This window comes from Scatophagus argus, chromosome 9, assembly GCF_020382885.2.
Source record: "Scatophagus argus isolate fScaArg1 chromosome 9, fScaArg1.pri, whole genome shotgun sequence".
Classification (NCBI taxonomy): Eukaryota; Metazoa; Chordata; class Actinopteri; family Scatophagidae; genus Scatophagus; species Scatophagus argus.
The window spans coordinates 8,683,036-8,824,634 of record NC_058501.1 but is presented as its reverse complement, the minus strand read 5'-3'; the positions used below and the strand labels follow the sequence as shown (position 1 = coordinate 8,824,634).

The 141,599-nt window shown below is 41.2% G+C and overlaps 10 protein-coding genes and 1 long non-coding RNA gene across 18 annotated transcripts; 7 read left to right on the top strand and 4 right to left on the bottom strand.

Moving 5' to 3' along the window:
* Positions 1–3,899: 3,899 nt before the first annotated feature.
* Positions 3,900–5,629, bottom strand: LOC124064534. Its single transcript, XR_006844280.1, has 2 exons — positions 5,533–5,629; positions 3,900–5,321 (listed from the first exon to the last, which is right to left on the bottom strand). It is a non-coding gene; the product is annotated as an uncharacterized LOC124064534 (long non-coding RNA).
* A 19,140-nt stretch (positions 5,630–24,769) lies between these two features.
* Positions 24,770–29,014, top strand: klhl38b (kelch-like family member 38b). The gene is made up of 5 exons (XM_046400602.1): positions 24,770–24,925; positions 26,087–27,307; positions 27,394–27,535; positions 27,651–27,756; positions 27,941–29,014. The coding sequence occupies exons 2-5, from the start codon at positions 26,088–26,090 to the stop codon at positions 28,228–28,230; spliced, it is 1,758 nt and encodes a 585-aa protein (XP_046256558.1). The 5' UTR covers positions 24,770–24,925; position 26,087; the 3' UTR covers positions 28,231–29,014.
* A 5,071-nt stretch (positions 29,015–34,085) lies between these two features.
* Positions 34,086–41,469, top strand: fbxo32 (F-box protein 32). The gene is made up of 9 exons (XM_046399657.1): positions 34,086–34,375; positions 34,915–35,036; positions 35,404–35,453; positions 35,585–35,677; positions 38,058–38,151; positions 38,783–38,967; positions 39,087–39,269; positions 39,813–39,956; positions 40,103–41,469. Exons 1-9 carry the CDS (start codon positions 34,263–34,265, stop codon positions 40,190–40,192), a joined length of 1,074 nt encoding a protein of 357 aa, XP_046255613.1. The 5' UTR covers positions 34,086–34,262; the 3' UTR covers positions 40,193–41,469.
* On the bottom strand, positions 41,247–45,794 carry prelid3a (PRELI domain containing 3A). Of its 3 annotated transcripts, XM_046399661.1 has the most exons (7): positions 45,439–45,794; positions 44,929–45,097; positions 44,633–44,722; positions 44,247–44,317; positions 43,979–44,081; positions 43,620–43,700; positions 43,322–43,458 (listed from the first exon to the last, which is right to left on the bottom strand). In XM_046399661.1, the coding sequence occupies exons 1-6, from the start codon at positions 45,468–45,470 to the stop codon at positions 43,629–43,631; spliced, it is 537 nt and encodes a 178-aa protein (XP_046255617.1). In that variant the 5' UTR covers positions 45,471–45,794; the 3' UTR covers positions 43,322–43,458; positions 43,620–43,628. The 3 variants fall into 3 exon arrangements, with proteins under 3 accessions (XP_046255616.1, XP_046255615.1, XP_046255617.1); XM_046399660.1 differs by lacking the exon at positions 43,620–43,700 and having other exon boundaries at positions 41,247–43,458; positions 45,292–45,794; XM_046399659.1 differs by lacking the exon at positions 43,620–43,700 and having other exon boundaries at positions 41,247–43,458.
* Positions 45,795–46,800: 1,006 nt separating this feature from the next.
* elovl4a (ELOVL fatty acid elongase 4a) lies at positions 46,801–53,199 on the top strand. The gene is made up of 7 exons (XM_046399658.1): positions 46,801–47,034; positions 47,970–48,052; positions 48,602–48,789; positions 49,555–49,635; positions 50,206–50,377; positions 50,702–50,829; positions 50,983–53,199. Exons 2-7 carry the CDS (start codon positions 47,986–47,988, stop codon positions 51,313–51,315), a joined length of 969 nt encoding a protein of 322 aa, XP_046255614.1. The 5' UTR covers positions 46,801–47,034; positions 47,970–47,985; the 3' UTR covers positions 51,316–53,199.
* Positions 53,200–57,483: 4,284 nt separating this feature from the next.
* LOC124064912 (protein SOGA3) lies at positions 57,484–64,026 on the top strand. Of its 2 annotated transcripts, none has more exons than XM_046399778.1 (11): positions 57,484–57,675; positions 58,710–59,528; positions 59,740–59,964; positions 60,081–60,239; positions 61,143–61,214; positions 61,515–61,834; positions 62,087–62,246; positions 62,486–62,555; positions 62,769–63,315; positions 63,439–63,568; positions 63,716–63,826. In XM_046399778.1, exons 2-11 carry the CDS (start codon positions 58,773–58,775, stop codon positions 63,824–63,826), a joined length of 2,550 nt encoding a protein of 849 aa, XP_046255734.1. In that variant the 5' UTR covers positions 57,484–57,675; positions 58,710–58,772. The 2 variants fall into 2 exon arrangements, with proteins under 2 accessions (XP_046255734.1, XP_046255735.1); XM_046399779.1 differs by lacking the exon at positions 63,716–63,826 and adding an exon at positions 63,894–64,026 and having other exon boundaries at positions 57,485–57,675.
* soga3a (SOGA family member 3a) lies at positions 63,824–80,822 on the top strand. 4 transcript variants are annotated; one of them, XM_046399775.1, is made up of 8 exons: positions 66,059–66,940; positions 67,294–67,461; positions 72,667–72,969; positions 74,694–75,263; positions 75,518–75,597; positions 76,728–78,531; positions 79,379–79,414; positions 79,497–79,638. In XM_046399775.1, exons 1-7 carry the CDS (start codon positions 66,530–66,532, stop codon positions 79,406–79,408), a joined length of 3,366 nt encoding a protein of 1,121 aa, XP_046255731.1. In that variant the 5' UTR covers positions 66,059–66,529; the 3' UTR covers positions 79,409–79,414; positions 79,497–79,638. The 4 variants fall into 4 exon arrangements, with proteins under 4 accessions (XP_046255732.1, XP_046255733.1, XP_046255731.1 ...); XM_046399776.1 differs by lacking the exons at positions 66,059–66,940; positions 79,379–79,414 and adding an exon at positions 63,824–64,037 and having other exon boundaries at positions 79,497–80,822; XM_046399777.1 differs by lacking the exons at positions 66,059–66,940; positions 79,379–79,414 and adding an exon at positions 65,223–65,581 and having other exon boundaries at positions 79,497–80,822.
* A 4,091-nt stretch (positions 80,823–84,913) lies between these two features.
* On the top strand, positions 84,914–88,384 carry echdc1 (enoyl CoA hydratase domain containing 1). Of its 2 annotated transcripts, XM_046400694.1 has the most exons (7): positions 84,914–84,977; positions 85,897–85,959; positions 86,476–86,651; positions 86,771–86,913; positions 87,086–87,138; positions 87,262–87,342; positions 87,460–88,384. In XM_046400694.1, exons 2-7 carry the CDS (start codon positions 85,898–85,900, stop codon positions 87,875–87,877), a joined length of 933 nt encoding a protein of 310 aa, XP_046256650.1. In that variant the 5' UTR covers positions 84,914–84,977; position 85,897; the 3' UTR covers positions 87,878–88,384. The 2 variants fall into 2 exon arrangements, with proteins under 2 accessions (XP_046256650.1, XP_046256651.1); XM_046400695.1 differs by lacking the exons at positions 84,914–84,977; positions 85,897–85,959 and having other exon boundaries at positions 86,525–86,651; positions 86,775–86,913.
* Positions 88,385–89,334: 950 nt separating this feature from the next.
* Positions 89,335–93,393, bottom strand: LOC124064528 (E3 ubiquitin-protein ligase rnf146-like). The gene is made up of 3 exons (XM_046399095.1): positions 93,241–93,393; positions 92,517–92,576; positions 89,335–92,188 (listed from the first exon to the last, which is right to left on the bottom strand). The coding sequence occupies exon 3, from the start codon at positions 92,174–92,176 to the stop codon at positions 91,019–91,021; it is 1,158 nt and encodes a 385-aa protein (XP_046255051.1). The 5' UTR covers positions 92,177–92,188; positions 92,517–92,576; positions 93,241–93,393; the 3' UTR covers positions 89,335–91,018.
* Positions 93,394–93,431: 38 nt separating this feature from the next.
* Positions 93,432–95,019, top strand: mdh2 (malate dehydrogenase 2, NAD (mitochondrial)). Its single transcript, XM_046399096.1, has one exon. It carries the CDS (start codon positions 93,559–93,561, stop codon positions 94,570–94,572), a length of 1,014 nt encoding a protein of 337 aa, XP_046255052.1. The 5' UTR covers positions 93,432–93,558; the 3' UTR covers positions 94,573–95,019.
* A 656-nt stretch (positions 95,020–95,675) lies between these two features.
* On the bottom strand, positions 95,676–110,972 carry rspo3 (R-spondin 3). The gene is made up of 6 exons (XM_046399098.1): positions 109,969–110,972; positions 104,917–105,111; positions 104,105–104,248; positions 103,739–103,885; positions 103,355–103,540; positions 95,676–96,742 (listed from the first exon to the last, which is right to left on the bottom strand). Exons 1-6 carry the CDS (start codon positions 110,066–110,068, stop codon positions 96,519–96,521), a joined length of 996 nt encoding a protein of 331 aa, XP_046255054.1. The 5' UTR covers positions 110,069–110,972; the 3' UTR covers positions 95,676–96,518.
* Between the last annotated feature and the right edge of the window lie 30,627 nt (positions 110,973–141,599).

The window sequence follows — 141,599 nt, the reverse complement described above, 5'->3', positions numbered from 1 at the left end:
TTTTTCTTTTATATTTCCTCTGTTTCGGAGAAAGCTGATGATTGGCTCATAGCCAGTCGGTAGATGAGGTATTTTGCCTGGTTGTTTTCCTCTGGTAATATTTGCACAGAGATAATGCTGTAGTCATTTTGCTTCAGGTAACGTCCCCTTGGACCCAAAGCAGGATCACCATCAGCACTGATATCGTATAGGAAAGCTGCCGGACACATTAGCATTTCTTCAGTCCTCTGTGGTCTACCACAGTGATGAAATACAAATTGTGTATGTGATGCATATTTATGATCATCAGTCACATTTTTTTTTTTTTATCACCATCAGAATGCAGAATTGGGTGAAGCACATGATGTTAAAGCAGCTGCCAGTACAGTTGTATAATTGTGAGGATTAACTCACATTTTTCAATCATGTGTGACAAAGTTGAAATGGAATTGTACTTACATCATAATTCATTCATTCAATTTGATTTTCTGTCCATGAATTTCAGGCTTTTCTGTGATCTCTGCATACATATAGTTTACCAAGTACTATGAAAACTGTTCAAGCTGGTGGCTGATTTAACATAAATTTGAGTACTATTTTATTGTCAGGCTAGTGAAATCTTAAAGGCTCCCTGCGGTGTTTTCTCATAAACAAAGTTTCTGTTTACATTTGTGTTACTGGTGTTATTCACCAAAACACAGAACGTGAATCTTTGAGGTATAGTAAACATGTTGAATATATTTTCTTCTTCACAAAACAATTGCTAATGTATATATAAGTCAATTTAAAAATACATTCTCACAGGGTATCATTCATTAGCTTGTCTACACAAAATTGCACCAATTTTACATTCAGTCCAATATCTCAAGAAAGCTGGGACATTGTGCATGCCTGATTGAGTGAGTTGAGACTTCAGAAAAAGGCCACCACTGCTATCGTTAACCAAACTAGATCATATGTGACAAGTGAGAGCGATCAGTTTCAAAGTGATCTATTTCAAAATCATCTTTTTTCATGATAGAAAAAGTAAAAGACCAGGGGAAGCTTTTGGTTTGACATATTGGCTTATTCATGTCAGCCTTTTGGCCAGCGAGTCTGTCATGTTTCCTTTGGAGGACTGGAGGAAAGCCCACACCCCTCTGGCAAAACTGGCAACATGACAGAAGTTGGGTACAAGCCAGAGCTCAAATCAAACCCACCCTATGTTTACAAAATGTCATTATCTCCATAAACTTCCTCCTACACACAAACATCTCTGAACTTTGGAGGAGTGTGCTTATGAGGAGATTCTATCTGACAGGCCTACAGGAAGTGGGAGTGTATTTTGGACGTGGCCTCAAGCCAGTGCAAGATCGTTATCCATGTGGGACAAACACTGTGTAGCTTAAAGATGGATAGTTTGAGGACACTTTCAGTTTTATGTGTTTGACTATTCAGAACATGAATCACACCTCATGGGTTTTTTATTAGATTGCCAGTATTACTTTTGCTGCATAAACATCATCTCTGAGCTGCTAAGGTTTTTGCCAATAGATAGGATTCCTCCTTAACCAGTAAAGAATGGGATGTATGAATGGCTGGTGGGAAAGAGAGTGTGCTTATAAGATAAGATAGTAAAGCAGATGACTAAGATTACACCAGCCTTTGATTAGCAGCATTGTGCTGAATGTTTCAGTTCATTTTTAATCAAAATGTTGTCAGAACTGTGAACAGTGGAATTTGATACTTCTCGAGAACCAGGCCGCATTCAGGTGAACAATTAACCACTGAAATTTGTTTCCTCACTTATAAACTCATCAGCTCTTAATATGGACAGAGTGCTGTTGCATTTTGCTTGTCTTGCCTTTTTCACTGCCCACTCATCTCAATCATGTTTTGTGTTTGGAGAGCATAATGAAACTCTAAAATATACTTCTAAAATTAACAAGTATTGTTCCATAGTGCTGCAACTAGTCACATTACTAGTCAGTCACATTTCACTGGAATTTAAAGTGCCATCCACCTGTACTGAGTTAATAATTTATATAGGACACCGGCTTGATTTGGACTGTGGTTCTTTCTTGTCATGATGTGGGGTGGCCATTTGTTTTTTCAGCCACACAATGGCAAAGTCCATTCCCAGCCAGTTCTGTGCTCTCCTTTTTCAAAACATTCAAAACATTCCCGTAGCCTAGTTTTACTCTGTTTGTGCCTCTCCTGCTACTTTTCCGCTGCACAACAATTGAATTTCATTTTGTATGCTACCGCACATACAGACAGGCAACCGGTGTTCCTTCCTTTGTGCTCTGTTTCACTCTTCACAAATGTGCTTAGTAGGACTGAGCATTAGGCTGTGAAGGTAAAGTCGCTGTTAAAAGCCAGAACTGGGGAAATGCAGAACAATACAAAGACATCATGATGGTTCAAAGCGAATAACAAAGAAACAAGAACATAAATGTCGCAAGTGAGGCTGGGCAAAGATACAAAACACCATGTGTAGGTTAGCTTTGTACGACAATGTGGGAATATCTTTGATTTAGTCATTGCATCTAGAGAAGAGTCTAAATTCTTAGATAACAGAAGCTGATTGGGAGCTCATCAGTACAGGATCAGACCCTAGAACTAGTCTGTTCTAGTTTGAGCTATCGTGTCCAGTCAGCCAGGGCTGTCTGGTTTACATAAGCCGAGCCAGACAACAGGAAAGGGCCCGAGGAAAACTTCAATAAACTGACCCTGTTTCTTTGGGATGGTGATGGATGAATGAATGAATAAAAGAAAGAGAGAAAGAAGGGAGAGCGAAAGAAGGCTGGAGTTATGACCTGAGAGAAGGAACAGAAATCATGGTGGTTATTACAGCCTCGTACTTCAACTGAGATGTGACTGGGAATTGTTGCCTTCTAGCACTCTGACCTGTTTGTCACTTCAATTATTTATGGCAGGTTGATTCAATAGCTATCAGCATGCATCTGATCTTGTGCCATCACAGAAAATCCTGCCTTTAGTTACTCTGACTAATATCGTGTGGGTTGCCAGAGGTTAAAAAAACTGCTAAATTATAATTTCAGCTAGTCCAGTTAAGCTAAATGTACCCTTGTTGGCCTTTAAAAAATCTTTTTTTTTCTCACTCACTTTTTTCTTTAGTGCTTTACATTAAAGGATTTAATTCTTGAGTGGTGTTTGTGTTTTTTGTTACTCACCCAATGTTCTCTGGTCTGTGGAGCAACCACACGATAAACTAACACAACCATAATTTATGTAAAAATACTTAACAGACTTTATCTCAGTTACAAATAATATAGACAGTTTAATGTACGTGGTTAGTACCAATAAAAATGTTCATTTTTTGTGATAAAATGTGATTTCGGTGAAAAAAAAATCAATTATAATGAGGACATGGGTGGAATTAGATCTATTTATCTTGAACAAATATAACTGAAACAAAGTTTTCATCATTATTGCTTTGAACTGAAGGAGTGGGAAAGAAAGATTTTCCCTGTAGTATTTTATGGAAATGATAAATGAGCCCTGCTGAACACATCCATGCCGATCTATACAACAGATGAGTCCAAGTGAACATGAACTGGAGGGTGATTTCTGATTTTGAAAAGAAAAGAAATAATAAGTTTTATGGACTGAGAGTCTTCTCCCTACCTGGGCCTTCACTCGCCAAGCGCAGGCCCAGGTAAGAGGATCACACAGTGAACCTGCAGAGCAAATTTTGTTTTTCATTTTTACCATTTACCAGTTTTCACTTGTTTTACGTACTGCTGGAAAGAACATTATGATCTTGATGGAGTTTACAGACTGTTCTCACACTTTTATTAACCTTGGGTTTGGTGGACCTAAACACCATATACTGTAAGTCATATAAATGAGTAAGGGGGTGAACAGTGCACACTCAATGAAAATATGTTCGGAAAAAGAGCAAAGGCCAATTTGTCTCAGGTTGAAAAAAAATATTTATTGTATCATTTCTCTTTTAGTATACACTGAAAAGGGGTCCCACAGTCCTGCAGTTAATATCTGGAGGTTAAAGGAAAGACTTAAGCTTCATATATAAAATAACCAGGTTTTAATGATAAAAACACTCCTGACAGAGCCACACAGTTTTGGAAAAATGTTAGTTTTATGTGTGGAGTGTGCTTCACCTGGTAGCAAGAGTCATAATCCCTTGAGTGCCTCTTTTTGGCCCACCCTTGTCGGCTGTCTTTTCAACCCTTCCTCCCAGATCCCAGGGAATCAAATTAGCGCTTATCAACATTCTTACTCCTCTTTAATTTTAATTCCATGTTGTTGCTCCTGCGCCCTGTCAGTTTAATTGTCAGGGACAGAGCTGGGTTTTTTAATGTCCTTAACCAACTTTCCTCCTTCTTTCCATCTTAGCTTTTTCTTTTTCTGTTCTTATTTTGAGTAGTTTCAGTCAACACACGATGATGTCCGTGACTCAGACTTTTTCACATCTGCTTTTTGTGCTATGTCTCATTCTTCCTTTTCAATTGTACATTTTAGATGACTGCTGTTGGTTTAGAGAGGTACTGTTCATCCATCTCTATCTTGAGCTAACCAGAGATTGGCTTTAGCTGTATATCTACCAGACAGTGACATCAAACTTTTCACCTCTTGGCAGGAAAGCAAATAGTCTTATTTCCTAAAAATGTTGAACTATTCCTTTAAAACAAGTTCCACGATCATGAGAGATTGCTTTATGAATGGAAGAGTTCTTGCTGAGAATTTGAAAAGAGCCTAATGTATATCCAATGATAAAACATTAACATGTTCATGTGTCTGGTAATTAAATGACCCATAAATATGATTTGAAGGTTACTTAAAGAAAACAAAAAGAATGGACTTAAGCCTGAATCACTGATCCATTATTTGTCAACAATATGACTTGCGGGCATGACATCTACATTCACCACTGATGCTGAATGGAAGAAAGGTTTGTGTGTTGTTTACAAAAGATTACACACCAACATTTCAGGAAACAACATTTCCTGTGTGTAGCTCTGTGTGTGTGTGTGTGTACATATAATTTAAACAAACTTAACCTTTGCTCTGTGCACATGTACATGAACTTTTGTGCATGAGTGTTTAATAGACTTGTTTTTGTATGACTGCTGTGCAAATTGGGGGTGGGGGGTGAGTGAGTGTTCTGATGTTCAAGTTCATTTGTATTAAATCACTTGCATTTGCATATGTCACATTGTCATAAGAAAACCTGACCACACCCGCTCTCCCTGCTGCCCACCGGTGGGAAGGGCTGTGATTCTTCTGCTTCATCTCCAGCTGATGAGCATGCCATCATCCTTTGTGGGTGTCCGCTGTGAAAGCAGGTGTGCTCAGTAACAACCCTGCACAACCTGCTGGCTTAATCAAAGATATGGAAATGTAAGTATTAGTGTGTGTGTGCATGTGAGTGTGAGAGACAGTGAGTTCAGACTGTGTGTGTGCATGAGATATGGAATTAGGGGGTGGTGGAGTAGCAGAGGACTGGCCCTGCAGGCTAGATGTTTGCAGCTGATAATGAGGCACTGTTGGAGCTAATGGAGGCAAAGCCAATTTAGACTCACTCACCGGCTGTGTGATATCACCACATCGACCTGATTGACGAGAGCTCGAAGACGAGCGGCTGTGCATCAGCATTTGAAGACTGGGCAATCTAGAGAACCTTTGGGGAAAAAAATCCACAGAGTAAGAAGTGGCAACATGACTGGAAGTCCCAATCAAACGGGGGAATAACTTGGCTGTGAGGCCGTGCCTACTCAAAGAAACAGGCCAAATAAACCATGTAAACCTTTTGTTTTTACACATTTATACATCCCACGCGCATTTGTAAACACAAACCTGAACTAAGCCTGTGTTCTGCATGTTGTTTAAAGTGGAACAGTGCAGAGCTCCTCTTTGCGTCTGCAGATTTGTCACAGCAACACATCTTAGCAGGGTAATTGCAGTATCCCAGAGATGGATCAGTCTCCCATGTGTACTGCAGTTTATTGCCTTATAATTATGAGACTAATTACGAAGATGTATTACAACCCCCCATATGCATGGGTATATGTGTGTACACACAATTCACACACACACACAAACTCACGCACACACATCAATCAGAAATACTGTAGTCGATGATTAAAATCTCAATGTGAAAAAGCGAGGCAGTAATGACTACACCACTGCCTTCCTGAGCCTGAGTGTTTGCTCTGAAGCCATTCTCATGCTTCGCCTTAAGATCTGACTTTGAGATTTATTGTCAGCAGAGCTCCTGATTCCATTTTAGCAAAACGTGTTGACAACAAAGAGGCAATTAATCTGCCTTCAACTTTCTGCACCTTGTTACTTTGTTGCTTTTGAATCGAAACTTTCCTGAAAGATTTCCCACACTATCATCACTGTAATTACAGAAAACAATTTTATTCGTATTGCAATGTTTCACTTATGAGCGGTTCTTGTAAACTAAATTCTGGCCAAGTCCTCCTCCTCCCACACACCTGTCACCCACAATACTGTGATGTGCATCGCACCAGTAACATGAGTACAGAAGTACAATAATTGCAACATCAATCAGATACAATAAGTACAGTAAATTAATACCGCTCACATACTGAGGAGAATATTCTTTGTTATACACTCTTTTTTCATTCAGAGGCGAGGGAAGGAAGGAACACATGCACACACACACACACCCTTCCTCAGGATTTCTTAGGACAGTGGGGGGAAACTGTACACAAGGACAAGGTGCAGCTGGACATATTTAGAGTGCTGAAGGGAAGACCATGCTGAGAAGTGGAAAATAAGCATAAAGGCCTCACCAAGGAACTTTTTGTTTCATCCTCGAATGTGACAAAATCAGTGACCCTGCATATCTGTTTCTAATGGATCGGGACACACACACACACACACACACACACAAGCAGACAAACAGCTTATTCTTGGCTTTGCATTTCATACACACTTGCCTTGTACTCACAGACTGCATGCCCAGGCCAGACCGTGGATGCAAATTTGCTTTCATTAAACTTTGACTGAAGTTCATCAAAGAGCATTCTGCCCCTACAGCAAATCCAGTTGTGCTCTTGATCCATAGCACCAAACCAGTGATAAGTAGTTGACTCTTTCATGATAAAGACTTCATTAGTGCTATACACAGAGTTCTGGCAAGGAGGAGGAGGAGGAGGAGGAGAAAGATGATAATTTCATGTTCTTAAACAACGGGCAGACTTATCTTTAAATGACTTCCTGTCCAGCATATCCTATTTGGCTCAGCAACATTCTTATCATGGAAAAGGCTGCATTGAGGTATTTTTTAGTTCACAGATTGTGTTGATATTCTGTCCACCTTCAGTTCTGCGTGGCACATTTCAAAATCATATTATCTGAGTTGATGTGAGTTTGTCTCGTCATTGGTGCGTTGCGAGCTCGAAAAACAAAGGTTATCTTGGTGCCAGATCTCTGCAATGGATGTGTAGACAGGCTGGTGGGGCTGTGCCTGTCTGAAGGCATGATCTGTTTATAAGAGAAATCTGGACAGTTTCCTTTTTATAAAACAAGACACAGCCTTGTGGCCCCTTGAATCACCCCATACTCGGCATCTGAATGCAGAATTTGATACCTACACAAATCCCGGCAGCACACCCACACGCACACCACAATGAATACTATCTTGCTGTTCCAGTATACTCACACAAAGGCGTACAAATATTTAAATACACGTTTGGCATTTTCACCACGACGTTCAGATGAATAATTCAGGCCCAATCTTCAGAGGGTGGCATGAACTGATCATACACCAGTCAGCATCTGCCATCTCTGTCTGGTTTGCTGTGTGTTATGCTGAGTGATCAACACAGGGGCAATTTATTCCTTTGGCCCTCCTCTCATTGACCTTTAATGTATGTACATGGAATGTAGGATCATTATAAAATCTGAGTGGCAGTGAAGGGGGGTCAGGCTAAATAAAAGCAAAAAGACAGCCTCTCCAACCTGCTCTCTCTTTCTCTCTCTCCCTGTCCATTCATTAATGATATCTATAGCCCTTTAAGCCCTTCATAAGTGTTGGTGGAGTGTCAGGAAGCTCTCTAATCCCTGCATTGCTCTTTATTCTGCCCATGACGCTCATCCCCTCTGTGTCAGATCCTGAAACCTCACTAATCCCCTGGTGGCATTGCTCGCAGGGCCCCAGCTGTCGGCTCCCATGCTGTGCCGCTTCTCGCCCGGCTAATTTGTGGCCCTGCTTGGGATGCTATTGATGTCACCCTGCCCCATCTAGTCCAATAACTTTTTTTCACTCTCTTGCTCTTTCTCACTGCTTCCTTTCTCTCTCGCTTTCTCACTTTGCCCTCTCTCTGTCTCTCTCTCTCTCTCTCTCTCCTGGCTGATGATGAAACTCCCAGCTGGCACCAAGTGAACACTTTTGTTCCGTCTGTTGTATAAAAGAGTCAATGGCCTTCTCCTCCATGCCTGCACATTACAAATCTGTAATGGGCAGGCACTCCCTTCCACAAAAAACTGAATGGACGCGCAGCGGAGGAGGTGGAGATAAATGCTGCACAGAGGGCAATTCAGACTAAGCAGCCAAGAGCACACAGTCTAAGCATTTGAATGATGGCACATTAAGAATCCTCAAGTTCAATTAAGAGTGCTTAACAATGCATCAGTATGCAGGCTAGCTTTCTCTGACTTGCTTTAATGAGAGGAAGGAGGTGGGAAGGAGCAGAGAGGAAAGGGAAGGGTGGTGGTTGAGGGTGTGGGTAATGATTAGAGCTGTTTTCTTTCTTCCTAAGCTCCTCTGAGCAGCTCAGTGGAGCATTGGGCTGCAAAGACATTTTGGACACCTCAGTGTCGCCCACCCAGACAAACGCAACCCGTGTGGCACTTTGCGGTACTGGAGAGTGCAAATGCAGGAAAACAACATTATGTTGTATTATTATCATTATTCTTACAGAAGACTTAGAGGAATAGTTCAACATTTTGGGAGATGCACTTATTTGTTTTGAGTGAGATGAGAGGATAAGACTCTGGGAGCCAGTCGACTTAGCGCTTAAGCAGGTGTAACAGCCAGTTTGATTCTGTTCAAAGTTCAGCATTTTCTTGACAAACAACCGTTTATTAATCTGCACCAGCACTTCTTTACACAGCATGTCCTGCTCTAACACTGGCTGTCACTGTGATGAGGAGGCTGACTGAAGTCACTGCTAGGCTGTTTTCCGCCAGGAAATAGCTCCAGCACGTTACTCATCCCCAAACGCACCTAAAACCACAAGTGGTTGTTTCTTACGTTTCTGTTCTGGAATGAAATAAAAAAAACAAACAAACAAACAAGATAATTAATTTAGTTTAGATTTATGAATCCAATGAATGAATGCAGCAAGCTGTTTACCTCTGCTTCCAGTCTTTACACTCAGTTAATCCTCACTTATTTGACACTCTAACAGTCAGATGTAGAGAGTAAAATGGACATATTTTCATTTGAAATGCAGTGGAGTAGAAACATAAGGTGACATAAAATGGAAATACTTATTGGGTTTGAGGAGCTGGACTTTGCTACATGAGCTTTCATGATGAAAGACATGAGTGCCAACAACATAAATTTAAATGCAACCTGTGTAGTTTAATCCCATCTCTGGTGTAGTATTAACATTGTTCTGTTCAGCTAAACAGCCCGGGCTGTTGAGCTTATACACTTTTGAACATTTGAACATATGATTATATATCAAATATTTATTTCAAACATAATGTGAAAACAACATAGCATACAATTAGAGCACAAATAGATTTTATTCCTTCCCTTTACAAGGAAAAATCCACAATCCAGAACAGCGTAGTTAATTGTAAAGAGTTTAGAGAGACTTAGACAGCGGTGACAGATGAATAGTGTCCCACTGTATAAGAAGTATAGGAGTAGAGGGAAGAATAGTTGCAGTGAAGCAGACACTGATTATAAGAAAAGCAAAGATGAATACAGGGACAGAGAAAGACCAAGCAAAAGATAGCAGTGAAAATTGGTGTTAGAGCCCCAAGCAGAGATACTGGGAGACAGGATATGGAGCTGACCCCATTCCCAACTTCTCTTGGCGTGGCCTCATCGATGTGACGTGCATTACCATTGCAGCTCTTGTCTCCCGCCCCGCTGTCCCTTTCCTTCACTGTTGTCTCTCTAGTGCCAGGCATGATCACAGCCTCCCCCTAACATGCAGGGCCACCACACCACACTGCTCTCTCTCTCTCTCTCTTTCATCCCCTTCTCTGGACCCACTGTCACAAAGATAAATAAGAAAAAGAAGTCAGTGAGAATTTTCCAACAGTCACTCTCTCCCAGACGATTTTTCTGCAGTTTCTTCGCTCTTCTGTGAGGCTGCAGGATTATCTCGGGCGGCTGCTGGGCTATTTGAGGTCAGGATGAGCAATTACAGGTCTGGTACGCAGTGACAGAACAGCAGAGAGAAAAAAGGTATTCACAAAGTAACACAAATCAAACAAGTGTGAGACAAGTTTGCAAAGGGTGTTAACCCCGATGCAGGTCTCACATCCCATTCTGCTGGGGAAAAAAAAAACTGTGAGAGTGGAGACACAGAGGGAGTTTGAACTAATCAAGTTCACCTCAGAGTGACAAGAAGATCTGCAGTGCTGTAATTTGTGTGCTATTTGATTTAGAAGAGCATCAAAAAAGGCTCTAAAGAGTTTTGTTAATTTGCGTAGACTGTAGACTGGACAAGACGTATGCCTGTGCATAAACAGATAACTTACAGCGCCCGTCTGTGAAACCAGCTCATTGAATAGTGAATGGACAAATTATTTCTCCACTTCTCTTTAAACTGCAGCCCTGCAATTTCAGCCAACACGCTATGACAGATTTTTTTGTTTTCTTTTACGTAATTTTGTCGGAGGGAAATAGACTCTAAGCATCCCCGAGTGGAAAATGGAACATACTCAGTCTTTGTTGACAATAGTTTGTAATTTCAATCAGGCACCATGCATCTGTTTTTGTTTGACAACCAAAAGCAGCCATCTTTATGATCAGACATTGAAACAGAACACTTCAGACAGGCAGACAGTATGAAGAGATGCTGACAGACTGAGAATAAGAAAATGACTGGGAAAGAAATTGACACATTAAAGTACAGATCCTGTGAGAAAAGGACGCTTTCCTTTCCCACTGAATGTCTGTCACTGTAAAAATCCTGACATTACCGCCAGAGTGACTGGACTGAGTCTACCCTGTTGTGTTGATTCAAATTTAAACCTAACATTTATTATTAAGATATTAAGTCTTTCCATTTCTTCACTCACTGATTCAGACTGTCTGGAAATTTTATTTAAAGACTGAAAGCATTTGTAATTTCAAGTTGGGCAACTGATTCCACATTTGGAAGTTTGCTAATAAAGATACCATAATGTGTTGTGCATGTGCTATGTATGTTGTCCTGATTTGCAAAAATGTTGTACATTTACCGAATGAATATGCTTGTCTTGAAAAAATCCAGAGAGGCTACTTCCCAGCAACAGTTTTAGGAAATCATACTTGGAAAGAAAATCTTCCCAATGCTCAATGTTTATTTGGCAGTTTTTACCACACACACACACAAAAAACAGCATTTCAGAAACTCTATTTTGTGCTATTGTTCCACATGCCGTTGATTCTTGAATGAAGGTATTATGTGCACCAGAGTTCACACAAAGTTTGCAGCGGAGATTATGGAGGAGCCTGAGAGCTGTGGTGCACAAGGTTAAGAGCTAATTCCTCAACAACAGTAAGCCTGACAAGTCCTGTTGACGCCATGAGAGACAGCAGACAATAAAGTGTTTGTGTGTTTGCCTTCATGCAGCACATGACTGTGGGAGTCACAGCACAGGTGCAGCATGTGCACTTGCACGCAAATGTTGTTCTTCAGGCTCTCAACTTTCCACATTCCAACAGCATCCCTCTCCTCCTCATCCTTCGCTCTCTGTATACCATTTCAGCATCTGATACACACCTATACTGTGCAAGTCTAAATAGCATGAATATGTTGACTTTCAAAACAGTTACAGTGTGACTTGTAAGGATTTGATCTGTGGATTAAGTGTTGCAACAAAATAATTTACTGTATCAATAAAATCAATTGACAAAGTAAAATAAGTCAAAAACACACACACTCTATAAACACACTGCTAAGATCTGTTTAAAGTGATATAAACATGACTTTTGGAATTAGTTTAATTTATTTATTTGAACAACACAGATCTTGCAGTCTAGAGCACTAATAAAAGAGAGGTATTGCAACATCGACGGGAGAGAAACCCAGGGGCAGGCTTACGCTTAGGATTTCTGTGGTGCTCTCTAGTGGGGTGCAATGGGTGATTTGCATCGGCCCCTCCAGGCACTTTCATTCTGACCCGGCAGCACTGTGCACGTGGCGGAACGGTAGCCAGTGCTGTTGCCTGGACAACTGATCACTGGATTACAGGTTGTGAGAGAGGGAGGGAGAGACACAGAGAGGGAGAGTCAGTAAGTGTTTGGATCGCTGGTCTTCTATCCTGGTCCTGCTGGTTTTTCATTTTGGCTGCATAATGAAGGAGAGTTTTAGGGCTGGGACACGACATGAATTAACTGACTGGTTGGAAAGAAAACCATCAGTCCTCTGTGGGCTGAAATTGGGGATCAGTGGTTTGAATCGGCTACCAGTGAGGATGTTTCTCTCACTGGTGACATATGTAGCTTCAGTCAGTTTTTTCCAGTATTTAACCTGGATTGCTAAATTCAGTTTGACTTGCCAGCTTGACTCACAGTGACTGATAACCAAATGTCATTTTAGCTCGTTGTGAGTGGAGTGAAACTTTTTTTTTCTTATTCAGATCAGTATTCAGCCATAGCTGTGTAGTTAAAGACTTTGACGTGTACCAATTAAACTGAACGCTGGAAGTGCGTCCTACAACCCAGTGCTTCATTTTCCACCCATATTCAGCTGCATAACACAACAGGGGGGCTGTGAGGCTCCGTCTCAGATCAGATTATGTGGACCAGAAAAAAACTCCATCTCAAAAATGAAAACAAAAATTGGCCAATTTTTTCCAGGGTCTTATTGGGCTGTTTTGTGTTTGGCAACGCTTTTTAGTTACTCCAAAGGTTGTTGACAATGGCCCACATTTACATTAAAACGTATACAGTATAAAGTAGCCAGCAGTCACTGAAGACACATGTATGAGGAAAACAGGATATTTGCAAACATAGACCTGAGCTGTTAAAGTATTCTGGTCTGTTTCACCCTGCATAACCTTCTCAAGAATTCAGTAAGGAGCCTCTTTTCATCTCTGTCCATGTAGACCAGGCCATCAAACTACAGGGTATGGCATGCTCAAATCTAATGGCTTCAGGGAAAAGAAAAGTTTCTTCTGCTGCTGTATGTTACAGCATCACCATTTTCTGTCAGTGTGGCATGTCTTTATTCAATATTAGAGTTTCCACAGAGGCACAGCTTTAGGCTGGCAGCAGTGCAGTGAGAGTGTGAGTTGCAATCTGACTGACTGATCGTTTTTAATAATGCTCTCACCCCCCTGTGCTCACATTTGTTCATATTTAACTAGGGAGATGTTAGAGTGGACCAGTGTTGCTCTGTTTTTCTATTAACCTGAAATAAGGACAATGGTCATTATTTGTGGCAACAAGGGGGAAGGAGTCCTCTTTCATTATATAAATGACCTCTGAAGATATAAGGCCTGGGTCGCTCATACAGGAGGGAGAACCCCAAAGTATCACAGCATGCTTGTGTAAAGTATTTACTGAACATCTTACATTATTCAGTACATGAAAGCTTATCATAAAGCCACATTTTTGTGGTATGTGACTCACATGTCAAATATTTTAGTCCAGAAATCTTCAGAAAGACTGAAAACATTCTTATTAATACTCCAGACTGGTTCCCTGCTCAGCAATCCAGGAGGCAGCTCATAGAGCACCTTAACCCTCCTAGCGACCCATCTGCACAGGTGAGGCAAAAAGCCTGATAGTGATAGCTGTCCATTCTGCGGCACACAACTGCACACACAAAAAGTGACAGAAGTTGTAAAGATAGAAAATAAATTTAAATTAAAATCCTATATTTATTCTCACCTCCAAACAACAGGCCATTCATTGGGTGAAACTGGGTGGGCTTGTTTACTTCAGGAAGTTACAAAATGTTCACCATTTCCAGTGGGGGAGTGAAAGAATAGAACTGCGGCAACCTTAGTTACTAGTCACTTTGCAGATTTTGCTTCTCAATACAAACTTTGATCAACAAATTAATTACAATATATTATTAAAATAAGATAAGATAAGATAGGCCTTTATTAGTCCTGCAGTGGGGAAATTCTCATTGTCACAGCAGCATAAGGACAGTACAAGAAATACATACATAAATACAGGGATATATACAGGGACACTTTTTTTAATAAAAGAAAGTATACAGAAAACACATGATATCTCCTTTATTTCACGATTTTTAAATTACCAGCAGTAAAAGTTGCTGTGTTTCTCTAGGAGATGAGGGATTATTCCACAATGACTTATTGAAATTCAGTTTGAGGTTGAGGAGTGCATGGGGTCTGCCAGTCTCACAGCAGCAGGGAGGAACCACCTGCTGTAACGCTCCTTTACACACTTGGGGTGAAGCATCCTGCCACTGATCCTTCTCTCTCCCACCACCTGCACCGGGTCGAAGGGGCTCCCTAGGATGGGGTTGGCCTTCCTGATGATTTGGTCCAGTCTCTTCCTGTCTGCAGTAGAGATGCTGCTGCGCCAGCAGACCAATCCACAGACCAATGCCACCACAGAGTTGAAAAATGTCCTGAGGAGTGCTCCATGCACTCTGAAGGACCTGAGTCTCCTCAGCAGGTACAGTCTGCTCTATCCCTTCCAGTACAGTGCAGTGGAGTTGTGTTTCCAGTTCAATTTGCACCCAGGTACTTATAGGAGTCCAAGATCTCATTATCCATTCCTTGGATGTTCACTGGTGTTGGGGGTGAGTGTCCACGCCTGCTGAATTCCACCACCAGCTCCTTTGTTTTCCCCTCACTGATGTGGAGGTGTTTCCACTGGCACCAGTCCACAAAGTCCTGGATCAGTTCTCTGTATTCTGCATCATTCTCCTCGGTTATGAGGACAACAATCACAGAGTCATTAGAGAACGTATGCAGGTGACAGTCAGTTGTGTCTAAAGCCTGCAGGTGAGACGGTGAAAAGGAACGGAGCCAGGACTGTTCCCATGTCAGACACAGTTCTGTTCTTTCACATACTGTGGCCGGTTGATGAGGTAGTTCAGTAGCCATATTGTAAGATTTATGTTAAAACTTTATTGATCCCCTCAGCGAAACTAATATCCTGCACAAAAACATCAGTTAAATAAAGTAGTTAAACCAAGTTTACCAGCATCAATATTAAAGTTAAATGCATGAATACATCAATAATTATAATCCAACAACATAATTTACCTTATTCTGACGTATGCCATTCTGCTTAACGACTAGGCTACTCTGACTTTTGGTACTATTTTGATACTAATACTTTTGTATTCAGTGTGACATAATTAAAAATTTGAGGTCATGACAAAATATTTTGACACCATGGTATTGCTGCTTGTGGTTAAGTACAAGCTCTGAGAAGTTCTTCCAGCTCTAGTTTTAGATGTAATTTGACCAACACACTAACTTTTTTACAGCAATACCATGCTTGAGCCAATTTATTACACACCCAACTAAAATTCTTGAAAAAATGTTAGCTTTCCCTGAGTCCCCTGTATATGTACTGTAATGCCCCTTTTCCCTTGTCAGTCTTCAAATTGGACCTAAAAACTCACTGGTATAACTACACTTTTCAGTCTTAAACCGTGTTTACTGCCTTACTCTTTTTTACATTCTCTTTTTTTTTTTAACCAACATGCATTAATTTGTCTTTGTCCTTTTTTGAGCACTCTGTTGTTGAAAATGTTATATCATCATAAATCTATTATAATACATTTACTGCATGGGTTTATTTACAGGAGACAGGGTTAATATTTGAGTTTAAGTCTTGTGCAAGCTGTTCTTTATCATTATTTGTCCTCAGTAAACCATAGGGAAAAAAAGTAAGAGTTTAAAATTCTCAATCCATAAACCTCTTAGCAGTTTCAACAATGTTCCTTCTGTCTGAAATGTAGTTAAATCTTGTTCACTTTTATTGGCTAACTGAACAACAAGGCAAACATGTTAGTTAACCATATCTTTGTCAACAAATGACCTTTTCTCAGAGCAGAATAAGGCCACGGCTAACTCAACATATGAATGGAACAGAAGAAAGCAATACTGTTATAGGAACTGGCATCCAGCTCAGCCAATAATACCAATGATAATCAAATAAAACTTAGGTAAATAAACCGCAATTATCTATGCTGTTTTCTTTAGTAACCCAGTTCTTCAGTCTTCATTTCTGCATTTAGAGGTCAGGAGAAAATAGACCAGATGTTACAAAATTGTAAATGTAGGCCCACTGACACAGTTCACTGAACTGATTGCACTCAATGAAATGAACTTGAGAAGAACTCCCAAGGTCAACAATCTGTATATCATGTTTATAGTATATCTGTAACATAGACACCTGTACATACCCTGTATATACTGTAATTACTGCATACCTGGCACTTACTGCTTATTGCACTTCTGGTTAGATGCCAAACTGTGTTTCGTTGCATTGTACTTGTACATGTGTAATGACAATAAAGTTGAATCTAATCTAATCTAATCTAAAAAACACATACGCCGTCCCTTCAGAGTTCTTCAGAAGCTACACACTCATGGATGTGCATTCCAAGACAGTCACACTAACAACTTGGTCAGAAGGCCAAAAGATAAATATGACGGAATCAGAACTTCTGCTGCCCCACGTCTGTGGTAAGCCAGCCTCCACAGGTGACATTACACAGGCGAAGACAAGTAATCCCAAGGGAAATAATAAGAGGTTTGCTATTGAAAGTAAAATAATTTTTGTCATGTTATTTATATTTGATTACTTGGTGCAACTGATTCAGCTGTTGCTGATTGCAGAATAGCCAATAGAAAAGTTTGCTTGTTTCACACCAACATGAAGACCATTTATTTTTTTCAACGCACAAACAAAATGGACAGCTAGAGGACCATGAAGGGATACTCACTGAATCTTACAAAAAGAGCAACATATCAGAATCGCTGACTTGGTCTTTCTTTTAAGTTCAGTGATAACAATGATTATGCCACTTTTACCCCCTACAGTAATACATTATATGTCTGCTGTTATCAAATGTAAAAAATGGTATTTGGATTCTGAAAGTGAGCCAGTGTGGGCTGGAACTGTGTGCAGCTGCAGATCCATGTGTCCAGAACATATTCAGGACTAAACAGCACTCTCACAAGTAGGAGGCATGCTTTGTTCACTGGAATGTTTGCTCCAGACAGTCATATCAGTGTTCAGAGGATTAGCTTCTGATGTTCCATTTAAGTGAATCCATACATAGGCACCGAGTGAGCCTGCTTTGACAAAACAACTGCCATCTTTAGACAAGGTCAGAACAGCAGAACAATCATCATCCCAAGCTGCTTTATCTGCCGCCATAGTAGATTCAGTTAAAGTGGATGGTGTTTAAAAATGCAAGGGAGGGCAATGAGGAGGAGGAAAGACTGTGGAGAGGCAGAGGAATGAGGGAGGAGAGGAGCAGTGCCACAGTTTTCCAGGAAGAGACAGGGAAGCATGGAAGAAGGGACGGGTGCTTTGAGTCCAAGAATGATAATGTGATGAAACATTATCCAAAAGTTTTTGGATACGATGGGTCATAAAAACCCAGGGTCCCTTCGGGATTGGACCTTGTCAGTCTGATGTTGCCTTCCCGCCTTATTGTGGTCATATCATCATGCCCAGTATGCATGCTTGGCCAGGTGACAATTTCATGTGATATGTGTAAATGACCATGTGACCTAGTGTGGACGCAGATCGTATTCGTTCTAAAACACCGTATTAAAACGAAAACGGACTAGTGTGGTTGTAGACCAAGAAGAACCTGAAGGAAAAGATGGATGGTATGAAGAGGATAAGGAGGAGAGCAGTATTATGAAAGTGAGGTCAGAAATGATATGTCTGAGCTGAGAGCTTGGCATTGTGAGGTTTTCTTTCAACAGAATTAAAGTTCTGTGTCAGGAAGTAATGCCTCCTCTCATTAGCTCCACTGAAAGATCACTGAGAAAGACCCTTAATGCACAAACTGACCAACAAAGTGGCCAACAGTTCAGACTGTGGTCATACTGGACCGGTGAGTATGAACAGGATGTTTCTAAAAAAAAGAGAGCACTGCTATCTGCAAAACTTTCAAAAATATATTTTATATATATATATATATATATATGAAACAGTAACATGGCTTGCTGTAAGACCAAAACAATGACCTTAAAGATGGTAAAACATTCAGAACAACACGCAGAACTGAGGGGACCTGCAAAGACGGGTGATAATTCTTTGTGGGTCTATATCTCCTTTCACGTTACACATAGTCAACTGATCAGTTCTCAGTGTAACAATACTGATTAGAGCTGCTTAAACTCTCCTGGTCGTACCTCAAATGGTGACGACAGGGAAGAGAATTCCTTTTTTTCCATCTGAGACTTGTACCATTGTAGAAATGGGTGCTATTTGATCTTGCTAAAGAAATTTTTGTTTACCTTTCAAAATAATGCACTAGAGAAAGACTGACTGGAGAATGTATGTTTAACTACTTTTGAAACACCAGGCCAGCAACAAAGAATAAAACCCTGTAGAGAAAGGAATGATAAGATCAATATAGAGTCACAATCAAACCCCTCCAGGAACAACATGTTTTGATTGTGGTCTGTTTAATGGCCTGCATGTTGACATGCTGAATTATTCTTTTGTGTTATGACTGACCCTCGCTGCACCTTTGAAACCACACATTTGCTCTGTTTTGAAACCTGACATTTCCACTGTCTGTCCCTGCATCCACAACTCCCTCTTTGTCCATCTGTTTCTCTGTTTGATGCCCAGAATACAGAGGGCAAAGACAGTCACAGAGGCCTTCAAAGACGTCTGAGTAATTTTACCTCCCATGTGTTCTTTCTCTGCCTCCCGTCACAATAATTTTTCTCTCTTCCTCTCTCTCTCAGTGGTCCTTTCCACTCTCTCTGTGTCTGTCTCTTAATCTCCTCTGCCTTTGTATTTCTGCTGTCTTTCATGGCCTTTCCCTTTCTCTCTATATTTCTATCTTCCTCCCTCACTCCCTTTACTCCCTTTTCCTCATTCGCCCTCTCTCTTCTGTACCTCAGGTACACCTGGCTGGCTGCTGAGGGCTGACACTTTAAAGACACCAGCTTCAGCTTCTGCTGCTCGTGGAATATCAATGTCTGTTACACACACATGCACACACACTCACCCCTCCCTCCCACACATGTAGCAACATATAGCACACATGAGGGCACACACACACACATCCACAAACACCCTGATCCATCCACACACCACCCACAAACCTCACACAGTGTGGCTGACACTATTAGAGCACACATAAAGTGGAGCTGTATCTGTCGTGTTGCACGGTGACGACGACTGAATGACCGCCATACTAACAAGAGAGGAACCTTGGGAGAGCTACAGTGGAGGGCACAATGAGTAAACAGATGGCATTTTACCCTCCACATTTTTTAGTTGCTACAAAGCACTTTTCCCCCCAAATAACATGTCCTGCGTGTGTTGGTTACATCAGAAGAATTTTAAGCAGCTAACTGTAAGCCCTTTAAGACCCCATCCCTGCTTGAGCATGTGTGTATGTACTGAGACACACACATTCACTTACCTTCCCACCACAAACCAGCCTAACCCACTCTCTCGCTCTCTTTGTTCGTCTCTGTGGGCTACTCCTCAAACCTCCCTCGATCCCTTCTCACTCTTTGTTGATTTACGCATGGACGTCTCTCCGTCAAAGCCAGATTACTGCTCTCAGAGTTGCTTTGGCATGGATCTCTTTGCGCCTGGGAGTAATACCCCACGGCAGATTGACTCAAGAGGTTATCACACGATGCTCACTGTCTTTTTCAATTATTTTGGGCATCTGTGAGTAGATGATCATTTTAAAGTGCATGTTTGCAGCAGTAAAAAAGCGGTTGATACATATGCGAGTGGATAAAAAGCTTTATTTTTTTCTTATTATCTTATCTTATGCATCTATACAAAACATTCTGTTGTACTGGCCTAAAAATAGTGAATTAATAGGGAAAGAATTCTCATCTCACCAGGCTACGCATCTGTTGTGTTTACTCACTGACTGTGAGTTTAGCCTTAATAGCTTCTTGGAAGTCACAGGGGACAAAGTGAGCTTTTTATCACTTTGAAATTTGCATAACGTTGGCCTGACACCTAGTGGATACAATAGTGTTGGTCTGAATGGGTTATCAGCAAAAAATGCAAAAAATATGTAAATATTTACTAACAGTGAAAATTTAGCTGTACAGAAAAAAAGGCCAAGTTTTGAAGTCATAATCAATAATATTTTCATCCTCTCAAACCGGTGTTTTGATACTACTCATATCTGGCATTTAATTTGCTATATCTATTATATGTATTTGCACACATTAGTTTACTTAGTTTGCATTGTCAGTGGCGGAGTCTGCCACGGTTACCATGGATTCAAATGTGCAAACACACAAGAGATCCACAGGTAATGATGCACTGCTGTAAGGGACCGGTGACATGCACACATTGCATGTAACCAGAAGGAAATCTGATTTCTCAGAAGAGCAGAACAGCAAGTCACAATCATTTTATAGGTGCAATGTAACTCCTGCAACACACAAGCTGTGTGAGCTGTTCATCTCCTACTGTTGTATTTTACACAGAATAGAATAGTTCCTCTTGGCCAAGATGATGACTAAATGTGTCAGTGTGAACTGAACTCCACTGAAAGGGCACTGAAAATCACATACTGTGTACTACATACTCAATATGTCTACTAACGTCCAACATACTTTTGTGTGAACAAACAGTTCTATCAATCTTTTTTGGACATACTGCTCAGCGCGTGTCCCTTCTTTAAATCAACTAATTTAAAAAATATATCACCTTATATTTTTTACACTGACTGAAGCATTGTTGACATAATGCCACTATTTGAAATTGTCTATGTTGTTGATGTCTTCATTACTGTTTTGGCCTGCAAAATAGCATTAGTATGGAATTTTGGACGCAGCCTAGGACTTGTGTTATTATGACATTCTTGGTGTTACCATGGCAACCACAGGTGTTACCAAATCAACCAGTACTGAAATCTTGAGGATCATAACTTTTAAGTGCTTTGTTAGAACATGGCCTCTTGGGGACATTTATTGATCTGATGTTTATAAAGCTTTATATTGACCTTGTATATCTATCTCCACTGGCAATGTGAAAATCATTAATGCTATCTTTTTCATGAAAGTTAGTGGCACAAATCACAAGACTCTGCTGTGGAAGCAAGGCTTGTTTGGGCTGCAAGACTCAACAAGCTTAGTCAAGCACAAAATCAGTGTCTCAGCTCCAGGGCAAGTTATCTAAACAGGCATGAGAAAAAGTGACAAACCAGTACACTTCAGACCAAGCCTCAGATTTATCATTGAACAACAAGAAAAAGATTCAGAAAGAAAGATACAAATGAGGGGAAGAAGCACTATTCTGAGTCAAACAGAAAAAAGGAAAGTTGATTTTTGAGTGGTTTTCGGGAAGGACGAAGTACTATTGAACACTATAATCTAAATTGTCTGCAGGATACCTTATTGGTTTTTAACTCTTCCCTGGTGAACTGTGGACAGCACTGACCACCACCTATACAAAGGGTCTCACTCACTTCCACAGAGATTTCATAAAAAAGGCCTTAATTGAACAAACATAGATGAAAGGGAATCATTATCTTGGCTTGTATAGGGATAAGTGGTCCCCTTTCCCAGTGCTCTTTGTTTGCTTTAAACCATGTATCATGGAACCTTTTTAATAAAAATTCAATATTCGCATTTTAGTGTAATAAGTAAGGATAGTGAGTTAAAAAAAAACCCCAAAAAAAACAAACCTTCATATACCAAACTACACTGAGTAAAATACAATCAAATGTCCATATTAAATTCAAATTTTTATTTGACTAAGAAGAGTGGTTTGCCCTTCACACACACACACTCACAACATAGTAATCAGTGTGATCTAAATCCCCTGGGTATAGGCTCTATTAGACCATGTGCTTATGAGAAGATAATCATTTGGTGATATGAAGACACAGCAGCAGGCGGTGGGTGGCAACAGTAATGCTGCTGCATGAAAATGCTCTGCTGCAAACTGTGTGCCAGAGCTTTAACTTTTAGTATAAGTTGTAGCCTAAAGGCAGACATTAATGAGTCCTTTTTGTCAAGGTGAAGGAACAGAGATAGCAGACAATGTGCTTAACTTTAAAGGATGCAATCACAGTTTTTAATATGAGAGTGTGGGTTATAAAATGACACTGCAGTCTTCTGGGCAAACAAGTTAAGCTTTTGCCCTTGACTATACAGATCAATGAGATAATTTTAATGCCAGTATCATGCAAAAAGGGCAGTTATTCATTTTTGACATTTACAAGAAGAAGGCATGCTGAGTAAAACATAAAATAAAACAAAATATGACAATTTGCCAATTCTTACTCAACTCAAAACAGTAGAAAGTCAGTACTGTTTCATCAAGGAGAGGAGCCATCCATCCATCCATCCATTTTCTATACCGCTTATCCATCAGGGTTGCACCCTGGACTGGTCACCAGTCAGTCACAGGGCTGACACACAAAGACGGACAACCACACACGCACACACTCACACCTTGGGGCAATGTAGATTAGCCAGGTAACCTAATGTGCATGTTTTTGGGATTGTGGGAGTAAGCCGGAGAACCAGAGAAAACCCACACAGGCACAGGGAGGCTTGCTGCGAGGCGAAAGTGCTAACCACTGCAACACTGTGCCGCCCAGGACAGGAGCAACAACAACAACAACAAAACAAAACACCAGTTCATTGTTAACAGTAGATAGTACCATGGCTGGGCATGAAAGGTGTATCCTCAAAAGGCTCAGCCAAGCAATGATGAGGCAAGGTTCATCACTCTGTGAAACACAAAACTGTGTAAAAGATATCATTATGTAGACTCAGGAGGACTTCGTAAAAGCTGTTGGTAAACACATTTTATGTGCATATGATTGCATTCCGGTTTTATTTATGTTTATCAACTCTTAGTAATCATGTTTGTTTGTTATTCAATACAGTCAGGATTGTCCTGCAGATACAGATAATGACATACAAGTCAGCTCATCTATTTTTTTTTTTGTGTATTTTAATTTGAAATAAAGCCCTGAATATACTCAGGAAAAGTTAAAGATGAAAAGACGTTAGTTATAGAGGGAGGCAGTTCTCACAATAGCTTAAAATGCCTTTTTGTAGACACAGACACTAGATGGTGCTGTTTACTTTTGACTGCTTGCTACATGAGAGAATCCCTGCCTTCACGGTGTTACAAGTGAATATTGTGACCTTTTGAATATGTGATGTTTTCAGTTAGAATTCCTTTTGTAAAATATTGTGCTCCTCGTGCATGTCTTTTGACAATTTCATATTTTTTTGGCTTGTATTTGCTGCAGTGTAGCCCACAAACAACAACTTGACAAATTGTCCACTTAGATGGCAAGTAAGAACAAGCAGTTTGTGGTCTCAGCTAGTGATGTTGTTGTGCAATCCATACTGAACTGCACTCCAGTGGTGTTGGTCACTCAAGCAGCTATTTATGCCTGATTTGCCAAGCTCTGTAAACAACCCTGAGTACAAGAAAAACATGTCACATTACTATCTTTGACGACTGAAATGCATTCTAGTGTTGTTCCTTTCGTACTCCCACATTTACGAAGCTGATGCAATTCTTCGATTGTTCTCCAGCCTTAAGGAGGAGGCAAACAATTATTGCCACTTTGTGAGATGTACTCTGTGATAGCTGGTACCATAGTGAATAAGCTTAACCTTTTCGGGGTGCACAAGACAAATGAGATGGAAATGAGCCTTACAAATACAAAGATGGGAAACGCAAGCATCTGTTGTTGAGTTACAGTTAAATTTGGAGATTTCTTCATGCTTAGAGGATGAATACTGTCTGTACAAGCGAGGCCAAAACATTTTGCAGCATATCACATGACCAGAGTACAACATTTCTCATTTTTCTTCATCACCCCAGGCCTCTTGGTAAATTTGAAACATATTCATTGAACTCAAAGTAATCTTGGTAATGTGAAAAAGAATGTTTTACATGTGACTGCTCCTTTCCCTCACATGCAGACCATCGTGTCATTGTGTACCTCTGCAGTAACCTAATCCTGTTTTTATATCCCTGTGCTTTCAACCAGCCAGCCGGCAGTGTGAGCAGCCAACAAAATGAGTGTTATCAAGTATCAGTGCTGTTTTCACTGCTGCAATCACGCGCCAGACAGAGACAGAGATGAGGGAGTGAGGAGAAATACAAGCTATTGAGAAGAAATGAGAATTCGGACCGGGGGCAAGCACTGAAATGAATATATGATATCGGAGGAAGAGGTAAAGAAAGACAGAAAGAGAGAAAGAAATAGCAGGAAAGAAAGAGATTAAGTGAAGGAGTCAGACATGCACTGAGACAGCGCTCTAACATGTGACATGTGAGTCTGCAGCAGTGTTGCCAAACAGAGGCCTCTATTTTTAGAGGAGGAATGTACACAGAGGACCTCGTGGAGAGAGACCATAACAACAAACAGTACGCAACACACTCCTACAAAGAGACAGCCCCCTTTGGAACATGCAGTCACACAGCATCAACACGAGAGCAAAGAGGAACAAAGTACAGGAAAATGTCAAGACATCAGATTTTCTGCTGAGACCTTGCTTCGGATACAGGGTGGGACCCTCAGAAAACAGATAAAGAGAGAGAAAGAAGGGAGAGGGACAGGTAAGAGATTCCGGTATGGCTTCATGATCTACCAGCAGCAAAGGGATTGTTTATTCACTGTAAGATGCTGACAAGGCTCTGGTGTAATTTAATTTGATCTAAATATTAATCAGAAGTGAAATCTTAAAGTCAAATTTAGTTGCTTTAAATGTAAACTATATTTTCTTCATTTATATTTTGTTTATTTCCTTCTATTTGTAAACGATTTTGTCGGTTTTGTTTTTAGATGATTGTTAAGCACTTCAGAAATCTGGTTTTCGAAAGGTGCTATATAAATAAAGTTATCATTATTATTTGTGTTGTTTTGCACTGCATGAAACAGAAGGGAATAAAGCTTCACTTGCATTCATTCAGCTTAAAGAATGAGACTAAAACACTTCGATTCCACATAAACATAATCGCATAAGCACCACTTGTTTCAGGATAATGAATTACAGTCAGTCAGTCACAGAGATATCTGTGCAGGTGTTTCTGTAGTAATCTACTTACACAAATAGTCTCCAAAATGATCAGACAGGTATACTGCAGGCCCTAAGAAGTCTGATTGCAGCAGTGCTGAATTGGGCCCATTTACCAACAGGTAATAATCTAAAGCCACATAACAAAGTTAAACAGGTTTCAAATTACTTGTGTAAACTGGACATTTAGGTGTGATTTTGGGGAAAGAATATTTGCAGACTAAATTTCAGATATATGACACAGGACTGTATTGAACTGAACTTTTAGCCTGGTGTGTGGTGTACGTGTTTGAATGATTCACTACCCTTATGATCCTTGTCAGTTCTGGGGGTTTTAAATCAGTGGTGGTAGTAATCTATAATAATAACGATAATCTTTTCTACTCCTATTAATGATAGTTGTGGCATAATAATGTGCACTAAAATCTAAAGTAAAGATAAATCCAGTTTTGGTGAAAAGGGTCCCATATTAAAGTAGATCTACCGTTGACTCATGTGATGGATTATGTTATAGAAAAGCCCTCAAATGGTGATTATGTGAACACCTGTATAGCAACATGTGAATGAAAAACTGTGCTGCTTATGTGACTGTCCACACAGGCTGATGGAGGTTTGAGCTTAGTAAAAATCAAATGAACAAAGAAATTTAAAAAAGCCTGAAAATTCAATGATTTGACAATAACAACATGGTCTCTCTCTTTAGCATGGATCGACCGGCAGTCGAGGTCTTTCACTACAAAGACAAGGAGCAGTCCTCTAACCTGCTCCTTCAGCTCAACACACTGAGACAGGAAAGCATCCTGACTGATGTGTTGCTGTGCTCAGATAACACAGAGATTCCCTGTCATCGCAATGTCCTGGTCTCCAGCAGCCCCTACTTCAGAGGCATGTTCTGCAACAACTTCATGGAGAGACAGCAGACCAGGATTAACTTGAAGGGCATCACATCAGCCATTCTGAGCAGAATCATTGACTACGTTTACACAGGTCTCGTTAGTATCAGCATGGATATTGTGCTGCCTCTGATGCAGGCCGCATCCATGTTGCAATATGGCCGCCTTTTTGAGGCCTGCTCAAGCTTCCTGCAGGAGCAACTAAGCCCTGACAACTGTTTGAGCATGATAAGACTCTCTGAGATCATGAACTGTAACAGTTTGAGAGACAAAGCAAAGGAGATGGCCATGAAGAGCTTCTCCGATGTGTCGGCATCTGAGGATCTGTGTGAGCTCTCCTTATCAGAACTCATGGGATACTTGGAGGACGATGGTCTTTGTGCAGAGGAGGAGCAGGTCTTTGAGACACTTGTTGCTTGGATTCACCATGATCCTTTATCCAGGCGTGGGGCCATCAGTGACCTTTTCAAGAAAGTTCGCCTTCGCTACATCCATCCAACATACCTCTTCCAGTTCATAGCCAACGACCCTCTGATCCAGTCCTCCACCCTCTGCACTGAGCTCATAGAGTCTGTGAGACGGCTAATGTTTTCTGTCAGCACAAAATGTATTGGTGACACAGCAGCTGAATTGAAACGTCTCTGGGTCGCACCAAGGCGCTATTCCTGCCATGACATGTTGGTGGTGGTGGGAGGAAGGAAGAACAACGAGCAGACCTCAAGGGAGGCCCTTGTCTTCGATGAGAAGAGCGAAAAGTGGCAATGGCTTGCCAAGCTGCCTACTCGTCTGTATAAAGCTTCCTATGTCGCCCTTCACAGTGTCTTGTATGTTATTGGAGGACTGACCACAAACACAAAGTACACCAAGGTCAGCACGACCGTCTACACCCTTTCCCTCAAGACCAACCAGTGGCGGATGGCGGAGCCCATGCTGGAGCCACGCTTTGCCCACCAGAGTGTCTCCTACTTGCACTTCATTTTTGTCCTAGGTGGCCTTGGTTCTGACAGACGACTGACAGATAGTGTGGAGAGGTCAGCTGGACCATAATGATAAACACATAAAGCATAACACTCACAAAAGTGGCAAATAATAACACAGCTCTCACTAATGCTGGCAGGTACGACAGCATGTTCAACCAATGGGCAACTATGGCGCCCATGCCTGAGGCTGTGCTGCACCCTGCAGTGGCTGCTATCAACCAGAGGATCTACGTGTTTGGAGGTGAGGACGCCATGCAGAACCCAGTAAGAATAATACAGGTAAGACAGAAAATTCATCAATCACTCAGTCACTGCTTATGTTTTTATTTGTTTGGTAAATCTCATCATCATTCATTCACTCACCCCCCTCCCCTCTCCATACCCCCTACTGTAGGTGTATCACATTGCCAGGAACATGTGGTCTAAGATGGAGAACAGAACAGTGAAGAATGTGTCGGCTCCAGCTGCCATTATGGATGAGAAAATCTACATCATTGGAGGTAGATAATAGTGCTGTCAAAGGTTAATAATGAGTGAGGAATCTATAAAAAGAGCACCTCCTTTTTCTGTAATTCATTAGTATCCACTAATTTCCTGATGAATTAGACTGCACGGTTACATCACAGCGTCTCTGCCTGATTCACTCGTGCCACCCCTCTCAAATTAATGCCTCTCCTGTCACAGGATACACCAGGAGAGTGATCGCATACGATACCAAGGCCAACCGCTTCATCAAGTGTGCCAACCTGAAGGAGAGGAGGATGCACCATTCTGCCACCGTCCTCAATAAGAAACTCTACATCACTGGTGGACGTTCCATCAACGGCCATGACGTTATCGAGGACTCGGACAACTTTGAGTGCTATGACCCAAAGACAGACACTTGGACTTCCAAGGGGACTCTGCCGTATAAACTTTTTGACCATGGCTCCCTGACTTTGACACATGTTTCACAGACATGGACAAAATCATAGCAGAGGTGTGATTCATGTATGAAATAAAAATGAATTTAATTAGAAATTAATTTATTTAAAACGGAATGACACGACAAATTGTAAATACAGTGTACAGCGTTTTCATTTTGTAGCAGATCTTCATGTTTTCATGAGAGATGGACTTGTACCCTGACACATAGCCTCATGCATATCTCAAATATTCATAAAGAATTTTGATAACTGAAAATGTTTCTTACAATATTTCATGTTAATTGTTTGTGTTTTTATTTAACAACCAACCCTGTGAACACAAGCTGCCCTCTGCTGCACAGCCCCATCTTAACCTGTTGGACTTCACAAATGGTGAAAGTGCTACTTTTGGCCTGTTCTCAATCATGAGATTTCTTTTGTCATGTTTAAATCCTGGGGCTGTGCACTGATTGGTGTGAGTCAATGTTCAGCTGTTTGATCTGAACCTGCTGCTTTGTCTGGCTAACTTTTGGATCATGGTCTGTTGCTTCAGTACAAAATGAAGATGAACTTATTGTGAGCAACAAGCTACCAGACATTTAATAAATTTGTTAAAATGTAGTTTTAGACATTTAAATACAACCATTGCTGACGTTTTTAGTTTTGTAATCACTGCTTTGGCCTTAGAGCCTTGTTATGCACAGCATAGTTCTGCATCATATAATGTATGGTGCAATGAGAACTGACTTTTCCTGATGAACCTGAATAGTGCAGTTTTCTGCATTTAGTATTAAGGTTCAATCATATCTTTTTTAAGGGTATTTCTGATGCTTTTGTACTGCTTTTATCTAATTTTAACTCTTGATTTTTTAAAAATAAAAAGACAGTACATACATGTGGCCTCTCTTCATCTCTCTATCAATACAGTATGTCCTAACAGTGTTTAGTCAGTTCACAGCAAACGCAATCTGAGCAACATGTGTCCTGTATGTATCATCACATGTCTGTTTGACCCTGCTCACACTCTTGTCCACACAGGAATTTACAAGCCCAAACAGGTTCCTGCCATGATACAGGACAGCACATAAAACAATATAGAAAAGGTATCCATTTACAAAAAACAGCCTTAAATATCATCTAGTGGGAACATGTTGAAATGGCTCTACTCCACCTGTTGAAGGTGAAACTAAAGCCAGGGGTGCCTCAGGGGGTCTCATCGAACTACCATGATTTTTCATACTGATAAAGAAAGAACGTAGAGATGGACAGGAAGCGGAGACAGATACAGTAAAGCATCAAAGTCAGATTCAGTTGCCTGTTAAACCAGAAAGAAGAATGTCACTTGTGATTTAGTTAAGTGGGACCACAATTTAGAGGGCTGAGAGTTTTTCAAATGAAAAGATATCAAGAGGTGTAGCTGATTCTAATCTCTGTAAAATGTTACACGATTTTCTTTAAAAGGAAGAATTTAAACAACTAAATCGATTACATAATTTATTCATCAATGACTTTCAGAGACCAGCGTCAGCCGTTTCATGTGGAGTAAACATGATGTGATCACAAGGTGTTACACAGGAGTCTATGCACATTTCTTTGACACCAGAAGTCATTGGGTCAAATGTTTCTGTCGCTCCCTGTCAGCAAATGAAGCCCAGAGGACAGTGGGTGGAGTGTGTGAGAAAAAGGTGGGGGGGGGGGGGGGGGCTGGAAAAACTATAGGTGATCTGATGTTATTTTGAGAAACAAACAAGGGGGTGAAAGTTACACCACGTGTGGCTTGTGGTCCTGTCGGTTGCCACGCAAGCTGGCAGATGTGAAAGACGACTAGAGAGAGAGAGAAACTGATGAGCAGGGTTTCACAACAGAGAATCTGAGCGAGTGATGAAACTCAACCAGGAGGAGCAGCAACAGGTGTATATGTGTGTGACTATGTGCATATGTGTGAGTGTGTGTGTTTGTGATTAGGGTTTTTGGACGGTCAAGCAGGACTGAACAGCTGTCCTGTCTGGTCATAACATCACAACAAAAACAGCAGTGATGGACAGAGGATATGGAAAGAGAAAGATGATTCACTGACAACCTTTTAAACTGTTCTAATTTGACTCCTCGTGCACGCATGGGTATGAAAACATGGCAGAAATTTATATTTTGCAAACCTTTCACCTTGAAGCGAGCATTGCTACTGAAGACAGACAATTAAAATACACTGTAATTTGGAACACAATTGTCACAGTATGTAAATTCCCACAGGGCTAAGAGTTTTGCTAGATGTTGCATGAGCTAAATGCTAGTCACAGTATGCTAACATGCTCTCAATGACAATGCTAATACGCGAACGTTTCGCAGATACACCTTTTACCAGGTTCATCATCAACATATTAACATGCTAACATTCACTACTTAACTCAAGCAAAGTCACCAAAGTCTTCCTCATCTCGGGAGCATATCTATACAGAACTGGTAAGTAAACATGCTGTTCTGATATTTCAGTCTTAGGCCAAAGTATTGGACTTAAAGACCAACAGTGCTATCCCTAGAGCCACACAGATTACATCACTGAAAATTAGAACGTTCTACCTTTTCTTATTATTGCAGGAGTGGTCTAAACTACTTTATACTAGCTGAACTTGTTACAAAGTCACTAAATGAAGAACCCAATATGCAGACACTGACACAAGAGATAAGGTGAACAAAGAAACTTTAAAGGGACCAGAAAAAGGTGAACTAAAGGCGGCTGGGAGCCCCCCCTTTATTCCCTTCTGTTTCAAAATAGTCCTAAATGAAAAGAAATCCAAACAAAGGGAATAATGCAAACCAATGCAGAAAAGTCAGGGAATGCAAAGAAGAACACAAAACACAGATGCAAGAAACAAGGAAACAAACACAAACTGACAACACACACGGAGGGCACAGGTATATAAAGGGGTGGTAACACGACACAGGTGAAATTAATAGGGAGGAGCAAACAATCAAAAAAGGAGGGATACAAACAAAGACAGGAAATGAAAAACTAAAGACGATACAAATGGAGAACATGTGCAAAATAAAACAAGAAACTAACTAAACAGAAATTTCAAATTATGACAGGACTAACCCTAAACAGAGTGCACGCCTGATTCATCACTGTTTGTGATTCACTGAATAACTCTTTAGACCCTTAGGTCATAGCTTCCTTCTAAACCAGTCAGTCAGTCACCAACTGACCGAGCACTTGCTGGGACTTTCCATGTCACCATGTAGTCTAGCCTGCTCTGAAAATAGACTCAATTAGACTTTAGGGACTCACAACACTGTGCACATTACTGTACACCCCCTTTAGTTCACAGAATAATAATTTTTAGTATTTAAGTTCTACTTTTTATTTTTTTACAAACATCACTCTGACTCTGGTTATGGCTAACCACATAGGAAACGGTCAGTGTAAGTCATCTCTGCAATGGCTGCAACTGTAAGTCATGATCAATACATCTAGTCAGACTACATCTGCCCAGTGTGTGTTGATATATTCTCATGTGATGAGGCCACAGAAGCACCTGTTCCAAAAGGTTCAGCAACACAGGCTCTGTAATGAACAGTGCAGTGATGTTTGGATGTATTCAGTCATTTCACTAAAGCTGAGACTGAAATGCTCTTTAGCTGAATCAAGGATCAAGGAACTTTATTGGCATACCAGCTCACATTTACATGTTTATGGTACGACATTAGGACTCAGGTCCCAGAAGCAATAAGCAGAATATAAAAATATGAAATGAAGAGTTGAATAAAAAATTAAAATATAAGCTAGGTAAAAATAGAATATATAAGCTAAATACAAATACAATATAAAAACTAAAGATTTGAGAAAAAGATAAAAAAAATAAATAAAGAAGCCAGTTCTAGCATGTGCAGCATAAATATACATGTGCAAGTATGTGCTAGTATGAGGCAGTCCAGGAAGTAGTCCGTAATATGAAAACTACTGTCCATACTTCCACCTTTACCATTTTGTGAATGTCACAAATGACATAAAACTGAAAAGAAGAAGATAAGAAATGGAATCAACTGAATCCTAGTCTAAATGAGCTAACTTCATAGCACTAAACGGTAGTCTGTAACCATCAAGTCATAGGTCTGCAGAGCAAAACACACCTCAGCCACATTCGCAAGTCTAATCATGCTAGGCACACAGGAAGTGTCCCAACACAAGCACTAGATACAAAAATGTTAGCCTGTTGGTTCTTGGAAGAAGTGCAAACTCGTTTTGCACCATGTGCTGCTGACATGTTTTGCAGATTGTATAGCGTGTCATGAATTATGACTACTCTGAAAATACCCCCTCTCACTGACTCAATACAGAGCTGTGAGCATACACACATACACACACACGCACACGCACACACACACACACACACACACACACACACACACACACACCACCGTGGCTTTTCACTGAGAATATATACGCAATGTCTTTCTCATGCTGCAGGAGTTTTAGGAAGCGAACTTTAGCCCCTTTACATCAGCAGTCACATGACATCAGTGTGTGTTTGGGTTTAAGTGAGATATTAACAATTAGCATTTCCCTATTGACATTTAGTAGCAGTCCTATTGTAAGCTGATAATGAACGCCAAAGTCAATAGACAATATTTCCTGATCTTTCACCATAACAATAGACGTGGAAATATTGACTTCACAGTGACTGCATATGAGAGCATTATGAAAGGTTAAGTGACATGAGAAAGGCTAATATGGCCATAAACAAACAGATACACACTTGGAACTTGGTTCCAAAAAGTCTCACAGATGAGTGTCTAAATATGTCATGTGTTTAATTAAGCTGATAAGAGTTGACCCAGTGGCCTGGACAAGCTTAGTTAAACATTACATAGTCCAAAATAAACAAAATACCCACATCCAGTGTTCATGAACCCCATAGTGCTGTTTTGGGAAAATTTAAATACAATGGTAGCCCCCATGACCCCTCCTCCTGCACACACACACACACAACACAGACACACACAAACACACACTCCCATGCAATCCACAATGCAACTTAATACTCCAGAGGAATCCAAAGGACAACTTGATCTATTTATACTGCTGTGAGTGACTAAGAATCAGGGGACTTTACATCCACATTACTGTGAGACTGATTTTTTTTCCCCTTTGTAGTCAGGTAAAGACAGTACCGACAAGCAGGGGAAAAACACTGCCTGAACAGAGCTTACTATTATCAACACTAATGCACTAGCCATTAAAACTGCAGAGCAACTGTATTGTTATAGTGTCTATATATGCTGAATTGATGTATACAAGTACTCAGTGGGATCTATAGCAAAGTCAGAAGCAGGCTGCAGTTCATGTATGTAAGAATCAGTTCTCATCAGTGAATCCCTGTCACGACCAGTAGCTTAAGAGGTATTCCTTCTCTTGTTAGTTTTCTTCTAATTAGCTTTACACAACTCAAACCTGGGCATGACTAACCAGCCACAAAACTCACCTGTGTGGGTTTCATGGTCTTTGACCTCTAACAATACACTGTATTTTATAAGATGGGAATGTGTTTTTTGCCAGAGGCTGTTTATGACGTTTCATTTTCTTCTTGGGAAATCAGTGACATGGCTTAATAGATGCAAAACGACCACACAGACAAAAAAAAAAACTACTGGTGTACTGATGTACTGGTCTTGAGTGTAAATGCAGTTACTGTGCAGCCCTGGTCACAGCCCAAACAGTTACATAATTATCTCTCAAGCATTCAACATCCAGAAAACCCTTTTCTAAAACATTCGTAGCGTATAACGAATTTCCTACGCCTTTACATTACCATTACATGAAAACTTTTGTTACCTCTGCTCTTTTCTCCAGGACGTTTTGCAACGCTGAAGTTGATAAACAAAGCCACGTGTTGCAGAGAAGTTTCCAAAGTGGGCGGGCCTCGTGTATTTCCGGGTTTGAGTTGGGCATATAAGAAGAGCTGCGCAATGGCAACAGTAGGCTAGAAACACTTGCGGGACAAAGCGTTTTCGAGGGGAGATACATCTTTACACAAACAGGGACTATTTCCTGATATACATATCTATATATTTAGATTTGTTTAACTCAACGTCACCGAACCGAGATGCCTTTCCTCGGACAGGACTGGAGGTCACCGGGTCAGAGTTGGGTTAAAACCGAGGAGGGATGGAAAAAGACAACAACAGACGACAAAAACAACAATGTCTCCGTGGAGAGGTTTGTCATTAAACAAGTCCTGAGAAATGTCTTCATCAACAGTTTGTTAAAATTGCGCAACTGATAACAAAAAATAAATGTAAAAAAAAAATGCGCCATCACTTTTTAGTTAGAGAAGGATGGACGGGGAGGAGGGGAGACATTTTAAAGGAAGTTCGAAACTGCATTATGAACAAAGGCTCAGGGTGACAGACATTCTGTAGGTTTTTCCGGGGTCGTGTTTCTTTTACAGGCTAATCGCTAAGCTATTAATAACCTGACAACAAGTGAGAGGATTAACTAAACATCTATTGAGTCTGTCCACTTTTCAAAATGACTACACTGACTTTCAACACGAGAAGCCTTTAACATGGCCTGCGGGTGCAGTTAAAGCACAAGCACAACAAAGGCAGTTAGAAATATATTTGATACCTTTGCTTTGATGCCAGAGTGAGTTCTCTGTTCTCAGAAGAAAACACTGCTATAGTGTGCTACATGTGAAGCCTGCACTGAGAGAAAATGATGCCTTTAATGAATTTTGGATCTTTGTGTTTTCCCAGCTTCTGCAAAGCCGAGGAGGAGGAGTGTTTCAACAAGGAGAACCTGCTGCTCTCTCTCGGCTACGACATGGCTGCCAAGAAGAGGAAAAAGGACCTGATGAACAACAACACCAAGGTCCCCTGTGAGTCACGAGAGAGAGAGAGAGAGCCACACAGTCTGGTTTGCGGTATAAATATGCAAAGGATAACATGTTGCTGTTTTATGTGTGGTGTTATAAATCACGTAATAATATATATATGCTAGGTGCTGTCCTGAAAATATTAGCCGCAGAGGCTCATGAGGATGTTATGTAACATTCATGAGGGGAAGTCTTCCCTAATAGAATTGTTTATGATTAATTTTCCATCATTTTGTAAACTCTATTTCAATAACTATTTTCCCTCTGAAATTTTATCGTATTTGTGATATGTGAGTGTGCATTTGTCACAGTGCTTATAAACTGCTTAATGAGGGCAGGCCACCAACATTGACATTCTGTTTTTTCACAGATTTCCACAGGGAAAAGTGGATTTATGTTCATAAAGGAAGCACCAAGGAGGTAACAAACAACAGCTCATTTAGTTTCACATCAACTTTTCATATCATCATTGCTAATGTAAACATGCTGAGAAAACTCTATTCTCCTGCTGAGGATCACAATCTAATACCCTGATAATTAAATTCTCTCAGCGCCATGGATATTGTACGCTGGGAGAGGCCTTCAACCGCTTAGATTTCTGCAGCGCCATCAAGGACACGAGGAGATTTAATTACGTTGTCAGAGTGAGTCCTCATCTTTCTGTCTCTCCAGTTCCTTCTGTCCCTTTTGTTTCTCCTTCTCTGCGGTTGTTAATAGTTTTGCTGGTGGCAGAGAAAGGGTTAAGGTTAAGAGGGTGTGTAGGCTTTTGCCAGGTTCTTATCAATGCTCTGCAGACAAGATTCTCTCAATAGTGGTGATACCGACCGAGGGAGTGTATGTGTGTGTCCGTGGTTGGATAGTGTGACATCACATGCTGTTTTGTTGTAATATGATTGATAAAGCCATTTGGCATCCCTGAACTGAGTTGAAGCAAAGCTGCATAATCAGATCTCATTTGTTACCCAGTTAATTCACTTTAAGGGTTTCATGTGAGTCTGAATTGAAGTGTTGCACTATGTTGGACCCTTCAAACATCCCACTATATGCATAGCGTTTGCTTTAAGGATGCCAAATGGCTTTGTGACAAATTTCTACGGGGGGAGGTGACATCATCAACATTCATCAACCTTCATCATATCATGATGGGATACTGATAGAGCTTGATAGAGAGCTTTTCCCCCGTCCACATCAGAGTGTCCCCACACTGAGGCAAACACCAGCTCTCCCACATGTTCTCGCATGTGAGCTGAGAGCTGCATGTGCGCGTGTTCTCCTCTGCTGGTGGAGGGGGGTGACAGCTGTGTGGTGAGGTGCGACCACCCGACGGGTGGTTGTCAGGTGATTCAGACCCACAAACATACACACGCATACACAAACGTCTCACAATTCTCTTGAACTTCTCTCTCTCTCTTATTTAACTGCCATCCTAATGAATATGCTGGGATCAGGATGAGACATAGCAATTTCCTGTTTTTGCAGGGCAATGATATTACAGGGGATCACGGTTTATGGCTGTTTTTGTTGTTTTCATCTGCAGTCATAAACACAAGCGTAAACAGTTATGTCATTGTAATAATTATGATATTCCTGAGTCATCAGAACACAAAATAACATACTATTCCACGAGCAACCAAAGTTTTTAATCCCTTTCCCTTAATTTTCCACAGATGGCCATTTGTGTCTGTGTCTGTTGAAGGTTTGGATTGACCTTTTAGTGTAGGCTCCAGCTAACGAGTGCAGTGTAGTGTAGTAAGCCCAAAGAACAATATGGCTGCGTAACACGAGCATCTAGTCTGGACACGCTGTCCTGGGTCACTGCTCTTCTCTTGTTGTGTCTGATGGCATTTGTGGGTTCATTTAACTCCCTCTCAGTTACACAGATCAGGTTCATCCACACAGAGACAACAAGTGGTCGTCTCTCTTCTCAGAGCAGACAAATGGAGGTTACTTCAAGGAGACAGAAACTTGAATGTGTTTTAGCAATACAATTGTATGTTAAGTAAGATGCACTGCTTTGAATACTGTTGGTGTGTTTGTGGAAAATATGAGCTGCACGCCAAGGTATGAAGTGCAGTTTAGCAAACAGCGGGGGCTAAAAGTAGATACGGAAACGCACGTTGTTCTGCCCGGCTGCTCTACAAAGAGAGGAACACTTGATGAGCTGCTAAAAGAAGAGGGGCATGGGATTAGGTTTTAGGAATGGTGCTGGAAAGAATGGAAAAAGGGAGCCAGGAGAGAGCAAAGAAGCTTAAACTTGGTAAAACAGACAGGGAGGGTGAGAATGTAATTCAGTTCAAATTTGGGTATTATTCAGACTCCCAAACTTATCAAGGTCTCATTTAGGATTTGGTGGAATGCTTACTTAGAATAGAAGTATGCAATGAGGAAAGTTCTCATAACTTAACCTACTAGCACTGCCAAGTATCCCGTTTACCAGAAAGTGCCCCACAATATGTTGATGTTGATATGATGACAAAGGTCACAAGCTCTGGACTCGGGGTGGGGGGTGTTTCTCCATGATGTCATAGCATCTGTGACAAGCCAGACATGCCAACCTGGAAGCCGCTGTTTGTCCACTAGCCAACGGCAACAACCTGTCAGACCTACATATACACACGCAACACAAACATGGATGGAACCACAAGTGCACACACTCTCTGTCAAATGATTCAACTAATTCACATGACAGGAGGATCAGGAGTCAAATGATTAAAAGCTTGTTTGTGGAGGCGGACGTTGTTGACAGTCTGGGCTGTTGTCCAACACCTTTCCAGTAGCTTCTTCCCCTAAAGACACCAAGAGGGAAGAATGTTGTTCTATGGTTGTTGGATCCAGCTTCAGCTGAGAGTAATGACCAGGTGGAATGGCTCCAGATTTTGTTCTGGGCAGCATTTATTATTAGTAGCGCAAGTGCCTTTGTAAGAATGCAGCATAACAAACATCAAGTAATGAGGCAAAGGAACAGAGAGTCTCAGCAGCTGATGGGATGAAATTTATGTTGTGTTTCTTTCTTGCTGTCTCTAGCTCCTGGAGCTTATCGCCAAGTCCCAGCTCCCCTCGCTCAGCGGAGTGGCGCAGAAAAACTACATGAATATTCTGGAGAGAGTGGTACAGAAAGGTGAGCCTCGTCGCTCGTTTAAAGTCACTCAACCAGTTTGCTTCTCAGTTTCTCCCCTTTATGTGTCCAAAGGTTTCGTCTTTCTGATGTGGTCTGTCTAATTCTTAGATGCACAGAGATACACAGGCGCACAGTTCGCCTTCATTGAGTTTATTTCATTTTCTTTATTGTTGGTTATGGAGAGGTAGACACACACAATGAACGTAGAGAAAAGATGAAGCCTTCCTGTGCTCTTGTTTGCACCAGTAGGTGAGGAAATGAGCCCTGACCACATCTAAAGAAGACTGGGGAGTAAATTTAGTGCTATAATGACACGGTGAAAAACACTGACAGTCACCAGACTCTTCTGCAAGCCACAGTGTAAACTAAATGTTCCCTCTGCTAAACAGACATTCAGGTTGTTTAGGTGGTGTTATGACACTTGTTGGCCCAATATCATGAGCACCACAGGAGGAGAGTCCAGCCACTCCAAAACATTTGGTTTAATAATGTGTGTATAGGTGATTCACAACAATCTTCAGCCATTTGTTTGGTAGCTGTTAAATTCTCTGTAACACCCAGGCTTTACAGTCACACTTTTCAGTCTTGAAGGGAGTTGAGTGAATATTAGATTTCTTGTCTTCCTTCTCAGTTCTTGATGACCAGCAGAACGTTCGTCCCATCAAGGAGCTGCTGCAGATGCTTTACATCTCGCTGTGTGGTCTTGTTCAGGACATGGGCAAGTCTGTCCTGGTGGGGAACATCAACATCTGGGTGCACCGCATGGAGAACATCATGCAGTGGCAGCAGCAGCTGGACAACATCCAGATCAATAGGGTAAGCGTCTACACAAAATGCAAACCCATAGATGTGTTCTTATGATGGAAAATGTAGGGTATTTAATAGAAATAGAAGTCTTTTATATTCCTAAACTTTTTGACTGCCATTTTCTTCAGCCCACGTCTACAGGCATGACTCTGACTGACCTGCCTGCCAGTCTGCAGCTGAACATCATGCAGCGTCTGTCGGACGGCAGGGATCTGGTCAGCCTGGGCCAGGTGTGCCCTGAGCTGGGGGCCCTCACTGAGGATCGGCTGCTGTGGAAGAGACTGTGCCAGTACCACTTCACAGACAGGCAGGCACGTAGAAATGATGGGTGCTCCCTAAATATGTGTAGAATGAGAATGGTGAACTCTTCCTAGTTGTCTTCCTCACTTTTCTTTACAAATATGTTTTATATTTGAAATTTATTTAACCAGGCAAGTCATTAAGAACATGATGGCCTGGCCGTCTTTTGGACATACATGTCATGAAAATCATTTGACAAGGAGGTCACGCATCTCTGATAAACCAGACTTGCTACTGGAAAATGGCAGGCTGCTCTGTGTGCTAACTGACACTGGATTAACCCGTCACCACGCTCAAAAGCATGCACTTGATAAGCATGTGAGGCAGTCTCAGGCTTTAAGCTAAAGTAGGTTACAGTAAAGCTATGGGCCAAAACTTAGTCCTGTAATATAAGTGAAACCTCCCAACTTTTGAGTAGTTATTTTGTGTGTGTGAGGTACTGAATTGGTGCGCAGAAGAATTTCTCATGAAAGCTAAGATTAAAGTTGATATTTCAAAGCATTTTTCTCTCCTTGGGTCATGTCTTAAAGTTTGTGTGTGTTCCTCTTCTTCAGATCCGAAAGCGGCTGATGGTGTCAGATAAAGGTCACTTGGAGTGGAAGAAGATGTACTTCAAGCTGAGCCGCTGCTATCCTCACAGAGAGCAATACAGTGACACCCTGCACTTCTGCACACACTGTCACATCCTTTTCTGGAAGGTGGTGTGTTTTTTTTTTTTTGTCTTTTCACTTTGCACTTGATCAAAGTGGATAAGAAACTACAATGTTAACACTAGTGAAGTTGGACTTAGAAGATAAAAGAGAAAAACATATTGATTGATGTGTGTCTTTGCTTCTTTTCACAGGACACAAACCATCCGTGCACAGCCAACAATCCAGAAAGCTGCACCATGTCCCTCTCCCCTCAGGACTTTATCAACCTTTTCAACTTCTGACCCCCCCCATAAAAGCAGATGAACTGACTGTACATACTGTACATATGAATGTACAATATTGTTTTTGTTTAATAGCACAATCAATTCCTGGGTGTGTGTTTAGTTGAGGTGTGACTGGAGGGGGCTCACGCACCGGGACAATTATGCAATCATGTCTCTTTTGAAGGCGTGCAGAGGCTTGGGGGAAGAGTTCACTGCTGAAGGTGAGTGCATGTGACCGAGAGGAAAAGTGACGTAGGAGCAGTCGGCTTGTCTACAGAGGAGGGAGGAGCAGTGGATAAAGGAAACGCGCGGCTCTCAGAGTTTGGTCTTACTTTGTTGCGTTCTTGAAATTACGCCTCAACAGTAAACCTGAGCTTAGATGTGGACACGTCACCCCACCCCCCCACCCCACCCCAAGGTTTTGGAGAATTTGATATTGTTTTTGTATTTCAAATGTTTGCTTGTTCAACACAGGGAGTATTATTCAAGCGCTCTGTTTCAATGTTTGAAATTGAGATTTCTTTAATATATCACAAGGCCTGCTCACGTAGGGAGATGTAAAGCGTCAGCTGAAGTTTGCAGTAATGTTCAGTTTGTTGTTGATGCTGCAGCACCTAAGGGATAATGAATGTAGTCGAATGTGTTAATAGTAACAGTAATGATTCTTTGATATGTTGACACACCGCAGTATGTTTTCTATTTTGCTTCATTTTTCACTTTTATAAAGATTTGATATGACTTGTTTTTTGTTTTCTTTTTTTTTTTTTTATTGTGTGTTAATTTTCTGCTGTGGCTTCTATAGCAACAGCATATGAGTGCAGTATTACCAAAGATATTGAAGTTAGTATAACAGTGGTGTGCGCCTTTATCATGAATCTGGTACGGCTTAATTATCATCATTTGCAATCTTTTCTGATCTTGATGCTGTTTTATCAACAAATGCCTCATTTACAAATGAGTATTATTGAAGGTCTGATGCTCTGACACCAAAGTTGACTTTCTAAAGTATCTTATATTTCTGTAGCCTCCTGCATGATTTTCTTTTCTTTTTTTTTTTTTTTTTTTTTTTTTATTTTTAAACACCCAGCTGATTGAGTTTAGTTATTTATTTGCTGAGATTCTGGCAAGTGGCTCAGCTTGCAGTATTGGGTTTGAAGGGGTGGAAGTTTTGGAATAAAGGTGTAATTTGACACAGACTTTCCGCTATCACTGCTCAGACAGTGAAGACTGATGTACATGCTATGCAATGTGTTCTGTTCATGATCAGTTGAATTAATAAAAGAGAATAACCTCTGCATCTTCTCTCTATTCATTTATTTGTAGTCCTCACCTTTAATGTGACTTTTCTTGGCACACTAAAGCATCATGTAGAACAGTGGTTAAACATTTTCTTCCTAGACTTTAGGTTTACCTGCTGCTAACGGTAAACTAATGCCCTCTACTGGACAAGCGGTGAACTGCAAGGTGATGCTACGGAAAAATAAATGAGTTTGGGTACTGTTGGTATTTTGCACCACCATCAGGACATCCTAACAACAAACTGAACAAATGTTTTTCTTACTGTTGTTCCGACCTGAGTGTTTCTTACTGGAGCAGAGTGAACTGAAACAGTGCTTCAACGATGAAACAACAAGCTGAGGATCTCTAATTAAAAACAAAACAAAATGTTGATAAAAGGAAAGCAAATCACCCAACTCATACAATTGTAAGGGAGGCACTGACTACCTTAAGATAAGTGAGAGGAACCCCAGGGAATTAGTCTTAATTAGGCATGCCAGCTGCATAATGACACAGAGGATATGAAACAATGAGCTCAGTTTTATCAACAACAAATATTGTTTCAACAATGTCATTTTCTCAAATGTTTGCTTTAATTTGTTTTGCAGCAGGACAACATTTGAGGTTAAAATTAACGAAGCAAATGCAACTTATTGTTTTCATGGCGACCAAACAATATAAACAATAATTAACAATATTACAATTAATAATAATTCTAATAATTCACTGCTGGTTTACACCATGTTTTAAATAAATAATATTTATACAAATAATCTGTAAACATTTTTCAAAATATGAAATATGATTTAGCGTATGAGTCACTGTAATTGTGTGTACCTCCCACTGCAGCATTGCACATTCAGTACTACCCTGCTGTTCAGGGTGTGTAGGTAGCTTCTGTGTAGTAGGTCAACATTTGGGAAGCATCATGTGTAAGACTGGCAAAGGCATGAATGTTATGGCTGCCAAAGCTATAACACACAGGCACCACGTTCAGTCCTGACAGATGGGCGATTCTGCCCACAAAGACTGTCAATTTTTTTTTTTATTACACTGATCCCAAAAGTGAATACGTCATCCTCACCTTCCTCACCAGCAGCTCCACAACTGCTGGTTTAAGACAATACTATCCATTAATTCTAATTCAGAAAGGTGTCTGTGTATTGTTGCTGAGACAGCTTAACAAGAAGGCAATGTTATTGTCACATCCCCATCAATATAATTACTCTGAATTTCTATCTAAGCTGAACTAGCAATTTTATAGCTAGCTACATAGCTAGCTAGCTTATGTTCTACATCTTAATAATGCCCGTGCCCCCCCCACTACAATTTGAGCCTCCTAAGGCAGAACTCCTGCCTTAGGAGTCACCAGTGCTTGACATTACCGAAGACATACATCAGTTCAAACAAAAGTTACAAAGTTTGTTGCATATTGTCGTTGTACCATACATTGTTTTCTAAAAAGTGTGCGCATGTACCTCCTGCATCCTTTCTCTTCTGCTGAGATGCGACATGAGAGCAAAGGAAATGTGGAATAGTCGTATTATATTCAAATCAGTGAGGTCAGATGGGTTCATGATATGGATACGACCCTGTGGCAGCAGCACCTTTGAATTAAGTTAAACCATTTGTTTACTCTGCAGCAGAACTTGTCTAACATATGTAAGGAAACTGTCCTGTTATCCTCACTTGCCTTGATTAAAATTGTTGTTAATGGGTTATTGAGTACTGACTTAGCAATGAACCACATTCAGCAGACATGGACCCACTCTTAAATCCATCTTGAACACTCTGTGATAACCATCGAGCTTTGGCAGCACTTCACTGCCTGTCTGAGCTTCCTGTGCATGTACTCCAGAGGTGAGAGGGGCTGTGTGGGGTGAAAACCCAACAAAACCTCCCAGATGGTATTGACACCAACTGCTGGCGATCCTGAGATGCTCAGAATCCCCAGTGGTTTGTGAGGTGTAGCCTGGAAAAGTAGTCGTCACCATGGAACTGCAGTCCTGTGTGTGCAAACAAACGTTCACTGAGCATTATGTGACACATGCATGCAAACAATATACTAGAAGAATATGTACTTTTGAGAAAAAAGAAAAGAGTGGCATTCTTATAATTATCTGGCAACGCTGATGGACAAAAGGTGCCAAAGAAAGAAAAGAGTTACCAGTTAGAGTTAGTACATGTCACAGAGAGGTACGTTCTCTCTTTCAGAGTTCTGAATAATCCACTCAATAGCATCCCAACCCTACAGATTCACACAGAAAAACAGAGTTAAAGACACTCAGGTCATACACAGAAAGAGACAGTCAGATGAACACCACTGGAATATAAACCTTTCACTGCATAGCCAGTAAACTTGCCCTGGAACAGCAAAGAAACTAACAGAGACAGGAAAGCGCCAATTAGGAGACATGCAAAGAAATCATCAGCAATACCTTAATCACTTCCAAGTTAAGACTACATGCAATCAGATGAAATCAGTGCATGAATGAGAGGAAATGTGCTGTCCTTATTCTGCCTTACCTTCCTGGCGTTAGCTGACATTCTCCTGGCCATCATCCCCTCCAGGTAACTGCTCAGGCTCACTCCCTTGACTGTGATGATGGCCTCCTGGGTCAGGACAGTGCTGAGGAGCGGGGGAGGGAGAGAGCATGATTACTGGAAGACGACACGAAGAACGAACAGTGCAACCAACACCGTGTACCTGCAAGAACACAGTGTCTAACTCCTTCTGGTTCCTGTCCCTGCGTGTACGGTCACGCTCAGTGAATAAAAGGTACAATGTACTCACACGTCAGGGTTGTCTGGGTGTGGCCTGTAAAGAAGCCTCTCATCCACTGAGATCAGGTTGGTGAGAGTAATCTGGAATATAAAATACATTTGGAGTTCTTCATTAATGGGAAACGTGGACGAATATGACGGAAAGAGAGCACATACTGTTAATTTGGGAAAAGGAATCGCTATTACAGTGTACCATAGTATTTCATGTGAATTATGCTTTGTTTTTTATTTATGAGAGAAGCAGCCTATTGTTGTGCATCACAGTGGATTTAATTTCACAGTTGGTCCAGCAGCAGTGACACATTTTGATGATGTTTTTCTCTGCACATTGCTAACGGAGCTGTAACTAATGCTGACTGAAGTCGTGACTGGCAGTCAGATGCAGTTTACACTTACATTTGTTGAGCACAGCTCCATCTTTTTCTCCTCTGGGTCCACTATAGAGTGTTCCTTCACATATGTCTGCGTCTGGCTGGTTCCCAGTATCTATGAAGACAGTAATACACAGTAAGTACAGTAACATAAGCCTTGACATGTGTAAGGGCCCACTTCTGCTTCTTGCCTTGATAGATGGACACATTCTGCCTGCTGTTACGTGTTTCTACAGCACAACAGGTGAGAAGATACTTCGACAACGAGAGTGAAACATATGCTTACATATTTGTGTGTGTGTGTTTGTGATGATGACTGACCGCTCGCACGATGGCCGGGAGGCCCCACTCTGTGCTGAGGAGTCTGTGGCTGTGCAGGCGTCCCTCTTCATCGAGACTACGGTCCAGCACATCCACCCCCACCACGTTTGGGTTCATGGGGTTTGGGTACTTCCTCATGGCAGCCTTGATCACTGTCTCCCATGGGTACCTGCACACAAAACAGCACAACATAACAAGATGGGGAGCATAAAGGGATGTGTTTCATGACCTCCTGACGAAATCAATTGCACTGGGTTATAAAACACAGTGTACACTTCCCTTAGCCTTTGTGCTTGTCAAAACTGTGACTGAGTCCTGGTGTTAAAAGCTTACCCACCTTCAGAACAGGTGGAATTTACTGACCTGAGTTGGAATGCCAGGAGCTGCTGAGTTAAATTAAATTCAGATGCACTGAAACTCAGTTAACGAGGCTGAAGGTCCCATCGCCCTTAACCCCGCAATAACACACCAGCTCATTCTGCTTCATGAATAAACCCCGATGTGACCAACCTGAAAACATGTTCAGTGCTCCAAATCTTCATATTCCAAAATTCAGGCTAGACCTTATCGTTGAAAAACCATCCGTGAGCCGAAACTGTATTTCACCGGACCATTGTGCTAAGAGGAACTAGTCCCAATAATCAGAGATAGGGCCTATGATGGAAGCTCACGACCGTCACTGAAGTTAACCCAGAAAGCGCATACCCGCGTTTCTTCGCAAAGCAACCTTGCGTAAAGACTGTCCAGTATGTGCTGCTGATTCCAGTGTCACAGAAAACATGTAATTTATCGATAACAACAAATGTCTCGCACAGTAAAGGACGAGGGAAGCCGGTGCAACACCACAGCCACCAAATATCGAGTCAGACATAGTGAGATACAAGGTTCTGGTCAAGGATTTCAAAATAAAACCATTTTGGTGACCTGATAGCCATCGCGGCTTGTGTTTAATCGACATCATCCTCAGCTTTTGCAACATCTGATGGAGATTTGGAGTCGAAGATTTTAGAAACATCATACAATATGAGACAAATGATTTTGGAAGTGTCTTTGTTTACACGAAATTGCACAAGTCGGTCAACAGTTGCTGTGATAAAAATAACTTTAATACTATATACCATTATAATAAACAACGTGCAATATATGGCCTCTTTTATCTATTTTACAGTTCTACTTTCAATGTATCAAGTCCACCACTGTTTACGCTAACCAGTAATTATTTCAATTCATTTTTCAGTTTTCATTCAGTTTTATTTTGAAGGCGAGCACACTGCTTTGTATGCCATTAAGCAACTTGACAAACTGATGTAGCCCTGCTGCTGCATCCGCCTCAATCTCTGCGCATGCGCAGAGCATCTTTCCATCATCCCGTGAAGTGTCTGCAAAGGCGCAGAGCTACATCAAGCTACACACAGAGAGAAAGAACCAAACAGGAAATACAGTGATCCTGTTTTCAAATAAAACATTCGGAGACTGAAATGGTAAACGCTAAACATGAGCTCAAACTCCAGCAGTAAAATAATAATAACAAAATAAAATACATTTAAAATAAAAGTAAAATACTATAACCAATGTTACTGACACAACCCCCTAAAGTCACATTTAAATTTGGACTTAAAGGATTTCAACAATAAAACATGTGTGTGGTTGAATTGTTACTGATAGTCATATAAAGTTAACGCTATCATCATCATCATCCTCATTATTATTAGCAGTAGTAGTGGTATTATAATTTAAAATTTTGTTTTATGGCCATGAAAACATAAATGTTCTTTTCTTCTTTGCAGTAAGGACATGTGTTGAACATTCTATTTTGAAAGTTTGACCGGAAACGTTAGTTGTATTACGTTTGCCTTGCCGCTGGTGCTGAGGGGATCTGAGGAGCAATTCATAGGAGCAGACGCACAGTGGAGGCCAGTGTGGTCCCTTAACGGGAAATTCATGCTATCGCCGTTTGTTCAGCTGTCCGTTCATTTAACACTGGATATTGAACAATTACTCAACCTATAGAAAACAAGCTTAGCCGACTACCAGCCGGAATAACGCACACTGTATGACCTTGCACTGAATGTCATTACAGGCGGATTTTTTTTAAGCACCGACACGGTAAGGTGATAAGCATCCTCATCCGCACGTAGAAGGCGAGACCAATGTCGATGTTCCGGCGACTAAATGTTGCCTGTGCGCAGTCTCATTGTTGATGTTGTCTTTTCATGGACAGTAATCGCACTGGTTTGCAGATCTCGGACGGAAAAAACTCAAGCGTTTTTGAGAAATCATATTGATAAGAGGACCTGGCTCGTGCAGCCTAATTGAAGGCCGGACCGCATGCCGCAGAGTCCAAATTCGCCATTCAAGTTGTTGACAGTCTTATTACAAATACGTCAGACTGAGACTTTTAGAAATTAAAGCTGTAATCAAATGTTTATTCAAACGGTAATATTTAGTTCATTCTCAGGGCAGTTTATGCAGAGAGCGTGTGCGGGACTAAAAGCAGATGCTGCAGCAGCGCTTGATCGGCTCCCGGCTGGAGAAACAGAAAGAGAGAGAGTGAGGGGGACGGGCGTCATTCATACAGGAGCGTTAAAACACACCGTGTGTATGACTGTGCACTCCGCCGCTTGTCAGCCTATGCGTCAGTCTGGCAGTATATGTAGGAGATGACCCATTTCAACGTAAAAGTGGGGCACGAGGCTTCCCCCTCACGCAGAGCTGACCAGGTTGGCTGGTGGCCGCTCAAGCCAAAAAAAAAAAAAATCTGCTGACACATGCGCTCTGCCCATCGGTGCTCCCTTCCTTTGTGCGCAGTGAAGCTTATAGCACATCTATCATGGCCTCATCGGGCCACACACTCCTACAGGCCTACAGCTGCCGTTCTGTTGGCCTGGGCTCCGTTATTTTGCTCTCACACGCGTGATAGAAATATAAATTGTTTATAAAAAACATGCATTGTTGATTACTGATCTCCTGGAGGATCCTGCTCTATTCAGTTAAAGATGAGAGTTTAGAGGCCCTCTCACGTCTGTCTTATGTCATTTCAGGTCAGCGGCCACAGCCATGGAGATTGTGACTCATTTGATCAATGACACCATAGAATTCTACAAATGGACCCTAAATATTGCAGGTAATTATCTATTTCAGTCATGTCTGAGAGTCAGTGTAAGAGTTTTTTTTTTTTATTTTTTTATAGAGAGAGAGAGAAATGGTGTTACATGTAAGTAAATGCTTTTTTTTGTGCACTTACACTTTGTATACTTCTAGGTTACGGTACATTCCTCCAGTTAAAAAATTATCCAGGAGCCTGCTTCTTGTAACTGAACTGGAATTTGTAAATGAAATTAACAAATGATCACACATCTAAATCACCTGCCAAATCAGTGTAATGAAAAACATTTGAATGGATACGGTATCTTAAACCTCACAAAGAGAGTTAAAACTCACACTCGCATACAGCATAGCATTCTGAAAGTATCACATAGTCCTTTAGACAACAGTGTCTACACCAAACCGACCTCCAGACGGGTCAGCTTGGGACAAAATCTGGCATCTGTACTCTGCACCTGTTTTGAGCTGCAGTCTCCTTTGAATAGACTGACACTGAACCCACACTATGTCAGTGTTATGGGAACATTAAGAGTAGTTATATAATGCGATGAGAACATCTGTCTCACAGACAAGCGAGTGGAGAAATGGCCTCTAATGGACAACCCCCTGCCCACACTGGCCATCAGCACCTCCTACCTGCTGTTCCTCTGGTTGGGGCCCAAATACATGAAGAACAGAGAGCCCTTCCAGCTTCGCAAAACCCTCGTTGTTTACAACTTCAGCATGGTCTTCCTCAACTTCTTCATCTTTAAAGAGGTAGGTTACTTTTAGGGACAAATTTGTTTATATGAATGTTAAAAAACGGTTGGAAGTAAGTTTAATCTGCAGAAGTCTTCTCCCAAACCACAACCATCCATTCAGATGTAGTACATATACTATATAGACAAAAGTATTGGGACAGGGTTGTTTTCAGGTGTTGGGCTGGGCCCCTTACTTCCAGTAAAGGGAACCCTTAATGCTTCAGCATACCAAGACATTTTGGACAATGCTATGCTTCCTACTTTGTGGTAACAGTTTGGGGAAGACCCTTTTCTATTCCAGCATGACTGTGCCCCAGTGCACAAAGTAAGCTCCATAAAGACATGGACGGTAAAGAAGAACTTGACTGACCTGCGCAGAGCCCTGACCTCAACCCCATCAAACAGGATGGAGATTTCAAAACAGGCCTTTCGGTCTCTGACCTCACAAATGCTCTACTGCATGAAGGGGCAAACATTTCCACAGAAACACTCCAAAATCTTGTGGAAATCCTGCTCAGAAGAGTGGAAGCTGTTATAGCTGCAAAGCTGTCTGTGTATTCAGAATGTGATGTCATTAAAGTGCCTGTTGGGGTAATATTGTCCCAATACTTTTGTTCATATCCTGTGTATTACAGCAGCAGTTTTGGCCCCTGGGTTTAAACTAACCTTATTACTGTGTATCCAGGTTCTATTTTTATTCCTCTCATTGTCACTCATTGTGTGGTTCTGTCTTTGTCCGTTTATCAGCCATTCACTAACTATTTTCTCTTGTTATTTCTAGCTGTTTATGGCAGCGCGGGCAGCAAGCTATAGTTATATTTGTCAACCAGTCAACTATTCAGACGACCCCAATGAAGTCAGGGTGAGTGCTGCAGGACATTGTGGACACACATAGAAAGACACATGAATTAATTCAAAATGGAACATTTACAAGAATGGATTGAACCACCAGAAACAAGGCACCTTTGCTAAATTACTACTACATAACATGTTTCACAGATAAATCTATTTTTACTGCGGTGCCCTACTGTACATAGACATGATTAAGAAAACCCTTTTCAGCATGCATGTGGAGCTTCAGTGTCAGTGGCTTTGGAAACGTGATAAGCTTCCATTCATTTGGACTCTACTCCTGTTATCAGGAAAAGTGCATGCTGGAAAAGTAATCATGGAAGGTGTTGAGTTTCACCTACCTTCCTGCTGCTCCATGACGTAGTTACACGTGTGACACACTCAAGTCGGTCTCAGGTGACCCTTGGGATTAGGATGCTGTAGACTAGACTAGACCATAAAAGGGTTAGAAGTCCAAAAAGAACTGCTCCTTTAGTTCTCCAGCTGTTTGTGTTTCCTTGTTTTTTTTTTTGTTAATCCCTCCTCCACCTGTGCCTGGCTTCTTCCTTCAAACCATTTCTCATGTTCCTGTCTGAGACAGGTGGCAGGAGCTCTGTGGTGGTATTTCATCTCTAAGGGCATCGAGTATCTGGACACGGTGTTTTTCATCCTGAGGAAAAAATTTAACCAAGTTACTTTCCTGCATGTCTACCACCACTGCACCATGTTCACGCTCTGGTGGATTGGCATCAAATGGGTGGCAGGAGGACAGTGTGAGTATTCCATGCTACAGATTTCAAATTTCTACTTTATGTCCTGTGCATGTGCGTACCTATGGCTTAACATATTTTTGAATCCACAATGAAAAAAACTGAGATCAATATGTCCTGTAATGCTGAGTTCTCTACATTATGAAGATGGAGACTATATGTGTTTCCACAGTGTACCTTAAGTTGTGTAATTGATTTCATATTTTTAAGAGGTCCAGTGGCTTCCATTTATTTTTAGTTATGGATGGATTATCAAATGGACTTCCCAACATATAATAATAATAATATAATAATAACATTGACCATTTTGTTTTCTTTTATTTACAGCATTCTTTGGTGCACACATGAATGCAGCAATTCACGTCTTGATGTACCTGTATTATGGCCTGGCCTCCTGTGGACCTAAGATCCAGAAGTACCTGTGGTGGAAGAAGTACTTGACCATCATCCAGATGGTAAGATATTATCTTACTATGTGGCAAATTATCTCCACATTTTGGAAGGTTACTCTTACCTCACATTTTACACTTAATCTCTAACTGAATCACAAGATGTGAAATAATTATACTTTGTAAAAATGGGATTTTGTTTCTCTCTTTGCGTCTCAGATCCAGTTCCACGTCACCATCGGCCACACAGCCCTGTCACTCTATGTCAACTGTGACTTCCCCCACTGGATGCACTACTCCCTCATCTGCTACGCCATTACCTTCATCATCCTCTTTGGCAACTTCTACTACCAGACATACCGCCGCCAGCAGCCCAGGCGTGATGCCTCCTCCTCCTCTTCCTCCTCCAAAACAGGCAAGGCCCTCTCCAATGGGACCCTCAATGGGCTCAGCAAGGCTGCTAACGGAGCAGTGGTGATGGGGAGCAAAGAGGAGAAGCCCCAGGAGAACTCTGGCAGAAGAAAGAGGAAAGGAAGGGCTAAAAGAGATTAGAGAAAGAGGAGCGAGAGAGGAAGAGGTGAGGTAGGGTCTTTGGTTTGGTTCTAGGTTGATAGTACTAAAACATGAAAGACTTAATTTGAGGAAGATTTAGATGGATGGATGCTTTAAAGTGTGACGTGTTTATTTAAGCCATGATCTGAGTTGTTGTAGATAAATATGAGACAGGCTTGTGTTGAGGATCATTCTGTTAGAGAGAGGTGTTAAAGGCCTTGCCTACAGTGACCGCTATCACAATTAACCCAAAATATAGTAGTGTAAGCTACGGGATAGAACTTAGTATTCCTTCTCTTTATTGTGGTGCCAAGTACTGATTCAAAAAGTGACTTTCAGCTACTAACATCTGAGCCTGAAGAGGAAAAAGAGTTTACAGGCACATTTGGCATGCTGGGAAAGCTACATTAAAAGCGCCTGAGCTGCTTGATAAAGACAATATATCATTGTTATTAGTGATCACTGCTGTACTGAGACAGGAATACACATCATAACACACGCACAAACATGTCAGTTTATTATTTTATGTTATTAACCTTCACAGATATAAAACTGATGATAATGTACAGTATCATGTTGTTTTTGTCCTCATCTTATTATAGTTATTATTGATATTATTGAATACTGATTAATGTGAGAGAGACTTAAGTTTACAGTCATTGTCTTACTGAGTAGGCACCTCTGCAATTATCCACCCATTTGTTGAGTCGTCTTTTGAGTCGTCTTATTTATTTATTTATTTTTATTTTATTTAAGTTGTGGACTGAGCTGCCACTCACTTTTGAGCTTTCGCCCCGTTAGTACACAGTTCTGAGGAAGGAAAATAAATCAATAAGCAGAGGAGTGATGTATGTAGAAATAGAAAAAAAACCCCAAAACAAAACAGATTTCCAACCCTTTGAGACTTGGATGGGATTGTTCCGTCACTGGTTTACGATGGAATAATCATCTACTGTAGTTCATAGAAGGTAAAATATTTTTTTTTTCTATTTCTGTATGCAAACATGATAAGTTTTATATGTTCTTACTTGTATGTAATACAATGTAATGTGATGAATATTATCCAGAGAAATGATGGATCTGATGATTATCTCAGTGTTCCCCGTTTGGACGGAAAAGCTGGTGGAGTTTTGTCTTTGCAGATGTTTACCTGTCTTTTTATATTAGATCCTCTCAGATGTTGTTGTTTGTCTTACACGCTGGTGAAAATGTTGTGTGCCGAACAAAGAGGAAGTGGTGTTCTGGGTTCCCTTTTTTGGAGAAGTCAGAACCAGCTAACAGACAGTTTTTATCAACTTAACTAAGCCTATCTGAAGCACCATTTATTTCCCATGTTCAGTCAAATATCTTTTTGTGTCTAAGTTTTCAGGCCTAATCTGTGTCCTGAGCTGGCTTGAATGTAAGTTTATTTGGGGGGGGGGCTTGGATTTAAAAAAGATAAAGCTTATGATTTATATACAAAGAGAGCTGGTGAACCTCTATAGTGACTGTGTATGTTATACCACTATGAAGACTAACTGCTCTGCCTGTAATATAATGGGTAAAAATCAGCCATCGGCTTAATATCAGCAAATTCAGCTTTATGTCCTCCATCAACCAACGCATTTTGATGTTATTTATTGCTTCTTTCTATTTATTTTGATGTAAATACCAATTTCCATCTAACTGAGAGTGCTTGTCTGTGTATTTGTGTTCTTTTTGTGTTGTACATATTACATTGTGATATTTTGTACACTGCGCATTTGGGAATGTTCCCAGCTTGTTAACTTGGACAGTTGTACGTCCACATTGTTTCTGTTTTTTTTTGTTTGTTTGTTTGTTTTTTTAAGTTATCATAACTTTGAACTCTCTTCAAACTGAATTAAACTGAATGCCTCTACAAATGTTTTGTCACTTTATTTAACTGTCCACTTCTTAATGTTGGAAATGTCATTATCTTAGCTATGTGCATATTAGCTTTCCACCACTAGAGGGCACCTTAGTTGCATTACAGTAATTTGGCTTCAAAGGTACTATTATGATCACTATGTTCCCCCACTTTTGAACTATCCAATGTAAATATGGAAATGACTTCATCTCAAGATAAAAAACTTTTACGAATTTTAGGATATGATGAAAATAACATAATCATTAATAATCAAACTTTTAATGGATTTAGAAACATCAGTTATTACTTTGGTTTTACAGACTAAAGTAAAACTGATACATGATATATCATCATTGATTAAAATACTCAATATGTGTAAAGTAGCTGAGCTCTAAGTTCACAAATTACAACATCAAATTACTGCTTGCATTTCAAGTGCATCCGTGATAATAATTTTATCACTTTTAAAACATGTTTTAACACTGAAAGTCAATCAGCCTAATTAGTTAACTCCTTTAAATTTTGAGAAGTACTTTAAGTATATTTAGCCAAAATTTTAAAGTATTAAAATAGTAAGTAAAAATTTGCAAGACTGAAAAGGGAATTTTCTTATACAGTTGATTTGAGTTCTACTTAAATGCAATTTAATTTAAATTGCTGGGACTGGCTTTCCTAAGCCATTCAGAAATGAAAAACTCCAAATGTGAAATTTATGTAGTATTGCCAAAACTCAGTTTCATATTTTGCTGACATAAAAAGACCCCATCCTCTTCAACAACCTATATATATAGCAAATAGGCATTTAAAACTGCAGCAGTATGAAAGTGTGGTCTTGGAACAGGGTGGGGTCATGTCTGCCATGTCTACAGTCATTTATTGTTTGTTTGACAAATTTCAAAAGGATATAAAAAAAGCATAAAAATATAGCCATGATTTAAAGGTAAATCTCTGGCAACACCTTTTGTAGACAAAGAGAAAAACGTCTGAAACTTAAATTTATGACACTGCTCATCCCTGTCGAATTGTAGAGGTAGACAAAGGTTTCCATGGTAACTGTATACAGCAGCTGTCTGCACCACCACCACCCATCCTCCAAAAGACTTCCCACCCCCACCAACTGCATCCCCTCAAACTGCTCGTTGTCCCATTGGAGAAACAGCATTTAATAGTTTGTGTTAGCATGTGTGTGTGCGTGTGTGTGTGTGAGTGGAGTTTTCATTTGTGCTTGTGTAATACATGGAGAGGATTGAGAAACACATTTGTATGCCCCCCCCCCCCGGCTGAGTTTATGAGTGGGAGGCCTGAGGGGTGTTACATGGATGTGGTTTGTGTTATCTTTCAGCTCAGAGCAATAATTTCACAATTCAGTAAGAGAAACCAATACCCTCATCAGTAAACTTTGCCTTGGACAGTGACCCCATATCCTTCTGGTTATTGCAACCCTTTCCTCCAGTCTCCTCTGATAAATAAAGATATCACATTGGCACTCAAATGCCCTGCAGTGCTTTTATTTAAATAGCAAGCTATTACACATGTTTTATAATCAAAATAATGGCAGATTTGGCTTGCTGAGCATTCCTAGTCTGAGAACAGAGTGGCAGTTCAGGGGTTATGTGTTGGTTTTATGTCTCATTAGCAAAATGTTTGTCTTTTTAATGTCATGTCAGCCAATCTAATGTTTTTATTCAAATGTTGGTCCTGACTAGATTACATCAAAATGTACAAAAAGTGTATGTGTCTTCATGTACTGTACACATGCACATACACACTGCAGATGCTGACACCAGCATTTATGTCAGTTTGAATGTGTGTCTGTATCTGTGCAGAATCGCCTCCTTCACTGAAATCCCATGTGGATTTCACAGCAAAGTAACATTTTTTTTCTCCCTGTCAGAAACTCAGTTGATATCTGGAGCACTGGAGCTTAAAAACATAAAAAAGTTTTTTTCATCCATTACATGACGTCATGTCACGTGATGTCATTATTTTAAGCCTTATTTTTGAATAATGATGCAATGCAAATTTTTTACACTGCTGTTTGAGGCAAAAAACAACAATCTCTAAACTAACTGTGTTGTGGAGGCCCGTTGAGGCTGCCAGCCCTCTTTATCACAGTCACATTTGTGCTAATCATGCTAACACACCATTTTAAATAACACTATACATTGCAATTCAAAGCATGGAAATTACAACAGTGTCTGTGCAGATTATGCCTGACTACGCATTAGCAGTGACAAGTACACCGCCTGGGATCCACAGCTACACATGGTGTTACTGTGATGATCCTGGCTAAGGGTGTCTGTGAAGAATAAAGAAAGTGCAAGTGAGAGAGAAACTCGTGAGTGTGAAATGAATGAGGGTGATATTTTTAGATGCTGGATGTTAATCAGCTCCCCCGCTCACCCCCTCACAGCTACTTTTGCACCAGTAAATGGTGTTGGATGAAGGACTGGGAAGTGAAAGATTTACTATTAAAGAAGATGGACACATACTAATAAAAAACAATAGTGAAAACATTAACAACATTTGTTGTTGATTGTCTCATTATCACTGCAGAAAATGTCAGTCAAGCTCATGTAAAGCCTCAACATTTCTTCTCACGGGATGAGATACAGACAAGATAAGGTGATTCAGTCCAGTGTGAAAATCAGTTTGTGTTTCTCATATAAACCGATTAAATCTGGAACACGCATATGTTTCAATTCAAACAGCTGAATTAATAATGCAAACTTTAAAGGGATACAGTGAATGAGGTCTGAACATTTCCTAGTGATTAAAGTAACAAATGTCTTCTCAGAGGATGAAATGACACTCTCTCAGTCAAACATAACCTTCTTTTGTTTTACTATTAGACTAAGCAGAATCAGTCCTCTTGTCTGGCATGTGGGAGCCTCCGTAATGCAGACATCTGTCACTTTAATGCAAGCAAATGACTGAATAGTCCTGTGGCAGAAGGAGAGGATAGGTGGGGGAAGTGATGAATGTGTGTGTGTGTCACTGTGAAAGGGAGTGCAAGACCCCATCTGTTATCCTGTTCAGAAAAAATGGATCATCATTGTTGTCCAGAACTGGCTGATTGGCCCTGCAACATCTTGTCTAGCAATTAAATTTTGATTAAAACAGAGAGCAGTCTTGCTTCTGAACAGACGGAGATAAAGTGCTGTAAAAGCCTCGCAGCGACAGGAACAAATGCATTGCACAGAGTTACAGTAGGAGGATAAGAGCTGTAGTTACTGAAGCCTTGTGTCAGAAGCTAAAATCAGTGCCATAAAACTTTCAGAGCAAAGCAAATCCTGGCTTTCAATCTGAGCCAATCCCTGGCACTTTCTGCAAACTTTGACTCACACTGGGGTGATACTTGCAACACCAGTCTGCCTCCTTTGCGTTGTATCTTTAAACAGCCATGAGCTATTTCAGATGTGTGTGTGTGTTATCTTGTTGGCACATATACAAGAATTTAATGCTCCAAATGACTGTTGATATCGGTCTGACCCACTGTAATGTAATTTAATCAAAGTAGAGATGCCTTGAGTTTATGAGGAACTCAGGAGAGGTGAGCCTGTTTCCAAATAGAATACGTACTCCTCAGTACTCATCTCCTTGGAAAAACTCACAAATGCACCAGTTCCTAAATCGGATCCACTCTCGCGTCCCTTTCCTTACAACACAGGTTCAAATAAATGCTTGTGGAAATGAATGGTGGGCAGAACTCCAAATGAAACTGCTTATTTATCCCCTGACAACATTAAGTAAGGCCTAATCTCTCCCATCTCCAAACACGAGTTTGACATTTGGGTTGTGCAACAGCTTCAATGTCAGGTTTTGAGAGAAATGAGAGATGAGAGAAAGAGGGCAACAGCAAAGAAACAGTAAAAACTACCAAAGTTCTGTTGCAAATGTTCTGAAACAGTCTTTGAGGCTGTATAATAATCTGAAATCCAAGTCACAAATGGATTACACGAGTCTGGTTGTTAGGCAAATATACCTTGAGTTCATGCATCTTTGTAAAACTCGAAAAATGCTCATTTTGGCTTTCATCAATCATTGAAGGAGGTCCCAGCCATATTGTCCTCTTGGCATAATTGCTGTACCCTTGGAAAAACAAACAAACAAACAAAAAAAAAACAAACAAACAAGAAAAAAAACAACTTTTGAAACAGGCACATTCTCTCTATTGGTCAAGTCAAATCCGTATGCTCAAGGTCAGTTCAAATGAGTGAACACAAGGTGAACCCACAGTTGCAAGTGGTTACATCCAATCATTGTTGAGAGAGAGAGAGAGAGCCTGTGTTCTTCCAATGAGAGCAGCCTGCTGCCTGCTGCTTCATCTCCGTGCAGCTCCGGCCCTCCTAGCGATGATGTAATGTCATGAATATTGAAACAGGTTGCTTGGTGGTCGGGAGGCGCTCGACTCAGCATCCCTTCTGCCTCCCCATCACCACTACCCTTCAGCATCCGGCAAGGAAAAAAAAACACACACACATCCAGAAAAGGTAAGATTTTCAACTGGAGCTTCGTGATTTCCATGTAATAAGCCCTTGTCTTTGACACACAGCGTGTTTCAGATGAATGTGCCAACAATAACCTGTATGAAGGGCAAATGTCTGTCTGTGGTCCACATTCTGTTCTGTACTGTCAGGCCTCCAAGGTGGGTTGAATTACTGTTGCTGCTCCCGGTTGTTTGTATGTAGAAAACACTCGGAGCTATGGTTTCTTCCCCTCTTCTTGTTCAAACTAATTTGATAGTCTTTATTTAATCAACACTAAATGAGAAACTGTGTGTGGTGGAGTTTGTGACAGCCAGTCGATGTTTGATGCTTTTGAAAACCAAAGATACAAAGGGAAAAAAAATGCATAAATTGCTCCAGCTGGACTAGGTGAAAGAAACGTTGTGTCGGTTGTTTCTGACTTTTATGGCTCATCCATTTGAGTAATGAATCATCGCTGTAATGTTGGATATGAGGAGTGAGATGATGGCTGACAGGAAACGGCTCTCTTAGCCTACTCTTGTTAAGCCTGGATGTGGATCGGCCATTCTTTGTCTCTTATAGGTCGAGGATCAGATCAGAGGCCACTCAAAATCTGTCAGCTGAACTGAAACAGGTTTAATTGGCTGGCTGTGGCCTCGGGTTTAATAGCCGGTGGCGTTGCCTTCTCTTTGCTCTCTCTCTCTCTCTCTCCCGGTGCCGTCTCATGACGCAAATGATTGTCTAATTGCCCGATCTGCAGCTGATCTCATGCACATCTCATCAAACATGGGCTGACCGACCGACTGCATAATCACTGGTGGTCACGGAAGCCTAATTGGCATGGTTTATTAGAAGAGCCTCATCTAAAATGCAAGTTGCTTCCTGATGTTCCGTTTTTGTTTTTAATAACCAGCTTATTACAATTCGCTTTTCAGTAGCGGAAAGTCTAAGTTTGTGGTGGACCTGTAGAGGACAACCTTTTCCTATTGGGTTTATTTTAACGTGGATCTTATCCATATTTTGCTGCCTTTCGGTCTGAAAAGTTAATTGTTTTGTAGCCGCAGGGTTACTGGTGACGAGGATGGATGTTGTTGTTGAGGATGAGCTGAGCCTCTGACACCATGATGAACCCATCCTCTGCCGACTCACCGCGGCAGCCAGACAATAGCAGCCGGAAGCAGCAGCAGCGGTCGTCGTCTCCGGCCGGGCTCAAAGACAGTGGATCTAAAGCTACACAGAAAGGCAGCAACTCGTCAAAGCCTATCACGTCAAAGCAAGGAGCAGGAGGAGGAGGAGGAGGAGGAGGAGGGAGAAGCAGCCGAGGTCATTCACCCGTTTCGACAGGCAGGGAGCGGCAGGCCGGAGGCGCTCCTGCCAGCAGAGGCGCGGCTGCTGTCCAGGCTGCTGGTGCTGAAAGCCCGACGCTGAACAGGCCCGCGGCGGCGGCGGCAGAAAGAGGCGGCATCCAGACGCCCGAGGACTCTCCCCGACTCGCCGCTGATGCTTCCAGAGCAGATTCGAACCGAGTCGTCTCCGACCAGCCCTGCGCATCGAAATCCCCCAAACTGAGGAGCAAAAATCCGAGAGGATTGGAGGCCGCCGCCGCGACAAGTGGCAGCAAGAAGAGCTCCAAAGGCACAGTGGGCTGCGGACCCGGTTTCTGGAAGGAGGGATGCTTACAGTCCGAGCTAATACAGTTTCACTTGAATAAGAGCTTGGGGAAGAAAGGGACAAAGATGCAGTCGAAATCAGCGTCACCTCCGATCTCAGAGCCGGAGCTGTCCCCCGAACCCGATAGTCCCCAGCCGGCTCCACCGCCAAACCAGAGACTGCAAGAAGAGATAGAGAGGCTGGAGGATGAAAACGAGGATCTTAAGGTAAACTGTAACATACTACAAGCTTGACCACTTTCCAGTTGTTTACATCTCATCATTTTTTAGCGTGCGCAGTGGTCACACCTGTTGTATTTGCTTACAAGCTGCATAGTGATTAGTGCACTTTGTTTTGAAAAAAATACAGGCCATACAGGCAAATTAGCCAAGGTCTAATGCTTTGTGACGCCTTTGAATTTTTTCCTCCATACTATAGACTGAAATAGAGGAGATGCGTGCAGAGATGGATGAGATGCGGGACACTTTCTATGAGGAAGACGCCTGCCAGTTGCAGGACATGCGCAGAGAGCTGGAGAGAGCAAACAAGAACTGCAGGATCCTTCAGTACCGCCTGAAGAAGGCCGAGAGGAAGAGGCTCCGGTTCACAGAGACTGGCCAGGTGGATGGAGAGCTGCTCAGAAGTTTGGAGCAAGACCTCAAGGTGAGTCTATGGAGGGCTGAGCATCATTCTGAACATTACAATATATCATAATCATGATTCATAGCAACTTGTGCCCTTTATGCCCCTGTCTCTTCTGTTTCGGGTCCTTCTCCCAGGTGGCTAAGGATGTGTCTGTGCGCTTGCACCATGAGCTGGAGAATGTGGAGGAGAAGAGGATGAAGACAGAGGAGGAGAATGAGAAGCTGAGGCAACAGCTGATAGAGGTGGAGGTCACTAAGCAGGCCCTGCAGAATGAACTGGACAAAGCCAAAGAGGTGAGGGACTGTGGTGGGAACTTGTTAACGTTTGTTTCACCTCCTGTGCTCATATAAGTGCAATGCAAAGTATGGCCTGAGCCGTATTGGTTGAAGATATTATGAAATCACCCTTGAGTATATCATCACTTGTAAAGGTCAGATCATTCGAGCCTTTTGGGGGCAGTAATAATGACTTTTCAAGTCCCCCTCTTTAGTATTTCAAAGTAGTCTTATTGCTGGTTTGTTTTCTTGCTGCTAGCATGAGTTAGCATTAGCAATAGGGTTACTGCCAATATAGCATAGTGAAAGTGAGAAATCAGCCTAAACTCAGCCTAAACTCAGAAGGGTCATTTTTCTGTGGCCATCACACTGTGCAGGAAATATTATTTGATAAGTTAAAGCAATTAAGTTGTGTACTTTCACTTTACTCTCTGACGCATACAAATGTAAAAGCAATATTTAAAATGCACAGATTTATGGAACTTTCTGAACTGTGTTTCTGAAAATAAAGATATTATTATTGAATAAATACATATGGCTAAATAGATTAAAAGTGGAATCTGGACTGTATACTGTAGGCCTGTGTACTACAAGCTTAAGGGTTAAGGTTGACTCTGAATTTGAAAGAATTTCCATAGTAGAATTTTTTAAGGATTTTCAAGACACTCATTAATAGTCATAAAGGAATAATAAATGTTCTTTTTGAAACTGTTTTTACTTCGAGACGATAAAATTACACTTGTCCCGAGGGCACCCTGATTTGATTTAGAATATTTTACCAGAAATGTTCTTGAGTGTGACTTTAAACAGTTCTTTTTTTTCCATTACTGGGCCTTCAGTGTTCCATAAATGCAGATGATATCACTGCCTTCAGTAAGAAAACAGTGATGTGATGGTGATGTAACTGTTGTTTCCCTGCAGCTCTCACTGAAAAGAAAAGGAAGCAAGGATGGGCAGAAAGCTGAGAGGAAGGCTCCACAGACTCCGATTGAGGTGAACCAGCATTTACATTATTACATTATAAAGTTAGAAACTTCAGTGGAGATGTTTAATAATGAGGTTTTTTTGCAATGCAATTTCCAAATTAAAACAAAACGCAATATGTATAACTAGGTACCATTTACAATAAACTAGTAAACATTTACAATATGTGCAAAGACAATGAAAATGTTTCCGGGAATGTTGAATTTAAGCATAATTACATTGCCAGTGTATATTCTTCCATGTTGACTTTATGAAAATAAATGCAACACCCAGAGGACAGACGGTAATGGAAAAATATACTCTTGACAGGAAGAAAATGATGATTTGAAATGCCAGCTGGCCTTCATCAAGGAGGAAGCCATTCTGATGAGGAAAAAAATGGCAAAGATTGACAAAGAGAAGGACCGACTGGAGCAGGAGCTGCAAAAGTACCGCTCCTTCTACGGGGACGTGGACAGCCCACTGCCTAAAGGCGAGGCTGGAGGGCCTCCCACCACCCGTGAATCGGAGCTGAAACTCCGCTTACGCCTAGTGGAGGAGGAGGCGAACATCTTGGGGAGGAAAATTGTGGAGCTGGAGGTGGAGAACAGGGGTCTTAAGGCTGAGCTGGATGACATGAGGGAGGACAGGTACTGTGCATTCATTCATCAGATTCTTGATTATTGAAAAAAGTAGAAAAGACTAGTTGAAATGTTGTCATATTTAAAAGGAAAATAATTTTGTTCCCACATCGATTCAGTCAATAATGTGTGAAAAGAAAATAGTATTATTTTCTTGACTGAGTTTAACTTGACTCTATAGTAAGACCATTCCTAAAAAAAATGACAACATGTTAAACTACGTGTCAGAGTTAGCACTGCTTCTCTCCTTTTCTGTACTAGTCTGGTGGCTGCAGGAGTGGACGGCTCTGGTACTGGAGGTCAACAGTGCAGAGAGCAGGGAGAGGCCCTGTCAGAGCTCAGGCAGCAGCTTCAGCTGGTGGAAGATGAGGCGGAACTTCTCCGCAGGAATTTAGCAGATGTGGAAGAGGAAAACAAAAAGGTAGAAGGACTCATTTGCTCAACAGGGCAGCTGCATTGCTATTGCGAGATTCAAGGACAAACCTGCTAACAGTATAACCACAATACAGTAATTACTTCACAATTGTTTCCTCTTTCCTTGTGTATCTTTGGATATTATTGGTATTATCATTGACTTTGAGGCTTTTTAAGTCTGTCTTTTATCTGAGCCTCACACATGCACTATGTGCACATGGAAATAACATTCAGTTTCATCTTTAGGTGACAGGTGAACTCAATAAGCTGAAATACAAGGCTGGATCCCATGAAGCTGGATCGAGACATGGAGGAGGTTTGCTTCTATTTCAGTTTTTCAGTGTCTTCCAGTAAGCCGTTGTTACAGGAGATGAAACAGCAGCCCTGCAGAGCAGGGAGATGTCTGTTCTATTTCAGCATAATAAATCTGTTAAGAAAAATGTGTTTCATAAAGCCTCCAGGAGCTGCACATTAAAGTCTCATTTGCAGAGGTGTTCCACTTTTCATTGTTGCCTTGTTCCAACCCCAGGAGGAGCTGACCCTGCTAAAGTGGAGGCCCTTCAGGAGGAGCTGAAAGCAGCACGTCTACAGATCAATGAACTGAGTGGCAAAGTTATGCAGCTCCAGTACGAGAACCGTGTGCTGCTCTCCAACATGCAACGCTACGACTTGGCATCCCACCTCGGCATCCGCGGAAGTCCACGGGACAGTGATGCAGAGAGCGATGGAGGGCGGGACGATGACACTCCTTCAGCCTCAGCTTCCTCCCCTCGCCTCCTCCCGCCTCACCGCAAGCGTGAGGGCCCTATTGGAGGGGAGAGCGACTCAGATGAGGTGAGGAACATCCGCTGCCTCACCCCAACACGGTCCCTTTACTCACCTGTAGACAGTCGTTTTTTATCCAGAAGCCTGAAGGACCGGCAGCAGATGATAGACATCCGCATTGAGGCGGAGAGGCTGGGTCGGACCATCGATAGGCTCATTGCTGACACCAGCACTATCATCGCTGAGGCCCGGGTTTATGTCACAAATGGGGAGCTGTTTGCCAGGCTGGATGAGGATGAGGAAGGTAGCAGGTAATTAACACATCAAAGCGGTTAACAGTCTCTGTATTACTCATTCAAATCACTCTACTTTGTTTAACTACTGTATGTGAAGTGATATTTTAAGTCCAAACATACTCTACATCTGCACCACAGGATCAGAGAGCATGAGCTGCTGTACCGTATCAACGCCCAGATGAAAGCCTTCAGGAAGGAGCTGCAGAGCTTCATAGACCGGCTGGATGTTCCTAAGCAGGAGGATAAACAGGCAGAAGAGCCACTGTCTGTAAGCTGACACAAACACATGAATATGAATGACTTTGATGAGTGTAATTTTTGTGTTTTCTAATATGCACTTTTCTAACTTCCTGTCAACCTGCCCCTCACCCCCTCTGCTCTCTTCCCCTTTTTATTTTAACTGTCAACCATCAAGATGTTTCAGCCAATTATTTTGCTGATCCTCATCCTTGTTTTGTTTTCCTCGCTCTCTTATGCCACCATTTTTAAATTGGTATTCCTCTTCACCCTCTTCTTTGTTCTGTAAAGCACACACTCAGTATCACAATATGTACCTTTTCATTATTTCTTTTTCACTCATTCGTTCATTTCAGTTCTGTTATGTTGAACACGTCACATAAGGTCACTCAAGGTACAGGGCATTTTCATTTCCCATGTATGATGCAAGCCACCCAGCTACTCAGATGCTTTCAACATTTATTGGAGACCAAACGCCTTGGAATGACACTGGAGGTGAGGTGAGTATGTCATTAAACTGTGAGTAATGAGCTTTTTCCCATCAGTTCAAGTTAGAGTTTTGAAAATTTTGCAGTTTCAAAGGCTCTACACACCCACTGTATACCTACGCAGACGTTTTCACTTACTGTGCCTAATTAGATGCTCACGATAGTGCAGGCTTGTACAGACTGTATTTGACTGACAAATGTTTCAGTCCTCTCACCCGTAGTCAGCTGAGATAGGCTCCAGCTCCCCACAACCCTGACGGATAAGTGGTATAGAAAGTGGATGGATGGATGGATGTTTCGGTCCATTTTCAATGTGAGCCCAGGGCTAATCAGAAAGGGTAATTGAAATTACCTGTGTGGGTGTGCAGGGCCTTTAATTGGATTAAAAAATGCCGGGGAGAAATTTAACTGCCACTACAGTAAGTACCAAGAATCTATAATGAATCTATCTGTAATCATTTCATTTCATCTAGTGGAGTTTTTAAAAGATCTGTTTATTCGTGAGGTTTTGATATGAGAGCAGCAACAACCAGATTTGTACAATGTAAGCCGTGCTACAGTTTGTGTTATGAAATTTAGGGCACACAGAGACTATACACAGTCTCAAGTGCACACTTACAATAATAACACCGACACTCACCCACCATCTGGTACTGAAACAAACATTAGGCCCATGTCTCTCTTGCTTCTGAGGCAACTTCACTGCCTGGGTCATGATAATATGTCAACATAACCTGTGACAAATCACCCAAACGTCCAAGGGGAATATGATAGCGTTGGTATTTTACTCATATGTGGATATTTATGGGATATTTAGACCCCTGGGTGGGTCTGAAAAATCAAGCCAAAATGTACTGATGGTGGATCTGTTGAAACCAAGGGACCTGACCACCAGGACGGGGGCGGAACCGGGCTAATGCTTTCATCCCACCGGTGGGATGTTTTACGTCACATATTAGGGCCAGCTGTGGAGAAAGAGGGAGGGTATGAGAAAGGAGAAGAGAGAGAGAGAGAGTAAGCAGGATTTTATTCCCGTTAATGAAAGCATCATTTCAACTGTAGGCTGCATTCCAGTCCAGACTTCATTTCAGCTGCTTCGCTAGCTGAGATGCAGCCCTTCGTCGCTGTTTTTGAAGAACATTCATTGCAACATTCAGGACCATATTAGAGAAAGAGGTAAGGGTTTATTCATCCAAATGCCTCATGCTTCGTATGTCTCCAGACAGCGGAAGATGTGGGTCGATTCAAGTTATTTTTGGCACTCGAACGCAACATTTGAGAAAACCTGAAAACTATTATTACTACTTAACCTACTGATAGCCACTATATCACAAGGAACAGAGCACCGAAGTGGACTACTTTATTTTCAGTACTGACGTTAAACAAGCTGCGGCAGATCCTCGGAAGCTAGCAACTTGTGTTATCTCTTAAATCAAGATGGATAAAACCCACCCCTCTTTGCTGTCCTCGTGATAATCACCCCCCTCTCGTGCTAAGATAGCAGAAAATGGCAGATGTGTGAGAGTTGTCCTGCCACGGATGAGAAAAAAGGAAAGGTAGTGGAACTTTTTCCTTTACTAGCAAATGATACCTGACATTATCTAATGCGTATTTTGCAGCAGTAACTTACATGTAGTGCAATCATTATTGCTCTCGGGTCGTACTAAAGTTGTTTGTTGCCTATAATCAGTAACGGTTAGCACACAGCTGTTTTTGAGTGTAGGGCCCATCACGCGCAGTGCGGAAATTGATTGGTTGCCTTGGATACAGCGCGTGGTGGTGTTCTGCGACGTAATTAGAGCAACCCGGTGTCATTAATGACAAGGAAAATTAAAAATGAAGGACAAGATTATAGTTTCAAAGTGTTGGATATTTCTCTCTTGCTTGCTAAAGACGCCGTTAAGCTATCTGGTTTGGGGAAAGAAACTCATGGTTACAGGGAGTAAAAATACTCCGCCACTCTTACATCTGTGCGCGCTCCGTGATATTTTGGGAACTTCTTCCATTCGCGTCGGAGTGGTTACTGGGTGTCTGTCTTTGCCAGCTCTGGGTTGTCGCCTACAACGACTCTGTGCAGCGAAGAGAGACGACACTGCGCGTCCGAGGTTTCGTTACAAACATGTAAAAAGAAAACAGCGCGGGGGTGCAGCAGTGAGGAGGTCTTTGAAAGATAAGCCCAGGACACTTTGGGGACTCTGGCACAAAATATGACGGTTTGACCTCTCGGCGGAGATATGGAAGGGACCAACGCGTACGGTCCCGTCGCCTCTGTGAGCCCAGCGGTGGCTGCTGCTTTGAGCGCTGCTGTGTGGCCAGCGGGGGATTTGGCCGGCTTTGGATAATTGGCACACTCAGTGTGCCAGCAGATTGAGTCGGGAGATGGGGAAAGTGTGCTGATCTCTATCAGAAAGTATTTCAGCTTTACAAAGCATAAGTGGATATTTACGAACAACTTAATTATCTGATCAAAAATTTTTGAGGTTTTATTTTAATGCGCTGGAGGAATGTGGAGTGCGTTTATGAACGGCTCGGGGCTGCACGGTGGTGGCGGGGGCTACGTTCCGTCACAGGGTTGGGAGTTTGTGCCGTGCTCCAGGATGGACAGGGCAGACAGAGGCAAGGGCAAAAGCCGCAGCCCCCTGAGGAGGATCTCCTCTCCGCCCACTGTCTTCAGCCAGCTCTACGAGCCCCAGTTCGGTGTTCCACCAAGTGGGGGAGAAGGTGGATCAGGGACGCAGATTGAGCTCCTCAGGGGACAAATGTGGCCGGGTCCTGAGCCCCAGCAGCAGCAGCAGCAGACACAACACATGCGGCTTAAAAAGAAATTTGAGGATTTGAAAAAGCGACATGTACAGGACAAGGAAGGATGGATACGTGAGAAGGAGTCATTGTTGAGAGAAGTGGCTGACATACAAGTAATTAGAAATATATATTGCCCTGTTAAGCTAATATATTTCTTTGCATCTTTAGTCCTCTAAATATGCGCTATAATATCTTTTCCGTACCGTAGTCTTGCACTTGCTCACTGGTTCACGGCGCATTTGTTGTGTTTTGTAGTATCATGTATTATATTCCTACATTGTTCCATAGGGCTTCAAATTCAATATTTTGGTGCAGCAAAATTTGGTACACCCCAGTAAGCGTCACTTTATTACCAAGTATGAATTTGCTTCTTAGTTATTTCAGTTACATCTGTAACTTTCAAATGTGCCAGCTCATCTTGTCATCTTTGATTGACAAGAGTGGTGCCAATTGTGTTTCCATGTAGGGAGGGGAGAACCGGAGGATTCTGCTGGACCTGAAGACAGTTTTGGAGGAAGTGCAGTTGGAGGTGAAGAGAGAGGAGGAAAAGAGGAGCGAGCTCCAGCTGCAGTACACCAGAGACAGATGTGCCTGGGAGCTGGAGAAGGCTGAGCTCAAGTGCAGGATAGCACAGGTAATTCAGGGATGCCGGTGGCAATGATGTGTGGGTGGGATTTGAGTTTAAGTCTTCACAAACGCATCTGAAAACAAATAATCAGCCCGTTGCAGAGTTTAATGTCAATGTACTGTGTTCGTTAAATTATAGCTGTGCATGTCTGGTGTGCATGCTTATGTATGGAGGTGCACATGCAGCATGAGGGCAGTTATACAGAGTACCACAAAAGTGTCAGTAATGTTGTTTAACAGCAACACTTAAGTTTTGTACTGCAAGTAATACTTTATTGAAGTTAATAGTCACATTATTTCTTGCCTGTATTGTGTTTGCGTATTTTCTACATATGCATGTCTGGCTTCCAGTTCAGTGTAAATTGGACTCCCGACGTCTGACACCCAATGCCAGGGTGATAAATCCCTCTGGCATCTATCCAGCTCAAGCCTCAGCTTAGCCAAAAGATTTGTACTTGGAGACAAACGTAGTTAGCCCCGCTCAGCCAGACGGAGACACCCAACTTGGCTTTAAAACGCTAGCTCTAATTAGATGAAATATTAACCTATTGATGCCAAGGACAGCTAGCTAAGTGTTTCTTGAAATGGGCAGAAAGTACTTGGAGAGTTAAGTTTGCATACCGGTGCCATGCTGTGTCAGGCTTTGCACGGATCACTTGAAGGACCGTGCGTACTTATTCTTCAAAGCAGTGTGGCTTTAAGGATTTTGCATTTTTTTCTGGTTAGATCAGAAGATGGATTTATTTGGTTGCCTTAATGTAGAAGCATAAACCTGATCAGACTCGTTCATGAAAACTTTTGATCCTGAGTTTAATTTCTCTTTCTGTTGGCTGTCTTTGCATGTCTCAGTGCTTGTCGTGTCTCTAGGTTTTTGTGATGTTGTGACAACAGTGTCTTTATCTGCCATTTGAGCCCCTTATGCTTCCTAGACTTACGACAAAATGGTCACGTATTCACCCATCTCACGGCCCTTTTTTTTGTTTGTCCTCCCGAGCTACAAGAAAAATCAAATGAATCTCTGCATAATGTGATGAAGCTTAAGAGTTCCAAAATGTGGTGGTTTTAATTAACAAGGAGATGCAATGATATTGCACAGTAGTTTGGCAAGACCACTGGTTACACAGGAATGCAACTTAGTAACATGGTTTTACCAAATCACAGGTCAGACAGATGGTTTAACTGCCAAAATGAAGTTCCCTGTGTGTGAGTAGAGGGCACAGTGCTGCTGTTCCTCTTCTTCTTTGTCTTGCTCTGTGCCTTCTCACACTGTGGTTGGCTGAGAGTCTTATAAAAACAGACATTTACTGCTCTTCTTTGTGTTTGTAAAGCTCAAGGTGGTGGAGGGGGAAAGAGACTTAATCTACTACAGGAGGTTATATCACACACACACACGCACATACACACACACAGACGCACACACATATTTACGTTCCATCACTTTACATTTACTTTACACTTTACACTTTACATTAATTTCCTAGAGGCTAACTAACCTTAACAATAAACATTATTTGCCTAATCCTAACTCTGACCTTAATCTAAATCTAACCTCAGCCTAACATTAAAGCAAGCCTTCACCCCAATATTTAATGATTTACGTTGTGGTGACTTACATTTTGTCTGCACAGGAATATGTGTCCACACACACACACGCACTGATGTTTATAGCAAGATGCTGATGTGCATGTGAGGTATCTGTGTTAGAGGCAGTTTAGTCACCTGTCACTTCTGTGAGCTTTGCTGCTTTGGAGACACGTCTTAATGTTTTTTCTTTATATATTTGCAAAGTGCTGCTGTAGCTGCTGTAAGTGTACAGTCATTTTGAACAGAATACAGCACACAGGCATGCAGACATTTCTATATTTTACAAATTTCACAAACAGACCAAGGGAAATGTGACTTGGAGCTGAGCCAGTCTGGGTAGGGTTAGCTCTATTGTAAAAGTTGTTTTGTCTCGATTCCACATCCTGCCAGTTTATAGTAGCTATATGTTGACTAAGTGCTAATCTATGGTTGCTCATCAGGTTAAAAATACATCAAGTCAAAATTTTGGAAATATTTCGCAGCTCAGTAATCAAATGACTGATTTAAAGATTCCTAACTTGCCTTGTTTCCCTTTTGGGAAGTTGAGAGTAAATTTGTAACAGGTCTATAACCAAATTTGATCTTCCTTTAATTGAAAAAAGTAGCATTAAATGTATCTTGGCTGTTGATCTTAGACGAGGTTGTTAAAATAATATTTCTTTGTAATGCATGTAATTCACTCTTTCATGCTACATTCAGCCACAACAACAACAACAAAAAAATAGCCTAATCACCATTTCATTTCATGTTAGTCATTTGTGTATGAATTGCTGACCAAATCAGATGTGGGCAGCTATTCAGAGGTCTGGAACCAGAGGAAAAAACAGGAAGAAATGCATGCTGGTTTAAGGTAATTTCACTTCAAAGTGAAATGTGAACAGTTTCAGCATGGGTGAGAAACTCCTCTGTCATTTTCCACATGTGCAGAGGAGATACCTTTTTAAGTCCCTTCAGAGAGAATACAGAGGGTGTTATGGAGGTAGAAGATAGTTGTCAAGGCAGTTAGAATTGATTGATTGAATACACCGATTGATTTGAAGAGTAATTGCAGAATGAGCTTCTGTGTTTAAGAACGGCCTTTTCATGCAATCAGTGGAATGAGCCATACAGCCGAAGAGCGCTCAACTGACCACTTCCTTGCATTTTTCTATGATAAACAGGTTGGTATTTCACTGCTAGCTTTTCTTCATTCATTCCTGCACTTTGTAGAGTGACTTTGCAAGTGGAAGCCAGTAATCAGAGGGAGGTGGCCAGAATTCTGTAGCAGATTATCCAAGCAGCCAAGTATATTATACAAACCTTCAGACAGTGTATGGAAAAAATGGTGGATATTTAAGGACTTGAACCCAGTAAGTTGAAATTTTTACGTAATTTTAAGTGAAGCCGTAAGTTAAATGGCGCTCACGTGATGTCACTGTGGAGATGTCCTGTACCTCACCAGGAGAGGCTGCTTAAATCCATGGACTAAACTGCTGTGTAAATGCTTTATAAATGATAAATGAAGTTTCATACATAAAATGTCCACACATTAGATATAGTTAGCAACAAGTTCTCATCTGATTAGTCACAAAATGAAGCTCTACAGCTACAAAGAGTTTAACCAAAACATTATATCATTTTGAGTTGAGTTAAGCTACCACTGTGCTGATGCTTATCAACAGTTGCATACTTGTTCTATTCTTAAGATTTTAATTACACACCTTTCTCCACAGTAGACCAAGGCTGTAAATGTAACTACTGTGTGTTGATTCCACATTCTTTTTGGGGACTTCTACCACCAAATACCAAGCAACCGTCCAAGGACCCAGGCAGAGGCCATGGGCCGGATATTTCCAGGCATATTTCTCTGCATGCCACTGATTTATGAAAGCTGCTGGCAGCTAGGAGACATTTCACTCTGCCTTAGCAGCCAAGTCCCCCCTCTTTCCTTTACCTCGTCTCCCACCTCCCCTAGGAATGTGACATTGTACAAGGCTCTGTGTCCGCTATTTATAGTGGGTCACCGTGGTGACACAGTTACCTTCATATACCCTGTGCCATACAGTGACAGACAGGGTGTCCAAGAGTAGCAGGGAATGGCACCTCAAGACTGGTTTGAAGATTTGTGTTCATGAGTGCGTCTCCCTCAGCTGGCTGTAATGAAGTTGACCTGTATCCCTGTTTGCGTGTATGTGTTTGCATATAGTCCTCCATAACTTATCTGCTGTCTCAACCAATAAAGTCAGCTCCTTTTTTCTTTTTCACTACAGCCTTCTTGTTTTTGCACTTTCACTGTTTGTTTACATTTAGATGTTTAAATAGACTGTGGACAGCACCCATCGTCCTCCATCTGTAATTGTGGAGAACTTTGAGAAGAGCCACAGTCAGACAGAAAGGGTTGACTTGTTTTTCTACACCATAATTTCTTGACCCCAGGCCACAGGCAGAAATAGTGCCATGAGTGAGGCTTGTAAGAAGGCTTTGGTCGCTGTCTGTGACTGAATACTGAAATAACACACTCAGGCATGCTTGTATGCATTCTCTTCCTCTTTCTAACACACACACACACACACACACACACACACACACACACACACACACACATACACACTGAGGCACAAGCATATGTGCAGATGTACAGGCGTTGTCTTGGGCTCTTTCCAGTTCTGAAGCCAACATTTTTTCCCTTTTTTAACAACAAAAATGAATATATTTACCACATAAGGGACAGATCTATGTACTAAAACACGCCCTTGTTCTAAAATACTATCAAAGAGAAAAATTCCTTCCATCATAGTGTCTCTCTGGTAGAGGACAAGTCACATTCATTTTCTATGTGCTTATTCAGAGGTACAAATCAGACAACCAAGACTAAAATTTTTAATTTCAGTCAGTCAGTTTTTCAAGCTGCTTTAAGTGGGAGTTAACTGTTCTTGTTTTGCACTTTTCCATTCTCAGTAAGTGACATGTTTTTGGCCTCAACACAGTAAAATTCCCAGGGGAAATGCCCAGGGTACTTCGCTTGGAAAGGGCATAGAATAGGGGCATTCAGCAATATTATCATTAAACAAAAATGTTCAGTTGAACCTAATAAAGTTGCCATTTTTGTAACATGATTGTCGATGTTGAGAAGAATCCCAAGTTTTGTCTTATTAGTGCTGAGAGATCCTTGTGTGAATCTGTTTGACTGAGGTCACATGCATCCTCTGCAGACACATTTCGCTGTGCCTGGATCTGTCATATCCTGCACTGTATCCTGTGTTAGTGGTGTACCAGAGAAAAGAGACTTGAACCCTGTACCTGTGAACCCTATGTGTGAGTTCTTACAGGATATTTTCATCTTTCAATCTTCTCTCTCTTCTCCCTCTTCCCTCCTCTGAGCTCACTCACACTTGTCCCCATGGTGCATTATTCCCCCACTTCCTCCACCTTCTCTTCCTGCCACTCCTTCATTCTCTTAATTCCACTTGTAACAATTTTTCCCACTCTTGCTTGTCCTGTCATCTGGCCCTCATGCTTTCTTTTTCCCCCAACTGCAATTTATCCTTAATCACCACTGACTGTTACCGACTCTCCTTTCTCATCTCCCTGCTCTTTTTTTTTCCTCCTCTGTGCCCTCTCCACTCCCTGTCTCTTTCTTTCTCTTCAGTTGGAGGCTAGGGAGGGTGCTGGGTTGATCAGTGGAGGAGCCCAGTCAGCAGCAGGTCTCAGCTCTGTGGCGTCACGGAGTGCTCGAGAACAGTACGGCGAGACCTCGACGCTCCGCCGGGAGAGGGAAGAGCAGCGGAGGCTCCTGGCAGATACACATTCGGCGGCCATGGACCTGCGCTGCCGCCTGGAGCACAGTGAAAGGGACTGGTCAAGGGAGAAAGCTGAGCTGCTGGAGCGGTTTGACATGGAGAGGAGGGAGTGGGAGAGCCAGCTGAAGGATATGCAGAAGAAGATAGAAGAGGTAAGATGCTCTGAGTACACATGTCTGTATGAGAATGTTTATTAATGTTGTCAATGTTTCCTGATTTGGTTTGAGGTTGGATTAACATACAAGCAAGGTATGTGAATGACTCAAGAAAGGAAAATCCTCAAAAGTTTCTAATACCATTTCTAAATTTATGAAATCTCTCTACATGTATGATAAATGGCAGGTTATGCCCTGAGCAGCTTACACTGTGTAAAAGTTCCCTCCTTCACATCCTGTTCACTATCAACACTGTCAAAACAATATCAGTGCAACTGCAGAATAAATAATGGAGGGAGTAGAAAGAAGAGGTTGAGGATTGTGCTATTTCGTTGAGCCAGTCTATGACTTGGAGTGATGTACAGATTAGCTGACGTGCAACAGAGACATTTACGAGAGAGATTAGTAGATAAAAACATATTCCTCCTCAGGTAGTTCTAATCTGTGACAGTCAAAAAAACAGTACAGAAAAGTTTATTCATCGACAGTCTGTCTTTTCAGTTAATAGAAAAATACATTCCTGTGGCACCATCTTTGTGACAAAATATTTATGTGTTTTTGAACGAATTAACCAAACTTTAGGGGAGTCTAGATCTGTTCATCTGCTTTTTCTGCCATGTAATGATTTGCTACAACGTGATACTAAATCAATTAAATCAAACTGAATTGTTTTTTTTAAAGGCCCTCAGCTCTGGGAACTCAAGGAAAGACGAGTCAGAGAGTCAGAGAGGGAAGTAATTCAGAGCAAATTAATGAGCTGTAGAAAGTGGGACAAAGGTAGAGAATAATACAGTTTAGTATGGATGGTGACAAATCAACTCAAAATCTGATATGCCCAGAAGATCAGATTAGTATTTTTAATGAGGGATGCAAAAGTAGTTGGACAGAGTACGAAGGCACTGAAACAATTTGCTATGAAAAGAACATGTGGCTCTCATTTGTCCTTCTGAGGCCGGAAAATGAGAGAGAAAAACAGTAGAGGAATAAAGCAGACTAAAAGGCAGTAGTCCCATCTAGACATTGCGTGATGGGAAGGGAGCCCAATCAACATGAAATAGTTACTATTTTGGGATTCCATGGTAGGCCAGAGGTTATGCAGTTTTATTTGAAAGGATTCTTTCAATGTCTTTTTTTATCCCTTGTAGCCTAACTATGTCCTTATGATTTGTTGCTATAATGTCTTTCCATAGTCCTACATTAGTTTGTGATTATGCAGGAGCAATAGGTGCAGCACGGTACAACCCAAGTCCAAAAAGGGACTATTGATTGTTGTAAAAACAGCTCTTATTCTGAAGTTGAGGCCAGCTAAGGGCATCAGCTCAGTCATTCACAAGCAAGGATGAGGTGAGGTTCACCACTTTGCAGAACCTGACTGTATAAAGGACATATCTACATCAGCTCAGGAACACCTTGTAAAACAATTGTAAGAAAGCAAGTTTGTCACTGCATTTTGTTTTCATTTATGTTTTACACAACATTACTACTTTTTTGGAATAGGGGTAAATGATGCAATTGAAATTCTTCTTAAAATCAGATAATTTCATTCTTTACCCATGTACTGTACTGGACCTCATTCTAAGCATATAGTAAGAGTACAGTAATTGATAAAAGAGCAGTCAGATTACAACAGGACAATGTGTGTTGCAACATATGACTGTTGCAGTGTGGCTGAAAAAACATGATTTCTGTCTTCATCCTTTTTTTTTTTTTTTTTTCTTTAGCTGTACTGTGAAGTGAGGGCCAAGCGAGAAGGGACCGGACTGGACAGCAGGAGACAGGATAATGATGATGTTGTAAATAGGCTCAGCATACGCTCAACCAGCACTGGCTCCAGTCTGCTCAGTGACAACTGTCGCTCCGAGCCACTCAGCAGCAGCAGTCAGACAGAGGCAATCAGGCATTCGCCTTTGCTTGGTTTTGGTCGCAGCAGAAACAATGGTTGTGTCACTGCAGATGGTCACCACTCAACCTGCTTCCAAGCAGACGGCCTCTGTGAATATAATAATGCTGGTGGCAAAGTCACTCAGACTGACCTTTCACAACTTGAGATGGTGGATGAGTTGAGACCCAGAAGCACTTGGCTGCAACACACGGCCACTGATAGCAAGGAAGCTGTGGAGACAACAGAACTGGATGATGTTTGTCATGGAGCTCCTGGTTATCCGGTCCCACTGACAAATATTTCCAAAGACTGTGAAAAAAGTGTCCATGCTAGTCCTCGAGAAAGTCCTCTTTGGTCAGAGCAGAGTTATGGCTGCGACAAGAAGAAGAACACCACTGCTCTCAATGCTGTGAGTATTTCAAACTATTTTTGTATTAGCAAAAAATACCATATTTATATATGCTAGAGACACATTTGTGTCATTCTTTGCATTGTCTTTGGTTTCTGCACTGCTGACACAAACTTATTGTTATTACTGATAATCAGTGTGTCCGTGCTGTCTGAGGTATACCTGCCATTCCTCAGTTTCTTTGAAGACATAATCATGTTTGTTGACTTAAGCATGTCTTACTGTATCTCTGTCTCCCCTTCTCTGTGTCTCAGGCTCTGAAGGAGATAGCCCGTGTAAGCGAGGAGCTTTGTAGCTACCAGGATGAGATCAGAAAGAAGAGTGGAGATAGGAGGTATATAAATCCCCTTTGCTATGTTAACTTCCTGGCGCCAACATGAACCTTTGATAATCACTCTACCTGTTGTGTCTTGACGCACTTACCGTATATACTCAACGGCCACTTTATTAAGTACACCTTTCTAGTACCAGGTTGGACCCTCTTTGGCATCTGGTGACTGCTGATGCCATTTAAGTACAGTGACCTCATTGTCATGTTCAGGAAACCAGTTTGAGATGATTTGAGCTTTGTGACAAGGCGCGTTATCCTGCTGAAAGTAGCCATCAGAAGATAGGTACTCTGTGCTCTTAAGAGCACAGATGTGGTCAGCAACAATACTCCAGTAGGCTGTGGTATTTAAACGATGCTCAACTGGCATTAAGGGGTCCAAAGTGCACCAGGAAATATCCCCAGCACCCTTAGACCACCAGAAATGAGGCCAGGCAATGCTTTTCCGATCTTCTGATGTCCAATTTTGGTGAGCCTGTGCGAGTTGTAGCTGCAGTTTCCTGTTGTTAGCTGACAGGAGTGGCATCCAGTGTGGTCTTCTGCTGCAGTATTCCATCTGCTTCAAGGTTTGATGTGTTGTGCGTTCAGAGTTGGTCTTCTCTATACCTTGACTGTGATGAGTGGTTGCTTAAGTTGCAGTTGCCTTTCTATCATCTCAGGCCAGTCTGGCCATCCTCCTCTGACCTCTGGCATCAAGTTATGTTTGCCCAGAGAGCTTCTGCTCACAGGATAATTTCTCTTTTTCTGACCATTCTCTGTAAAACCCAGAGATGGTTGTGCATGAAAATCCCAGTAGATCAGCAGTTTCTGAAATATTCAGACCAGTGCATCTAGCACCAATAGCCATACCATGTTCAAAGTCACTTAGATCACCTTTATTCCTTATTCAGTTTGAACTTCAGCAGGTCGTCTTGACCACGTCTACATGCCTAAATGCACTGCCATGTGATTGGCTGATTAGATATTTGCATTAACAAGCCGTTGAACAGGTGGACCTAATAAAGTGGCCGGAGTATGTGAGTATGTGTGTCAGTGCCAATTTTGGAAATGCTGTTAGTGAATGATGAAATTACATTTTCACATGTCTCTGGCTATACTTAAAGTGACTCAAGTAAATGCATTTTGTTATCCTTCAGGAATCGATCTGAATCACTTAGCCTATGTGGGGAGAGTAAGATGTTGTTCAGCCATGATGAAACCCAAGTGGAGGTGGATGAAACTCCCTGTGACTTTAGTCAGATTTACGATGACCTTCGGGCCTTGGAGAGGGAAAACTGGATCACCTTATCACCAGAAAACACCTGGCGGGCCAACAAAGGGCAGAGCAAATCCTGGGGAGCAAACATGACTGAACCAGACCGAGAAACCCCAACAAGCTCTGGAACACTCTCTGAAACTGATACAGCAGCTCCACCAATCCCTCCTCGCATCTCTTCCTGGAATCTGAGTACTCATCCAGACACAGAACTCCACATCCCAGAATCCCCCATTACGACAATGAGGAAGTGCCATAGCCCTTGTATTCTGGTGGACAGAACGTGTAACAGCCCATCTATAGTCAGGAAGTTTGGGGCCATGCTACAAGAAAATGAAGGAAAAGTTTTAATAGATGGTGTGGTTACTTCGTGCTCTGTGCCTGCTAATGCTAAATGTAATATCAGCTGCTGCCACAACCGCTGGTCTTGTGATACAAGCAAGTTCACTAATAATAAGTCGTCTACACACGGAACTGTCCAGAAAAGCTTCTCTGAAGTCAACATATTGACTGCTGGAAGAAACCTCTCAGATCACAGCAGTGGTGTTGGGGACTTAAAAGACATACAAATGCCTCCAACTGTCAAAGAATTACCTGTAGATTTGCTTTTGTCCTCTCTTGAAACATCACCTGCCAGCTGCAAGCTTCAGGGCTCCAGAAGAAACATAATGCTGGAACAAAAAACAGCTGAGTTCAACAGAACTTTGTTTCAGGCTGAGATGGGTCGTGGTGTAGAGCAACAAGACAGTTTTCCAGTAACAGATGCCTGCTCTGTTGGTTGCCAGCCAGTTTTTACAGCAATTTCTGCATCAGATGAGGTTTTACCTCCAAGAGAGACAACATTTCTGTCACATTGTACTGATGTCACCACCTGCATCATGAGTGTGCATCCTGAAGTCACATTGTCTGTCTCCACCTCGGATTCCACAATTCATGAGGTCCATGCAAGGCAAATGAGATGTGGTCCTGATGGTCAAGAGGTCAGGATGAGCCTGTCATGTGAACAGCCACAGAGTGGACTGAGGGAGTCAACCACCATAACCTCTTGGAGTCCTGTACAATCTGAGGTCAAGCACAAAGTTCGAACAGCAAGCAGTCCTTCCAGGAAAACACAACACAGAGCGGCTACAGAGGCTCTCTATTCTGAGCCTGTCTTGCCTGTAAATACCCACGTAGGTCAGAATGTGGATAGTTCTAGCTCCAAGAATGAGAATCCCAGTGGAGCAAAGCCTCACCAAGCCAAAGTTGGTGTTTCACTCCAACAGTCGTCTGCTGAGAACAAACAAAGACAGATGACACAGTCAGGGCACCAGGGACAGCCCAGACATGTGTCTGTTTCTCCTTCCCATTCTGACTCCTCCAGACATGGGCCCCGAATGATGAATGATCATCCCTGGAAGCCCCTCACTCTGGCTGCGTACCCACGGCCCGAGGGATCCAGGTCCAACTATGGGGCAGTGGAAAGGATTCTGAAGAATTATGAAAATGCAGCCCGGGCCCAACAGAACCAGAGTCAACAGGACAAAGTGTCCTCAAGTCCTAATGTCAGTGTCAGGCAGGAGGAGACAGTCACAGAACTGAACATGCTGGATGTGGATTCTCTGCCCTTACTTCCCACTTTCACACAGACAGAGCTCAACAGCCAAAGTTCCATGAGTGTGAAAGAGATACATCGAACAGTGCAGGTGGGTAGAGCCTGGTATGTACAGTCTGCACTTGTAAGCATCCACCATCCAAGCATGTTACAGGTGTGGTATTCACTGCACAGGTGTTAATATTTAGAGACTTTCTGTTGGAATAAAATATAAACATCAGAATTTTGACTAAAATACAATAAGTCAAACTATATTTTCAAGGTCAATCACACCTGTGAACCTGGATGAGCTTACACATTTTGTTCTGTTTCATTCCATTCTGAAACACTAAGCGCTGGTTGCCCTTGACTGAGGACAGCTCCAGTGGGAATGTTGTTTATTTCTGGTATGTGCTAAAAGACAGAAGCAGGCCAGAGACTCCATTATAATCTGGGCATCTGGGCCATTCCATTGCTTACAGGCTCCTAACACAAGGAACTGCTGGTGTGGCATGTAAAATTTGAACTTGGCAGGAGGTCGATCAGCCTCATCAAGTGTTTTTCTGCTCTTTGTGTTGTAATTACAGAAGTATCTGCAAGAAGCCAGCTAACTAAATGCCATCGGCAGACCATGGAAATGAGAAAGTTCAAGTGATTACGCTGCTTCAAAGCACATTTTAGAGAAATTGTGGGAGTGATTATCAAGACAATTTTAGTTGACCTCCTAAAAAGAATGTAAATAGAGGCACCACGATAACTAAAGCTCAGCTGCAGGCGCACTGTCCAAAGTAATAGATTCTGAAGTTCTGGAAAGTGGCAGCAGATCTGCAGCATGTGTAAGGGATTTCAGTTCAGATGCTTTTCTCTTGACCAGATGGAGTGAGATGTGTGACCTTTCCACATGAGTGTGCTGTATTTATCCGTGTTCCTGTTTGAAATATACCTGTTGTTCCCTCTAGGGTCAAGAAGACTACAGATGGGACACATGACAAAATGTAAAGTATCTGAGTGTGTGAATTTGATTGTTGATAGAGCATTGTGACAATCCTAAATGGTAATTCATTTGTTTCTCCACAGGAAAACGAAGAGTCTGTCCAGAAGAACTTCTCAAGGCCCGCCCGTCCAGCCAACCGACGCCTCCCCTCCCGGTGGGCTAGCCGCTCCCCCACTTCCTCCTCGTCCACCTCCTCCTCTCCCTCTACCACCCCTGTTGTACCTACATCTTTCCCCCTCCAGAAACACACTTCCTCTTTTACCTACTCTCATGCCTTTCACATCGAGACTGTCATCATTTGAGCTGAACCAACAAGAAGCCTTTAGTGATCTGGACACTGAGCAGTTCCTTTTTATTACAGTTGTACATTCATAAATGCCAAACCCCAACAACTTCTCAATTCCTACAGACTCAGAAGTGCTTTAGTTGTGAGTTCACCTACTCACCTTTAGAATGTATGTGGCATCCAGTGGAGCCTAACTGACCAAGGAAGGCAAGAAAAGGATCTGAATCAGCTCACTTATCCAACAGTATGCTCCGAAAAACCTACCAGACATCATGATTAGCCTCAGAGGGCAGTGAGGACATCACTTTCCAGAATCCAATGCGTCATTCGTTCATGCCAATGGATATCCTATGCTCAGGTCTGGATTCTAGCCTTGACTAGTGTAGCCTTGCATATCTGCTAACAACTCACACTTCACTGTTCCCTCTGTTCAGTATACTCTATTTTCACCGTAAAAGTAATCATTGTGCATATTCAAATAATCTAAAAACTTCCAGTCAGTTGATATCAGAAATATGTATTCATTATGTACTGTATTTTGTATTTTGTGTGCTATTTGCACAAAATATGATGTTACAAACACAATATGCAGCATAATTTGCGATTCTGGTGGATCAGAGATTCCCACCAGAGTTGCTCTCAACATGCTGAATAAAGAGGTGTTGATTTTCTGCCTTCTTGAATATTAACTACAGTACATGCCTGGACTGTACCTTGCCTGTGACTAAAACATTTTGTGTTATGACTGGCTTTACATTCTTCATGTGCAAAAATGTGAATGTGAGTTCCTTTTTCCTAACTTTGTACCAAAGGCTGGTTTCTTTATATGAATTCTTTCTTCATTTGAAAATTGAATGCATTGTTTGTAATGACATTTATTTTCACCATCCACCCCATTGCTCATGTTTTCCAGTCAAAATATATGTTTAACGTCATTAATGAGAGCTTTGCACAACATGATGATGCTTATGAAAACAAAAATTAGAAGCCGTTTTTCTACCTTTACCAATTCCCAATGGTCACATATCAGGACATTAAGCCTTTTTTTGAGTCAAAGTGATGGATCATATGATGAACGTGATGCCTTTGCTGTTCTTTTTGTGTAATAAACAGAAACACTGATGATTCCTCTCCTCTTTTCACATCACATACCAAGTATCTACATTGTGTTATACTGTATGCAGTTTTATTATGCTGTGCAGCTTGACTGACTCATTTGTCAGATATTTACACTTCTTAAAATTGTCTTAAACCAAATGATACATGACTGTGAAAGCACAAGTAGCCTACAATACATTATATTGTACCTTACTGTATATACATTACACAGTAAGTATTGTTATTAAAAAGTACAATTTTAAAAGTTGGGTAGGCCCATAGTCAAAGCCTTTTAGTTTTATTTAACCTCTATATTATTATTCTCTTCAATCTTTAATCACTTATTTTACAAGCTACGAGACACTGCAGCTGCGATGCACCAGTGCAGGCATCTTCAATCTTTAGCCTGCAGTCAGAGGGAAAATGATAACAAAAAGGTCTGAAAATAAAGCAAAATTGCACAGAAATATTTTTGTGGCATCAAACAGAGGATGAGGTGGCCAATCATTTCACAAAGATGAAACACCAGAACCAAACTACTGTCTGGTTCCCACAATCTTGTGGAATGACATCTTTGGCAACACTGTCATCTCTTCCTCTGAGTGATGACTGCAGAGCTACGTGACAAGAGCAGAGGAGCCGTCCATTACTTTGAAAAGGGCGGGTGTGTGTCATTGTACTTTTCTGGTGTGTGTTTGTGCACAGCATGAATGGATTCCTCCATAAATATTTCATGCATTCCTCTTTGAACACGTGTGATTTGTTTCTTACGTTCTGTGATGAACTAGACTCACCATCTCCCACCAACATGAGAGTACCTGTATTAGTTCATATTTTTACTGCACTGTATATTAAATGATCTGTTTTGCACTTTGTGCCCATTCACTTACATAAACATACAAAGACACACTCACAAGTGCACGCACGCAGCCATACACACATCAGGCTCTGAGAGGGACGGACACCTAACCCCTCACCCTGAAACCTGGCACCTTAGGCTGACTGAAGTAACAGGTGCAACAATGTTACGGTGCCAGAAATCCTACCCTGCTGCTGATATAAATATAAATATTGTCATACTTTCCTGATGGCCAGCTTAGTGTAGTGTTGGCTGTCTCATCCTGTTTTCCTGTGTCAAGGTTGAGCAGGAGCGTAGGTTCCCAGTACTGGCCTGTGCTCAAGTCGGGAGGTTTCCAGATGTTGGAGCCATTATATAACCAGTACAAACTGTTTTGATTCTAGTTCTGCTTAAAACACATAAGTTACTTTAAAAAATGATTGTCATAAAGTGTAGCAATGCAGGTTCCTCAAACAGTCTGTTGATTATTTTGCCAATACTTGTGAGATGACATTTTTCCAGAACAGCAGCTGTGTTCACATATATATTCCAGTAAATGTAAAATAGCAGTTTTCCTGCAAATCAGACCTTTGGTTGTTTTATACTGTAATTTAAAACGTGTGCACATGTTTCTAGTCTTCTGTCAGAAACAAGGAACTAATCAGACTGCTGACTGCTGCATACACATCGCTTCCATTGATACTCCAGTAAAAATTCAGATCCACACAGATATATCACCGGTCAGCCATGTGCACTATTTTATCTCATTTGAACTGACAAGACTAAACTGTTTTTGACACACATTGTGTGAGCAATAAGCTGCTTTAAGTAAAGGCATCTTTTGGCGTACGGTCATGTTTTCACGGTTCAGGTTTGGTCTCCAGTATGTGATACATATTAGAATAAATGGTTTCATATTGTCTTCAAATGCTTCTACATTTTGCTGCTGTGGAAAAGTATTTATTGGCACGCTGGTGTCTCCTGGCTCTCTGCCCTCCAGCTCCACTGACCTCTCTACACTCCTCACAGGAAACCTCCCGGCCCCTGAGAGCCTCTGGCACCTGCCAACCTGCCATTCTTCTTGCCCTGAAATAGACCTTTACTGGCGCTTATCTGATCTGTGTGTGTGTGTGTGTGCGTTTTCTTATCTTCCCATGCTGACTGCTGCGCATTCCCTGACTTCCTGTGGAGCTTCAGACAGCTGCATATCGATCAGAATCCTACACTGATGCATCTCTTTAGAGCCCACATGCAGTACACACACACACACTGAAACACACACAGGCATACATGCAACAACGTTTGTGCACGCGTATAGACAAATGCGAGAAATGTGTAGCTCTGTCTCTCTGTCCTATTAGTCAGACTGTAATTTCAGACAGACTTCCATTATCAGCTGGAGTCTGCGGCTGCATCACTGATATTCAGACGGATCATAAAGCAGCAGGGATGACTTCAGTCACAGTGACTGAGAGCAGAGGATGAAAGTGAGTGGACAGGCACAGTAAGATAATGGGAATGGGAATGAAAGATCATAAACACTCAGGCTGACAGTCCATCACACACCAAACACAGATAGACAAACACCTACACACTCTTGTGGATAACTTGGAGACTTCCACGTGTGCAAATTCCACCGAGCAACGCAGCCCTCCAGGTGCTGCACTTCACAGAGTGATATTTAGAGACAGGTTGCAGGCTGACTGACCTAGCTGAATGTACTGTACACAGCAACAAGGAGCGTCAGCGTGTCTGGAATGCTTGCCTGGGAAGAGTCCCACCGACCTTTTTGAATTCCTTCCCTTCTTTTAAATAGACCGGAGAGGTGTGGACTTAGCTGAGTCTACTGCAGAATTGGATGCAGCGCACTGACCTTTTATGATTGCGGTACAGTCAGAAAGACATTTGGTTCCACAAAGCCATCCACGTATGGAAAAGTACTAGACGAAGTAAATAATTGCTCTTTAAAAGGTCGGTGATGATTATTGGTGTGTGGATACGGTAGAATAAACAGTCGCTTTTGTAGCTACTAAATGTGTTTTAGACATTTGATACAACATGTTTTTGGAAATCCCAGTGATACAGCTGAAACAGAAGGCTATTTTGTGGTTCCTTAGTTTGTTTTCACAGATATGTTCAGGGATGCAGAGGATGTGTGGATAGAAGTGAAGGATTTATGCTCCAGTAGCCATAGATCAGACCACAGGACAGGAAGTGCCTCAGCCTCCCTCTGCTTTGGCACATTTTCCTTCTTCTTCCTGCACGTCTCTTGGTCTGTATATCATCCTCTTGTTTTTGCTTGTTTGTCTCACCATCTGAAAACTCTCATTCACCAAACCACATTCACTGACTTGTGTTTGCACAGTACTATGAAACTTGAGCAATTCACAGTTTTTCCTGCCCCTCCAAAAGGTGGTATTCTCTCTTGGCATCACATTACATGTTTCTGGGAGGAGTTCAACAAGGTCAATTCTCAGACACGAACCGCATCTTTTAAGTATTCTTTTAAAGGCAAAAGTGCAAAATCAGAACACTATTGCCTATTGGCTTCAAATCAGTCTTGCCTTAATCCCAGTCCTGAAGTCACTCGTTGTATTATTCCAACCTTCTTATTTGATATCTCTGAAAATTCCTACTTTGTTCATTACCAGCATTCATAGATATATTTTGGTTGTTTGGCTTGGCCACACATAAAACTAAATCTCCAGGCAGATGCTGACTCAGTGTTAGACTTGGAAGGTGCTACAGCGGTGTTTTAAGTCTCAGCTCACTGGTGTCAGGAAAATGTGCTTCAGGGTGTGAATCAAATAAAACCTGCTGTTTTGCTATTTTACTTTCCCATGGACAGAGTACAGACTGAAACCCTCATTTGACAATAGGTCATGTTAATATAACTGTCAGCAACCAGTGCCAATGCTGTACTGTAACTTGTATATGTTAATGAAAGCCTTCTATCATTACTACTGAATAAGGACATCTCTGTAGGGGCAGTTCTTCAGTATGTTTACAGAGTTGTGGCAGACGAAGAGCAGATATTTCTGTGTAGTGCATTGGCCAGAGATGGATGTTATTACAGTTCATGTTCATCAGTAAATGAAAGCTCAGTGTTGTTCATCCCAGTATCGCGACTGCACAATTAAAGGATATATTTGACTGTTTTGCGAGAGGTGATGGTGTACAAACGAATCCCAATCATTTCTTGCTACGTGGCGGTATTATTCCGCCCCTCTGTGGAGGCTTTGAGGAACTACATTTGTGTGTCGCCATTATCTACATCCGAAGAGCTTTAGTTTCTAGGGGGACACATTTCACAGTAGTACCACAAGACTGTAAATAACCAAGGTTGGTGCTGCATGTTTGTGGCTAAGTGGTTTCTAATGATTGTAGTGGCACATTAAAAATGTTTTACGAAATGTATTAATCTTCCCTGCTGTTTGTTGTCTGTGTACGTATTAAAATTAGAAAAGGATTAGAAAAGAACCCTGTATAACATTCAGTTTTTAATTCGTTTGCTGTCAAACAACGAGTTACCAAGTCATTCAAACTCTGGAAGACTGTTTATGAATAATTTGGCTAACTGGTTTGTTGACGTACTCTAGTGGGTTTGACCAGAAAAATCAAAAGACATGAATGGTGGATACTCTTTGTAAGTGAAGTGAAGGTCCTGCGTCGAAAACCGTGCTTCACTAAAAGTATGTTGCCTGACAGTGTTTTGCTATAATACTTTTTGGGTTAATATTCCTGCTGCTTCAATGTGAATGTCGCATTTTCCTGCTGTAGATCTTTATATACTGTTGTGTAGTTTAATCTAAGGCAATGCATCATAATCTAAGAGTTCATCACTTATTTGTGGCTTGGCAGTGCTGAGAGAACACGTATTTCTGTCAACTTTTCATGAGCTCAAAAATAGACTGTTTTCAGCTTTGTCATGATGTATTTTCCTTGTAACCCAGGAGGGTTTTGAAATACTTTATTGAGCTTAAGAAGGAGGAGAAATTTCTCAACACATAAAGAGTGAAGACCACTTTATTCCTCATTTCATCATAAACATTCAGTATGAACACATCTGGAGATATGTGGTTTTCAGTGGACAGGAAGTGGATGCTTTTTGTACTACAGTGCAGTACTTGAGTAAATGTAGTTAGTTACCAACCACCACTGGCTGCATGTATGATAATGTAATATACCTGATGCCATTTCTCCCAATGAAGCTAAAAGTGAATATTTTCTCCCACATTTCCCCATCTGCATGCTGTTGCAGGATGGTACTGTGTGCAGTGAGGGGGCAGCTTCTGTACAGCAGCAGCTGTGGAGCCTGGGCCAGGTAAGTCTAGCCAGCACTGTTTATCACCATGCTGGTGACAGTAAATAAAGTCATAAAACAGGAACATAAAGTCTGCCGAGGTGGTTTGTCACAAATCGCAAACCTAGACTTGTCCAACAACCAAATGCATTTCTAATGTGCTGAGACTTGAGTAATGCTCATCTATAAAAGTAATAAATTATCTGTGACTCATGGTTACTATGAGTCAGAAACAGAAATGCTACATTTTTAAGTGTCGCAAGTTTAGATTGTGCACCTCTGTAGCATATGTCAGATTTACAGAGCAATAAAGGAGAATATAAAGAGCATTCATCCTCCTCCTACTTGTAAGTGCAAGCATTAACTTTAAGTCTGGAGCAACACCAGTCTGACTACCATTAAGCAGTTTGCTCTTTTTTTATATTACTTAAAATTTGCATATGCTTATTCATTTTAATTTGAATTATTTATCATTTATATTAAAACATGTATCATATGGGATCAGATTTTAATGAAGTGTATAAATGCTCCTGCAAGGCTGCTGCAGAGACAGTACAAGGCCTGTGTGCACTCCAGCATCCATGACTTCAACCAGGAGGAGATCAGAGAGAAGCTGCAAGCCTTTCCTGGAGGCTCCATTGATCTGCTCAAACAGGAGTCGGGTGTTGCTGTGCTGACCATCAACAACCCCTCCCGCATGAATGCCTTCTCTGGTGAGGTGACATTTAATACTGTGAATTTTTCCTGAGCATAAATAAGGATGAAGCTCATTTGTACATGAGCAAATTATGTTATAGGTCAGGCCATGGTTTGAGTTTTTCCTTCCTCCCAGGCAGTATGATGGTGGATCTGGAGGAGGCGGTGAGCCAGTTGGAGAACTGGACAGACGGTAAAGGCCTCATTGTTCAAGGTGCTGCTGGAACTTTCTGCTCTGGATCAGACCTCAATGCTGTCAGGGCCATATCTAACCCACAGGTAGAAAAGCAGAGACATTATTAACAATGTCTTTTGGCTGTGGCTTTATGCATATCTGATGTAATCTGTTTATCTGCATCTCTACTTTTCTCTTTTCTCATCTTTGTCTTATTGTCCCACTGAATCTGTACTTGCCTGCAGATCTTAAAATAACGTTTCTGTTGCCCTGCAGGATGGGATGAAGATGTGTATGTTCATGCAGAATGCTCTTACAAGACTACTCAGGTAGAGGCTCTCTTTTCCTCTTTGCTATTGAATATCAAGGCAGACTAAAACAGCGGAAGTTGGAGTTTGGCTGTTATGTAATGTGCACTACAGTATGCTGACAGAATAGTTTTCTCAGTGCAGGCTGCCTCTGATCTCTGTTGCTCTTGTGGAGGGGAGAGCTCTGGGAGGTGGTGCAGAATTCACCACTGCCTGTGATTTCAGGTAATGTTTTTAAACACATGAATATAAGGAAGTACACTAGGACCTCTTTTACAGCATCACCTTTAATCCACAAGTCTGCTAATAACCGAAATTGATTCTGTAATCTCTTGGTCATAGGTTAATGGCATCTGGCAGTGTGATCCAGTTTGTCCATAAACACATGGGCCTGGTCCCAGGCTGGGGGGGCGCAGCACGACTGGTTCGCATCGTTGGCAGCCAGAATGCACTGAAGCTGCTTGGTGGTGCTGTAAAAGTGGAACCTGAACTTGGCCTGCAGATTGGACTGTCAGATGGGGTCCTGGAGGTCCCACAGACAGAGGACGGTACAGAGGCTGTACTGCGGCGGGCTGAAAACTGGCTCAGTCGCTACACAAAAGGACCTGCCCCAGTGATCCAGGCAGTGAAGAAGGTGGTGCTGTCAGGGAGAGAGCTCCCTCTCTCAGAGGCTCTGAGGACTGAGAAGGATGTATTTGGGACAGTGTGGGGCGGTCCTGCTAACCTGCAAGCTCTGGCCAGCAAGTCCAAACACAAATGAGCATCTGTGTTCACTCTCCTAGGAACTTCTGAGATCAGCCAAGATGTTCAACTGAGACATTTTTGGAAAGCCCTGTCCTTGACTCTTGATTGATATCAATAAACTTAGTTCTCTGGTGTGCAGGAGACATGTATAACTAGTTTTCATGTAAAAAGATGATGTGTTGTTGTTGGATTATGCCTACTTATCCTAAGAGTAGGAGCTTAGATAAACGTATATAAACAGTGATGCTGATAGTGGCTTTGTTGTTCATATATTTCAAAAAGATGGAAAAGATGGAGTGAGGGTGGTGTCTTGGGAAAGAAAGCAGAGTTAACACCATCAACAAAAACTCCCCTTTGAGGTTATATTTTAGTAACTGGACTCTGCAGCCTTCTATCTACAACATTTGTCATCAGTAGTGCAGTGTCAGCTGACTTGAGAAATTTTTGTTCCCTGTAGACTGTAGTCCACTTTTTAGATCTATTCTCTCAATTAAGGCGTATCTGTAATAAAACAGTGAATATATTGTGTGATGTGATTCCATGAGTATTTTCAGTATGGATGAAAACAAGACCTGAGAGGACTACATTGTCTTCTAAATTCCTTCTGTTCCCAACAGTCAATAAAACAAACAGTCTTTCCTTCAGGTCCCCTGAAAATTGGATTATGGTAATGATTAGACCGTGCCAGGCTGATCGTAACTGAGGCAAACAGCAGCAGCATACAGATAACATACTGATGAGGTATAACAAGCATGAGGCATCAGCATCTGTCTGCAGGACTGAGAGTAATGCTGCTGCCCTTTTTCCCTCTTTACCTCTGTTTGGTAGCTTAGACCAGTGGATCACCCCCACTCTGTTTCTAGACAGAGCCTTAGACAGAGCACAGAGCCAAATGAAACAATTTAAGTGAATTCTCTTTTGTAAGGTTTGGCATCAAATTATATTTTTCATTGCAAAAAAGCACAAACACACACAAAGAAAAGGTAAAAGACGGGTTCCTGTCTTTAGAGGTCATTTTTCCTGGCCAGACACCCAGCTGGAGTACTGAAAGAGCTACTGTGGTCAGAAGACCTAACACCTACAAGGTGAGCAAGGGACACACAAGAGTTGGTCTCATCATTACCTAGAGTACATAAACATTTGGTTGTGTTTATAAGAGGAGAATAAGAAAAGAGGAATAAGAGGAGAGGACATTAAAGATTAATAAATGCTGTCTTTCTTGTTACACCCATTCTGATCTTCACTCGTGAAGTGTGTGATTTCTTCCCCTCCCCGGAAAAAATTCCTAAAGATTGCCGGGGGAAAAAAAGAGGTCAAATCCTACTAACAGTGGCCCCATTGATAGTCTTACTTATGTAACACTCATGACAGAAATATTCTGAAGTAAAACACAAACTGAAATGCACCCTATGAGACATTATGAGAATCCAAAAATATAATAATCAAAGACAAGAGCACAAAAATATGATCCTCTTAGGATGATGAAATGACACAATTTATTTTTAAATTACAAACCATGTAACAAAAACATTGCCAAGCAAAAACTGTTACACAAACTTTATTTGTCAGAATGGGAAGTCTCAGACTGAGCTGATGATGTAAGCATGTAAGAAATATAAAAACAACAACATGAAATCTCTGCAGGATGGCCAATAGCAATGGCATGTTCTTGTTCTCTTACTGCTTCAGACATCACAAGAGGATTTACAGCCATAAGAAACACAAATTAAAAACATGTACTCAAACTCAACCCAAAAATATAATTTGTCAACATCCTGCCAACCAGTAGTGTTTATATAACTCTCTCTTCAAACATGCACAAATCACGAAACACCAATTGAGAATACTTTAGTCAGGGACAATAGGAATACTAATGAGGCTGCAGAAGCCTCAATAGCTTTAAAAAAGAAAACACTCATACTTCACATTAAAATGCCAATTAATTCTAACTGGGGAAGTTTAAAATATATTTGATATGTACTTCTATTACGCACATTCTTTTAAACAGTAGTTGCAATATCCACAGATTTTCAAATTACAAAAAGTTGCAGTTTCAAAATCAAAATCAAAACATAACCCCTTAGGCATGGAGCCACATAATCCTGGGGCTCCTGAGCTGAACTGCTAAGTTGTAACAGATTAAGTGGGAAATTTAAATAGCCATATGACTTAAGAATATCATCAAGTACTTCTGTCTACTTTCTTAAATTTTCTGGATGAACAACCTGAAGCTTTTCATCAAACCACAATCTGCTCTGAAATTACACATTTCCAAAAGTTAACATTTATATCACAGATTTTTGAAGGAAAAGCTTCATAATCAGGTCAATCCTAAGTAAGAAAATCTTTTACATGGAAGTTGGGAACAAGTTACGAAGGACTGGGATTTACGAAGAATTCTTTGCAAGGCTAGTAGATAACTTGAGCTTTCTGCGTGCTATGTAAGCTGAGAGAGTTAAAGTGTAGATGATTACAATGCAGCTGCTGATGATAATGATAAAGACACAGATTCATTTACAGGACTAACATCCCCATTTATGCTTTTTCTGTTGCACTTCACAAATCTGGCTGATACCCTCTGGGTATTAGGATAATAAATTTTACCATAAGAATGCCTAAGAATCAGTCATTTTTGCCTTCTAACTGCCACTTTTCCAGAATTTAAAAAGAACAGACGTGATATGCCTACAACCAAATGGCCAAAAGTGAGCAGACCGATGGCAGCTGAACACCACGATAAGTCTGATGCACCTACTTCACATGATGTGCTGGATATACAATTCTGAGATTTCATGGCTCACAACAACATGCTGTATCCATCTGGCTGTTTACCAAACTGCACCTCCTGTCTCTGTACTAGAACACTCAGTGTTAGAACATAAAAGTCAACACTGCTTCTACCGGCTGGTTACATACTGGATGAGAGAGACAAACAAATCATACAGATACATCCAGATCATGGTGAGCCCAAAAGAGGCACCACATTTGATTGCTAAAATTGAGTTGTTTACCTAAAAACATGGGAGTATGTTATGCTTGATTACTCAAACAATCCTCCCACATCTGATCTGTGACAGAGTGAACGACAGCGTAGAGAGAGGAATAAATTAATGAAATGGAACATGGCCGTTTGGTGATGATGGTATGAACAATGACTTCACACTTCAGTCACTGTACACTGGCCATCAGGCATTCTGGACCTTCCGCTGCTACTGGATGAAGGGGGAGAGGCGGACTCTGCACCAGGAGGGGCTCTGTCCTCTGGATTCAGTCTTTGCCTTCGTGGCCTCCCCTCCCAGGGCTCCGCACGCTCTCCATCTCCCCCTTCCTCTTCTTCATCCTCCTCTTCCTCATCATCGCTCCAGTCGCCAGAACCAGACTCATCCACAGAGGTGTGAGGGTCAGAGGACCTGGAGGGTGAGGCCTCCTCTTCCTCATCTTCTTCTTCCCCTTCCCCTGCCTCAGACCGCTCATGAGAAGGTGTGGGTCTGAGGCTGATTTGCAGCTGGGACAGAGCATCCTCCACAGTGGGGCTGCTGCTGCTGCCAGCCTGACCACCAAGGGAGGTGGGGGGTCTGGCAGTGGCTAGAGGCGCTGTAACAGTAGGCTGAGCACCTGTAACCTGCTGCTGTACACCTGCTACTGAGGTATCAGCCCCATCAGCAGAGTTTTCTCGACCTGCAGCCCCAATAGCCCCAGGAACACCCTCAGTGTCCAAACGCAGTCCAGCCACTCCCTTCTTGGGGATGTCCAAAACGTCTCTCTTCATCTTGCGTCTACGACCGTGCTCATTACGCCTGTACTGCACCATGTTTTCTAAGTCAGCTACATACAAAAATCCAGCAATCAGCATTTCAGCTGTTTTCTTGCCTTTGGAGAAAGCGTCCTCCAGCTCACGGCTGGTTCGTTCATCATACTGCCACCAACCATTACGGCCTTCATAATACCAGGCGTGATCACTTGCTGCCCCACCACGACCTCCTGCTGATGCTTTCAGCTCCTCCGGAGAGAGAAGTGTAGGCCTTTCCAGGAAGTCATCAGGTACTTCCTGTCTGCAGAGAGCACAGCGTTTGCTCTGCCAGGATGCTCCCTTCACACACAGGAAACAGAAGACATGATGGCATGGCAACTGGACTGGGTGGACACAGCTCTGTAGACATATGGCACACTCCGGTACAGACAGGGCTGGGGATGAGTTGCTGGAGCCAGAGCATGATGATTCTGCACTGTTCCCACTTCCACCACCATTGTTGCTGCCTTTTTTACTGGATGGAAGTGAGCTCACAGAGTGGTCTACCTCCCCACAACTAGCCATCCTTAGGAAATGCTGAGGAAAGGGAACAATTGTAAATAGAGTTAAAGTGAGCATGTTAGGATTATTTTTACTTTTATCAATAGTACTCATTTTGAAAGAGAAAACCGTATTCAAAATGATTATTACTGGGATGGTTACTTTTACATGAAGAATAAAAATTCTGTTAAATACACAATTGTCAATAAAAATACCATAATAATATTCTACTGCTGGTGTCACTGTCAGTAAATAAGACAGTCCCAAGATAAAGACAAAATAAAAATCACAAATATTAATAGTATACTGTATACGCTGCCTGCAACTTGAAAAAAGGTTGACTAACTTAATATCTGATACTTACTGGAAGTACCCTTAATGCTGATGTACCATTAGGAGGGCTGATGGACCTTAAAATTTGCCGCTGCCAAAAGGAAAAGAACAGTCGGTGAAAATGTCTGTTCTACATAAGATGCACAAAATCAAAACGTTTTTTCATTAGAAATTATGCGACAACCAAACTTTGAGACAAAGTTGCACTTTGTGTCTAATGTTGTAATGTTAAAAAGGAATAGCAAGTTATCGTTCACTTAACCATGGCTGAAAGGTAAGGGTTTACTGTGCAACAAAGGGCTGCTCTGTCAACTGCTTGACGACAAGCACTGAACTATGAGAGCTAACTGTTGCAAGTTTGAGTTACCCCAGCTGGCCTTATGACAGGGCTAGTGATAAGCGCAGCTAATGTTAGTAGAGTAAAAAAAAACAGCTAGCGATGTAAAATACAACTGGTGAGTCAATAAAAAAACTAGTTCAGCTAACGTCAGATACTTAGTAGCTAGTACAAAGCAATCAGTTTTTGTTTTATGTTATCTTTAAACATGCAAACATAAGCCGAATAGTACAAAGAGATTTCTCGACTAACAAGGCGATCATAACAATAAGACCTGTTGTAGCTAACGCCAGTTAGGCTTATGGCAGCACTCTGACTCCAGCAAATAGACGGCGCTAGCTTATTTTAGCAGCGCGACATAAACAGCAAGGAGAAGCATTTTCTCTCGACAGAGAAAATGCAGCGACTGCGTGCCTACCGTAATATTGGATTTTGCTCTGCTGGTCTGGTGTACAGTTGCAGCTCGTGTAACGGCACTGATTTCCAGCGCTAATTTACGGACTTTAAACGTTAACTGGCTTTTGTTTTCCTACGAAAAAGGCTGAAATAAAGACGAGGACGTAACAGTACGCGCTGACGCAATATGACGTATATATCGCACGACCCATATTCTCGACGCATGACAGTTTAAGCTCTTCCTGTTCGCTGGTGGCTAGAGGACGTTGGTGTCACAGAGGAGAGGGGCTCTTCGGGTATTTCTGATTTTATTACAGTAAAAAGAAGTCACTGAAACAAAATGTTTTCCCGTGCCGTGAGACCTACAGTTAACCTCGCTCGGAGCCTGTCCACCTCAACGCAGAGCAACGCTAAGGTGGCGGTCCTTGGAGCGTCAGGCGGCATAGGCCAGCCGCTATCTCTGCTTCTCAAGAATAGTCCCCTGGTGAGTCACCTCTCCCTCTATGATATTGCCCACACACCCGGTGTGGCTGCAGACCTGAGCCACATCGAGACGAAGGCCCAGGTGACCGGCCACATGGGTCCCGATCAGCTGGATGCCGCTCTGCAGGGTTGTGACGTCGTGGTCATCCCCGCCGGTGTGCCCAGAAAACCTGGCATGACTCGTGATGATCTCTTCAACACCAACGCCACCATTGTAGCCACCTTGGCCGATGCCTGTGCCCGCACCTGCCCTGAGGCTATGATCTGCATCATCGCAAATCCTGTCAACTCTACCATCCCTATTACATCAGAGGTCATGAAGAAGCATGGAGTGTACAACCCCAACAGAGTGTTTGGTGTCACAACCCTGGACATTGTCAGAGCAAACACCTTCGTGGCAGAGCTCAAAGGCCTTGACCCAGCTCGTGTCAATGTACCAGTCATTGGAGGTCATGCTGGGAAGACCATCATTCCGCTCATTTCCCAGTGCACACCAAAAGTTGAGTTCCCTGCTGACCAGCTGTCTGCTCTGACAGCCAGGATCCAGGATGCTGGCACAGAGGTGGTGCAGGCCAAGGCTGGAGCTGGATCTGCTACGCTCTCCATGGCCTATGCTGGCGCCCGCTTTACCTTCTCTGTCCTGGATGCCATGAATGGAAAGGAGGGTGTGGTGGAGTGCGCCTTTGTCAGGTCTGAGGAGACAGAGTGCAAGTACTTCTCCACGCCACTTCTCCTGGGGAAGAACGGCATTGAGAAGAACCTTGGGCTGGGAAAGCTTTCTGCCTTTGAGGAGAAGCTGGTGGCTGATGCCATGAGTGAGCTGAAGGCTTCTATTAAGAAGGGCGAGGATTTTGTTGTTAAAATGAAGTGAACAGGGAGCATTTAGTTAGTTGAAAGCAAACAACAGCTGTGATTGATAATTGGTTCCGTCTTAACTTAAAAGGCATCTGGGTAAACTTCAGTATCTGTCAGTGTTTCCTCTTTTGTTTTCGTTAGCAGTAGGGGTCATCTAGATTCAGAAATCATGGTTTTAACCATGGTCATCTTTCTTATGTATCATCTCCCTTACCTTTTCAAACATGGCTTTATCTTGCACTTATGATTTGTGTACATACTGTACTGTGACTTATCTATATTTTGCAATTGTCAAATTTGAACAAATTCATATATTTTCATGTACAGTCTGCCTTTGTGAGAATTTCTCTGCTGAATGAATGAGGGGGGGGAAATACTGTCATTTTACCCATTGATGCAAGTAGATGTTACTGATGAGCAAAAATACTCACTCCACCAATAAACAGTTTGGCTTTAAAAACAATGATTCTCCATTTCTTGGTTTTATTATACAAAAATAATTTGGGCTTGATGGTGAACATCTGAAACTTGGAACGAAATGTTAAGGAATGTTGACACAGGAAACTAAGCTGGTCAATCCAGATCAAAGGAATCGCTCTTTGGTTCACATTTCAAACTGGTTCACTGATTAAAGTTTATTGGCTCTGAAGTGTAGAAGATATGGGTTGTGTTTGAATGCATACAACTTGATATATATATTCCAATTAACTATACACTCATTTAGAAAGTGTGTTTTGCTGTGAAGTTTGAGCTACATGGTGCTAGGTTTTTCCCTGGGAAAACCTAACTATCACCATGGGGACTGCAAGTGGCCTGATTAGTTTAAACTGCATGTTTGTTTATTCACAATATGTGCTGAGGTATATTAGAATAGTTGTCTCAGAATATTTGTTGTTCATTAAAAGATGAATGTCCGCATCTACAGCAAGTGTTCAGATATTACATTATGTGACACCCTACTGCTGTTACCTTACACCCAAATGAGCTCATGGTAACCTTTGACTCAACAACTGAGCTGCCAGCTGTACTGAGTTTCACTTGCCCTTAACTCTTTGAAGATTTATAGCATGTGGACTGCGCAAGATGGCAGTCGGATTAAAAACAGATAACAGACACTGGTACAAACCCATTATAGTTTTATTTGACTTACAGGTGCTTTTGGTTCCTAGTCAAGGAGCTTTACTGAGAGCACAGATTTCATTTACACAAAAAGAAAAACCAATAGTAGATCCGATTTATCACATTTGGATAAAACTAGCTTTCGAGCAAGAGGTACAGAACACGTTAAATGGTTTTCAGTTTTTTACCTCCTTTGAGTCACAGCACGCAGGTTCTCCTACATCTGTCATTTGCAGTGATTATGAAGATGTCACAAGATGGCAATAGCAAACTCACTTTTTTATTTTGTTTCTTTACAAATTCTGCACCAAATAAAATAAAGAGATCTGAAGAACAGGAACAACAATAATAAACAATTGTTCTACATAATGTTGCAAAATCTACATTCAAAAACCAAGACGCGCAATGTAGTATCAGGGCCCCATTAAATAACCATTTCAACAAGCACATAGTATAACATCTTTGCCCCTCTGTCCTTCTGTCTGCCAGTCCTCCATGCAGTCACAGACATTTTCTCACTTTGTTTTCAGTCCCAACAGCAGTCTCAGCACTGTCCCCTGCACTTTTCAATCGAGACACACTCAGAGGTGGAAGTGAAGGAGTAGAGGCTACAGGATAGAAAAAAAACTGACTTTTTTAAGTCCATAGTGGCCCAAGCCTTGTGGCTGAATGTGCCCCATCCTGCTTGTGCATAAACATTATATTCAAATCATACAGGTAGCAGCAACACCCCTGCAGACAGGGGTCAAGGGGGATGAGCAGTAGGTGAAGTTTCGGGGATGGAAGGATGGGAGGATAACAGGTGGAGGATGGGGAGGCTCTAGATGTCGTCTGTCCAGAGCACTACTGTACAAGGCCATCTCCAGGTGAGACTGGCTCTGTGTCCTGGCCTCTGCGATGCCTGTGCTCCGTTTTGTTCCTGTTATCAGAGTCTTCACGTTCACCCGCGTCTCTCTCCCGTTCTCGCTCCCTCTCTCTCTTCCTCTCCCGTCGCCCCTCTTGGTTCTCCTTATCTTTCCGGTTGTTGCGATTCCTCCGTTCTCTTCGCTCATTCTTCCTCCACCCACCTGGAAGCAAAGGAAAATGAAATGATAAAGATTAGTTAGGTAGAGGACATGACAAAGCTCTGCATCTCCTCCACATACATTTCAGAAGGTAGTAATCAGCTGTAAAATGAAGAAATTTTACTGTGCATCATTCTCAGATTCCTTTCATATGGTCTTGTCAAATAGTGCCCATTCTAATCTCAATTCCAAAGAAATCAGTCTGGTAACATATGTAACATATATGATGAGTTATTTATAGGACTCATAGCCTCAGGAAAACCTCCTTGTGTCTAACAATTCATTTAAGTAACAAGGCTTGTTGAGGGAGAGTGAATACTGTGCAAACTCATTATATGTTTGCACTGCAGTTTTCCTTTAAAAGACAACATGCTCTGTACTGAACACTAGATGGCAGTCTTTCATCACAGACTGCAGCTGTCTGTCTGCAATGAACAGACCATTGTCCAAAATAGAAAACCTTTAAATAAACTCCCAATTTATCTGTTCTTGCAACACCATCTCATAAACAAAACCAAGAGTTTTGGAATGCTGAAGGTTTATCTCTGCTCGAGCTAAAGTTATTAATGATAATAACAAGATCCACCCCCAGGGAGTTTGGAGACAGGACCTGCAAGTGAAAGCAGGGGAGGCCCTTTCCTGTTGTTGTGCTGCTGCTGTTCATGTGTGAGTGGAACGGAGCAGCACGGCCTGCTTGGCTGGTTGGCCGGCCAGTTGGGGATTGTGAAACTGCTGAAGTAGGCAGTAGACACAGACACAGGGCGAGAGAGAAAGAGAGATAAAGTGAGAGAAAGGGAGAGAAAGAGAGAGAGAGGGAGAGATCTCTGTCTCCCTCCTGTCCACTTCATGTTCGGCCTCCTATGCTCATCCTCTCCCTCTCTGTCTGTTCATTAATCAAGCCAGAGCCCTGGTTGGACCAGGGGCCATGTCTGACCCACTCATTCATAGTGATACCAAGCTGTACCTGCTGACTGTGCTTAATCTCCTTGAAATAATGAAGGGCCAGAAGCTTAAATGTTTATCTGAATATGTGCACAAACACACACAGAACAGTGTTCACATTTAATTGCAAGACAGTGAAAAATAAGTAAAAAAGAACCAAAATCAAAGATGGTGAATATAGCTGATTGCATGGATGGACGGATGGATGGGCAGATGGAGTAATCTGGTGCACTGACTCATCCGAGGTCTGCCCCTTGTCCTCTATAAACACAGGAAGTCCCCTTCGCTCTCATTGTTTTCTCTGTCCTGACACCATTTACAACTATTTACAAGTTCAGTGGATTAGTCATACTGTAGCCCCTGTGCTTTTGTCGAGCCAGAGGAGAAACCTAATCCATGCCTGTGTTGAGATGATTAGGAGAGTGTTTATTAAACCAATCTGCATTTGGTTAGTTTCTGATGGGTTTTTTGTAAACTGTGTGTTGACATGTGTGTAACGGTACCCAAATGAGACACCTTTGGAGGTTTGGGAAGATTTTCAGGAGACATTTAGCAGTAAAAGTCAAGCTTTAATGAATAATGCCATCAAGAGTTTGAGACTGGCAGTGAGTGAGTGGTTGGCTTTGGGAACAACACATGAAAATCCATTCCACTCATTTTATGAACTGGAACCAGTACTTGCAGTAATATAGCCTCATTTTAATGCAAAAATTCAAGAAAAGCTTTTACTTTTGCCTTCAGAAGTAAAACTAAGAGCAGTTTGGACAAGACCTATTAGTCCTGTTTTGGCTGAGATTGTGCAATATGTGGTAGGTATAAAAAAGAACATACTAAGAATATATTCAATGTATTTTTTTCACAAAATAAAAGTTCCAGCTGGTTATGTAGTGAGTGTTTTAAGAAATCGGCATGTCTTCAACTAAACAATGAAAACATACTGTGATTGGTGGGAATTGTAATACGTAACACGTTTTTTGTACGTATTAATACGTATATGTATAATACATATTTTGCCTGGATGAATGATTTCACTATTACTTCATATTGAATCACTTACATTTTTTTTTCTGTATACAGTGTGGGTATCACCACTGTAGGTACAATGAGTATGGAAAAAACTATGGTCATTATTCAAAGTGAACTACATGTGTGAATCCCATGCTTTTCAAATAAAATGATTGTGTTTGGACTGCTACATGGATATAAAAGCTTCCCTCTGGTACAAGTTCATTTAAAATGCTGTTAAGTGGAATAATTTAAGAGGAATAATTTGAAATTTTTGGGACATAATAAAGGCTTATTCACTTTCTGGACAAGAGTTAAATGAGAAGATCAATACTATTGGCTTGGCTGTCTGTTCAGTATTGAGATGGATGCATGACGCAGCTAGATTAGCTGCGCACGAAGACTTAAAGCAGGAAGAAACTGCCAGCCGGACTCTGTCCAGAGTTTAACAATCCAAGTACCAGAACACAGTCAAGAGCAAAACTATTTCCTGGAGACTAGCAGTTGGGTGTAGTGACTTTGTGATGTTTTCACTGGTTGAAATAGTTACAGCGAGTAACTTCCTGCTAATTCACAAAATATCTACTTTACATTTCTGTTTATGTTTAGAACAAGCAACCAAGTTGTGCAATGTGTTCATGAGCTTTAGTTCTGGTAACAAAAACTTTAAACCCTGGACAGAGCCAGATTAGCTTTTGTTTAATCTTTTCATATAATTCTCACTAAAATAGCAAATGATTACATTTCCAAAAATGTCAAACTATTTATTTAATGTGCTTTCAGTTAATGTAACTGTCACAGCAGCAAATGGAACATTTATTTAACACCAAGTCATTTAGTGTTTTGTTGTCTATCATAAAAGTGAGCAGAAAAGAACTCTTGTACCCAAACAACAGAAGAGATGGATGTGCCACGGTGCAGAAATATTCTGTTACAAGTAGTAGTCATGCATTTAAGTTTTAGTTTAAATAAAAGTACAAAAGTATAGTACAAAATATACTTAAAGTATACAGAAAAAAAGCACTCATTTTACAGAATGGAATATTTCAAAGTAATGTATTTTATTGGATTATTTAATCATCGATGCATTCTTGGCTTCATCACTTTAATACTGAAGCTGATAGAGATGGTTTAATTACTTTATACAATTTGTCTTCTTGGCAACTTCTGAATTTCCCTGATCAATAAGGTTTACCTGAATCTATAAAATTTCATCATAGTTAATTAGTTGACTATAGTTTGCATTATTAAATTACATCTGCAAAGTAACTAGTAACTTAACTTGTCAAATAAATGTAGTGGAGTAAACTTTTGTACAATTTTGCTTCTAAATTGTAGGGAAGGTGAAGTATGAAGTAGCAGAAAATAGTGAAATACTGAAATAAAAGAAAAGTACATCACAAATTTATTTAAATACACTAATAGGGTAAATGTACTTACAGATTTTCCACCACTGGAAAGAAGTAAAAACAACACAAAGGCACAAATGAGAGAGAGTACTTTTAAATATCTGTGGACTCCTTAAACTGCCACTCATGTATACACTACACACTGCACACTCAAGTTTTTGTCATTTGCACTAGGACTGCATACATTGTGCAGATTTATTGTGGCCAATATAGTGTGATGACAGTCACTTGTAGTGTAAGTCTGGGTGGCGTCAAAGCCTATTCTGTAACTCATTTTAGGTTCCACATATAACTAGTACCAAATTCAGTACCAGATGACAAGCACTTGAATACTTCAATACAAGTTTGAATATTTCATATCGGTTAATCTGTATGTGTTATCCTCATCATCCTGTGTTATTCACTGCACTGTGTTAACAAAGCATTGTGCATTGCTGTAACATAACTTTGAGAAATCTGTTGCAGTACACTCACAAAGGACAGTCAGTAAACTGTACTGAGAGGGGCTTTACTGGGTGGGACTCTGTGTGTGTGTGCTGGCACCATGGGTTATACAGCATGCTAGTGAATGAGGCATGGGGAGAAAAAGAGAACAGTAGAAGAGATGAACAAGGTGACAGCAGGAAATAAACAGAGCACTGAGGATAAGGGGAGGTGTGTGCGTATATGTGTGTGTGTGCAGTTTGAGGAGAACTGTGTGTTTTATGGTGGCGCATCCTTCATGGCAGGCGTTCTGTCGTCTGGGGAGCTTTTGGCGGGAGCCAGGATAGGATTAAAGGCTATGGGTTGTCCCACAAGTGGAATGCCTGCCGCATGGCCGCCAGGATGTCACGAGGGGAGCTTTGGGTGTGTCTGTGTGTGTGTGTGTGTGCAAATCATTCTCATTGCTTGATTGAGGTTAGCTTGCTTAACTGTACGTTTCTCTGGGTGTAATAGGTCTGTCTGTGTGTGTGTGTGAGTGGGAGTCAAATGGTTTGCAGAGGTCACATGGTCTATCCGGCTACAGAGATAGAGAGGTGAACAGCAGGTCCATTGAAGGACAAATTAGCCAGCATTAACTTGAGAGAGATGATAGCGGATGAGGATATGTGTGTAAACATTCTCCAGCAGTGGATAACAGAGGAACAGTCAGTCTTTCTGACTCTAAGCTTGAATAGGTCAGTGCTTTTCAGTTTTATAACTGTTCTGACGTAGTATCTGTAATTTAAAACATGGATTCATGGGTTAAAACCAACTTAATGGTTGTGTAAGAGCTGGAGGCTTCTGCCTATACTCAAAGAAAAAATACAACATTTTTGGAAATGTGCTTTCTCGTTGAGAGTTATATGACAAGATTGAAACCACTCTCATATCTGTGCATTAAAAACTAAAACTTAAGCCAGGAATGGATTACTGCTTCTTAGCACAAAGACCATGAGCAGTGGAAATAAGCTAACCTGGCTTTGTTTAAATTTAATTTTCCTATTAGCAACAAAAAATAATTTGATGGTTTTTGGATTGAAGAAAGTGAAAAGTATTGGATGGAATAGCCAAAGACTAACGTGGAGGAGTGAAACAATGTAGTAAAGAGGAAACGTGAGAGGACAGAAGTAGAGGAGAATGCAAAAGGAGAAAGTGCAAAAGGAGCAGGATGTATCAATGTCTGAGGGCTGCTGGAGGATTACTGGCGGCTCTCTGAGGTCGGACCACTGACCCCCTAGCGTGTGCAGAACGTAAACAACGAAGAGAGGATGCGCCAAAGCAGATAATTAGCTCTCATTCACTGCAGATGCTCTTGGAGCAGGGGCAACTGGGTAATCACAAGTGGGGGCAACGTTGATAAACGAGGTCTATAATGTGAAAGACTAAATTCAACTGTCCCCCCCTCCACCCCCTGCCACACACACAAAAACACACAGGCTCAGGCTAGATCAACAGAGCCGTCGACTCCACACTAAAATCTCGGCCCCGACCCGACTGACTGGGAACGCCAACAGGGAGCTTATATGGGGGTCTATGTTTTCTTTGGTTTGGTAGGGAGTGTGTGTGTGTGTGTGTGTGTGTGAGAGAGAGAGAGAGAGAGAGTGGAGAGGATGAGGATGGGGGAATGGATCAGCAGAGAGATACAGATAGAAGCGAGAGAGAGAGAGTGCGATAGTGGGGGTGACAGAGGGCACATTTCACAGTCTGCCTTACAAATCGCAGTGACCCCACTGACTCTCTTTACAAATTATGACCAGGAGCAACATTATTTTAGTGAGACAAAGATGTTTGTGTGTCTTTGCTGTGCCCAAGTGTGCATTTGTCTGGCTTTTTTGAAGTGAAGAGGGTGTATCTATATCTGAATATGTGTGTGCAAGTGTTGGTTTGCATGTATATGTGTGTGTGTGTGTGTGTTGGCAGCTGTGGGGATAAACCAATACTGATCCCCTGGTCGCCGCGTGCCTCCCAGGGGGAGGATGTTGATGTTGAGCTGGCTGTTTCTGCTCCGGAGTGAGCTGCTTTTCTGCTGCATCACACACACACACATGCACAGAAACACACACACACGCACGCACATGCACACACATATACACACACACTGTTTGCTCTGTAAGTGTGAGGCCCCAGAGGGCTGGATCTCAGCCTCCTACCCTGTCTGCGATCTGTCATTTAACACTACAGAGCCCAGGCTAAAAAACAACCAGCCGTAACCACCAACCAGCTCAGTAACCACACACACACAGTACACACATAACACAAAGTGATCATAAATTCACCACAGCACCGGGTTTTAAAAGGAGAAGAGCCCGTCTGAAAGTAGTTTTCACTCTCTTCATTGGAAATCATCACGCTATTCCTTGTTTGCTGGGAGCAGAGAAAGCGGTTTTTCTGTTTAAAAATCCAAAGAGGTCTCGTGGGAAAACACACAACATAGCCATTGCAACATCACACATGTGTGTTCCCCCACTGTCCTCACTCTAACCACAATGACAATCCTCTGAGTAAACAGTCATAGTCCTGAGCGGAAGAACGACTAGCCCTGATTGTACATGCTGAAGCAGCAAGGTCTGGAATTCATATAGAGTAGAAATCGTGCCATGTGTCACTAATTCGCTGTTGGCAGTGAGTGTGGTGGGTCAACAGCATCTACAATAGACCATGTATAGAATGTGGCCACTTTTAAAAGTTTGTTGTTAAAAGTTGCTGGAGCCAAGGATCTTGAGCCAGGATTTGACACACACAAATGAAACACCAACACTGTGCAAATTTGCTACAGTATCACTGTTGTTTTCTTTACCTGTACATTTCCTCCTCTTCACCAGGCACTCTTTGATCTCTGAGATCTCGGGGCAGGGGCTGCCAAAGGGCGATGGGTACTGAAGTACCTGCCGTGTGCGGGTCTCCTGGCCCCGCTTGAACCCACAGGTTCTACCAGACCGAGAACAGGGGCTCCACTCGCTCCACTCGCCCACTTGGCAGTGCACTGAATAGAGAAACAGAAGTGAGGCTGAGAGGCTTTAGTGTGAAACTATTTCACGTTTATAAGTTCCAAACTGGGTTTCTCTCTCTACTTTAAGCTTGTTTGCCACTTGTAGCCTTTCCACATCAAGCGACAAACGTGCCGTGGGCCCCCACCAACAGGACTGGCATCTTGGGTATTTTTTTTCCACACTGGACTGACCTTGTGCCGTGCACTCCATGAGTTTGTCATTAGGCTCGTAGTCCTCTGGACAGACATGGTGGCACCTCCCATTGAGCTGGTACAGGCCTGGCCGGCACCGCGTACATCTTTCACTGCTCACACACGCCTCACACTCTTCAGGGCACTCTGCAAAAACAAAAGCACAGTTATGTACTGTATCTGCGAGAAAGGTGGCTAAATTTAACACATAAACATATTTTATGCAACTGCTTCATTCCAAAGTCAGAATTGTTTGGTAAATTCTGCATGGCTAATGTGGGATAAGTACAAGGTAAATAGAGTTAAATAAAGAATAAACCCCAAGTTTATCCTTGTCCACGATAAGTGTAAACTCTAAATACTCACTGAGGACACACTCTCTCTGTGTGTCGCTGCGAACCAGCCCCTCAGGGCAGTTTTCCTGGCATTTGCCCAGGTGAAGGTAGAAGCCTGCTCGGCAGCGTGTGCAGAAGTTTTTGTTGAAGCAGGAGTCGCACTCGGACCTGCACTCTGACAGAGAAAGACAGACCCACCGCCGGAGTTTATTTAAACAAGTTATTGAGTGTGTCCTGTGCGTCAAATACACAGGGTGTGTGTGTGTGTGTGTGTGTGCATGTCTCACTGGGAATACAGTCAGGAATATAGGCCACTGCAATCAGTCTTAGTCTTATGGGGTGATATATGATTTTAAGTAAAACAACACTTTATTTAATTTAATGTCACCAAAAGGAAAGTTGTTCAGTTACATGAGTACACACACACACACACACACACACACACACACACACACATATATATATATATATATATATATATATGTATATATATATATATATATATATATATATAGGCTATTTCTAATGCAGGTCTCGAAGCTGTTGCTTGTAAAGAAGTGTATATGGAGGAAGGACATACGTTTTAACAATGTCTTGAAGCAGACTAGACTAGGCTGTAAATAAAACACACTGTTAAGAGGCCACATTTTTAAAACTCGACAAGTTTGAGATACTTTTCTGTGTGTGTTTGTTATGAGAGAAGATTACACAGAATAACACAGAACTCTGGCTACTAAAACCACACCTACAAACTTGTGTTCACTTAAACTGAGAACAGATAATGCAAGGGATGTTTTCATTGCTATTGTGTTATCATTCTGCTGCACAGTCTTCACGGCTTACTTGTACAGGTGTTTCTTTCTGGGGAGCGTGTGCCGTAAAAGCCCAGAGGACAGGAAGTCATGCACACCCCGATCTGCTTCATCCCAATCCTCTCCAAATGCATGAAGAAGCGTGGCTTGCAGGACAGGCAGCCATTGTAGTCAGAGCAGGTCAGACAGCCACCCTGCTGGCACCCTGAGCTCACACCAGAGATCTCTGTTGATAGGAGCAGGGGAATGCTTAAGTATGAATTTTACATAATATAAAGGAAAACATTTTAAACTTTAAGTGTGGATAACTTCTACAGATATTCATAGTCACAGCATTAAGCCCTGGTGCCATAGTTTAATGCCAAACATACAGTGCTTGTAGATATCATGCTAGTAATGCCAGCCTCCCTCTCTTTCAAAGCTCATGGCAGGAATTCACATCACTGCTGGTGCCAAAAAGTAACCTTCTGGCAGCCTGTCTCTAACACCAGAACCATTTTAGCATTTAATTTAGGAAGAAGATAAGTATCCAGTGTCCTCAAATTTATTTCAGCCAGGGACGCAAATGTAGTCCCAAGAGGTCAATTTTACAATGGAATATTTATTTTTTCTTCTTCTTTTTTATTATATGTCTTTTTAAAGTGATTTTTTTTATTATGGTTTCCTGCACAAGACAGGATCAGACTGATAACTTAATCAGTTTAGTCCAGACTGTGGAGGTTATGAGGATTTAAACATTTCAATGTAGTGTCAGTGCAGATGTCAGGTCTCATTGGAACCACTGTGTATACTATACACTTGGATCTACAATACCAACATCAGTACTTAAGCACTATACTCTTAATGCACTGTTTTCATGTTTCGTGGTGGACCAATCAATAGTAAGTGATCATATTAGTGTATGTTGCATCTGGCTATGGCTCAATCAATCAGATGGTAAACTATTTTGCCGTTGGTTTCAGCCAAAAAAAATCTGTAACAAAAATAAAAATGAAATTAAATGAAATATCTTAAGAAGTGCCTACAATACTTTCCAAATATAATCCAAAACTGACAGCTTAGCGTTTGATACAAATAAATGTTGATTATTTTAAGTATTAATATTACATTTACTGTTTCAGACAAGTGTTGATGTGTCACATGCTTTGAGTCAAAGAGCAAAGGGAAAACAGACAGTCAATTATGTTATTTATGTCATGGTTGGGATCTCATATGCTTAAGTGTTTAATTATAATGTCATGTGACACTAATCACTGAGTGTGTGAGTGATAGCACCGTGCCAGTGACAGCCTTTTACACTATGTTTATACCATGCAGGATTTTTTTAATCACCCATTCTTTACTAATTTGATGATTCATGAGATGTTGTCTGCCCATAAATGAAAGCTGTGGATGTAGGTTTTAATTATTTTAATTGTATGTTGACAGCTGAGTCAAAGACATTTTTGATGTTTGCAAAGTTACAGCATGTGTATTTCAAAGTAATACTGTGTTTAAGTAATGATTTAAAAACATACACTCAGGTACGCTCAGTGTTAACATATTGTAGAAAAATAAAATGCAATGATCATAAAACGTTAGGGTTTGAAGTCTGACAGCTGTATTCAAGAAGAATAGATTCAGTATGATTTCACGTTGTCAGTATCATGGAAAAGCTTACACTCATATTTCATTCTTTTCAGTTTTTAGAGTTCAAAAACAGTAAGGAAAAAAAGAAAGGGTTTTAGTGGTTGGATGAAGATGTGCTCTGAAAGAAACTTCCAGATGATGGGTAGCTTGCAAAGGATGTTTTAAACTTTTGATTCAGTACTGGTATAAGTGGTATTTTATAGAACAAATGTGTTTAACTTACTCGCAGTTTTAAATACCATCTCATAGTTAAATACAGAAAATGGTCCACTGATTTTGGGAATGACAAAATCAATTCAGGGATGAACATGTTACATCTGCTTATATTTACCTGCACCAGGAGTGACACCTGTGACACAAAGTCACAGCGAATCAAAGAAGTCACATGTTTTACAGTCTATGCTGCATTGGTTCTCCATTCCCAAAGGCATTGTTTGGACAGTGTTGCAGTAGTCACACATGGCAGACAAATCCAAAGCAACCCGGTAAGTGCCAAAGGAATTGGTTTTCCTCTCCAGTGACATATCATGCCACAGGCCCTCTTCCGTCTTCTCTAAGTTCAGGGATTTAGCTGCCAGTTCAGCATAGATCCCAGATGCTTTGTTTGAAATATTTCAACAATCTTTACTGCTGCCTTAACTGCTGTCCATTTTGCCACATGTGTTCCTGCCAAGTTGCCCTGATTCACAGAAGTCTTAAGACGCAGGAATTTGGCCTTGCCCTCACACTCGCACCAACAAAACCTCAGTTGGGCAGTGGTCACTTGCATAACATACCAACAAAGTTACATATGAAAAAATATTTTCACATGCCTGCACACACAAAAACACAGATGGTCGGTGGGGAAAACAGAATTGTGCAGAAGTAACGTAATTAATCCAGCTGCCACAGTGGCAAGTGATGCATGGAGTATATTTTAAATCTGCTCATCTTTGTCCTCCACTGAGCTGCCCTGTCTTGATAAACAATATGAAATAAATAATTAGCACTGTTAGGACCCAGGCACCCACATGCCTTCATTTCTGGAAGGGTCATCACAGACAGGAAGCACGAAGCTTGGGTTCAGTCTCTGCACGGTAATTTTGACCAACTGACTCAATGGTCATTGACCCCCAACTCACCCTTCTTTCCCTCTGAAGTCTGTACTCATTCACCCCTTCGCCAACTAATCCCTCCATCCTCCCTGATATCTCTGAAAGTATTAGATATCTGCATCCTTGGAGGAAGTTTGGATTCTGAGATGCACGTTTTTTGCTTTTTTTTTTTAATGGGTACAGAGTCAGCACAGAAGGGCCGAAGTTTACTACAGCAGAGCTTACTGTTCGTCAGACACAAATGAATGCTTTAGTGCTGCCATCTCAAAACTGAATTACCTCATAGCTGGGCATATGGCACATCTGCATCTCATCTCCATCAAAAACTAATTGATACTAATTTAAATGATTCCAACTTTACAATAAGCACACTGTTAACAATGTTTTCAGTCAGTCAGGGAATAATTCAATAAACCAAGTGATTATTTTCAGTGGACCCACCTGCCACCCCTCTCTCACACTGCGTTGAGAGGCTCTTTAATACTGTTTGGGGAGAAATAAACATTGAAAAGTGTGTCCTGATGCAGTGTAGGGTGTGAAGCCCACACTATATATCCTACTTAAGCACAGAACAAACACAAATGGAGAATACATAAGAATAATCAAACCATTACATACAGCATGTACATTTCCTTGTCTGTTATCATTGCGACTGATGTTTAATATTAGAGTTCCAGTTTCCTGCAGCTAAATACAATTTATATACACTATGCCAAATGATCCACGTTTAGTTCCTCAGGTCTGAACTGACTACACTAAAGAGAGCTGCCAAGAGAAACAGTAACCCCAGGACCCCTTTTAAAACTATACCATAAATACAATGTTAATGTCAGATGCTGCAACTCTGTTTTTTTGTTTTTTGTTTTAAATGACCACTTTCATAGCCAACAGTAAAAAAAATTAACAACAAATAAAAACTCCTCTGCTTCTGGTCTGGAGTACAGAACTGAACTCCAGAGATGTAGATAGAAGTCTCAGCCCCAGGTGGCAGGGATAAAAACATCACTTCAAAGGTCTATTATTATAAATCACAGAGAGTTTTCGGCCATGCTGGCAAGTGATACATGGAATATTCCAGTTATTCCCGCTCTTCTCGAACAGGCTTGGTCACTGAGCACATCTGGAGGCCCTCAGTGATAAAGTGTATGTAGGAAGAATAGAAAAATATTCTGTATTGATACTTATTCCTGGAAAAAAAGCTTACCCTAGCTCAAAGGATGAGGTATGATTTTGGACCCCTGGAAAATATATGGCAGATGAAATACCATCAGTCTTAAGTGTTGTCTTTATGGAGCATCTCTGCTGTTTTGAGGTAGCCTACTGTCAAATGTGCATTATCTCAGATTTTGAATTGGAACTAAAGCAAGATGGTACATGATTTCAAATTATGATGCTGGGTTGAATTTCTGACTGCCGTGAATGTGAGCCCCTCTCAGTGTGATCTGGACCAACATCAGAGGAAACCTTTCCTTTGTCCACAATGGTGCAATGTAGAGAAAATAAACTTAACGCGAGGGCTACTTCACGAAAGATGGGAACTACAGCTATAATGTCCATTAGCTCCGAACCCCGGGTGGCAACACTCCATGCCTGAAGTCTGCTGCTCTGACCGCTAGAGAGCGACGGGAACCAGGAGACTGAGCGCAAACAGTAGCGCCTGCAGGCTTCAGGTGATACACAGAACAATTTATTAATCCAATTAAGCTCCAGAGGAAACATAAAAAAGCGGACTGAAGATGATGCAATGACTGAAGGCATCACCATACAAGGACCATAAGAGCTAATAGGCTGGAGCTGGAATTTACCGAAATCAAACTGACAATAAGGAGCCCGGTCTCGTTTACTATACAGCACAATTGGAGGGCATAGACTTCGTAATACTGAAAAGTAGGGTTGTGCGTGTGGAAACTGGTGAATTTAACGTATTGGTGCTGTACTGAATGGCTTTAATAATCAATATAATCTGTTGAATCAGTGTGACCATTATAATCCACCAAGTGATAGAAATTAGGTTTTGATCATCTTCTTTTAATTTACACAATAGAGAAATATGTTATAGCATGACAAACTCACATCAGTGGAACATGGGCCTGAGTGGTGCGCCTTTGTAAGACTGTTTGGTGACCTACAGGTCTTTACTACATTGATCAAGTAATGTGCCAATCACTGGTTTAGATTTTTATAATAGGCTGAATACAGAGATATAGAATGCAGACTGGACACATTTGGATTCCCTCTGAATAAAACAGGTCGATAAATATTGGATTAAAAACTCAGAAGAAAGAGAAAAGAACATAAAGACCGCGCTGAGTATGTGCACCAAACGCCGGGCAGCATCCTACAGCACTTTACCCACTCACGTTTATGTTGCCGGTGCCTGGAGCTGCTGTGCTGCTGACAACCAGTGTAATCCATGCAGTGCAAGATGATCAAAACAAAGGAGATCAGTTGTAATTGCATAGTAGCCCAGAGATGAGACTCGTAAAGCCAATGTCAATGTTCATCAAATCACTTATTGGATAAGATTCCGTTTTCTTCCCCGTGACGGAGTGCGGAGGGTAGATAATTCCTAGACACAGCAGGACCCCCAGCTATGTGGTGACATGTGGTGATGGTAGCGTACAGTGGCCCAATGATGCCTGGGCCGCTTAGACTGTAACATCCTGGAGATGATCTTCATATAAACCAAGAAAGCCAGACTGAGTCAGGGTTCCGTTATCCGTGCTGTGATGAAGAACATTCCCTCCAAAAACAATAAAAAAACCAAAAACAAACAAACACGCCAAATAGCTCGATTCTCATCCGGTGCGCGCAGGAGGCCAGCAAAAACAATCATTAGTGTAGGTCGAAAAGATGGATGCAATTATTATTTATGGTTAACATAACTCTCAAAAAGTTTGAGATATAACATCCATGTGTACAACTCCAAAGTCTCCCCCTGTCCCTCTCGCCCCGTCTCTCTCAGTGGAGATGCGCTGTGCGCCCCGGTGTCTGTGGATAGCCTAATGTGCCAGGCGCGCTGAGGGTCTCGGTTTCATTTCAGCATCAGCTGAGGCACAGAAAAGTAAAAAGCACAACAGACTCAACACCAGGAATCGCACACGCACACACAAAAAAAGCAAAAAAAGTTGCAGGTTTCGAAGTTCGTTTAGCTTTCAAACACACACTTCGTTTCACTCGCTGTCGGCGGCAGGCAGCTGAACCAAAGTAAATCTCCGCAGTTTCAGCTCTTTTCTGCTTTGCGTGCAGGACCCATTCACTCCCCTCCTGCCGGCCGGCTGATGACTTCAGCCTCTGTCTCTCTGTCTCTTTCTCTCCACCTATGAGCTCCAAAGTTTATTTAGAGGGCAAGCCCCCCGCGTCGGGGGGGTGGGGGGTGCAGTGGGGCAGGGGGGGGGGGTGGGGAGACAGACAGACTGAAGTTATTTCAACGAGGGTGTAGAGATGTGTACTGTAGCCTCTCTATGATTCCTGTTTGTCACTGTGCTTCCAGTGATGCTTTTAATGCACATCGTTTAACATGAACTGAGTATAAAAAGTGTGATTGTAATGAATGAAAAGCTGAGTGTTAGAATAAAGAATAAAGTTATATTATAATAAATACAGTCCTTAACACTGATTATGTGCTTAAACACATTCTGAACACAATCGCAACAGACAACTTCAGTTCTGAGTGAGAAAAACGAAGTTAAGAAATCTTTTGTTAATCAAAGTGTCATTTTGTGCCCAAAGGTTTCATTTACGTTGAATCCTTTGTACGAGTTTGTGTGTTCAAAGAGAGATGTGACGGGTTACTAACGCGAGATTAGCACAGATACCACTGACTTTGCCCTGACTGTATTGTAATTTGTTCATGTGTTTCTAAAACCACGCCAGGGAAAAAAAAAGAAGTTTTTGCATTTTTTTTTATTTTAGCAAAAGCTTAAGCAAGTTGGATAATATGGCCATGTAGTAAGTCTGCACTGTAGTGTGTCTTCTATTTATTTTCAATAATGACATTAGAGATTAATCTGCAAAAATGCACCTAAAGATGGAGCAGTGGACCTGAACACAATCACACACCAGCTGTCTTACAGGATACTGAAGCTGGAGACAGTAGTATAAGATGCTCCAATCTCTTTGTATTCTTGTGCAATCAGTTCTTTCCTTTGATTTCTGTGACAGCGATGGTTTGGTACAGAGAGAGAGAGAAAACTCCAAACATCAGCCAAAGAAACAGCAGCATCTCTCCTCATAACCTCTAGAGGGAGTTAGTTCCATAAGAGCGTGAGGCACTTTGTCATGACAAATGTGGGTAGCAGTGAGTTATGGTAAACTGTAGGACTTGACCTTTCCCAGCTGAGTCCGTGTATGATGTTGTTTGTATTGTTACAATACAGAGGAAAGATCAGGAGTTAAGTAGCTACTAAAAATGTAAAATATTTATCGTAAAAAATCCCATGAAGGAAGCATTAAGGACTCATTTTCCTAAATAATAATACCTTGTCTATTATGAATCATTGCTCCAGATCATTTGTCACCAGAGTCTCAGTCGGCAGGTTTAGGACTTTTGGTGATAATTGGTCTTAAATGCAGAGACTTATACCTCTGGGTTTTAGTAAATTGTGGCCTCCGGAGCACAGCAGCTTAAAGAGGGCCCCGATGCCTCATTTGTCTGACTTGTGTGTTGATGTTTAGAGGGAACAGTATGCACGAGTCCAGTGCTTCTCCTCGCTGTGGCTTCTGGTCTTTCATCAGTCACTGTGCTAAGGAAAGCAATGCAAACACAGTGTGGGCTCTTTCTTTATGGGAATACTTCCTTGTTTGCCCTGTACTAACTCAGGAACAGGACAGTGAAACATAACTGAGATTGATGCATTGTTTTAAACCCTTTCACCTCCACTGAGGCAGACTGCTGAATCCAAACTTTACCCAAGTGATTCATTAGAGTTACGCATGTTACTCAATATGCAAACTTTAAATGTCCTATTATTTTTTTCATTAATTTATATTTGAACAAAAGCACTGTAATGCTGTCATTACAGACAATGAAATCTGTCAGATGATGAAATCTAATTTAACAAGTAATTCTACATGTGTTAAATTAACATAGTCAACAAAAAATAAGAAAAAATGAAATATAATGTTATGAAATGTTATGAAAAATTATGAAACTTCCCTCCTCCCTCTCCTCCATCCCAGCAGGTTGGTGTAAGGGATGTCGAAGAATAATGCTCGTCTTTGTGTCTCACTCTGAACAAGCCCCACCATCCCCTGGGGGTAGGAGCATGTCTGTGTGTTTGGGTATGTGTGAGTGTCTGTGTGTGTGTGTGTGTGTGTGTGTATGTGGCATTGGGGTGCGGAAGGTTAAGGTCACTTGGTCAGCCCCTGTGACCATCCAGTGAGAGAATCAGTCGACACCTGTAAATGAAATCGGGCAGGTGCATAAACCCTCCAGACTAAGGATGGATGCACACTACCACATTTAGTCCTTTTTTTAGCTTAACTCTGATTGAGGTCTTGAGCTAAAGAGGCATGAGAGTGCATGGCATCGTCCTTGCTGACATAAAACTTGGCACACATTAAAATTGACACAAAACTGAGTTTTGTAGCCCCCACTTTGTGTTGTTTTTTGTTGTTTGGTTGGACACGAGCCTAAACATAATATTATTACAACTGTCATAGTGGAAAAAAGGAAAATTCCACTGCATGGCAGTTTTGGGACCATGGCAGAGAAGAAAAGTATGACATTTTCTGTCCATTGCAAATATTGTACTTTTTCAGCTTTCTGACCTACAGGTTTTTTACTGATTTGCTTCTTCTTGTAAGTTAACTGCAAAGCAATGCAGTTAAACTTTTGTCAAATGTCAAAATTTCTAAAAGTACCAACCAGGTCTTGGCTGAAGTACAGGGTAAAGACAAAAATAAGTGCACCAAGCTTTAAATACAACATTGGCATATCATCACCCCATAAAATTCTTAAAGTGAACATGTCAGCAAAACTAAGCTGTAGCTTTTCTCTTTGGGACACAAAGATTTTATTATTTACTGCAAATGTACATTGGTTCCAAATATCAGTTATAGGTTTCCTTGATTAGTTGTTTTAATTGGTATTTGCCCTGAAAAATCCATACTGGTTGATCTCTGATGTATAACTGTCAGAGCTTTTCCACTTAAAAAACAATAATGCCATAAAACCACAAGAGTGAGCTAACAGAGCTTATCTGAGGAAACTGTAGAGTAGGGTGGGTTCATCACTACACGCCACATACATTTCTTTCACTAAAATACACACTTTCATAAAAATATCGACTAGAGCAATTTTAAAAGGACCCTGTCAAAATTTTGACTTCTAGTAACACTATGGCACAGTTTTTATATGACTGGGTCCCTGTTTTGTTTGACACTCCGACAAAGACGAAGAACAAGTGCCAGCTAGTAAACAAGACTGTAGCCTAAACAATGCTCTGCAAGTGTTTTATAAGCTAGGACGTACACTTGACATGTTTGTTAGACCTCAGCGATACAAACAAAGCATTTTGGTGAGTGATACTCAATGTAAACCTAAAAAAACTTGTTTGTTTACAAGGAAACTCCACAGAGTACCTTTAAGGGGAATGTCAAGGCCTTAAAAGCTGGAGTTCAGTGTGTATCTGAAGCTAATTAATCCTATCATTCCCCTGTTCAAGCTACAAATATCATACGGTTAAGGAGATGTACACTAAGTTACATTCATATGACATTGCATAAATCCACTTATTCGACCTTATTAAGAAAATCATGCTCTTAATCCTCAATTGCACAGGAGTGGCAAACATACAGTGATACCAGAAGGCTCACGCCTGTGATCTCCAAACTGTTCATTCCCCGGCCTATGACTCATAACATTCCCAGAAGACAATGACATTGCTGATCCACTGTCCTGTCATCAGCTAATGAATTAGGCCAGGCTCAACGTGGACAGCAATTGATAGCGCGTGCCTCACTGGGGTCTGTGAAAACATAGTGGCTCAGTCTGTGGCCTTATATGCAGGTTTTTTCTGATGTTGCATCTATTAAAGCTGCAGATATCCCAGTGGCAATCCTGCACATTCTCTTAGCATGAAGCAAGCAGAGAGAGACAGTGACACAGGGCAGCAGAGGGTGTACAGTGTTATGAAAATAGACTTGTGTGACCACACACGCATGCATAAATACAGGATCTAGTCAAGTTGTAATAATTAATTATTGATTTTTGAAATTCTAAAATGCACACAGACAGGGAGGATTAGATTAATAAAACCAAGGATAAGATAAGCAGGTGGGGCAGTTGTGTGTGTGTGTGTGTGTGTGTGTGTGTATGTGTGCGTGTGTGTGTGTGCCTGCATTTCTGTGTGTATACTGGGGTGATTGAAGGGATCATTTCATAGTAAGAGGGATTGAGAAAGTAGTCAAGGACAGATAATCACTCTGAGCAAGAGATGTCAGCTGTACACACAGAGGAAAAGCAGGTCAATGTTTTGTATAGACAAGGTCAAACGAGAAGGGTACTCTCTCTCTGTGTGTGTGTGTGTGAGTGGATGCGTATTCCTGTAGTTGTGGGGACAGAAATCTGTTTGCCTGTCACATTACGAGGATCTGCCTTACCTATGGGGACAAAATGTAAGTCTCCACAACGTAAATCCTTAAATATTTGGGTGACGACTTGCTTTAAAGTTAGGTTGAAGTTAGGGTTTGGTTAAGATGAGCGTGTGTGTGTGGTGATTCCCCATTTTGTTGTTTACCTGCTGATTCTCTTACATATTGCCTTGTAACAAAAAGAAGTAGGTCACTGATGTCACTTGGTCACCTGGATTCAGTTTTAAGGCTTTTCCATGCCGAGAAGAACCATGCCATGCTGGTTTGCCTTTACATTACAAGTACTATTGCTCTAAATTAGGCTGAGCTACATCTTAGATGGACCTTCCATGAAGTGGAAGTAACAGCGGACTTTTAACATGAAGTTTATTGGAAATTGTATTTTTCATGGCCCCTTCAATAATTTTACAAGGAGAAAGAATGCAAACAGAAAATTTTAGACGAGAAGCTGCGATGAGTCATCAGTTAAAGATGCACCTTCAAAGGGGTAACCCCTGTAGATGCAAATCCCTGACACGTTGGGCTGATGTGCCAAGTCAGACCGAGTCAAGCCAAGCTGGCACATGTGTACGGGTATGCCCCACACGTCTTCTCATGCATGTAGGCACAACACTCCCTTTATGTGTGTTTGCTTACAGATTATGAATGTGTATTTGCATGTGCAAGTATGGAAATAGCTGCCTCATGTGGATGTGATGCCATGAAGTGTCAGTGTGCATTGTGGTTTACTGTGGAAGTGACCCCAAGAGGAATCCCCTCAGCAGGCCTGACTAATTTGGCCATGAGCGTGGCATTAACTACACATTCCTTCCGAAGCAGTGTCTCCACTTCCCGCTCCCCCTCGACAGCGGTGCTTTAAATAAACTGAGCAGAGGACTGTTCAGAAAGGCCACCGCTTTCTGAGTCTGACCCTCACTATGACCTCATTTGATGTATTTCCTCTTCTTTTAAGCTTCTCTTTAAAAAACACGACTGACCAGTGAATTGTCAAAGTGACTAGTACGACAGGAGGGGGGAGGGAGTAAAGAAAAACCTGAGTTCACTTGAGTCGCGCGAGGCGAGAGCTCCTTTATCCTCAAAAAATCAGAGGAAAAGTCAGTGAGCAAAGCCAGCCACCTCTTGACAAGAGTGAGAAAGTTTATATATTCTCTTCCCTCTCTGCTACCCTAGTGTGGGGTTTCTTATGAAGCTGTGGAGAGACAATGATAGCACACTGGGGATCAAACACTGCTACCCAGGAAATTTTAATCACTGGAGCACCACCAGATTTTTTTCCCCATCAGTTGTTGCCTGGCAACAGGTGAGGCAAACCCCAGATATTCTCTGTGTGTGTGTGTGTGGTATTTCTGCTCAGAGAATGGGAGGGAGTGCAGATCAGGGTGTGTATAGAAGAACCTTGGGGTTATTTTATTAATCTGCATGGGGAGTCATTTCTTTTCCTCCCTGATAAAATCCTTTCTGCTCATTCTTTCTTTATAGCAGGCGGCCCGTCTGCCTGTGATCACTCAGCTCTGCAGGGACCCGTGTCAGGCATCCCCCCTCAAAGAGAGCCTGTGTCAGAGTAGGTGTGGGTATGTGTGAGATACAGACATTCACATACATTCATTATGGAAAGTTTTCAAAGCTGTATCACTCAGAAAATCTAGTTTGTCAAGCAAATACTGTAAATCATTTTTGTTGACTTTTTATAGAACATGTGGTCCAGGAACAGCCCTCGAGAAACTTCAAGATTACTTGCAACAGAAAGTTGAAAGAAGGCAGATGGCCTGAGCTTTATTTTTCTAGTCAACAATTTCCTCTCAATCTATGAGGTACTTATGGAAAGACCCTGAATTAAAACATGTGTGAAAGTACAATTTACCCGTTAGTTTCTCACTCAGGCAGAAAAATCCTGAGAACCACAAGAGAATTTGAAAAAAGAATTTACTCTTTTATGAAGTAAATTAATGAAGACATTTTTCCATCCAGTGAAAAAATTAGGGCTCCTTCCCTCTTCCAGCAAATCTCACTGTTGGCCAAGCCTGTTCTGCTCGAGTTACTAGTGGCTGATGTTGGGTTGTTGTTTCAGGACCTGTTGAGACAGTGTTTTAACAGTCAACAAAGAGAAGCTCAGATGTTCCAGATGTTAAGACACTGGAGTGATGCCTCTTGTCTCTCAAATGCACCACATCCTATCCCACTGGAGCACTTGGAACTCTTTCAAAAGGGTAACTGCTGATTGCTGCCTCCTTCACATTGTTTTTAATTCATTCAAGAATCTTAAAGCAAAGGAAGCATAATTTACACTATGACAAAATTGTATGTATAATTGCCTGTACAGAAACTAAATGCAGCTTCCGCCTCATACAAACACAATTTAGATTTAGTTTTCTCTTCAACACTAAAAGTCTGTACTTGAGCACAGTGGTGTGAAATGCTGATGTCTGCATGCTAACGTATTCACAATGACAATGCTAACATATTGATGTTTAGCTAATGTTAATGTTCATCATGTAAGTACATTTCAGTTTAGCAATTTAGCATGCTAACATTCACTACTTAGCACCAAACACAAAGCACAGCTAGTGCTAATGACTTTAGTTTTGCAGGTATTTGGATATAAACCAATTTGACAAGTTAAAAATTTGACCTAATCATGAAGTCAGAATCAATACGAGGGGTTTAATAAAGTTATTAAATCTCATCCTGTGGCAAACATGAATGTTTATACCAGATTTCATGATGATCTATCCTCCAGGTTGTCTGTCTAAAAACTTAAAATGTCAATTTTTGTCAATGTCAATGTGGCAAAAGTGGAAAAGTCAGGGGACTGCCAAAGTCAGTAAGATTCATCCTCATGAATGTGTGTACAAAATATTTTAGCAATACATCCAAAAATCAGTGAGATATTATAGTCCAGACTATCTGACTTTCCCATCCCTAGTACAATGGTGCTAAGATAGATGCAATAAAACCAACATGTTATGTTTTCCTGGACGTGTAGTATGCTCAGTAAATGCATGGGTGTTTGCTTGTCGTCTTGCACCCACAGTGGTATGTCCGATAGGAGATTACACATGAGTAAAATTCAGAAAACCACAACAAACAGGCAGTTATGAAGAAAATAACACCAGTTATCTGTCACAGCTCTCATTCTTTTCAATTGTACTCACACATTGTGATAGAAACCAACAAAAGAGAATAATTCTCTTCTCTCAGAGGCTGGAGGCTCTAAAAATTAACAAGTGTTGATTATTCACACACAAGCAATCCATTTTGTGTTTGAAAACCAGTCATATAAAAATACCCAGGACCCATAAAACAGCAGGATTGAAGGGCTGGTCTTTCTATAATTAAAGCCAAAGCTCATTCTGCTAATGACCAGAGTAGTTTGTCTGGGACAGTACAAGTGTGTTCCATACAGGGTAAAACCAACTGATATGCAGTGGCTGTAGAAAATAAAGCAAGATATAATAAGAAACACAACAACAACAACAAGAACAACAACTACAAGTGGGAGGTTAAAATATGAGTATGGGGAAGGGTGCAGTGTGTAAGTGAACTGCTGGTCTGATTGCAGTTTGGCTTTCTGTATGTTTTGATCTCATGGACCAACTCAAGCAAGGTTTGTAAGTACTGGAGTGCTATATGTTCCAAGTAAATGTGTAAAGAGAAGAGAAGTGCCATACATTCTGATCATTATAAAGCAGTAAATCACTCTGCTCCAAGGACAGCATGTTCTGTATGAATATATAATATACAATAATAACAATAGCAAGATTTTACTGAATATAATTGCTCTCTGTATATGTGTTATTATATCTCGAGTTGCTATATGAAAATATTTTATATTAGAAGCTTATGAGAAACTGTGAATAACAGCCTTATTTCACCTAGATCAAAAATGTTTATGACATCCAATTATGAAAAGGAAAGCTTAAGAAAACCTCAGATGATGCAAGTTGGAAAATTGTTTTGAACCCAAATGCAAGTATGTAATGGTTTGATGAAAATACAAAAAATAACCAGTGTTTGCAAATGTTTGCAGACATCAACAATATGGACCACAACAACAGCAATTATGTTGAAATAAAACTATGTAGTCTGTGATGTTTCCCAGATTTTGACTGGGTTTCACATCATACTAAGAGCCCACATTGGAGACTTTTTCACCCTCCTGAATGTGAGCCTTGAGTCAACGTGAAATACACCTGAAGTATTGACCTACAGAAGAGCTGAGTGGAGCTGGACAGCACACATGTTCGACATGTGAAGCACATGAGGCCAGTAAAACACGACTGATCCTACATCTGACCAAAAGAGAGGGGCGACTGACGATGGTGGCTGTTTATAGCCAGTGATAATGGCCTCCCTATAAAAACAACAGTAGGCTAATTATGCTATTGAGTTTGTGACACTGGGCGGTTATTTTGTAAAACAAGGTGCATGATGCAAAGTACAGCTGAGTGCACAATTTTTTAAACTGATGTATCATGCAAAACACTCACATTGTCAACATTTTTAAAAGTACATTCTGTATGAAATGTATAATAACCACACATGGCAACTAAAGCATGTTTATTGCATTGTTACATTTAGAGAACCATTGATTTAATGTTTGGAAAAGATTGTGGTCATGGTTAAATATTGGACTCCAGTAAGTACTTTTTGCACCATTTGAATCTCCACATATATGGAGCTGAGTACAGATGCAAAAAAGTATGTGGAAAAAGTAAGCACACTGGTATGGTCAATGGAAATGATACATAAAATTCCTTCTAAAATCGCTTTTGGTAGACTATGCATGTACGGTATAAATAATTCCAAATGGGAGCATAAAGTGACATAAAGTGAAAGCACTGCAGACTTCTTTGATTTTGATGACTGACTTTTTGCAGGAACATTTTGTGTGTCTTTGCAGATGACTCAGCGAATGGCACAGCTAGTCCACCTTCCAAAAATCTTTGTCATTCTTAGCGAGTTAAACTGCTTGGATCCAGATGCGGGACAGACTTCACCATATGGAGAAGAGACTTGTCGTCCTTGTGTCAGTTGATATCATTTCTGTAACTACACGACAGAGGATAAGGCAGAATTATGATATGAGAATGCCATTGTGCTCAGGTTCAGATGTTATAAGAGAAATTTTTATTTTGTTTGGCTGAGAATAATATTCTCCCAAAGGATTACTGATTGCTATTACAATCACCACGGGGCTTTGGTGCACTACGTTATGGTCAGGTTGATTTGAAAGTGTGAACATCAACGTCTTCAATTTTGATTTGGAGCCTAAAATGGTTTCTGCACTGTCCCAAATGAGAGGAGTTCTGCTGTATTTTAATGAGGCCGAGATGAGGCTGAATTTACTTTGACTGTAACTGGAAAAGGCATTTGTAAAATCTTGGCATAAATCATTCTTTCAATCAGTGGATCAGATTATGTCCTCATCCAGGTCAGAGGGCACATCTCTCTGGACATAGACATGCATGCGGCTCGGGACTGGCTGTTGGGAAGGGCTAATGCAGCACAGATTTGGGGGTGCTGAGGGACTGTGCTTGGATGTGAGTGATATGGGCAGGTTTGTTGTACTTGGATCATTTGTTTGGCAGTAGATATTCCCATCCTTGATCGTGACTGAATTGAGTTGGCTCTGATGCCTCACACCAGGAAATACCACTTACCTTACATTTAGTACAATGTAGTATGTGTATTATAATCGAGCATCTACGTACACACAAGAATGTAACCTAATTTAACGGAAAAACTGTGGAAAGGTACCAAATGCTTGGGGGTGGGGTCACAAGAGCACACACACACACACACACACACACACACACACACACTCACACACTCACTCACTCACTCACTGGTGGATAATACTATCTTAATAATGCTGATGACTCATTGTCATTTCAATGTGGAACTTACTGGAATCCTCAAATTATCAACAGGTGGCAAACACGCAGAGAAATGTGTGTGTGTTTGTATGCATGTGTGTGTGTCCTCTTAAACCAAAAATGCAGTGTGGTTTGGGAAACACAGGCACACATGGCTAAGCCTCACAAGTTACAGTATACATGTTACAGTGCACAGACATTATATTATATGTCATGTGTAATATATATATTAATGTACTCACAGTGAAAAAAACACACAATAGACTAACCATTGAAGGAGAGTTGGTACTGTGCTGTAGTAGCTGTGGTTAACAACAGTCTCGGGGGGATTAAAGTCTCTGTTTAAAGCAAACAGAACTTCTTGTATGCTCTGTCACGTCAATCACTGCTTTCCTTTTCCACTGCCTCCTCTATTTGCCATAACACTCCTGTAAGCTCACCCTAAAGCTTTTCTTAAGACCAACCAGTGGTGAACAGTGTGTTGCTGCAACAATCTATCATTTAGCAAAACCAAATTGCCGAAGAAATAGCTGCCAGCAGCTACGGCCGTGAGTGAATTAGCTGATTGATGTGTTGATTATGAGGTGTTGAATCAAAGTTATTAGGCTATAATCATTTTTTACAAGACAATATCAACAGCTCAATTCCCTGCTGTTGTTGTGTTGTGTATGTTTGATTCTAGCAGATAAAAACATTTTCTCCATCTGTACTCTGTGCTAAGAAGAATTTATAGTCTCTGTGGTCTTTTGGCATCATCGTAGCTTTAAAACAGCTTTACACAAGGGTTTTGGATTAATTTACACCCACAAGAACCACTTTTTGAAATGATGAAGCAAGTTCTGAGAAAAAAGGTGGAATTCTCTAAAAACACTCGATGTAATGTGCTATTTAAATCTGTGTGTTTGACGGCTGGAATTTTAAAACCCTAAACCATTGCAACATTATTTGACATAAAAAGCAGTTTGCCATGCTGTGAATGTGTCTTATCAAAGACGGCGGCAGAGAGAGTCAGAAAGATTCGGAGACAGAATAGAAAGCTGAGAAAGAGAAGAGGAATGCAAGAAGAGACAGAGAGGGTGGAGGAGAGATGAAATTGCATGTGTCTACAAATAAATCAAACACCCACAAGTTCTTCTGTGCCAAAGTGAGTGATGACAGCAAGCGTAAGTCACACAGCAACTGACTTCAGTTCAGTTATTACCAAGCAGACATTTGTGAGAAATAAACTTACAACTTACAGCAACTGCAGCTCTAATCCCACAAAGCCTGACCCCACTGTATAAAAATCAGAGGAGAGACTGGTCATAAAGATGGATATTCAGTCTGCAGTATAAGGAGTTGTCTCCCAGCTATTTAATCAGACAAGTTTTAGTGCTGGTAGTTAAGTAGTGGAGAGTTATGTGTGTGTAGAGAGGCTTTGCCTGAGAACGGAAAAACATAGCCTTGCTGAACCCAGCCTAAAGCAGAGCAGTGCGGATGAGACTGACAGGTTTGGGTCAAACTTTAGCGCTCTCTCTGAGTGTTGCTCTCTCTGGGTGTTGCTCTCTCTGAGTGTTCCTCTCTCTCAGTCTCTCTGTCAAGTTGCTCCCATTTGGACCTATTTATCATCTGTTTCCTCATTTACAACTGCATCGTAACGGTCCTGAACAGAAATATTAACTAATAAATTTAATCCTGAGCACCTTGCGGCTATGCAGACAAGTCTATATGTGTACAAGGGAACACACACAGAGAGCATACACACTCTTGGAGGAATACCCATTGCAGTAAATATGTCTAGAGTTGTAACACAGCAACACATCCCAGTAATGTTTTCATCAGCAACTGGGTAAACAAACACACGGAACCAAGATGAGTTAGTGGATAACAGGTGTGCCAGGGTGCCTTGGCAAAACAACGCGAGGCATTTATTTAGCATGAACACCACCGTAGTGATGACACATTCAAACAGAACAGACACACAATTTCATGCTTAAGGGCACACACATATTTTAAAATGGTACCTGTAAATCTACTTTGACAAGTTCCATTTTTCAAATTTTACAGCCAGAGAACTGAGGACTTTCAAAGTTGTCAAAAGAATGACCTCAATCATTACTTTCCAATAGCGCCTCTAGTTTTCTGTGATCTATTAAACAAAATTCAAAACACTGTGACTTTCATATGGAAAAAAGTGCTCCCTGGATGGAAGCGAGCTCATTTGAGCAGTCCTGTTGCTTTGTTCTTTTTCATGTAACCACTAGCATGCTCACTAGCATGCATTATGCTCCGATATTAACTTGCCTTATATCACAACCTTCTTACCCTCCCTCTTCATTTGAGAAAAGGTGGGCCATTTTACAAACAAATAACAGCATGCAACAAGTTTTGCCAATTGACCTCCATATAAAGGAGTGGCTGTGAAAAATGCTGCAGTGCTAAGAGTTAGACCAGTTCACATCCATAATGTTTTGTAAAATGGTAGAGACAATTGCATAAGAGGTAATCATTGGATGTACGTACGGTGGACCACATCTCTAATACATTGTAGCGTTCTCAGTAAAGAAGAACGTGACTTTATGATCAAAGAAATGAAACTTTAAATAATTTAGTTATGTTAGCAAAAGGCTTTTATCGGCTGCAAAGTGATTATTACTGCGTTCTACTAAACTAACCAAGTCAGTTCATCTGTGTGAGTGTTGACAGTGTTGACAGGTGACTTCAATCACCTGTTCAAACTGTACACCTGCCCAAGCAGGACTTCACATCCATTTGCCACATCTGTGAGATCTTGCAGCACTTGAGCTCCCCCAGTTAGGAAGCGAACATCCTCAAGCGGATCTGTGGGCTCTGATCCATTGTGTTGGATCATCGCCTCCTCTTTTCTTCTTACACAAGGGCCAGTATCCTGAAAATGGGAGAAGAACATAACATCGGTTAGATTCTGTTTATGAGAACGAGGCCTGCCTGATTATGTCTTCTTAGGTTCTTCTGTTTGTCTATAAATTGTCATACAGTAGTTAAAAATGCCCGTAATGCATTTCCTAAGATATAAGGAGGAGTGGTGTTCATATATTTTGTTTTGTCACTCCATGTCTTCTCGGCAGAGCATTCCACTGAAATTTACTAAACTTTGCTTAAGGATTTTTGTCTGAAGACTATTATTTTTAGAACTTAATGCAATCCAGTTCCAGTTCAGTGTCCTTTATATATTGTACTGCAGATTATCCATCCATCCATTTTCCACACCGCTTATCCGTCAGGGTTGCGGGGGAGCTGGAGCCTATCCCAGCTGACTATGGGCGAGAGGCGGGGTTCACCCTGGACTGGTCGCCAGTCAATCGCAGGGCCAACACACAAAGACAGACAACCACACACTCTCACACTCACACCTAGGGGCAATGTAGAGTAGCCAATTAACCTAATGTGCATGTTTTTGGGATTGTGGGAGGAAGCCGGAGTACCTGGAGAAAACCCACGCAGGCACAGGGAGAACATGCAAACTCCACATAGAAGGGCCCAGACCGGGATTCGAACCTGGAACCCTCTTGCTGTGAGGCAACAGTGCTAACCACTGAACCACCGTGCCGCCCACTGCAGATTATTTTCTTAAAAAAATATCAAGAGATGTCATTTTCTTTACAGTCTTCCTGATGCAGTAATAATTTTCACAGATTTAAGTCAAAACAACATAAATGTGAAATATGATGTCACAATCTCAACATATTTGAACATGTACACATTACCAATGTCAGCATTCCTGTGTGCTCTTGTGGGTGTGATGACAAAGTGAAGAATGGCTGTGTGCTTATGTGTGCAGGTATACGTTTAATCAGTTTTGAATGAGATTGCCCTCAGGGTGTCAAGGGAATGTCCACTCTCAGGACTTACCTCAGCATGGGGTGATGAGCCAAGCAATGACACACACACTCCAACACAGGCATGCACTTTCTCTCCAGCTGTTCATTTCTCTGTTTACGTATCTCTCTCTCTCTCTCTCTCTCTGTTGACTTCTATCACTCAGTACCGCTCATGTACTTACATGCAAAATGCCAAAAATAAAAGGAGTATTTAGTATCATTATTACATAATCATGAATAATATAGTCACATACATAAAACCTCCATTTAAATTGAAGTCTTTTCATCCCCTCCTGCCTTGTCAATGAGGATGCTAAGGCACCCAGTTAATCTCCCTCCCTTCATCTCTTCTCACCCTCCTCTCTCATCCCACTCTCCCCTCCTCTTTCTCTCAGAGTCACGGCTCATTGGAAGACAAACATCCTGACCCTCCACACACCCCCACTGCTCCCCCCCGAGGCCCATCTATAAACTATGCCTCCCTCTATTCCTCCCTCTTATCCCTTCATCCTCTCCTCCCTCCCATCCAAGTTTGTAACCATATCCTACCTGCAGCGTATTCTTTACATGCATTCATCAACGTCAGCCATTTAGACAATCTCTCAGAGGGCAAGAAAAAACAAAACACAAGATTAAATTAGAGGCGGCGGGAGAGATGTTGTGTGGTTGCTGGTGTGATGTGAAAAGGAGGTGTCCTGGAGAGAAGGCATGCTTGGAATCAGTAGTATGGCCCCCTTGCTGAGCTTGAGAATTACGGATTCAGGACTTTTCAGTGTCAGTGGGGACTGCTTACAGAGTGTTCTGGAGCATTAGGGCCATGACTTGCCGACTTTGACATTATATGCAAAGAAACTGAACAGACAACAATTTTTTGTTTTTATCAATTCACAAATTGTATATCAAGTTTTTGCTCACATGCAATAAGCTATAATCACTGTGCATCTAGATTGACCTAAATTGGTCAGAGAAGAAAAATAAACATCACACATCTTCTTTGTAACGGCCATATTTTTTTCATGTTAAAACTTAAAAGGTTATAATAGAGGTTGTAATGAATCACATATGAACAAAGCATGTTCGCCTGTTTCCTCATTTATAATTGGTCACTTATTATTGCTAATTAGTTGCCTCTAATGTATTTTAATGAGTCTTACAAAGGTGAGATGGCTGAATCATACAACAGTATCATAAATAATTGATCATCAACAGAACTCAATGGAACATTTCCATCTTGGCATAAAATTTTATGCTGAAGACAACACCTGAACTCTCTGTTACAAGCAAACAGATGGTATCAATGATAATTCAGTCTGTTACTGCATATGGGCAAAGAAGGGGAGGAAAAGGGTGAACAAGTTCATTTCTTTCCCAGTTTAATGCAGGTGAAGACTTTTTTTGTAAAAATATTTTTGATATTTAACATTAGTTTGGGTTTGAGATTGTTGAGGTTGATTTAGGTTACTGTTGGCAGACATAAGACCCATGGCCCTATCACAAGTGTGATGCCGCCACTAGCCAACCACCATGTCGCTCTGCTTCCTGAATCAGTTCCTCATTTAGGAAGCAGGGCACATCATCAGGAGTGATCCTCCATGCTGGCTGATGGGTTGATTCTCGCTTTGTAGAGAAATGACAATCAAGCTGAAGGAGATAACGCAGAGGAAATTCTCACCTGAACTGTGTTAGGGTGTGACCAAAAACAGTTGGATGGTAAGGATCAGATGGATATTAAGTAGAATTTGATGAACAAGCAGACGTCTGAATGTTGTTGTTTGGAGGGAGGCTTGTCTAAGAGAATGTAATCCTGTCTGAACTGTTTTTTTTTCCTTAGTGTGATTATACGCAGTAATTTCCCTTCCAATTGGATAGTTACTATGGAATGAAATCATACAAGATCTCCATTCATTCATGCTGGATGTTGTCAAAACATGTCCAGTGCTATTCTCCCTGCAGAAGAGGTATGATTTGACTAAAGTAAAATATTGCAAGATAAAAAGTCCATCCTGTTGTTGAAAAAAGGAAACATTTTTTCTTACCTTTTGGCTGATTAACAACCCTGTATTTTCAAGACAAATTAAACATTTAAATCTGTTTTACTTATTGATAAAATGCACTTAAACATAGACAGAAACTTTGAATGAAATCTGCACATTTTCTATGATAGGAAATGTTGTGTTCAGGAACATTTTTCAAACTATTGTTGGTTGAGCAGGACAGACTCTAACAGGATCGAAAGTTCCTGAGTGGTTCCTTGTTTTCCTGTGTGTCATTCTCTGGCTGGGCTGCAACTGTTTGAAGTCAAAGCTCTTCATTGATGAGCAGAGTGCGTTGCAGAGCAAAGAGAAGATCTCTGGAGTGATGTGTCACACTTTCATCTTTTGCTTTCTTTCTATCATATGTACAAAGCTTCCTCGTGACAGGAGAGCTTGAGACTGTCTAAGTTGCTGAATGAAGTCGGTGTGGAAGTTGTGAGAATGTCTCTGAGGTCATGAGGGACAATCAAAGGTTGAGGGGGAGAAATAAGTTGTAGGAGAAATGGGTGCGTTTTAAAAGCTTGTGATGTGTTCCTGTCCTGCACAAATCCTGTGGGATGGAAGAGACAGCTTAGACTCCAAAATGGATGAAACCAGTTCTGTTCTGTACACTTTGCTATAACCTCCTTTGTAAAACTGAGTATAAACTGCTCCCCAAAGGACAAATGGTTTGCAGACAGTTAGGAGACATGTCGTACAAATAACTGTTTTAAACAAACTGTGTGAGCATATTGCAGGCCTACTGAATTGACTAACTAACATACTTGATGACTGACAGTTAGCAAGTAATTAGCTGTTTAGCTCCATTTTTAGCTTTTTTCCCCTCTTTAATTTTACTTATTTTGTTTGAAAAGATTAATAGTCCTGAGAGCAAAATGCCAGTTTGGAATAAATTGCAAAGTACAGAGAAAATAAGAAAGGAACTTGGGGTGCTATTGTGACTTCCTACCACTAGCACGTTTCTGGCTTGGAGGTGGTTAGCTCACCAGCAACAGAAGTTAACTAGCCCAGAACCACATTTTGTGAAGAAGCATTGGATACATTTTGCAGTGCCACTTTCTGATGAGACTTAGCCTTCAAGATGAGACAGGATTAGATGTGATTCTTGTGATTTTATTTATTTATTTTTTTTCTTTTGTGCACCACAAAAAGGCTCTTTTATTATGCATGCATTCACAGAAAACTGTGAGAAAACAACATGTAGACTACAAGTAAGCTACTCTATGTCAGAGGCCGTTCTGTATTCAGGAATGTTTACTTTTAAGACACGCATTCACATAGAGAACCCGCTGTGTTAGGAACCTTATTGTTCACATACTACCTATGCACTACTTGTGTTACTGGAGGATACCACTAAAGAGTACACCAGGGAAGTCGGACCATATGGAACTTCTGTTATGCATGATGGAAACAAAAAATCATGGCAACAATCAAGGAGGTTACTATTTAGTTAATTCTGTGGTCACGTTGGAAAAAAAAAACTGTAGTGCCATTGTAGATGGTATGTGGCCTGTAAATCACATGTCTCATTTGTATGAAAAATTTATGATCCACTTATATATTGGATTGTCCACCTCACAACACAATGCACACGGCGACCCTGTCAGTTAAGTAGAGCAGTTTATGGTCAGAAATTTGCTACTATCCCCCCCAAGAAGTTCATCATGACATGCAATATCGTACACCGAATAAAATATGTGTTTCTAGTCATCAAGGCTGGCAAGTTGTTTGGGTGTAATCCATTTTGTTCTGGTACTCACAGTATCTTTGTTGTTGACTTTTACTCTTCCACCTGCAAACTTGGGGAAATTAATGTGGAAATAAAATGTGATTCCAATTGAAAAACAGATAAAGTGCATTTGTAATGAACTGAATATAAATGGTGAGGTTCCTTCACTACCCAGCAACAGCAGGCATTACATCAACAGCAGCACAAACAAAACACACTCCCCTGCCATGTGCAATCTGTCAGACATGGTACACTTTGTGGGTGGGAAGCCAGTGTGGGATTATGACCATGCACTACTTGCACTAGCTGTGGGTTACTGCACCGGGGAGTCCTAATGGCTTGTTGGGGCACCTGCATGAAGGAGAGGTGGTGTGTATAAGGAAAATATTGTGAACCCCTGCTCATGTTACACTCTCCCAGTGAAGCTTATTTGCTGGCAGGTTATGAGAAGAGGTCAGTGTCTCCCTCTGTCTGCAGGGAAACATGGTTGTCTACATCTGCTCAACAGGGGAGGTAGCAGTAACCAGGATTAGTCGAAACTGACAATTCCAGATTGGTTAGTACATGTGGGAAATTAAAAATACCAACTCCCAACACCACAAACTAACCCTAACTGTTTTAAACACAGACACAAACATCCTTCAATATTATTTCCGGCAGGATGAGTAAGTGCAGTGAGTAAGTGAGTGGGAGAATGTGCTCAGCTATCATGAGCAACCAAAATCTCTGGAAAATGGTGATACTATCTGTATTCATATGCTTCAGTCACTTACCAGGAAAGTCACGGAAACATTTTGCAATGTGTTATTCAGGTCACTCCAGTGTGACTATAAATTATTATTATATAAATACAACCATACACAAGCTATATCATTTATGATATTGTGTAAGAGATGTCCTTTCCCTATTTCTTGTTTCTTGTTTACTTGTAAAAATCCTGTTTTTTGTGAAATTGTTTTTACATTTTCCTTAAAAACAAAATGTAACTGATTTCGCTCAGACATTGTATGTGGACCTGATGAACAAAAAACGACAACAGCAACAAAAAGGGAATTTAGAGCTACCCTTATTCAGGACATCTTTTACATGCATGTAACTTTAGATGATTGAAACAAACCTCCAAGCACCTTTCGAGTAACAGCTAACATCCTTGCATCAACCTGGTGCATGCTTGACTGGTGAGCTGGAGGAGCCCCCTATGACTGATGGAAAGAGAGAATGGAGGAGAGGAGGGGGTTGGAGGTATGCTTGGCCTCTTCAGCCTGTTTGTTTCCGTTCAGTGTTGAAAGACTATCCTTTCATCTTCACTCATATACTGGTGTCTGTCGTCACACAAAGGGAAGCTAACAGAGCTTTATCTTGCAGAGATTTAGAAAGAATTATGAGACTCAGTGTTCCTGGGCCCAAGTGTTTAAGTGGTCTGACTGATAACGCATTTGGAGATCTCTGTCTCCGTCAAGATGTGTGGAGACCCTTGTACAGCAACTCATGTCAGAGACGAGATTGTAGCAACAACTTCACGTTGTGCAGCACTTCAGATTTCAGATAAACTTGAGCACACCAGTGATGTATACGAGCTTAATGGGTGTGTTAATTCTTTGTGCTTTCTTAATTCAGGATATTTATCACCTGTGACAGCTCTTAACAATATAAATGACATACCTCAATGCATCTTACACAGTGTAATTATTATTAAATATTATATAGGAATCATATATAGAAACGGTATCTGAGTATTTACTCTTGGAGCTTATTATGGAGTGTTGCTGCTTTCACTGTCTTTAATATTTTTTTCAATATTTTTTTTCTCTGTCAAAGCAGTCAAAGCAGTTTCCTGAAATCATCATCTTGTAAGTGTATGCAAGCTAGACTTTAAAAACACTGAATTAATTGGAAGTTAATTGCAATGACTAGACAAGGAGGTTTTGAAATCACATCCTGGATTTGTCACAATTGTTTGATGTATGTATGTATGAGCGCTTTATAATGCTGAGAAATGTATGCGTACTGTAAATTAAATTAGCTTTTTATATTAGATGTTTTTATGCGGCGCGCATTTACATATTCGCTGTCCAGGGTGCTGAATTATGTGCTAATGGAGCATATTGTATACATACCTGATGTTAGAGAGAGAGAGCGAGAGAGAGAGAGAGAGACCAAGATTTGTCATTGCTGTGTCTGCCAGAAGTAGCATTGATTGAATACAGTATCCTGGAACCACAGTGACTGATATATTCTCCTTGTGTGATGTTTTACTTCTTTGGCTACTAATGAAACACTGCTTCAACTACTTAGCTTTCTTAAAGCTGAAAACATTTGACTTATTGGCTCAGTCACCAGAATGACCCTCTGACTTCCTGAATAAATTCCTCTCTTCATCTTCTCCTGAAGTTCTGATGTTTTAGGGACACTTATGCTGTCAAATAACTCAGTGAGATAAAAAAAATTATTTGTTTTCATAGTTCCTTAAGGCTGGATATGTGCATATTCGCACGGCTCCACAGCCACTCTGCAGAGCCTTATGCACACAATCAGACTCATTGTTCTGGAAGATTCTTCTTATCAGCAGAAGATGGGCTAAACTGCAGATCAGCAACAGGCAGCAGCCCTGCTGCAGGTCGTGGTCCGACTCCAGAGAAATGTACACTATGTGCAGTCACCATGAAAGCTTTGCACATAGATTAGGTGGATGTTGGTGGACCTGCTTCCAGGTGGAGATGAGATCTGTATGTGCGTATTTGTGTCTCACAACTGTGTAAGTGTGTGTGTGTGTGTGTGTGTGTGTGTGTGTGTGTGTGTGTGTGTGTGTGTGCATGCATTTGTGAATTCAACTGTTTGTGTTACCTTAGCAAGGCTGACTGGTCATAAGGCTTGAATAAAAATGATAAGATGTCAGCATGTGCATCATTGTCAGCAATGTCTATATTTTCTGGCAATGCTAACATTGTTGGAATCTTTACTTTTGCTTTACGATCTTAAAACAGAATGAGTAAAGGTGCTACTAAGCATTGTTTTCGTACTGAATGTCAAATGTGACGTTATTTTCTGTTACCACACAGAAAATCCATGACCTTGTTTTCTCTCTCTCTTTCTCTAGCCTGGGAGGGAGTGACATCCTTTCAATCGTCACATCTAGACTAGATTGCTTCCCACAAGTCGGCTCAGATGATCCTCAGCTTATATTCGCTGTTACTATGTGTGAAGAAACAGACGGAGGGAGAGAAACAGACAGAGACACAGAGAGAGGAACGATTGAGAGAACCAGATGGTTGTCCTTTGATATCTTCTCTCTTGAAGAGGCCAGAAAGCCTGAGACAGAGAGACAGTATGGACTCAGAGGTCCACATCACTGTGGTTTGGGTTTCTTTAAATCTACAGCAGGCTCTGAATGCTCGACTAAACAGATGCATGCACACATACAGTACATTACATACACATACATGAATGCATCCACAAGAATTACAGACAGGCTCATACAGACACTGAGAGCACATGGAGCTGAAAAGAATGCTAGCGAAATCAAAACTGATTTTCAGATTTTACCAAAAGGGGATGTTGGCAATTGAATGTGGGAAACTAATGACTGTCCTCATAGTTTCAGTGGTTAAATACCTTGTGTGACCGCCTTCCTGATATGTAATCTTTAATTCTGATCATCCTTTCAGGCGAAGAACTATCTTTTTGACATCTGTTATGCAAAACATTAAGTGAGAAATACTTTCATAATTATATAAAGTGTCACCATGATTCACAGAGACACTCGATTGTTAATCTTTTAGACTTAACTGGATGTGTTGCAATAGAAGAATTAAAAAACCCTTTTGATTTGGGGACAAGTCACAACAACCATTTAAGACAACATCAAACACTTAAACAGCTGAACAGTGGCCTACACAGCTTGTGTTCTTTTGATAATTTATGACACCGAGCTTTGCCTGCAACTTACATATGGACCAGCTGACTTTTCATTTGCACAAAGACTGTAAAAGACATTGTTCACATTTCTCTGCTTAAGTTGCTCTACCTACAACGGCCTCTGGCCATGTGTCAAAAATGTCAACACTTGGCCAGCTCTCCAGAGAAGTTGGCGTTTGGTTTAATATCGGATTGATCTGAAAAACGATGCCGTGTTCTTATGCCAGCCAGCCAGCCATCCAAGCCCAGATTGAAGTTTTTTTCCTCTTTTCTGTAAAATTGCAAGCAGGTGTTCGTTCCGGCTTTTCTCTCCTCCTGCTTCCCTCATAATGCCCCCACCTCTCCACCACCTGTCCCCCCATCTCATGCTTGTAACACTAGTTCAGCATGTACCAAAACCTCTCTGATAATTTTCAAAACCAAAGGTATCATTAAGCTGTTGACCTGAGCGTGCACAACCAGGAAATTAGATTAGTATCACTCTCGTTCTCTGCCAATACTTCAACACTTACTCTTTAATGGTCATGCTTATATCATCACAGTCATATTATTTCTTAACTAAGCAAAGCAGAGCAGTAGAGCTTTGAGCAGAGTAATGTGGAATTTGACAGCCAGCCAGACCAAGATGCAGTTCATTTATGCTGCAAGTGAGGGAAGCATTTCAGAGTGTTTACTTTGAAACATGAAGTGGGAAAGAGGGATAAAGAGGTTCTACTTTTTCATGAATACAAGACTACATAAAATATCAATTTTTTTGAATGAATTAGACAGATAGTCTTAATGCGTTTTCCACATCAATACATTTAACCAACAGGAGAGGAAAAGGTGGCATTCATAGGATGACAGAAAACAACAAAATATTCTAACAGTAGCACAATAGAGTCAGCCAAAGGACTCAGTTGTGTCATTTAGTAATATCTCTCTGAAGCTTTTAACAGCGGTCACCATAAGGTAGTCATCAAGGACCAAATAAGGCTGTGGCAGCAAAACCTTCAAGTGTATTGCATTGCATTGTGCAGCTATTCATTTCATTGCCAGTGATTCCAGCTTTTTATTTGGAAGACATTGTGGTGTTTCTTATTTCAAAAATTGCATGTCTCATCTTTGATAACCAAAACATTTGTTTATGTCAAGTTTAACTATTTTATTTTATTTAACATGAGTCAGGACATAAAGCCAAATGTTTTCAGACATCTGCCACATTGCATAAAGCTGCCTCATGCAGTCTCTTGTCAAGCTTAGAGTACAATATTTGTATTAGTGAGCATTACTGTGTGTGCTTAGAAAACATTTTTTACTATTGAATAGTCCATTTGTCAACACCCACTGCGCTTACTTTTTACATACAAAGGTTTTTATTGCTGCTTCATGCTAAAAGTCAATTAATTTGATATGCCTGCATGTCAAAGCATGGCAGGAAAAAAACATCTAAACTTTCACAAGCACAGTTGGAGATAGACAGTGTGTTCTCTCTGTGGTAAACAAAATGAAAAGAAGACAATAGTTGCCAGGACTCATGGTTCTCTCTTGAGTCTGCAGTTTACACCCCACATTTCAGATCAGACAGTAGATAAGTTTGAAATGAATGATTCCAGTGGTAACTTTTTCAGGAAATGTGTCTCTTCTCTCTCCCTCCTTGAACCTTTTGCCCCTGTCTCCTTCCTGCCTGTCCCCAGTTTTCCCTTTTCACTGCAAATGCACTCCTGAACTTAAAGTAGCAGGGTAAGGACATCAATATATTGCTTCTTTATGAATCCACTGGAATTCCTGGCCTGGAGAAATCCACCAAACTCTCACCTTTTTTAATTCACATGTCTCCACTGTCCTTCTCCCTGCATTCCTCCATCCACCATTTACACTCTCTCACCTTCTCTCCCTTGTCTTTCTGTCCTTTGTGTCTTGGTGTTCTCTCCCTTCAAAAAAGAATCAATTTGTCAGGGAAAAGCCCCCTTAAAAGGTGCAGCCAAATCCCATGGATCTGGAGAAGGTTCTTGTCTTTAGTCACCCCTTAGAAGGTTGAGATCGATGGGCTAGGTAAGTGGTCTTGTTCTCTTCAGCTATTAGACACATCCATCAGGCTTCTACTCAATTATTAAGATGAGATAAACAGCAAGGGGGAATGCAAGTGCTGCATAGTTGCTGCTGCTGCTTCAAGTGATTAAATAGCATTTAAGAGGTTTGGGCTCCTTGCTCATCTCCTCCCTTAAATATAGTTCTGACTGATGCTGCATCTCACAAGAGATGTGTGTACTTACAAGTAGGCATCCTGAAAATCACTGTAAGCTCTAAAGCTATGATATATAGCATTTAGATAACTGTCCTTGCAACGAATCAAGAGAGACTGTTGTTTGAGTAGTGACATACAGTACATATATGGTAAACATATATGGCTGATGGCACTTAACCCCCACAATATGCTCCCCGGGCGCTTGATGCTGCCCACTGCTCCTGTGTGTGTTTCACTGCATGTAATTTGCCGGGTGTTGCATGTGTGTGTTCAACTAAGGATGGGTCAAATGCAGAAGTTTAAAAAATGACCTCTAATGATGTCAGGGTGCGTTATGGGAATTGTAGGATGGTGCCAACATTTTTGGAGGTTGACCCATAGAAGAGACTGCAATTGATTACCTTGCTCCAAAAAGTTTATAAGTTGATTTTATTACACTGTACTGAACAGCTGACTGGGCTTTAAGATACAAACGTGTTTAGCCACCTAAGACCAGTGTATTCTTTAAAAAAATTATTTAACAATATTTACTGTTCACTGTTCCTTGACTTAGGTGAATGAAAGCAGTCAAAACATTCACTGCATTGTAATTAACTTTAACCACATCAGCACCTATCCAGAAAGGGTGTGCACAGCTCTGTACTGTAAATATCTCAGGTACTGGCTGCATTCCTGTACAGTTTCATTTCTCTCTTCTTCTGGTCATATTGCATATTACAAATTAGTGCTCAGATTTAAACAGTAAGTGTTAAAGTGATGGTAATGAAGTCCAAAATTTTAATATTTTCTTCCTTATGCATACAAAATAAATGCAACAAATTTGGAATGAATAAATATTTGTATAAAATGCATTAATGGTAAACGAGTTATCCCCTGTCTTACATCCATTGCAAGCTTTTACCAACACACGGATTAGAACATGAGTAAACTCAGTTGTTGTGTTGCTTTCATCTATGGATTTAGTTTGCTTGATTTACATTGGCACCTTAACTATACACATGTGCTCAGTGTACACACACACACATTCACACACACACACTTGGTGTCTTTAGTGGGTGGTTTTCATTAGCTTCCTGTGGCCTGCTCACCATGCATTGCACCGCAGCATTCCACCAGAACAATTTATGGATTTTATTAGATTTCTACGGATGTATGCATTTAGCATTGTTGGAAAACTGTGGCAGTGTCCAGGATGAGGTTTTTTGCATGCACACACACTCTCTCTCTCTCTCTCTCTCTCTCACACACACACACACACACACACACACACACACACACACACATATATATATATATATATATCAGTTCCATCTGCCTCACCCTATTGAGAGCTATCAAGGCCAGCAGCTCAGTCTAATTGGAGTGTAGTCCCCTCAGCTTTCTGCAGGGTAACTATCTACAGCCTCTACTGTCCCACTAGGAAATTCAAAGGGACAGGTCCCTTCTAAACTTTGCCAGCAGGAATATCTGCTTTTTAGCCACTTATTTAAAAATGTAAAACACACATTATATTTCTTCTGTTTTCTGGTTAGGACTGCTGTATCTTTCACAGTTTTCCTGTTGACCAAAAACTTTGTTGCCGGTGTCACATTTTCCAGGGGTCAGCTCTGTCTCTTTCATCACGGATCTTATGCTGATGTAGTGAAATTTGAAGGTCCAGTGTGTAGAATTTATAAGAATCCATTGGTGAGATTTAAACATCAAAATGCAGATTTGAATACCCCTCACCCTCTCTTTCCTTCTCTGTGCAAAAGGCAAAGGTCTAGACAGGTTTATCCATTCTAGGCCACCACAGAAACATGGTGGTCTTCTGTGGAAGAGAACCTGCTCCCTTTATAGATATAAAAAGCTCATTCTAAGATAACAAAAATACAACAATCCTCGGTTTCAGGTAAATTATACACTAATAATAACACAATTTTAAATATTATTTTCCATTTGTGACAAAAGATCACTCCAACTCCTTCACAACCGGACCTTTAAATGAACTAGCCAGATAAAAACAGACTCTTTAAAAAGTTATATTTTTCTTAAGTACTGCACATATGATGTAGACTGGTGCACAAAAAAAATTATTGCACACAGACGCACACTAGGTTCCTGGCATTTGAACTCACTGTAACTGTCTGTAACAGAAGCATCTGTTTCATAAAATTGTCTCCCATAAAGTCCTCACAATGACAGGAGGAGACGTGAGAGAATGTCTGCATGTGTTGCCTTTTACATGTTGGACATGGATGAGTAATTCACTTCATTGCCACAACAAAAACAGCATGTAAATCTCTGTCTCAGTGGCACAAAAGTCAAAAGGTCATCTCAGGTAACATGTGCTGGAAAGACAGATGAAAGGACAAATATATGGGGTGAACAAAGGACAGCCTGATTCCTTTTTTTTTTTTTCCATTTCAAGGATGTCCTGTGGTGAAGCACTGACAGAAATGGTGTCACCCTACACTTGACATCCTCAGTTTGTTACTATGGTCACAAACACCCATATGCCATCAGTTCCTTCTCCTAGGCATGTTAATAATCCCAGTGTCATGTCAAATATAGAAGTCTAAAGCATGACAACATTGTTGAGTGTGTTTTCAGAGCCAACTGGGCCGTCACCCTGTTAAACCACAATCACTGACACATGTAGAGGTTTAAAAGGCATTAACCTCAGTGTGTAGGCCTGGAAACCACTTCCTCTGTCAGAGCGATGCCCCTCGGCTGTGGCCAGCCAGGATGGGTACATTCAGGATTGTATAACTCTGAAGTTTTGCACCGCTGATAATCTGGAACTTTTTACAGTAAATGGCCTTAGTCATTCTTCTGTTTCCTTAAACTCTGTCCAAACTCTACTTTGCCAGTGATAAGATGTAACTATTGCCAGGTTTACAGATTGGTTTGGAACAGGAAGTGTTAGAGCCAGTTTGGTTTTTAACCATTAAATATAGAAATAATGTATTTTTTGAGTGAACAGGGGCAGTATGCAGCCCTCACTATGCAGGACATATTGTACTCAGACTGCAACAGTTCCTCAAAGGGTAAACTTCTTCTCTCAGACATTATATCAGTTTGCGTTTGTTTGACATAGCAATCGGAGCTCACCGTATAGCTAGCCTCAAAGGTTTATATACAATAGGCTTGTAAGGGAGTGTGGGGGGATTTTCTTTTTTAGAATGGGGACCTTTTTGCACACATGCTGCAGGCATCGGCTCTTCTGCCAGCAGACTCAGGTTGCTGCAGTCAAACTATGCGTCTCTTTTCTCTTTCTTTCATTCCTCCAATCGGTTGCAAGATTGTCACAGACTTATACTTGCACAAAATAGAGAGAACAATGGATTCCAGCAAAGGACAAAGGAGTATAACCCAAGGAAACAACAAAACAAAGATGCAAAACAACCAAGAAGCATGGGAAGAACCACAAGTTAATAAACAAGCATTCTTTGTCGAATAAGAATTAACATTAGGTTGTTTTTACAGAACCACAGTGGAACATTTTTCCATATTACAGTGTAAAAATCGCCAATGATCTGTTTTTATTGTGGTTTTCCACATGGTATTCACAGAAACCACATGCTAATAAGGACAAACTTTGTGTGCGAACTAAACACAAGCAGGTTTCTCCTTAAAATACAATGAATCATAGTCGTATTACATTATAGTGATAGTGTCTCTAATGACTCGCATGAGGTCATGATTCAAGGAATTCTGTTTTCAGAACGCAAAACCGAAGAGAAATTTAGCAAATGAAATATGGAAATAAAAGTGCATGTGTATGTTTTATTCTTTATTTAACCACCGCAGTTTTGCTGAGAGCCACGATGATTTTGATAACTGCCTGCAAAATTCCTCCCAGCTACAAAAATTGAAAAACTCTCTTTGCCAAAGCAGACGTAGACAATTATATTTTTCAAATTGGGGTTTTCCTAAAAACGAATTATTCTACATAATACATGCATAATGTCAAACTGAATCAAAGAAAATCCCAGAGGAAAACATCATTATTACTGCCTTCAATTGAAAGTAGATCATTAGCAAAATGATTAGACAAATATCGTTCTCTTGGCATATAGTTATTATGGATACAGACTCATTAAGCTCTGGAATGGAGAGATGAGAATGTGAGAAGTGGTTAGTGAGACAAGTTAATTGACGTTACATGGGAAACTACTCAAGCGTGGTGTGGACATAGCTTCCAGATAATATGCCAGAACCCCATACTGCTCATAGTCCTCTTTGTTTAACTTTGTGGGGGAAAATTCCTGGGGCTTTCCTTGGCTTTCATAACTCATGCAAAGTAGACTGATTTTTGGTTCGGTGTAGATTCTCCGAAAACTTTCCTTTTCATTAATCTTGTGACTGAATTGTCTGTATGAACTCAACAAATTGACTTTGCTAAATTTTGACCTATATGATCCTGTGTGTCCATGAGTACATCTTTCTTTGCTGTAACAATATTAGCTCCACACACACACATCTTATTCTACATGAAGAGATGACTGATAGACGGATCCATACATCTTTTCAGCTTCCCTTGTCCTCTCAATTCAGCAACATTAAACAATACACTTTTGGTTGTTCTTTGGAATTCACCAGTCTAAGTTTAAAATAGAAAATACATGTTTTTCTCTCTCTCTCATATCTCTCTATAGCCCATAAATGAAAACATCATTATAAGTGTAATTGTGAATGATGTTGATGTGTTTTGTTCTTTGTTTGCTTTGACAGGTACACTGAATAGCTCTTAATGATTGTTATCAATAAACAGAGATAGAGGTACAAAACAACAGAACTTTATTGAATGTATTACTTCTCCTTGAATGGGAAACATTTTTCTAGCATCTAATTTGTTATATCTGGCTCCAATCAAGGATAATTCAAGCAAACACAAATGGTTTCATTTCCTAACATTTAAGATAAACAGTTCTTTGGTCTGAGAGGTCAGCCAAAGCCTTCAAAAAATCCTGCACTTTGTGTTTTTTCACTAGGGTTGAGTCCTTCAAGTGTAACTGTGTGTTGCCAGTGACTTCTTTTCAGTTTGCTTAATAGATTATGAACACTTACATTCCAATCAAGATCATTTAGGCCTCAGACAAAACAGAGTTGACCAGTTGAAACACATTCCAGAGCTGGTTTGCCTGATTTTATACCACATGAGGCACTTCATTTTGGATTAATATTAAGCAATGCCATTGATGTGCATGCACTGTGCAGTAGTGGTATACACAAATTTGTCCCGAGCAGTATAGCACATATTTTTCCTCTCTCTGTGTGTGCATACAACTGCAGAAGAAACATGCTCAAAAAGTGTATGTGGCATACAACAGTCAGATACAGGAAAGAACATGATCTTTGTTTTGTGAGTTTATTCCAATAAATCAGCTGCAATCAGTGCAATGGAAGTCATTCATCTTCAGGTAGTAAAAATCTGCTTTATTTTAAAAACAATAAGCAGAGTTTGGATGGTTTGAAATAGTTTGATTTGACAGATACAGCTCTCAATACCCTGGAATTTGTCTGATTTCTGAGTGTTTCCATAGTTTTATTTATACTTTGGTCTCAAAGGGATCTGGGCTAGAGGTGGTAAAAAATATGTTCATACACAGTTCATTCATTTATCCTTTGCCATACAATTCGATGTTTCACCTTTAAATGACACAAACGACACATCACCCCTACATTTCAATCACAAACTGCAGATGTTTTCATAACTGTCAGATCTCGACCAAAAGTTTGAGGGTCTAATTCTGTTAGCTTCCCACAAGCAAAGTGTTTGGACAGAATGAGAAGCAAGAGGTTTTCATAACCTTGTGTCCCCATCTTCCGCTGTTCAGAGTTAAGAGTGTTGTTGAGTATAGGTTGGTGATGCCAAGCTGGGATGTTGCTGTTATTCCTTCCACCAGACAGCATGGCGGTGCAAATAGCTGCAAATGGCCAATGAGGCAAATGCTATTTCCTTTAAAAACATTAACTTGGACTTTAAGGCAGAGACCCATCATTATTGCCAGCGAAAATGATCAATATATTATATTACTCATATTTGTAGGTACGTCCTTAAAAGAAGGAGACAGGACTTTAACCTTGCATTCTTATTGATTACTATGAAGGGGGATTTTACTTATGCAGTCCTCATGTGTGTTATGGAGTTTAAGCAGGTATGTGATATACCCTACCCATGACCCCTGGTGGTCACTGGGTCTTTGAATTACTGCAAAATGTAAAAGACAGCACCTCCTAGAATCCCAAGACCTTGTACAAGAAAAAATGTGAAATGGAGCTGGTAGAATGAGTGGATCTGCAGGCCTTTGGATAGATTGGTGTGGCAAAAATGGAGCAGGGTCTGATGGGAAAACTAAGGCTTTATCAATTGTCATTAGTTGTTATAAGCTTTGTGATAAGATTTCAGATACAAGCAGCTGAAATAGGTAACTCCACAGGGTTTTTAGACACAGGCTTAACCAGGAGGGGCTCTGTGGAGTCACTGCTCTTCTGTGTTGAATAGAGACATTTTACTCTGTAACGTGTTATTGTTTCGGATAAGGATGTCTACTTCTGCAGAAGTCTTATTGTCATCCACTCTGAGGGGGAGGGGATCCCTAGACAAACCACTACATAGTCAGAGTCTATACATTTCAGCTGGTGTGGGTATTTTTGGAGTCCCTGAGAAATTCAAGGACATATTGTGGTTACGAGGATGACTGTGTTCTCAGTCCATGACCCTGAACTGGATGATAAAATGAAAATATAAAATAGTTTTGTTTTATATCCACCTTTGTACCTCTGTAGGT

Excerpts from the sequence above, each read along its gene's own strand:
- klhl38b (XM_046400602.1), top strand. The coding sequence starts at position 26,088 with ATGGATCGACCGGCAGTCGAGGTCTTTCACTACAAAGACAAGGAGCAG. Across the intron at positions 27,308-27,393 it reads CTGACAGATAGTGTGGAGAG|GTACGACAGCATGTTCAACC; the intron begins GTCAGCTGGACC and ends TAATGCTGGCAG. Across the intron at positions 27,757-27,940 it reads GAAAATCTACATCATTGGAG|GATACACCAGGAGAGTGATC; the intron begins GTAGATAATAGT and ends CTCCTGTCACAG.
- fbxo32 (XM_046399657.1), top strand. The coding sequence starts at position 34,263 with ATGCCTTTCCTCGGACAGGACTGGAGGTCACCGGGTCAGAGTTGGGTT. Across the intron at positions 38,152-38,782 it reads GGAGAGAGTGGTACAGAAAG|TTCTTGATGACCAGCAGAAC; the intron begins GTGAGCCTCGTC and ends CTTCCTTCTCAG. Across the intron at positions 39,270-39,812 it reads ACCACTTCACAGACAGGCAG|ATCCGAAAGCGGCTGATGGT; the intron begins GCACGTAGAAAT and ends CCTCTTCTTCAG.
- prelid3a (XM_046399659.1), bottom strand. The coding sequence starts at position 45,470 with ATGAAGATTTGGAGCACTGAACATGTTTTCAG. Across the intron at positions 45,098-45,438 it reads AGCACTGAACATGTTTTCAG|GTACCCATGGGAGACAGTGA; the intron begins GTTGGTCACATC and ends TTTTGTGTGCAG. Across the intron at positions 44,318-44,632 it reads TGGAGCTGTGCTCAACAAAT|ATTACTCTCACCAACCTGAT; the intron begins GTAAGTGTAAAC and ends TTTATATTCCAG.
- elovl4a (XM_046399658.1), top strand. The coding sequence starts at position 47,986 with ATGGAGATTGTGACTCATTTGATCAATGACACCATAGAATTCTACAAA. Across the intron at positions 49,636-50,205 it reads ACGACCCCAATGAAGTCAGG|GTGGCAGGAGCTCTGTGGTG; the intron begins GTGAGTGCTGCA and ends TGTCTGAGACAG. Across the intron at positions 50,830-50,982 it reads ACTTGACCATCATCCAGATG|ATCCAGTTCCACGTCACCAT; the intron begins GTAAGATATTAT and ends TTTGCGTCTCAG.
- LOC124064912 (XM_046399778.1), top strand. The coding sequence starts at position 58,773 with ATGATGAACCCATCCTCTGCCGACTCACCGCGGCAGCCAGACAATAGC. Across the intron at positions 61,835-62,086 it reads GATGACATGAGGGAGGACAG|TCTGGTGGCTGCAGGAGTGG; the intron begins GTACTGTGCATT and ends TTTCTGTACTAG. Across the intron at positions 62,247-62,485 it reads TGGAAGAGGAAAACAAAAAG|GTGACAGGTGAACTCAATAA; the intron begins GTAGAAGGACTC and ends TTTCATCTTTAG.
- soga3a (XM_046399774.1), top strand. The coding sequence starts at position 66,530 with ATGTGGAGTGCGTTTATGAACGGCTCGGGGCTGCACGGTGGTGGCGGG. Across the intron at positions 72,970-74,693 it reads TGCAGAAGAAGATAGAAGAG|CTGTACTGTGAAGTGAGGGC; the intron begins GTAAGATGCTCT and ends TTTTTTCTTTAG. Across the intron at positions 75,264-75,517 it reads ACACCACTGCTCTCAATGCT|GCTCTGAAGGAGATAGCCCG; the intron begins GTGAGTATTTCA and ends TCTGTGTCTCAG.
- echdc1 (XM_046400694.1), top strand. The coding sequence starts at position 85,898 with ATGGTACTGTGTGCAGTGAGGGGGCAGCTTCTGTACAGCAGCAGCTGT. Across the intron at positions 85,960-86,475 it reads AGCTGTGGAGCCTGGGCCAG|GCTGCTGCAGAGACAGTACA; the intron begins GTAAGTCTAGCC and ends TGCTCCTGCAAG. Across the intron at positions 86,914-87,085 it reads GGGCCATATCTAACCCACAG|GATGGGATGAAGATGTGTAT; the intron begins GTAGAAAAGCAG and ends GTTGCCCTGCAG.
- LOC124064528 (XM_046399095.1), bottom strand. The coding sequence starts at position 92,176 with ATGGCTAGTTGTGGGGAGGTAGACCACTCTGTGAGCTCACTTCCATCC.
- mdh2 (XM_046399096.1), top strand. The coding sequence starts at position 93,559 with ATGTTTTCCCGTGCCGTGAGACCTACAGTTAACCTCGCTCGGAGCCTG.
- rspo3 (XM_046399098.1), bottom strand. The coding sequence starts at position 110,068 with ATGCAATTACAACTGATCTCCTTTGTTTTGATCATCTTGCACTGCATG. Across the intron at positions 105,112-109,968 it reads CAGGCACCGGCAACATAAAC|AGATCTCTGGTGTGAGCTCA; the intron begins GTGAGTGGGTAA and ends TCCTATCAACAG. Across the intron at positions 104,249-104,916 it reads AGAAAGAAACACCTGTACAA|AGTGCAGGTCCGAGTGCGAC; the intron begins GTAAGCCGTGAA and ends TTTCTCTGTCAG.